Genomic DNA, 143,496 nt, shown 5'->3' on the forward strand with positions numbered 1-143,496 from the left:
ACAAATTTTTAAATTGGATTTTCAAAGAGAAGCCTGCTCTCTAGGCTTTCATAATCCCCTCTCACAGAAGACTAGAGACAGAGAGACACATTACCTTGGCTTCAGACAGAGTGGCACCACTGGGACCTATATCAGGGCCTGTTCTCTATCCATAAGCAAGCGTATCTGAAGCCGAGGTGCTTGTGCCTTCCAGCACTTCCAGCTCACGGTCCACCAGGGCCGGCTTCTCGGAGGTTGGCAGCAGCTCCCCTCACCCCACCTTTTGTTTGATTCTTTACCTCAGTACTCAGAGTTCTTCTTACCATTTATTCCCAGATCCCTCAGGGCTGATAGGACTCAGAAGCCTATCCGATCACCCTGGATGCCCAGGAAGAGCTGTAGACTCCCAGACATCTCCTCTCGGTCCTGTTCTACACGCAAGAAAGAACTCCTGTGAACTATGAAGACACTGTTTCTGGTTAAGTAATGGTAATTGAAAGAAACTCTTGAAGGATGGGAGAGAGCCACGACACAGAACAAAATACGTACTCATGTCTTCAGAACCCAGTAAACCGATGCTCAGAGATGAGACAGGTGAGATCGCAGGGTTTGATATAATAAAAGGCAAAACAGCTGAAGAATGAAAAGTTCTCAGAATTTCCAGCCCGATGACATGGTTTCCATACAGAAGGCAGGGGCTCCATTTGGAGAACTCAGTGTTTGTTGGGAAAGAGCTGGGTTGAGCTCTTGAACGGACGTGTAGAAAGGGAAGACAGAAGGGCCTAGGGCATGGCACACATCTTGAGAAGTGATCACAGTGATGCTAAATCCTGCTTGTAACGAGGCCTGTCTCTTTTTCTTAAGACTATGGTGGCTGCCCTGGTGGGGTGGCTGTCTGCAGGAGGACGCCTGTCCCTTCCTGACAGGGCGGCTGTGTGGATACGGACATGGTGCCGTAGGTGACACTGCAGGTCACAATGAACAGCAAAAGCTTAAATGTGCCTCGCGGGTGGCTGCCGTCCAGAGCCAGGCAGAGTTTTGGTTAAAGACGTGCAACGGTCTTCATGAAGGTCAGATATGGGCAGCAACCGAACGCGATGGCCGGCAGTCCCCGGAGCGGCCCCGGGCTGGACGCGTCCCGCCCTCCACGGGGGAAGCTGTGCGGCCACTGTGCGAGGGGCGAGTTGGCCAGGTCCAAGCCCGTTCCCACGTTTGAGGGCGACTTCATCCAGGTCAGCTGAAGAGGAAGAGCGATCGATGTGCACCACAGTGTGCAAATGGTCCCTGTGGGCATCACATACACCAGCCTGACCTCACAACACTTGTCATGCTGCTGGCATGACCGGCTGTCAACTATCAGTCTGCGCCAAGCACGACCGACACACCAGGGAAGGGGACTCAAGTCCCATCGAGGAGCTTGGAGCTGACCAGGCTGCTTCTTTTAAAGTTTGCAAAGCTGTCTGTCTACAGTCATGACAAAAAACAGCTCCACTGGAAGCTGGCCAGTGGCCGCTCTTTTATCTGAGGCATGAACTGATTCTGCATAAATCCGTGGCCTCGCAGCGCGCTTTGCACGCAGGTGCACAATTTGTTAGTCGCTCTCAGAATGTCAGATGGACATAGCCTTCGACCAGCAGTCTCCCTTTAGGAACCTGTTTCACGGACAAGTGTATAAAATAAAAGTGTAAAGATGCTAAAAAAAGAAAAAAAAAAAGAAAAAGGAAAAAAGACTATGGTGGTATATGAAAGAGTCAAAGATATGTTTAGGGGCAGTAATATGATCAATAAAGGGATGTGCTTGCACTGGGGATTCATCGGGTAATGTGGACAGTGGCTTGATAGGGGTTATGGGTTGAATTATGTCCCCCGAAAAGATATGTTGAGGTCCTAACCCCCAGTAGTTGAGGGAAGTCTAGGAAATGGGCATTTCTGTATGTTCCCTCTGTACTAAGCTTTGATGTGAAAACCAATTAAGAACTATTACTTTGTTTGCTACTGTCCCAGTGAAGCTGCGACCAAAAGGCCCAGTGGCTATTAAAGCAAGGCTATCATCAAGGGATGTGTCCTCTAGGTGGCAGCCACGAACGCCAGTGAGCCAGACACGGACGTAAGCTCCTTATGTGGAATCACCTATGATCTGTGATGGAGCAGAGGAAAAGCACAAAGAGGAGGCCCCCTGGCCTCCTCCGTCTCTGGGAGGACTGTAGTCAGTACCTGGATGTGTGTGTGTTTCATAAGAAGCCTGCTCCTCAGGACACAGTGATGAAGGTGAGCTAACGAGCCTCTTTCACAGAAAGACGGGGTGTGTGTTTTAGTCTGTAGTCTGCACCGTGCTAGACACAGGTTGGGGGAGAGTAGTTGGTTAAGAATTCTTTCTCCATTTGTCACAGTCCTGCGGTAACCACAAACGTAAGCCCCACGGGCCACCAGAGCCAGGTGAGCAGGAGGTGTCTCTGAGTGGCAGCCACAAAAATTGAGATGCCAGACAAGTTCACAGGCTCCTTTGCAGGAGATACTGGTGACCTGGAGTGAGGCAGACGGAGAGTGTGAAATAGCGCCTCCTGGCTTCTGTCTTTGGAGTGTATTTCTATAGAACTCTAGATGTGTGTTGAATTACTTGGCTGACCTTCACTTCAAAGCTTTAAGATAAGCAAACAGACCTCTTTCACAGAAAAACTGAATGCTTTTTATAGACTTCTTCTTTGCTGGGCTGGGGCCAGGGTGGGGAGGAGCCCGATGAGCCCATAAGAGTCTTTTTTTTTTTCCCATTGATTTTTTAGAGAGAGAGTGGAGGGTAGAGAAAGAGAGAAACAATGATGTGAGAGCAGACATCTCCTGCACACCCCCTACAGGGAATCGAGCCTGCAACCTGGGCACGTGCCCTGACCAGGAATAGAACCAGCAACTTTTCTGTGCATGGGATTATGCCCAACCAACTGAGCCACACCAGTCAGGGCCCTATGAGCCTTTTAAAAACTGTTTTTTAGTTCACTACAGCCTTGTGGGTGTTGTGGACCCAACCCCCATTGGCTTTCAAAGCTAGATGTTTTGTGGGGTGTCATTTCTCAGGTTCAGATCTGAAAAACTGGGGTTTAGATGTGGAATCCAAACCCTTTGTTCCTCAGGGTTCAGCATGGTGTTGTGAGTTCCCTCCTGACTGTGGGTCACAGTGCCAGGTGTGGCGAGATTGTGTGTCAGCCTCTCCTACCTGTTTTGATGTGGATTTTTCCTCGTTCAGCCAATGTGCAGAGTTTCTCAGCTAGGTTTTGAGTTTCTTTCAGAGGAGATTGTTCCGTGGGTAGCTGTAGATTTGGTCTGTCCATGGGAGGAGGTCATCCCATCCACAGGGATCCTCCTGTGTTGACATCTTAAGTTAGAACCTCCCCTGTTTGTTCTTGATAAATAAATGGCATATGCATGATCAAAAGTCATATTTTCCCATGAACCAACAAGATAGTTTCCTGATTTTTGTATAATACTATTTTCTATCTTTCTATGTGCCAATCTATTTACAAATTTGCTCTAATGTTTTCTAAGCCTTTATCCTAATGATTGTGACAAATTATATCCACAATTGGTCACTGATAGATTCCCACAGCATAAAAACATAATCCACCTCCCAAAATGACACAGCCCCATGTGTGTCTGCATGCTTTCAATTGGACTATTCAATAAACATTAATCTATTGAATTTTCCCTTTTTATGTCCCATAATTTCTTCAGTTTATCTGTAAGGCTTTATTAAGTACTTGGTGAATTCCAGACATATTGTATCCACATTTTTCAGGTATAAAACTCTCTTGAAGAAAGAAGTAGAGCCCGGCTGGGCGTGGCTCAGCTGTTAAGCATCGACCTAGGATCCAGGAGATCTCAGCTCGATTCCCAGTCAGGACACATGCCTGGGTTGTAGGCTTGATCCCCAGTCGGGGGCGTGCAGGAGGCAGCTGATCAGTGACTCTCTCATCACTGATGTTTCTGTCTCTCTCTCCCTCTCCCTTCCTCTCTCTCTGAAATCAATAAAGATATATTTTTAAAAAGGAAAAAAGAAAGAAGTAGTCTTGCCACTCACCCTTTTCGTAGACGGACGTTTAGAGGAGGGCAAGGCCATCTTCAGTCCACGTGTGAAGATGTGGAGCCCCATAGCAGAAAGTCAGATGCATTCCAGTTGGTTCCTTCTCAGGCTTTCGTGGAGTTGGAGATGAACTTGAACCTCAAGGCTTAGCCAGAAGGTGAATATCAGAACAGGCAAGGAAACTGAAGTTGGTGGTGGAAAGATATGATCACCTTGGTTCCCCTCCCTCAGCTGCAGTCCTTCCTGGGGAGTCAGTCCAGCTGACCTACACCCTGAAGAAAGTGCTCAGTAGCAAGCTCATTGCCTTGGTTGCCGAAAGGAAAAATCTGCCTAAGCCAACATGAAAAGCTGTGCAAAATAACCAAAAGCATCCGCAGAGCCATAGCCTGACACCGAAGTATGACATAAGCCTTGAAGACTTGGTCTTCCCAAGTGAAATTGTGGGTGAAAGAATACGTGTGACGCTGGGCAGCAGTCAGCTTCCTGAATGGTGAGGATTATGCGAAGGGGAGGGGCGGTCATAGAGCAGATGCCTAGCTCCTAGTTTCCCAGGGCTGCCACACCAGGGTACCACCAACTGGGTGGCTTAGAACAACAGAAATCGTCTCACAGTTCTGGTGGCCAGAGGTCTGACATCAAGGTGTCGGCAAGGCCGTGCTTTTCCTGAGACTTCAGGTAGCTCCTTCCTTGCCTGCTCTTGTTCCGGTGGTGACTGTCCATCCTGGGTTCCCTGGGCTTAGAGCTACATCTGTCTGAGCTCTGCCTCCGTCATCACATGGCTTCCACCTCTCAGGAGTTTATGTCTTCACATGGCATTCTCCTCCCTGTGTGTGCTTGTGTCTCTCTCTCTCTTTTTGTGGACGCCAATCATAGATCAGACATACGAGAAATGTGAAAGGGACTTCTTTAAACTAAAATGAGAGTACGAATTAGTAGCAGGAAAGCCTGAAAGTACAAATCTCACTGGTAAAGGTAAATATATAGTTAAATTCAGAGTAATCTAATGTTGTAAAGGTAGCGGATTAATCACTTATAAAGCTAGTATGAAGTGTAAAAGTAAAAATAATAAGATATGCCCGGCCGGCGTGGCTCAGCGGTTGAGCATCAACCTATGATCGAGCTCTTGGTTCGATTCCCAGTCAGGGCACAGGTCCCCGTTGTGGGCTCGATCCCCAGCAGGGGGTGTACAGGAGGCAGCCGATCAATGACCCTCTCTTATCATTGATGTCTCTCTCTCTCTCTCCCTCTCCCTTCCTCTCTCTGAAATCAATAAAAAAATATTTTTTAAGAAAAGTAGTAAGACAAACTGTAACTATGAAACAAAGGAGGCCGATAAAACTCATCGTTAGGGATTGCGACATTATTATTAGAGTAGAGATAAATTTAATTAAACATTTAGGGTACCAATTATCATATTACTTATTTTATGAAGGAAAGACTTAGTGGCTTAAAACAACATGCATTTATAATCTTTAGTTTTTGTAGGTCAGACATCTGGGCGAGGCTTAGCTGGGTCTTCGGGTTCAGGATCACTCGGAAGGCTGCAGTGACCTCAAGGCTCCACTGGGGAGGGTCTGCTTCCATATTCACTCACGTGGTTATTAGTAGGAATCAGGTGCTCCTGGGTTGTTGGACTGAGGGCCTCAGCTCCTTGCTGGCTGTTGGCTGGACACCTTCCTTAGCTCCTTGCTACGTAGGCCTCTCCATGGGGTGGCTCACGGCATGGCTGCCTGCTTCCCTGAGAGCAAGCAGGGAAGAGAGGAAGACCAAACAAGCGGTCAGGAGTATAACTGCGCACAAACCTTATTTTCTTTAATTTGGCCTTTTATTTTGATTTTTTCCCCCTTTGATTCAAACTAGCCCCACCTAGTTCCCTGACTCACGCACCTCCCTCTCCCTTGCTTAATCATTAAGCCCTTGGGACAATGAGGTTCTGGTCAGCAAAGCCTAGGGTCTGCTGACCACAGGGAAAGAGTTTCTGTCAAATTAGAGGTAACATCTAGGCCTCAGTTGTGTTTCAGCCCCAGATTGACCCCCACCCACCTCATCCTTGTGAAACCATGGCTGACGTCAGGACCATATGCAAGGGTCAACTACCCCCTACCCTAGCACTGACCAATCAGTAAAGACTATGACCCTGACCTTGACCCTACCTCCCTTAGTCACCATGATTAATGATTTTTTCCCCTATATGACCCATCCTCTAGAAGCCATCCGGGAGCCAGGTCTTTGAGCACGAGCTACCTGTGTGACTCGGCATGGTGCCATCTTCTTGATAAATTCCTCCTTTCTTGGCTGCAAACTCTTGTTTCTGTCTTATCAGGCATCAATGCGTCCAGGCAAATGGATCTCTTCAGTCCGGTGACAGGAACCAGAATTGTTTTTGACAGCCCATCATTTTTGCTGTATTCTGTCTGGTAGAAGCAAGTCCCCAGGTCCAGCCCACACTCAAGGTGAGTGTTACACAGGGAACGAACACTAGGAGGCACTGGCACCACCACGTGGGGTGTAACCAGGGGCTGACTTTTTCAAAAGCAGCAATGTTTGCCAGGTAAATGTTTATATTCCGGTATTAAGGAGGGTGTACATGTTTTTTACCTCGCTAGCTTGTATGGAGTGTTATGCCACAAAAATTGAAAAGGTCTTTGAAAGTTGAATAGATGATCTATGAAAAGGATATGGTGAAGGAGGGGGCAGATTGGAAAATAAAAACCAAGGACAAAGAGAAAAATGAGAAAAAATATTATGCAAGGAAGGTGCAACACCATAAAGTAGAATTTCCACTTCCTCACTAAAATGTTCTCGAAAGATCCAGGAGACAGGACCAGGCAAATGAAACAGTTGCCATGATAAACAACTGCTTGTGTTGTAGGTGGCGGGAAAGGCACCGGGTATCTGACCAGAGCCTGGACCTGGGTTCAGCAACTTCAGTACTTGAGTTCCGGCTAGGAAAGAATTCAGAGCAAGAGAACATTTATTTATAAAATCACAGAGGTAGCAGAAGTAATTCCTAGAGGAAATGGGCTTAGGAAACAAGTTATAGCGGTAAAGGAAGGGGCCTTGGGAGTGAGGAAGTTGTGGCTGGTTTTGTTGCTTTTCTGGGCCTGGAGCTGAACTACAACTGAGGCCTAGATGCTATCTCTAGGGAGGAAAGGTCAGGGAGTCCAAACTGCATGACCAGTGATATGCTAGGGGAGGAAAGGCCACCCTGGGGGCGAGGTCCCACCCTACAATTGTCCCTTGCTGGGCACCTGGGGCTTTCCGCCCTGGTGGCCTTCTGTACCTGGCCCATTGTCCTTGCTCTGCTCATGTCTGCCTAACTGCCTACCACACTTAAAAACAACAGAGTTCTAATACATTTGACTGACCCCATCTACCATAATACTTGCTAAGGGGACAAAGTAATACCTAATACCTGAATGTGCTTTTTAAGGAACTTCTCTAGAGACAATTGGCAAAGACTTCATTATATTTCAAGTGAGCAAACTATATTCAAAGACTTTGTTTTCTTTTTCAAGATTTTTTTTGGTCTTTATTGATTTTATTATTATTTTTTAATCCTTACCCAAGGATATTTTTTCCATTGCTTTTCAGAGGGAGTGAAAGGGGGCAGAGAGAGAGAGAAAAACATCAATGTGAGAGAGACACACCAATTGGTTATCTCCTGCATGTGCCCGACTGCGGCCAGGGAATGAACGAGCCTGCAACCGAGGTACATGCCCTTGGCCAGAATCAAACCCGGGACCCTTCAGTCCTCAGGCCAACTGTCTAATCATTGAACCAAATAAGCTAGGGCTATTTTTTTTTTAAATTAAATTTATTGGGGTGACAACTGTTAATATGAACATATAGGTTTCAAGTGTGGGTTTCTATGTTACATGATCTGTATATTGCTCTGTGTGCCCACCACCCAAAGTCATATCTTCTCTCATCACCATATATTATTTATTGATTTTAAGGAGAGAGGAAGGGAGAGGGACATATAGAAACACCCACAAGAGAAAGAGAGAGAGAGACATCCATCGGCTGCCTCCTGCAACTCCCCCTACTGGGGATAGAGCCCCAAACCCCAGGCATGTGCCCTGACTGGTATAGAACCAGGGACCTCTTGGTTCATAGGTCCACAGTCAGTCTCTGAGCCACATCAGCTGGGCTAGGACTTTGTATTTTTTAAAAATCTTTTAATTTTTTAATTGATTTCAGAGAGAGGAAGGAAGAGGGAGAGAGAGAGAGAGAGATAGAAACATCAATGATGAGAGAGTCACTGATCGGCTGCCTCCTGCATGCCCGGGACTGGGGATCCAGCCCGCAACCCCGGCATGTGCCCTGACCGGGAATCGAACCACGATGTCCTGGATCCTAGGCCGACGCTCAACCACTGAGCCACACCCAGCCGGGCAGGACTTTGTTTTCTTAAAAGGAGGAATCTCAAGGGGGTAAGAAAAATCACAACAATGGGGGAAATACTTTAGACTAGGCTCTTTGCTAGTTTGGCAGGCCTGGTGGTCTGGCTCCAGCCTGTCTCGGGCCCCCCGCCTATTGCTCACTGCCCAGCACATCCTGCTGCAGCCACACTGGCCTCTGTCAGTCAGGACAGGCCAGCTCCTCCTCAGACCTCACTTCATTCAGTTCCCTGCTCAAACTCCACCTTCCCAGAACTGCCCTCACTGCTGCATATAACAGCATAGACCGGGCTTTTATTTTTCTTCATAATAGCAGTTACCACTTTCTGAAATTATGCCTTTATTTTTAAAATCTGTTTATTGCCTGATTCCTCCCACTGAGATAAAAGCTCTACGAATTAAAGGTCTTTAGCTCACTGCTCTGGGACCTGGAAAAGCAAGCCATTGCCTCTTGTCAATAGTGTCGTGGAGCGAATGAAAGAGGAAATATAGTACACTTACTATATTTGAAACCCATAAAAAACATGTCAGCAGCAAATGCAGAACAAAAAGGGCTAAACATGCAAAGAAAAAGCAATTTGCTAGAACTGTGCTAATACGCATTTATGCGTAATGGGGAATTTTTATATTTGTTTATAACACGTAATTCATTTTTTTAAAATCCTGAAAGACTCCAATGAGCTAACGTATTTGGAAAGAGTTAGGACAATCTATACATCTTCCCGCACAGAGGCTCCTTTCTCCCCCGATGCGCGCTGACTCCTGCGGAGTCTCCTCCAGGAGGCTGGGCTCACCCTCCCTCTTTTATAAAAATGTATTCTTGTCGCTATCCGATTGGCTGGCCCTCCGAGGAGCCCCATTCTCATTGGCCCCGACACCAGGCCATCACTGCTGGACTCAGGCAGGCCATTGGTCTGCTGCCGGCGATCCGGCTGGAGGAGTTCCCTGATGACGTCAAGGGCACCGTCCGCTCACATTCCAAAGCCTGGGCCCGGACTTTCCCCGCCCCCTCCCGCCTTTGGGGGCGGGACGTGCGGAGGAGAGACTTCTGATTGGACAGAGCGGGCGAGGCGAGTCTCCCACTGGTCACTGCCCTGGAGGGAGGTGGGGCCGTAGGTGGGTCCTGGGGCCGTAGGTGGGTCCTGCAGCCGAGCTGAGGAGCCCTGGGGAGTCTCAAAGTTTGTGTCTGGAGCCGCTGAGCAAAGTGGGCTTGTTGAGAAGGGACTTTCTTGGGATGAGAGCTGTTCTCCCGCCTTCATTTTGGACGCACACCCTGTTTTAACCCCTTCAGCCTTCGGCCCGATCCCTCGACTGCCTGTCTCCCCCGGGGCTTCTCAGGTCTCCGAGGACACCGGACCGGAGCCCTCGGCAGGTCTCTCCGCGGGGCAGCGGGGAGCGAGCGTGCCCTCGCTCAGTGCACAGCACGCCCCCACGCCCGCCCGCCGGCCCGCGAGCGGAGCCGGAGCTCGGCCCACATGGAGGTGCTGGAGAGCGGGGAGCAGGGCGCCCTGCAGTGGGACCGCAAGCTGAGCGAGCTGTCGGAGCCCGGCGACCCCGAGGCTCTCCTGTACCACACGGTGAGCGCCCGCGGGGCGGGGAGGGCGGCGCGAGGGGCGCGCTGTCAGCGGGGAGCCGCGGGGCGCCGGGAGCCGGGATGGGGCGTTTGGGAAGAGGCGAGCGCAGCATGGGGGCGTCGGGGGGAGGCGTGCTGTTTCTCCCTGAATAGGTGCCGCTGGGGGCCGGCCCTGTAAACTCTCAGTGGTAGCGGTGCCACTGTTGCTGTAGCGATTTGTACCCCTCGCCCCCAGGCTTTGTCACACCTGGGATGCCGTTTCCTGTGGCCGTCGGTGCCGTGAAGCGGGAGGGGGCCAAGGTGTTTTGAGAATAATAGGCCTCTGTTCCAGTTAGATTTTTGTGGGAAGGGTTTTAAAATCTAGACTAAACAAAGTAGCATTTCTTTCCTTCGCTGTCATGTTCTCTTTTCCTTTACTTATTAGTATTTCAGCAAGTACGCCCGTGTGTGTGTGCGTGTGTGTCCCTGTGTGTGCATGCCTGTGTGTGTGTCTGTGTGTGTATGCATGTGTGTGTGTCTGTGTGTGCATGTGTGTGTGTGTGTCTCTGTGTGTGTGTATGCATGTGTGTCCGTGTGCATGCCTGTGTGTGTGTCTGTGTGTGTGTTGGAAAGGCCCCTTTGCATTAGGACGAAAATTGCTTTATTTGGCTCCTTTGAGTGTACAGCCAAGAACTCTGCTTCCCCCCCATCCTTCAGAGGAAAGATGGGCAGAGGAGTGTGGAAAGTCTGAGGCAGTGGCATGTTTCCGAAAATCTTTGGAGAAGGTGGGACAGCTCACCAGTTCCTTCAGTTTTATGTCTCAGAGACCCCTTTGGGGATTAAGCTGTCACCGGGCAGAGACATTTCTTTGGAAGTGTTCCATTTCAAATTTTTTTTTTTTTTTTGGTATTAAATTTGCAAAATGAAATTTTTTTCCCAGCAGCCAGCACCGATTAATGACTTTTTGTGAGGCCTTTGTTTCTTTTTTATAAACAAAGAAGTTTGTGTGTGTGTGTGTGTGTTTGTGTGTGTCTGTGAGAGAGAGAGAGAGAGAGAAAGAGAAAAGACTAACGAGATAACGAGAGGCTTGGTTGTTTCCCCTTCATGATTCTTTTAATGGGGTCAGTGCCAGGATATTTGAAACTTTTGCAAAATGGCCTGCAGGCTCCACCTCTTTGACCTTTGCCTCTGTCTGACGTTATTTTGGGAAAAGGGATGAGGGCCTCCCTATGATTCCCACCAAAGCATTTGTGGGGGCTGAGAATGGCTTGTTTAAAAAATGCAGAGTGCAGGGCTGGGAGGGCTGGCAGTTCATGCCGGGGCACAAGCCAGATGTGGAGTGTGATCTGCCAGGCTCTGCTCACTGAGCTTGTCCCGAGGAGACCGCGTGGGCCGCATTTGGATTGGGGGCCCAGATGTGCTTCCTGTCGTCAGTACAGAACTTAGAGCACATTGGCCCTCAAAAATCTTCTGATAATTGGATGCTCCAGATGTTTCTCCTGACATGGGCTGTGTTTTAACCATGTGCGGAGGGCAGCTCTTCTCTTTTGTTCTTAGACACACTGAAAAATGTCTCATCCAGCAGCTGTAATGTCACAGCTTTGGGGTTGTCTTTGAGCTGGGGGGATGAATTATGCACAGGCGTCCACATTTCCTTTATGGGGCCCTGTGACTGGCACTTGTGAGATCACAGGCCAGGGTTTGAGATGCTGCCTGTGACAGTGACATTCACTCCAGGCAGAACCTCTTGGGCCGGCTCTAACATTCTCGTGCACTGTTTCAGGGATACATTCAAGCCTTACGGTCCTTTTGGTATTAAGGGCTCGATTTTTCTACGTCATTGTCATGAAGCAGTGATGTGTGATTATTTTTCTCCCGATTGTATTTTTTAAGTGACTTTATGTTCACCACATAGGGACACGTCTCTCTTCTGGGCAGCTCACACATACAAAATGACACGATTGCCTCAAGTGTTTGCCAACAAACTGTGTATACGAATTAGTGTTGTAAGAGGTACTGGATTCAGCAGCACGGACAACTGGATGAGATTCCTTCGAAACTAAGGGGCGTTTGGCAGAGATGTGAAAATAGATAACTTCCTCATCTGTTTCTTGAACTCCGTTGGGTATCTCATTGCCGAGCTGGTTATTACTGCCACTTGTCCATAATGTGGAATGGACTGACCTCCAGGTAGAAAAAGGATGGCCCGAGTGTGCATTGATTCAAAGGCTCATTTATTCTTTTAATGAACGGTTATTGAATGTCTTCTGTGTGCCAAATACTGTTCTAAATGGCTGTGATACATCAGTAAATAAAAAACAGGCAAAAATTCCTGCCCTTGAGAAGCTTACAGTCTAGTGTGTGTGTGTGTGTGTGTGTGTTTGTGTGTAGGGAAAGATAAACAAATGACAAATGTAATAAGTAAGTGAATTAGCACGTTAGACAGTGTAAGTGCTATGGAAAAAGTAGAAGTAGAGCCAGGTGAGGGAGACGAAGGAAGAGCAAAATAGGTTATTGAACTGAGTGATCAATAAGCCTCAGATACCAGTGGATCTGAACCAAGGCTTGATGTGGGGGGAGAACATTAACAAGTTGAAAAGCCAGAGCAAAGGTGTTACGGTGGGGGGAGAAATGTCTGGCATGAGCCTATGGCAACATCATTTTCTGTTTCAGATTCCCCCCACTTTGGTCAGTTATTTTCCTTGTATGTGCAGGTAGCTTCTGAGACACAGTGCTTGTGTTTGGAATGACCTAGTAGAACTTTCCAGTTGAGTGAGTGGATTGGGCGTTACATAGGGATAGGACAGTCTGCAGGAAGGGCAAGGCACAGATGTAAGTGGGAAAGGGGTAAGACGTGCTAACGGCTACCACCTGTTGAGTATTTATTATCTGAAAGGGAGGGCTGGCTGCGCAGCCCCACAGGCCCCCGCCCTTGGTTTGATGCTGTGCTGTCACCATCCTTAGTAGTTTCTGAACAACTTTCCGTTTTTGCATTGGGTCGCACAGATCATGTAGCTCGTCCTACTATAAGGCATTGTAGTTCGTGCTTTTTAAAAAATTATACCATTGAACCCACTTAATGACCCAATGAAAGAGTCATTTTTATGATTTTCATTTTCCAATTAAGAAAACGGAGGCTTAATGAGCTTAAGCGACTTGGCAAAAGGTCCCGTAGCTAATTATTGACAGAGCCGGGATTTCAATTCAAGTCTGCCTGCCTCCAAAGCCCAAGTTCTTGCTCACCGCTCTGTATGAATGAAGGATCCAGAGTTAACCAGAAAGAACAGTCAGAGGGTGGGAGAAGGTGACTGTGCAGTCAGAACCTGCTGAGCCCCGAGGCAGCTAATGTTTAACTGAGGTGGTGGTGCCAGTCACCAAGCCTTCCTAGCGTGATCGCTCTGTTTGCTCTAAATAGGGATTTAGCTACCACATGCATGATTGCTAATGCTCTGTTTTAGCAAACCTGTCACCTACCAGATTTTAAAAGCAGGAGGTTTAAGTTGCCTGAGGCTAGGATTTTAAGGTCTCTCAAGGGCCTTCTGTGTGAGCCATCAGGAGCAATGCTTTCCTCATTAGTTTAGTTATGAAGACTTCTTGGTCCCGAATGACAAAGGCTCAAAGTGTACAAAATAGTGAAGCACAGAACAGAGCGAATGTGGACTTGCTTGTTAGATCCTGAATTATTAGGGTTTTGGGCTCCCTCTTGAAACTTAAAAAATAGCTCCTCTACAGATGATGAAATATTATTTTAAATCAGAACTTCTGTGAAATTGACTTGGGGGGCTAGAGGTCAAGAGAGGGAGGGAGGGAGAAAGAGCTATTTCCACTCAATCCCTTTGTACTGTTCTGATTTTTACCTCCTGAATGTATATAGAAAATGAAAAATGACAATTTAAAGGCACTGCATAAAACTGGACTAGAGGCAAGTTTAGCCTGAGTTAATTTGAGGGTAGAGGGGGATCTGGTGTGGTATTAACGTTCAACACCTCAACACCACTCCAGTCGGGGAGGCCTTGGGTGTAGAATAGAGAGACAGGAGTGCTTGGTGGGAGAGGGCCCTCAGGGTGGAGGATTACCAGTGCGTTTGTGTATGATAAACTTTGTGATCTTGGTACCTTATTTTATTTTATTTTTGGTAACTTTCTTATATCTCAGTTTAGCAATGAGGAAAACAGGAATTTTTGTCAATTATTGCAATGGTTTTATTTTATTTTTAAAAGTATACAACAGGAACTACCAAGTCTTTGCAAAGATAACTACAGTTCTGCTTGTTTTAAGTGCAAAATTCCTATAAATCCAGTTCTTTGTAAAATAACTTAGTGGTTATGCTACTTAAATTTTGCATCCAATTGGATCTTAAAGTGAAATGACTGATCCCAGCCAGTGCTACGTGGGGAGTTAAGGGGATGGTCAACCTGCCTGGTGTCCGGATGTGAAAGCCATCTGGTTTCCACATCTGTCACTGATTGCCAGGATGGAGGTGGTTGATCTCACTGGCTGGTGGTTTCCCCTTCCTCCCCGCCGGCCTAGAGATGGGTAGGGCTCCAGTGGGACGCTGAAGCTTGTGGTTTGTTGTCTGTCTCCTGTTGTCCTTGTGGCTTGAGGATATCATTACTTCTGGTCACCTGACCTCCACAGACTGAATAAAGGTAATGATTTCCAGTAGGAGACAAAACTGTGGAATATAATTTGTCTTAAAGGCCCTCAATTCACCTTTTTTCACCTTCATCTCTTTTGTGTTTCCCTTGTTTCTTGGACCCCAGGTGCTCACTGTAATAATGTTCTCTTTCCAACTTCCCCTCTTAAATTTCCTCTCAGGAAAGTTTTGATAAGCTTACATTATTTAATAAATAATTCAGCTCAAAAGGATGAATTTCCAAGTGGAGCATTTAAGGCAAGTCAGGTAACAGGGAAGAAATATTTGAGGAATTGGGAGGGGGAGCCCTCACTACCCCTCTACTATTCCATCCATGTGGCTGATATCCATAAGGTAGCATTGCAAATGTGTTGCTTATTTATCTGTGATCTAAAGGATTTTTATTGGCTTGGTGAAAAATCTTTGACCCGTTATAGTATTGTCTCTGAAATTGTTCTCATGATGTTAACATGAGTTGGGAGAAGGTGGACTTGGGCACAGTCCTGAAAGATGAGAGTATGGTTTGCGTTCTTTCTTGACAGATCCATGAGTGATAATATTCTATGCAGCTCTGATGTGAAGTTCTTGCAGGAGAAACAAGTCATTGCATCTAGAGTAATAATGGAATTAAATTACAATGCTTGCAGCTGCAAGTAACTGAAAATTGCTTCAGATCGCTAATATAATAAGTAAATTATTATGTCATGTTGCAGGAGGCCTAGAAGTATAGCTGCTTATTTAGCTGATTCAGCAACTCCTCAGTGTCATCATGGACTCAGATTTCATCTCTATGCAGATTTCATCTTGAGGTTACTCCTACCCATATGAGTTACAGGTGTTCAGTTCAAAATAACAATATCCAGAGGAAGAGAGGTTGTATCTTCTTTGTGTTCCTTCTTTAGGATGGAAGAAACTTTTTTCAGAAGCCTACCAGCTGATTTCTCTTTGAGCTTTCCTGGCAAGGATTGGATCATATGACCATTTCTAAATCAATGGCTGGAAAGGGATTTATATGATTGGCTTAGATTAGTTACCTAGGGATGGAGGAGCTATTGTAGGCTCAATTGGATGACATTTGTAATGACTGTTAGTAAAATAGTCTGAGTTGGCAGTTTTTTTTTTTGTGTGTGTGTGTTTTTAACTAAAAGATGTATCTCTTTAACCAATGGCTGGTTTTATCACAAAGATGGACGAGCAAATAGAAAATATTTTAAAATCCACAATTAGCCTTGGGAGCAAAAGATTAAACCAAACACTGTGCCACTCACTTGCAAAGCTCTAAGAACATTCTGTAGCTGTGCAAATAGTGCCCAATGAAGGAAGACCATAGAGACATCAGTAGTCCCTGAAATGCATGCAAAGTTTATCATGGAGGGAGTACCACTGTGCCCCAACTCACTAAAGAAGAAATCTAGAATTAACTATATTATCTGAACTCTTAGCATCAGAGGAAAATAATCACGGCTGAAGGTAACTAGCTGAGCGTGTTATCATGCTTACCATGCAAGACAGGAATGTCTTGTACTGTTTGAGGTTCACACAAGCTCACATCAGCAGGTGGACAGCTGAATGTCAGTTTCCAAAGAAGTTGTTTTTCCAGTTGCATGTGGCTATTTGAATATTGATAAGGGTGTGCCTATTTGCAGCATGGCTCTGAACTGTCTGCCGACTGTCTTGGGAACATGGCCCTAGGCCTTGCTGGGCAGTTGGTAGGGTAAAAGGTGTCTGTGAATGATTTTATGAATGAGGGAGTAGTGCCCACATTCCCTGCCTCTGTAGAGTTAGAATTGAAAGAAAATGATGAGACTCAGCATCTTTGTGTCAACCTTGAGCCTGTTCCTCCATCTCCCTGCTCCCCAAGCACTCTCAGGCTCTTTCAAATGAAGTTCCAAGTGACCTCAAGTTTTCCCTGAGTGGAACCGTCCAGGTCATTCACGAGGCACAAAATAGGTGATGACATGTGTTATCTACGGAGAATCTGAAGCCCAGAGCAATAAAGAGGTTTGCTCAGCTGGAACACAAGCTCTTCTAGGACAGGAGGCATGACTTTGCCTTTCCTGTGCTCCCACAATGCTCAGCTGAGCACAGGACGCTCAGGGATGCCTCATAACTGCTTGATGCACTTTAAGTAGAGTGAGGCAGTCTTGGAGAATGGATAAGCTCGGTGGCCTCTTTCCTTCAAATAGCTTTTAAACTCTGCATTCTTGTGAATGCTTCTTGCAGTTCTGAAATTTTAGTATAAAATGACTTGGGTAATTCCGTGTCAGTATCTTTCCTTGTTTAGTTGAGAGAACAAGATGCGGGTGGGGGGCTGGAATAACAGTCCCAGGTCTCCACTAGGGTAGTGTCGAAGGCAGCATTGCTTGCTTTCGAGCCGGGCAGATTAGGTATCCAAGGGCCACGGGTTCTGTTGCTTACTGCCAGCTTTGCTCAAGCAAGTGGCAGTAGCTATGGCCTTCATTTCCTCACTTTCTACTCACTCCTGCATCCTGTGTTTTCTGGTTCCTACACTGTTAGAGGTCCTCCAGCTTCTCCCTAACTGCTAAATCCAGTCTTCTCTTTGTCTTTGCCTGCTTCGCCGCATGGAAATATTTGGTGATGTTGACCGCCAGGTCGTCTTGTAACCCGTTATTACTTTGGCTTCCATGACTTTCTGGTGGGTTTAGTTTTCCCTCCTTCACTGGCTTCCTTACCACCTGTTAAAATGTGAGCATTCGGTACTTGGCCTTCTGTTCTCTCTGTGCGCTCCCCTGGGCTCCTCTATCAGCTTGAATACAGATGGTTCTCAGATCTCTATATCTGTCATTTTCAATTCACGGATAGCGGGAGATCTTTGGAGTATGACCCAAGATCCTTCTTGGGCCTCATTAACTTCAGAACAGCTCTGGGTGGGTAACCCTTGAAACTTCATGGTGTGTTACGCAGACTAAGAAGAGCTGTGGTACACTTTGATCCCCCTTATCACTGCACCCCATTTATCTCGGGGAATGTTTAATGACTCAGCTCTCCTGTGGTGTAAACCTGCGAGAAGCTCACGGGTCATTACTGGGACACAGCTGTTTCTAGAGTCAGTGTCACCCATCAGATGCAGGTTGTGTTTTGTCTGGGCTTGTGCTTATTTTTCAGCTGGGGAAACCCATTGTGCGGTTCCCCAGTGGGATGTCTAACTTTTTTCCAGGACTGGGAAGGTCAAAGCAAAAGTCAGACGTAACTTCTTAGATCATGAACCATATATTCCTCTGGTGTGCCAGCTGCTGTCGAGCTCAGTCACAATGGCCTTGCGCCGAAGTGTGTGCTTTCGACTTGCTCTTTTCTGGAGTAATTTTTTTATTTAAACTTTACTGACATTACTTTCAATTTTTTTTTTTTTTTTTTTTTTTAAGAATTGAGATGGGTTACTCTGAGCCACCCAAATTTCTATACCTGCTCCTTGTTAGTGGCTCTTGGAAGAGAGGTTTTCTTTGGAGCATAAACATTTTGATGTGCGAGCTCATTAGAGTACAAGCTACTTCCTGTCCCTGGTCTCAGTGTCCCCATCTGTAAAATGCAGCATCTGTATTACACAGTCCCAGTGGCTCCTTTTCACCCCACAGTTCCTTCCCGAGTGTCACGCTCCTATCCTGGAAAGTCTCTCGTCTTTAAAAAATGGGTGATTTAAAACAAGAGTCAGTTGCTCGCCTGTTTCAGTGGGGCAACTCAATTGGCAGGTGTAGTTTTGCATTTCGCAGCTTCTGTTTTCTGACTTAAAACCTTGCCTCAGTAAAATCCAGACAAAATAAAGAATGGAAAAACAGAGAGGCAGAGAGGTAGGAAACATTTTTAACACCAGAAAAAAAAAATCTCTCTTCAGACTTCTTGGCAAATAAGAGGAGTCTGGGGGGGAAAAAGTCTACAAACAGTTTCCTAGTTGTCTGAGTGGAAAATCCTGGTTTTGAACATTTCATATCTTGGAAATGTCTGAATAGTTTTTGTTTAAAGGGAAAAATGCCTTTTGGCTGAGAAAGAACCTGCAGGATTCAAACTGATAGGGCGATGTTTTTAGAAAACTTGGAGGATGTAAGGCTTTGCGATGAAGGCTTCTCACTGGCTAATTGTGTTAAACAGAAATTTAAGTCCATGTTTACCAGTCCCAGGGTTTTAAAGCTTCAACCTTTAACTCCTGCCGCCTTCTCGCTTCCTGTCTGTGCATCCTGGGGAAGCATCTCCCACAGCTGGTCTTTCCTCCAATTTGAGAAACTTAATAAACTGTTTTTCCAAACCTGTACATGGTCAAGGCAGCAGGATATACATTCTTGACCTTGTGGCTCTCCCAGTGCAGTGGGAAGGAAGACATGTAAACAAGTCGTTAAATTACAACCATTAAATACCTGGTGTACATTTCACATTAGAACTGTATTCAAAGTATTGCTGGAGCAGAGAATGGAATAACAATTCCGAAGGAGAGGAAGAGCTGGGGAATAATTCACAAAGGAGGTGATATTTGCAGTGGGTCTTGAAGTATCAATAGGAGTTTTCCAGGAGGTGGGAACAGCAGATACTGAGTAGGAAGGCGTAAAACATCTTGGTTGAGTCTGGAAATCCCAAATAGTTTTATGTAGTTAGAGAGTAGGGTGCTGTGTGGGGAGTGCTGGGAGACAGGACAAGATCGTAAGTGGTTTGCATGCTTTGTTAACTATTTGGATATTCTTTTGTGGACAGTGAGGTGGAAGACTTTTAACGAGAGAGGGACAGGAGAAGAAATGTGCTTTAGAAAGGAAACCCTACTGGTTATCAAGGATGGGTTGGAGGGCAGAATTAATGGCTGCAAGGTAACCTGCTGGCTGTTTCATCTATGAAGTAGAACAAGATGCCATGAAAGCCTGAACCAGACGGGGAGGACCATGTGGATTCAAGAAAGGGTTAAGAGCTAGACTTGGAAACCTGGGGGATGATAGAGGGGTATGGGGAGGCTTCCTGTTTTCTGACGCCCTGTTTTCTGACGCGGTGACCGAGCTGATGGTGCTGCCATTGACCTAGAAGGGGAATATTTGGAGGAGCAGTGAGTTTGGTGGGAAAGATACTGAGTTCAGTTTTGGACATGGTGATTCTGATGTGTTCATGGAACATTCAGGTACCTAAAAGGCACCTGGAAATTTGGGCCTGGAGTTGTGGAGAAAGGCCTGGACGGGAGATGTAGATTTGGGTGTTACGAGCTGAATAGAGGGTAAGGGAAGCTAATATCTCATGTAAGACTGTCCTGGGAGGTCAGGCTGAGAGCGAGGAGTGTGACAGAAAGGCTGACGATGGAGCCCTGGGGGACACTTGGGGGGGTAGCAGGGGCAGAGGGCTCTGCAGATGGAACTCAGGAAGAAACAGCAGGGAAATGTGGAGAAAGTCCAGGCCAGTGTGTCGCGGGATCCAGCAGTGGGAAGAGTCGCTGCAGGGTGGTCTAGGTCAAGGGCTGAGTGTGCTCTCCGGCCGACCGCAGGCCCTGCAAGCTCTTGCGCGCGCCGTGCAGGGCAGTGCCCGCGTCTCGGCCACACGGGCTCCCTGCGGTCTGTGCCTGTGGCATGCTGTGTGGCGTTGTGCCTAGGCATCGGGGACCTTGCTCCAGGAGAGAGGAGAAGCTGCAGAAGGCAGGAGCTGAGAAATATGCTGGCAGGGAGCATGCATGGCACTGCCTCTTTCGTTGCACCCTTGTGGGGGATTAAAACCAATCCTCCAAACTGCCCTCGGAAGCCGTCGCTGTGCCCGCGCAGTTTTAGGAGGGCCCTTCCTTCGTCCCTCACCCCAGGCTGAGCCCGGCTATCTCTGATGACCTTGTCCTCGGTGAGGAGGCTGTGTGCAAGCGTGCCTGCCTTCTTGCTTGTCATGTACGGTTCACAGGCCCTGGGGTACGGGAAAGAATGGTCCCTGGACTCACACCTATAGAAGAGCGGAGGGATTTCTAAATGACTAAGGCTGGAGCCTTTTCCTCTCTTTATTTCTCCTGACACTTCCCGCTGAGAAAGTTATCACCAGTCGCCAAAGATGAGTTTCATCACAGAGACATCCATGATATTCAAATGGCAGAAAAACAAACAAAAAAATCATCCTTGGCCCTGTTTTTGTTAGACATACTACTGGGAGCAGGTGAAGACAAATGGTTGTGTAATAAGAATATGAGTCTGAGGGCTTTCCAGTGGAGGGAACATGGAAAAAAATGGTGCAGCTGCAAAGACAATGTGCATCTACAAGCAGGGCCTGCAGAGGGGCCTCTGCTGGACCCCCTGCGGCCTGCCTGGGAGCTGGGGGCTGGCTCCCACCTCTGCTCTCTGCTGCCCTGTCTCTGGGATGTTGCCTTCATCTCAGGTTAGGTCTCACCCAGGGAGGTCGGGGACAGGCTTGGAAAGAGGAGCTCTGCAGTCAGGACTGAGCGTCTAGGAGAGAGGGGGCTGGAGAGCACAGAGGATGCTGCCCCGGGAGGAAGCGGCTTCACCCCGCAGGTCAGCTGCAGCATTGGTTTTGTGATCTCTTGGCGGACTGGGAATCATGAGTTTTTATCACAAACTTGAAAACAATACACTTAATTTTTTAGAACAGCGTTGGGTTCACAGCAGAATTGAGCAGAAGGGACAGAGAGTTCTCCCCATGCACCACCCCATGGTCTATCCCCACCACGCACAACCTACCCCCCACCGTCACCATGCCGCTGGCACAGACTTTTGGATTGTGATTCATAAGCTGGGGTTACCTGTGGCAGCTTTTGATGTTAACTTTGCCTTTTAAAATCAGTCACAGGCAAGCTGCCTTTCCTAGTCCAACAAGAAGCCACACTGGCCCACAAGAGCCTTAAACATGTATATGTGAGTGTGTGTGTAGGATTTTTTTTGTTTTGTTTTAATAAAAGCTTACTTAGAACAATTTAGGAACAGACCTATAGATTTCAGTAGAATACCATTAAAAAGCTGAAGTTTGGTGTAACCACCCCTTCCCCTTCCTTTTCATTTACAAACGGCTTAGGCACTGGGATCGAGTGGGGGAAATACTATATTTCTTGTAACCAAAGAACCCGCAGCCCAGCCGAATTTTGTAGCTGGGACTTTTAACTTCCCTGCCTGAGATGCTATTCATTTCTGAGGTGCTGCCAGGAGTTGTTTTTCTGGTTCTGCTCTGGATTTGCAAGTTTTCTTTCCAGGGCTCTCCTGCAGCCCTGACCTACATTTGGGAGCAGCTGGAAAGCCTTGGGCTGCGAGCTGAGGGGACCGAGGAAGCCACAACCAAACCTGGAGGGCGACAAACCCGCCAGCCGTGGGCTCCGGGACGTTGTGTTCTAACTGGAGGCACCCAGCGACCCGGGCAATCTGTGCGTTTTCGTGCATGACGAGAGAGGCAGAAAAATAGCAGTGAGGAAACCATTTAGTTTTTCAGCTGTGTTTATACAATAGAAACAGGAGGTGGGCCGAGATGAGTGTTTGCTTTTGATTTAAATACAGACTTATAGGAGGAAACTGAAATAACGCCAGGCCCAGCTGCGAGGTGGGTTGGCGGAGTGGATTGAGCATGATGGGTCTATAGCTTTCTTATTCTGAACTTTCCTGTTTCTGGCGTGGGATTCTGAAGGCCCTGTGGTCTGCTGAGGGCTCACCCACGGGGGGAGAGGCTTGGGAGCAAAGGCAGGCATTTTGCAGTCAGCACACACTTCATAGCCCTCATTACCACTGACAAATTATTTGTTCAGAGCTTTCCCAGCTCTGTCGACACGGCACTCTTAGAAAATGACGGTGTCTGCCTGGTGCAGTCAAGTAAGGGGTGAGGCTGATCACAGCCCAGGGGCTCCTTCGGCTCCAGCCTCCACTGGGACGACTCCATAGGCACACCTGTTGGGAAGCTACCAGAACGGCACCGAGCACATCATAGGTATCCAATAAAGTACCTGATGAATGAATGACGCTGAGTTTACAGTGTGGTTCTGGCACTCCCTACTCTGGGCACCTTTCTGAGACTATTGCACAAGGCTGTGATAGAGCATGTGTGACGTGATGCAAATAAAGTGTCTGTCTCCCTGTCTGGTCCGTGGCCACTACCCAGGAGATATTAGGTCGCTGTCCTCCATTGCCCTCCTCCAGTAATTTCAGGGGAGCATAGGAAGAGAACCCCTGCTGAATTCTAAACGTCAAGGAAAAAAATCAGTGATAGAATAAAGTCTCTTCAATGTGACCTAATTGTTTTATTTATTTTCTCCAGTTTTATTGAGGTGTAATTGACATATAACACAAATGGACAATATAATAATTCGATATTTGTGTGTATGGCGACATGATCTCACTATTGTGGGTATAAGTTCAGTTAATATCCACCACCTCACACGGTTACAGTTTTTTCCCTTATGATGAGAATGTTTTAGGATCTCCTGTCTTGGAAACTTCCAAATATGCAACACGGTGTTGTTAACCAGTCACCATGCTGTACGTTACATCCCCAGGACTGGTTTAGCTTATAAATGGAAGTTTGTACCTTTTGACCACCCTAATGTAGTGACCAGACATTTAGGAGGGAAAACCCCCTAAAAGTGTCCTTAGTTCCTACCCGAATCTTTTCAGGTTCAAAGCCCGGTATTGATTTGCATGACTGAGTTCATGCTTTGACGTGTCAGGCACCTGCTTCTGCAGAGCTGACATTCTTTGTAGGTTTTGAGGGGGTGGGTTGGTGGCAGGTGTTAACAAGTCACAGGAGGGAAGGCAGGAAGGGGCAACCCCTTCCCTGACCTTGCCATCCCCCGAAATAACCATGTGTGAATGGCTGTCGAGATCATTTAAAGTGTTCTTCTAATATAAATAGTGTTTCTGGGGCTGATTGTGGTAGGAATCCACTAGCACAAGGGGAGTGGGCAAGGAACCCTGAGTGTGGCCTGGGCCAGCCCCAGTGGGGCCCTTCCCACAGCATCGGGGAGAAGCGTGGAGGGCTCCCTCTCCTCTGCTGTGACACTCCTATCCCCTGAGCCTTCCCAGCAGAGCAGCTTTGAGTGTTATCATAAACTGCAGCAAAAGGCATTTAACTCACAACACCCCCTCCTTCTGACCCATGGCCTGAACTACATTCAGCTTCTGCCCTTCCAAAGTAGTTGATGTAAGTAGAGTAGTGAGACAACCTCCCCTGGGTCTGCTTTCTTGGGAAGCAAGGTTCTAATTTGGTCTTCTCTGCCTTCCTTTTATCTGGACCAACCAGCATTTTATCTACGGAAGTTCCATGGAGAATCTGGCATGAGAATGGACCCCTTTCCATAATGCCTTGTTATTATTTTGGCAATTTCAGTAGGGGTTTGGGAGGGCGCCGTTAGAAACCTGTCCCCAAATCTCCATCCCCTCCAGAAGTTGTGCATTTTTATTTTAAACAGCAAAACAATCATTCCTGATAATGGGATTGAATGCCAAAGAGAGAAGTCCTTAGCTATAGAGGCTGACAAGTTTGAATGTGTTACCAGGGGGTCCTTCTCTATGAAGCTACATCACTGCAAAACAGCTGGCAGCTTGGGAGACTGGTTAGCCCTTCACAGGTTTTTCATGAAATGCAGATGACTTTTCATGAATTTTGTTCTATGGTACTTGCCAACCAAAATAAAAATATCCTGGTAGATAGATATGTTTTTTCTCATTGCCCTTTTGAGAAACTATCACCTGAGCTTTTAGAAATATGCTTTCAGGGGAAAAAAACAAAACCAAGAACAAGAATTTCAAGATTGCAAGTCTCTTGACTTGGAAATACAGTAATGGAAACATGTAAGGATCCTCTTATGAACCAAGAAGTCCTGAGCTTGGCCTCCTAAGACTAGTGTAGTGGTTGAACAGTGCCAGTGGGGCCCAGGATTGTCCCACCTTTTCATTCTTTAGCAAGTAGACCCTTGTCCTCATGAGCATTGCCTCATGAATGCAAAATGACTGCTTCGCCTCCAACATAACATCAGACCCCCCAGGACAAAGAAAATGGGAGAACAAAGCGGAGGGGGGTGGTGCCTGTCTTAGAAAAGCCAAAGCTTGCTCTAAGGTCCCCAGTAGAATTCCTCTTAGGCTTCACTGGTCACCCTTTACTGCAAGAGAGGCCAGGAAGGCAGGTGTTTTAGCTGGATACCTTGCTACCCTGAACAAGACTGGCATGCCTGAGAGTGAGGAGGGAGGGCAGGATGAGTATCGAGTGGTCAAGCAGCAGTGTCTGCCACATTACAAAATAACATTTTCCCAAACTGACGGGATCATAGGTCAGGTAGGGACCTTTGAGATGGCTGAGCACACCCTCTCATGTCACAGATAAAGGATCTATTTATTTCCTTTTACTTCGGTGCAGTGTGCCCAAACCCCAGTTGCACTTCTCGGCACTCCTGGGCTCGGCTGCTCATCCCCTGTGCCCGGAATGCGAGTGGACTTATAAAGAAGTCCTGGTCATTGGAGAGGAGAGTGGCGGGGACACAGGTGCTGTGTATATGAGAATCAAAAGGTCTGATTATGCTTTCTCAGGAAAAGCAGCCGGCCAACAATAATGACTGGGCCACCTCTGAGTTCAGAACCTAGAATCCGGCCTCTTGGAGTGATCACAAAAGTGATCCTTAGAAGGAAGAGAGCCCTGCCCTTGAGGATCCCGGACTAGCAGGGCTGCCAGGACAATTGCATGTGTGAGACAAAGCTGAGCCGCATGCTAACAGTGAGGAAAGTCCAGGGCAGACCCAGGAGCCAGGCTCGGAGGAACTGGCTTTGAGCAGGGATTTGTGAAGGTCTGTTATTTGGTGGAGAGCAATGGTATTTAAAAACACGAGTTTGAAAGTAAGCAGCTTTGCCTGGTTGGAGCCATTTAATAACACTGCCTGAAACTTGGCATGTTTTTAAAAGAGCAGCCTCGAGTTGCCTGTGTTTATGGCCTCCTCGCTCTGTGTAGCAGGGTATTAAGTGAGCTGGAGTTATTGGAACATGTCTGGAAGGCCACTAGCTCCCTACCAGCTTTCCCTTTGAACTTTGCATTTCAGCCCTCTTGTTCCCTTCCCACATATCCCAGGGCTGCCAGTAGCCCTGACATTTTGTTCTCAAACTGTTTGAGAGTCCTTCTTTGGGGGTCCAGCCAGTCTCCTCAGTGCTGGACCCGTGTGCTCGATAGCGCTCTGGAGGGCATTCTCCATCCTTGCCTCTGGGCCATGTGGCAGAAGAGGTAAATATGAGGGGGTCAGTGTCTCAGAGGCTCTTATACCCCACAGTGGACCAGGTGGAGGTGTTTGGCACTGACAGTGTCTAGGTGTTGTAGTCTCCTTGGGCTCTCACAGAATATCATAAATCTGTTGGCCTAAACGACAGACTTCTGTTCCTCAGAGTCTGGAGACCGGGAAGTCCAAGATCAAGGTGCAGCAAATTTTGTTCCTGGTGAGAGCTCTCTTCCTGGCTTTCCTTTTGCTGTGTACTCACATGATGGGCAGAGGGAGAGCTAGAGGGTGAGAGGGCAAGAGAGCAAGAAATCGAGAGATTGAGAGAGAGAGAAAGAGAGAGGGAGCTCTGGAGCACAAGAGAGCTTTGGTTTCTCTTTCTCTTCCATTAAGGGCACTAATCCCATCATGAGGGCCCCACCCTCATGACCTCAGCTAACCCTAATTACCTCCCAAAGCTCCTATCTATAAATATCATCACATTGGGGATTAAGGGGATTAACATACTCATTTTGGGCTGACACAATTCAGTCCATATCACTAGAGTTTTGTGAGCCTCTGGAGGCAAGTGCTGGTGACCAGGGCAGTGTGCTTTCTGCTGGAGGGAACCTGTGAGACTTGAAACCGAGTAGAGTGGTGGCTCTTAAGCTGGGTCTCTGGACTTACTGAACTGGGATCCTCCTGAAATGCTCCCCAGAGCAGGTGTGCATTTTTATTACATTTTCAAAAGGTATTCATGGCCCCCAAATGTTCAGAGGTAGTGTCCTGAAGCTGGTACTTTTAAAGTGGAGACCAAGAGGGATCAAGTCTCTGCACAGCGATATCCACCATGTGCAGGGACCAGAACCCCCACTGGGTTGCGGGCCGTCTCCCAGAGCACCCAGGGAAGCCCTGCTCTCTCCTGCCACTGGGCACTAATTAGACCCTGAGCACTGACAGGTGAGCTCAGCACCCCAAACTAAAGGGAGTGCTTCACCTGGATGCTGTGCTGTTTGTCCCTTAAGCCTAACCCTTTGTCTTTGTTTTCTGGGGGAATAAACCCCTGTTTTGGAAACTGCATAAAAAATGAGTGGCTTACATCATAAGCCAAAAATAAATCTTGCTTATTAAAAACATCTCAGAGTATTCTCAAGATTCTGACTCAGAGGAGAGTAAAGTTGAAGCTGTCTTTTCTTACTATTAGTGGAGGGCTCTGGCCCACATGTTCATTCGTAACACCCAGGGCTGAAGCGAAGCTCTCGCCCTGGTTTTTCTTCTGCTACCTGGTCTTCCCGCGTCCAGCATTCTGCTCTCCATCTGTTTTAAATTTTATTTCACCTTACAGGTTTTCTTAAGCCTTTTAAATACTTTTTGAAACACAATAAACCTAAATCTTAAAAACACTGACCCTCTTAGGATCTGGTCTTACCCTAGAGCTGGCCCACTCCTGACCCAGGCACAGTCCCTGAAGGGCCCCAGAGCTACTGGCCAGGGTTCCATGTCCCGTTTCCCACCTGGGCTCCCTTCTTGTCGCCTTCCTTTCCCTTCTTCTGTCCGTTCGCTCTCCTTCCTTCCTCTCACGCAGGCCTTTCCCTTCTCCTCTGACTGTGTCTGACTCTGCCACTGCTTCTAGACCTTTGCTCAGCCCTCAGTGTGAAGACCCGAACTCAGGGTTTGGAATCTGTTATTAGATTCTCCTGCCTTGTTGCAAGGTCCCCTGGCGATGATGGCATCCTGGAGGAGGATGTCACATTGGTGGTGTGCATTGGTAAGAGTCTTTGGGGGATTGGAAACTGCAGAGTTTACTTTCCAAATGTAGGGAGTAGCTGGGGACCGAGGAGCATTTACATTGGGCCAACATGAAATACGGAGGACTTCTAGCCTACTGTTTTACCAGTTCTGGAGTCTACCTGCACATCCACTGGTTGGGGAAATCTGGATCTAGGCTTGCTATTTACAGGTGTCTGCGATTGGGGTAAGCCCTGGGCACCAGCAACCCTTCCCACCCCCTTTCTCCAGTTGTGTTTGTCCAGGCTTAGGGGTGTGGCCCACCAGTCTGAGACCTTCCTAACTGGGCATCTTGTCACCTCCTTTGCTGATCACCCTCGAGTTGCTTTGGGCCAGATGAACCCCCTGGGACTCTGAGGCACCTGCTGTGACCATCTGCAGTGCCTAGAGTGACGATTCCCAATCTTGGCTGCACATTATAATTACCTGGGAGCATAAGAAATATTGCTGCCTGGGTCCCAGCCCAAGACATTCTGATCTAATTGGTTCTGGGATGAGGCCTGGCCAGCAGGAATTTTTAAAAGCTTCCCTAGTGATTCTAAAATGAAAACAAAGTTGAAAACTACTGGCTTGGAGCTTTGCTACTCAGAGTGTGGTCCTCGGACTGGCAGTATCAGCATCGCCTGAGAGTTTGTCACTGATGCAGAATCTCAGGCCCTACTCCCTTCAGACTGAATAATACTCTGACAATCAGCAGCTCCCCTGCTGATTCCCATGTATGTTAAAGTTTGAGAAGCACTGGCTAGGTGTCCTGGTGCTAGTCCTGTGAGGCTGATTGGACCCAACTCTGTCACACCTCACCAAGTACTGATGCCTGGTCCAGCTCGATGGAGCCCAGAACCTGACTTAGGCAGCTGTGGACCGAAAGGTCCCAGATTCTATTCCAGCCAAAGGCATGTACCTCTGTTGCAGACTTGATCCCGGGTCCTGGTCAGGGCACATGCGCAAGGCAACCAATCAATGTGTCTCTCTCATATTGATGTTTCTCTCTGTCTCTCCTCCCCTTCCTCTCTCACTGAAAAGCAATGGAAAAAAAAAATTAAAAAAAAAAAAGAACCTGACTTAGCCCATGAACCTTTCTTGGGGGTCATTTCTGCATCTGAGAGGCTCCCTGCTCCCTCCCATTCCTGACTAATCCCTCTAATACCTGTCCACTCGCAAGTCCCAGGATGTTTCGGTGCCAGGGGTGCAAGGATCTGGGCAACCATCCTATTCTGTAAGCAGTGGCACTGCTCACATCCTGTGCTTTGGGATCTCTTGGCCTGATGGGCTGCCCTGTCCTGACCCCGGGGGTGGAAGTAGGAAAATCAGACTAAAAACAAAAGTGTCACAATAGATAATGAATAAAACATGCTGGGGCTGGGATGGCGGCCGGAGATGACAGGTGCAGAGCGCGGAGGTTTCTTCCTCCCCTCGCCTGCAGCTCTTTTACCTTCTGAGCTCACACTTCCTCTCCGGGGAGCGCACTCCAGGCAGACACTGCCAATTGCTCAGATTTTGCACTTAAAATACAACTAGTTTGCATTTTCTTTTTTTCTAGAGTAGCATCAGTTACCACTCGTAGTGTGAGTCTAGAGTTTCGTCGCAGAACTTCTGAGTTCTCAAGTCACCTCTGAGATGCCATCAGCGACCTCGGCCTCATTTTGCTGCTCTTGTATTTTCAGGCCCTCACGGGCAACTGCCGAAGCGAGCGCACGTGTCACTGAGGTTGTCACGCGTGTCTCTGTTCCGCAGAGAGTTCTCGAGCAGCCCTCTGTGTCTGGTGCTGCAACGGGCTGGGATTTGAGCTGAAAACTGAGTGGGGCCCAGCCCCCTGCCTCCCCTGACTCACCCCTGCTGGCCTCCGTCTCCCTCGGAAAGGCCTCGTTTCCTTTCACTCCTCATCACCCGGTGGGAATAATGGGGGTTTGGGTCACCCAGCTTCCTGCTCCGCCGTGTCTCTGCCTGACCAGTGTCCCACCCTCTTTCCTACTCGCCCTCATTGGAAAACAGTGTGCCCTGGTTTACTATCTGCATGCAGCATCATGGGTGACGATTGCCACCTTCCTGGATCATCTGCCTTCATGGGGACTTGAGCTCAGGAGTCAGGCAGGTAAACCATAGGGAGGAGGGGGAACTGGAGAGACTGGGAGAGGTCAGGACCTGTCCTGAGGAAGCAGCAGGCGCTCGGGTCCAGCAGACTCGCCAGACAGGGATTGGACCCAGCGTTGGCAGATGATCTGGCTTTAAAAGAAGCCCAGGAATACAGATTTTTGTGTAGACCTCTTGCTTTTAAAAGTTGGCCTCTAATGCCCCACCAATAAATTAAACCCCCCACAAAGTAGGTCTCTTTATAGGCCATTCAGAGATAAACCGTGGACTCTCTCAAGATTCACAGGAATCTAACCAATGCTCCAACCCACGGAAGCTGTGCTGAGATTGCCCAGGCCGCGGTCTGGCTCTTCTGGGTTGTAGTTTATCTCCGTTTCTTAAAAACAGTGCTGTTTCTCCACCCGTCTGAAATGCTCCTGGAACTAGAACCAGAAATGTCATCGGGACTTTTTTTTTTGCTTTGTCCCGACTGCTTTTCAAACTCACCTTTCCCGTTGTTAAGTCGGTTTGAAGAGAGGTTTTTCTCTCCGGCCTTGATTTCAGTTTTTCTGTAAAGTGCTTTCACATGGTAAAAATGTGGCCCGAAGTCAGGTCATTTACATTTTTGGGTTCATTGAGCACAGCGGTCTGTGATTTAATTCTATTTACCCTGGCCTCATTTGCTTCATGGAGCTGGTATGAAGATTAAATGAGGTTATTATTATTATTATTTTTGTTAATCTTCACCCAAGGATATTTTTTTCTATTGGTTTTTTTAGAGAGAGTGGAAGGGACTGGGGGAAGGGGGGAGACACACCAGTTGGCTGCCTCCCACATGAACCCTGACTTGGGGCTGGGGATGGAGCCTGCAAGCCAGGTACATGCCCTTGACTGGAATCAAGCCCTTGACCCTTCAGTCCTCGGGCTGACGCTCCAACCACTGAGCCGAACCAGCCAGGGCTAAATGAGGTTATTTATGTGGCATCACTTCAGAAAAAGTCAAGGGTGCTCCCTCATTGTAAGGTGTTCAGTTCAAATTAAAAGGCACTGCTGGTCACCACTTCTGCATTTCTTAAAGAAAACAAAACACCAAGGTTTCTATTATCTATCTTTTGTCTTCAACATGAAATTAATATCCAGACTTTTCTGATGCTGCTCCTAATTATTTGATTAGATGCCCAGTGAGTCATTCCAAGGTTCTTCGCATAGCCCCTATTTATCATTCTTTTTCTGAACTCCTGTAGGTGTTCCCTGTCCCCACGGTTTTATTTTGAAATTGTTGCGTTGTGGCATTACCATTTCACGCGTGTGCTCTGGATGCCTGTGGGAACAGAAACGGACATGCCCCTGTTTCGGCCGCTGCTGCCACTGACACATTCTGCTTCTGGATCGTCTGCCCTGCAAACCTAGGCAGCATTTATTGCTGATCCCCCTCTTGCTAGAATTTAGAAGACCTGTAAGCCCGTTTCCGTGCAGCCTTCCACGGGAGATTGGAAGCAGTGTGATGCCGAGAAGGGAGCTGGCAAGGATGGAGGGAGGCGGCTGGGCAGGGCCGATGGACCAGTGTGTAGGCCCGGGGAGTGTCTTTAGATCTGAATTTCTTCTGCTGCAGCCTCGGCCCTGAAGGAATGAAGGCAAGTCTTTCCAAGGCCCTCCCTGCGTCCTTTGTCCTTTGTGCCCGTGGGTGGTTGGCTGCGTGTTGGTATGCCCGCTGCATAGCTGTGGCATTCTTCTGTCTCCACCCTCTGGCCTCTCCCACTCCCATTGGCCGGGCCCATGAGAAGCCGATGTATTCTCACCTATCTCTTTTCCTACATATTTGAATGACCTGCAGAGAGGGTTTTAAAAATGCTGATGCCTGAGCCCCAGCCAGGACTGACTAAGTCAAGATTTCTGGAGGTGGGGCATGAGAATTTTGAAAATAGTCACCAGATCAGATTTGTACTTGTATACTAGGGCTGGGATTTACTAGGTAACACCTACAAAAGTAATATAGAGTGATAGATGAAGAGACGGATGGGTAGATTTGTGATAAGGCAACTACAGTAGAATGTTAGTGGTAGAATCGAGGTGGTCGACATACAGTATTCATTATACGGTTCTTTCATCTTTGCTCTGATGTAGTTTTCAAATTAGAATGTTGGTCAAAAAAAACCCCACCAACAACCCTCCCACACTTCTCCAGATGATTAATGTGGGGCCGATGCCATCCAAGGCTTGATGGTGGCGATGAATGGGGAGAGATGGCATCTGTATGGGGAAAGTGTCAGGTCAGCAGGACTTAGCACATGCCTGGTGGCTGGGTGGTCATTGTATGTTTAGGAAAAGGGACCCCGAGAAGGCCCCAGAGAGAACGTAGGTGAGAGCAAACTCCTGACTGATTGGATACCCATGTTGAACCCCAAACATGATTAATTGGGATTCTGAGTGCCATTGATTCACATATTAGCTCAGAGAAAACAGATGTTTTTGAAAGACACTGGTTCTTTTCTAGGACCATCTGGTGGTTACATATGGGAGCAGAATCTTGGAGCTAGAGAAACCACCGAGGGTCATCCAGTCCGGCCTCCCACTCATAGTCTTTCCCAGTGGCCTGCGCTGAATTGCGTCTGATATGTGCAGCTGGACGGAATGAGTCCAAGGTCACTGTTCTGAGGGTGAAATCACTTTTCACTCCAGCACATGAATATAGTTTCGAAGAGTTTTCCTAGGGGCGTAATAAAAGCTGTTTTGTGCCAGGCTCGGTTGCCTCTCTCTTTCCTGCCATTTTAGAGCTGGGCGTTGAGGCAACGGGAGATGGGGAGTGAGTGCCTCAAGGAGCAGTGTGTTGTGTAGTGCTTGTGTTTTTACTTTCCACTGAGCCCCGGGTGCTGGTCCTGCCCGAAATGTGCAGAATGAAGTCTCTTTCTTACTTCCCCGCTCCCCAAACTTTGTCCCGCTCTTAAGGAGTGCAGAAGCAAAGAGCCTTCTGTCCTGCCTGAGCCTCTGGGGAACAAACGACAAAGGCCCTTTAACGGAGGGAGAAGGGTCGAGAGTCCTGCAGATGTGAGGTTACAGTGTGTCAGCCGGGCCCCCGGGGGCTGCAGCCAGATTACTGCAGAGGCCTCGGTACAGGACTCATTTGTGGATTCTCAAAAAGAAATGCCCTGGTTATGAGTAACTCTAAGCCCACTTCCCGGAGCCTCTTGGGCTCACAGAGAACTTAGTCTGTTCTCTTGGACTTTTTGGAGCTTTGATAGGAATTAAACTTCTGCCCAGTCCTTTCTCTTACAACGAATGCCCTTGTTGACCTTGATCTGTAACTTTTCTTTCAGTTTCTACATCTATAAAACATGGAAAACTATCTCTAAGTCCTTCCAGCTTTTATAGTAACCAATTTTTATAGTGTTTTACAGTTTACAAATTCTACTCACCTGCGTTATCTCCTTTGAGTCACACAATCTTCTGAAAGGGTTTGAGTATCTCAGGGCTCGATGCTGAAATGTCCTCTCTTCTCATTCTGTGGCCTTTCCTTGAGCAACTTCCTTTAACTTCAGTTACCATCTGTACTATGCTAGGCCTATAGTTTATATCTTCAGCCTGCATCTCTCTCGAAAACCCGATTATCCAGTTGCCATCTTGCTATCTCAAAGGTTCTTCAACCAAGTATGTCAAAGACTGAGCTCGTGGTGCTTCTCTCCCCTGGGCTCCACCCCGAACCTGCTCCCTCTCAGCAGATGGTGCAGTCATCCATCCACTCGGGCAGGTCAGCCACCTAGGAGCCAGCCTGGCATCATCTCCTTCCTACGCCCTCATCTCTAATCAGTCATTCAGCCTTATGGACCTTCCTGCCTAAATATCTTGACGCCACCTACTTCTTTGCATCTTCTCGGCTGCCTCATTAGGACAAAGCTACCCCCACCTTTTACCAGGACTGCTGCAGTCATCTATGAACAGCCCTCCTCCACTCCTGTGTCTTCTTCCTACTTACCATCTTTCCCAAATTTGGGAAAAATCTCTCCAAAGTGCAAGTCTGATTAGGTTACTGTCGTTCCTTAAATGACTCAATGGATGGGAGAGTCGTTAATTAGAAGCTCTGTGTGAACAACTGATTAACAATGAAAGCGCTTTTGAAGAGGAAGGTTTTGAGACTGAACTGTAAAGCTATGACCCCTCTTGCCATTCTCACTTTTGGTCTTCATGGCATTAGGAAAACTAACCTGTCCCTTCTGGTGTCCCAGGTATATCACATTGAGCCCCCCGGCATAGTAACATATCTGGTGCCCAATGGGCCCTATGTTACTTTCTTGACTACACGACTTCTGCTCTTAGCGCTCGCTGCTTACTCACTCTGGGGAAGACAGTCTGCTAACTTAGTCTAGCTGTGCTTCCTCCCAGCTCCCAAGGGCCATGTGGGTCTCCATTGTGTTCAAAGAGAATAGGCACCTGTGGGTCACTGTCTAGGAAACTGTATTGTCTGTCCCTTGCTGTAGTGATTAGTCAGAGCTTATCAACTTTGAGCACACACCCTCTTCGAGTTTGTGGATTCAGACAACAGCCAGGATCTCCACCCCTTAGGACCCAAATCTTGTACACACAAATGAATGGGAAGAGGGCTCACTATGACTAAGTCCCTCATTAGCTGAGGGACTCCAAATCATCTTAGTCTTTCATACTGAAGACTAAGTGGGGTGTGTATGTGTGTGTGTGCATATCTCCTGTATAAATAGTTTTTGCAGAGGTCCTGAAGCCTCTATCCTTCTGTTGGTATTTGGGATCGTTCCCCAAATCAAACAAGAGGGCTCTGTGGCCAGGGTATCCCTGTGGGAACATGCTGGTGTGAAATACTCCGTGTTGGTTGATCCACAATGTATTTATTGATGAATGTTGCGATACCTGGTGTTTAGTTCCCTTAGGTGGCTATTGAATTCAAAACAAGAAATCTGCTCTTATTTCAGATTCATTGTTCTGCATTTGTAATCAAGGAAAACTTTTATTACAGTATTGCTCAATACAAGAAGAATATTACTCTATTACAGAAACTGGAAAATGAACAAAAAAGACACCTCTCAAAAACTCAGCATGCCCCAGAACTGTTGTTAAATCCTGTTGCATTAGCCTACACTTTTCCATGACTATTTCTTTTAGATATTCATAAGGCATAGTTTTCCTATAACTTTTGTGGCACACTCTTATATTCAACGATAGACATTTTTCTTATTTTAATACTTATCTATGACTTTTTAATGCCTATGTATTGTTCATTTTGTGTATGTTTTGTATTTCTGAACTGATATCCAAGCGTCAGAATTTTAGGTTATATTCCTTTTCTCTGGGTTGACCTAATTTTTAATGGATACTTTTAGAAAGGTACAAAGAGCTAGAATATGCATAATAAACATCCTGTGGCTCTTTGTGACTATCGGGAGAAGTTCGTGATGAAGAGCAGAAGAGCATGGTGAGATGATCTGCCGCGGGAAGGAGGGGACCCCAAGCAGGGGTGTATGATCGCCCAGGGTGAAGACTCGAGTTCTGCCGACACCCGCTGGTGACAGCATTGCCACAGAGAGCGGGTTCTGCATATCCCCAGCTCCCCTTAGTGTCCCGTGTAACAACTTACATGTCTTCCTCTAATTTTTGTTTTTTATGTGTAGCTCAGATCCTGGGAACAAGTGGGCGACTTGAGGCTGTGTCGACTCGATTCTTTTCTTTAAGATCTGTGTGTGTCACAGTGTTCCCGCTAACTTAATTCAGGGGCTGTGATCGCACTGATGTTAGGAACACACCATCCTTGAGAGTTTTGAAAAGCCCGAATAGTTTTCACATTCCCAAGTCTTGCCCAGCGGTGCGAGGTTCTGAAGGAAGGGCGGTATAGGTGGATGTGCCCCGCATAACAGTTCTCCTGTAAGCTGGAGAAACAGCCAGAGGAGAAATCTGCTCTTCGAACAAGGCACATGCTGTTGGTTCCAGACATTCTTTCTTGCCGGAGGGTACAAAAGTGGTGTTGAAGGCCGCTGGCCCCACGCCTGCGCTCCAGCCTGTGGAATGTGCTCTGTCTGGGCCACACTCCCAGGCCTCAAGGCCCTCGCCGTGGGGAGGGGAGGACCGGCCCTGCAGCTCCTCGGCCCAGCTTTTCCTGCCAGAAGAAGGAGTCTGTTTTGACTCTGGACTTCCCGTCGAGCCCTACCCAGCTCCATGGACTGTCCTGCTTACAGAGGAGGCTCATTTTTCTTTCTTACAGTTGTCGTTTCTTCGTTGCAAGTGCTTTAGCCTGAGTGAAGTTAAGGAACAGAGTTTATAAGAAACTTTGTTTGGTGGAGAGGCGTCACCCTGTTCCCCTCTTAAAGACGTGATGTGTGTGGATTGATTCCAATTTCTGTGGTTTCTGGCACACGCCAGCTGAGATTGCTTCTCTGTGTTTTACATAAGAAGACGAGAGAGAAAACATTTTAGAACAAAATAGCTTATCCTTTGGGGTTCTATTTGGGTAATTTAAGTGGGGATGGTGTTATCCTGTCCTGTCTCACATAAGTAATAATAATAACAATAATAACTTCTGTGGATTGTTTCATTTAATTCTCACAACCCCTTGAGTTAGGTACTATCTTTGGCCCCATTTTACAGGTGAGGAAGCTGAGGCTTGAAGATGTTAAGTAAGTTGTTCTGTGCATCAGTGATAGATGATATCCCAGTTCAGGCAGCCTGAATCATGAGCTGGATAAGCCCTTGATCCCCACATAATAGTGCCTTCAGAGTCTGTAGGAGGGACTTATTGGGCAAATGGGGGTGTCCCAAGGTTTATGGAAGTTTTGCTTTTTAGATTGGGGCTAGTTTATAATTCTTTCCCCTAATGTTTTTGTTTTTTTCAAAAAACTTCAGACCTGAGAGAAGTTGTAAAAATAGTACAATGAAGACACATCCTTTATCTAAATTCACCAGTTGTTAATATTTTACCACATTAGCTTATTTCTCCCTTTCTTTGTGTGTTTTGTTTTGCTGACCCCTTTGAAAGTTAGATGGGACATCATGACATTTCATCTCTAAATACTTTAGCAAGCATCCTTGAGGAACAAAGACATACTCCTAAAAGGCCTCAATAAAAATCCCCCCATTGCTCAAAAAAAAATTTAACATCGATGCCCTGCTGTTTTCTAATACGTCCCTGTTCAAATTGCCCCAGTTCTTCCTAAAATGTCCTTTGCGGCTATATTTTTAAAAATCTGGTCGATGAAAGAGCAGACATCGTTTTTATGACTTGAGATCTTGGTATCACGCACATTCTCTCTCAGACTAAGGACAGTTTGCTTTGGCTTAACGAGGAAGACCAGGGATCTTGCTGTGGTGCCAGACTTCCCTGTGTCTCCTGACTAAGCAGCCCCACAAATGTCCTGATTTGACCTTATTTGTCCTTATATGTTTTTCTGGGCACCGTATCTTCTTTCTTCCTTCTTGCTCTTCTGCTCTACTCTTTTCTTGACTCTTACATCTCTCTTTCTTTCCTCCTTCCCTCTTTTCCCTTCCTCTCCTTTCCCCCTACTTTCCCCCTGCCCCCTGTGATGTACACAGACATGCTCTCATACGCTGTCAGGATTTTATGCTTTAACTTGGAGACCGATGGTGTGGCAGGTGGGAGCTGCCAAACTGGATGGATTCATTTATGGGTTGGGACAGAGACCATGTGATGGGGTTGAGGGGGCTGGACTGGGGGACTGACCTAATTTTAGACCTAGTTGGAGGAGGCTCAGAGAAACCAATAAATTTCTGTTGTTTATAAGCCACCCAGCCTGTGGTATTTTGTTAGAGCTGCCCAAAGGGATTAAGACTATGCTAACGTTTAAGAATCCCTGCCCTAGCCTGGTCGGTTTGTCTGGTACAAAGAGCGTCAGCCTGCGGCCTGAAGGGTCTCAGGTTGGAGTCCAGTCAAGGGCACGTCCCTCGGTTGCAGGCTCCATCCCCGGCCCCAGTCCAGGGCTTGTGTGGGAGGCAGCCAATCGATGTGTCTCTCTCACATCCATGTTCCTCTCTCTCTCCCTTCCACTCTCTCTGAAAAGCAATGGAAAAAATATCCTCGGGTGAGAATTAAAAAAAATAAAAAAGAGAAAAGTATCCCTGCCCTAGGCTAGGAGTCTAGATACAGTGGCTTGATCTCCCAATTGCCAGTTTTGGCATAAATATCAGCACTCTCTTTTGCTCTTCCTCAGATGTAGAATCAGACCATTTTAAGTGGAGGGAGATTCATGAGGTCTCCTTGGTCAGTTCACTTGACCTTAGGAGAGCGCAGACTTGTGCCCAGGCTTTGCAGATAGTTGCATCTTTCAGATGGGAACCCCCGGCTTCCTGTTGTGCTCTTCCCTCCTGATATGGGCCACGTGCCGTCTCTAAGACTGTTTAGTCAGTGCTTTCTGGGGCCAGGGTGCTTTGTAAGAACCACTAACCTTGGCCTAATAGATGTTTAGTCTCTAATCACCTGTGGGATTGTTACAGGTACAAGGTTCCTGGTGCCCGACGCTTCAAAAGAAAGGTCGATATTCAATATGTCAGAGTTTGACACAGGGAAAGGTTTATTGATCAAGAAGACCCAGCTGGAGAAGGCCAGAGAACTAATCCTCAAATCTATGTTAAGAGAGCCTGGAATTCAGGTGTCTTTTAGAGTCAAAAGAAGGGAGAACGGGCGGGCGAGGCAAGGGATGGGTGTGAGCCTTAGACAGGTAGGTGTCACTTTAGGTCTGGAGACACCTGTCAATCTTTGAAAAACAGTCATTACTTTGTGCATATTGCCCCACCTCTTGCTGACGAGGGCAATGGACTATTCAAGCCTCAAGGGAAAAAAAAATCTCTAGTTAATTAGCATATTTATAGCAGGGCGCTATCTGCCTGCAGGGCACCAGAGAGAGGGAGCATTTCTCTCTTACAGGTTCTGTTAACATTCTAATAATAATATTCTAATAGTTCAGAAGTAGATTCAAAAGCCTCAAAGTTAATTTTGAGGCTTTGATTATTGATTTCATTTAATTATTCTAGAGGGGGAAAAAACATCAACTGCTTAAACTAACAGAATTCCACATTTTTTTCCTGTCTTTTTTGGCTTTTGTCTCTTGTAATAAGTGTAAACATGTCTGTGTGTATGATGTGTGTTTGAGGGAGAGTGGGAAGAGAATGGATTTTTATTGATAGGAAAATTGTTAGTTATCTGAAGGAGGGTGATGACTGCAGCGGGCGGCAGTTTGAACAGTTGTGGGGTACCACCCGCCACTGTGCCCCTTGACCTAACTCAGATTTTGGAGATCTGCATTTTGAGTGTCTTTACGTAGGCAGTTTTCTCATCTGTCTTGTTTCCCCTACTGGATAGTCTCTGAGTCGAAATAGATATTTAGTGGAACTAAAATCACTAGTGGTTTGCGATTTTCTGTAAGCTGAAGGGTAGAATCTGAAGAATTTGGAAGCAGTTTGCCCAGATAATTCAGTGTCTGGCTACCTTGCATATCACAGCTGTCCCCCTCCTCCCTCCCTGGGGCCTGAGAGCTCAGAGGAAATCTTGACTGCCGTGGTCCGGTTTTGCTGGGTGGTTTAACATTCTTGTATTTGATGGATCCATAGCCTCAGGTATTTCAGTACCTGTGCTGAGTGTGAGAAGGTAAACAGCTGAGGAAAACATTCCCCTGTCAAGTGCCTGATGGATTTGGAAGTGTTTGGGAAGCCAGGGTAGAGGCTTGTTGGTAGATTGAGGGTTTCTTTAATATGGTAATTTTAAAGGGGGTGAGGGGGGCTATTTAGACTTTCCAGGAATAGGCTTCTGCTGAAAATAGATTGGGATAAATTCTTATTTTGGTGTTGTCATCATTTGTCATTTTTCTTTGCTTTTCTTTCTTCAACAGATGTGCCAAACACTGAGTAAGATAGGCTTAAAACAAAAAACAAAACAAAACCCAAAACACCAAACTAAGTAGGGGGATGCCATATCTATTTTAGGGTTTCAAAACAAATCAACTAACACCTAAACGTAATTATTCCTGTATCAGAAATTTAGGGAGGATGATTTTAAATGATCCAGGGAAACAATTAGGCAAGCTCCATGGTCAAAGATAAATACATGGGTGGGCAAAAGTAGGCTTCCAGTTGTGAGTATGCACTGAGTTTATTCTTGTATTATTAATTGAAAGGTTAAGGTCGGTGGTCCGTGGGCAGGCTAAATAGCCATCTCAAATGGTGAATAAAGAAAAATTGAATTTATTACGGATGGGGGATGGGGGACATCTAAAGAGAAGGGCTACACAGCAGTGAGCCAAAGGGTATTGGGTCCATGAAGACAGCAAAAGTACATGAAACAAGGAAGGGCAGAGAAGAGGCAACAGGAGAGCCTGGGCTGGGCTGCTTTGGCTCACTGAGAAGTCAGAGAGGGGGCGCCTTGAAGACGGGATCAGGGGGTAAGCCCGGGACTAGCTGCCTCTGCCCATTGCTCCCCTGGTTGCAAGTCTTGTGGGATCCCCTCAGAGGGATGAAGGGGGATGGAGATGGCACTGGCATGTTCCCCTGGTGGGGAGTGTGCACTAGGTCCTTTGCCTTGAGCATATTTCTCTCTCTCTTGCAGGTGGAAATCTTAGGGGGGCCTCGGGAGTGTCTCAATAGAATATTCATCAGCTTTCCAGGGATGCTTTTTCAGGATCCTGGCCTCTACTGATTGGTCGGTACCAGGACAGGGGGTCATTAGCCAATGTAGCTGGTCCTGAGGCAGCCACAGCACCACTTGTTTGGTTTCGATGCTTTTCTGGGCCTGGAGCAGAAATACAACTGAGGCTTGGATGATATCTTTAGAGAGTAACTCTCAGGGTGTCTAAACCTCATGAACAGTGATATGCTGGGGAAGGATAGGTTACCCTGGGGACAAGGTTCTTGTTTTCCCAGTTTTGCCCCTTGCTAGGCATCTGGGGCTTCCTGCCCTGGTGGGTTTCTGTACCTGGGTTTCTGTACCTGGCCCATCTAATAGATTGGAAGTACCAGATTCTGGAGTTAAGTTCTGTCCAGTTTCAGAACTTGGACAATGTCACCTCCACCACATTCTCTTGGTGAAAGCAACTCAAAAGGCCAGTCTAGAATCTGTGAGCAGAGAAATGGAGACCACCTCTTCATGGGAGGAGCTGCATAGTACTGAGGACATTTTTGCAGTCCCCCCCAGTTGAGAGCTGTACAATCCTCATTGATAAGTCTGTTCTAGTTCCTTGGAGTCAGTAGATTCTCAAGTCTACCATAGTGTCTTCTGCTTTAATTTTGTTTCTCACCTCCCCACCCCCCCACCCATGAATCGATGTTCTGAAGACTGAAAAGAAATGCTTAAGTTATTACTTCCCTTTTATTGCAGCCAGAGCTCAAGTTTGTAAAATGCAGGCACTAAACGTTGACCCTGAACCTGCCAGACCTTCCTTGGATTTCACCCCTGACCAGATCCATCCAACTGTATCTAAGCAGTGGCCAGGCAGAGTGGGGAAGCCTCAGCTGGATGACCTCACTGGAGGCTGCTCAGGCGGCCCTGGCTCAGGAACAGCTTTTTAGTTGTCCTCTGACGCAAAAGGTGTGTGGGGAAAAGAGCCTTACCCCCATCATTAACTGGATCACTTGGAACATTTAGACATTGCACTGTAGCACATGCTAAGCAGAAAGGTTAGTTCCTTAAATAAAATGATGTTGAAACTCTTTAGTCCATCAGATAATCTCAAGCTGCTGGGTTTGTTTAAGTAGTTAAGGATATTTTTCCTGGTCACTTCGAGGGAGTAGACATGCCAATCATTTTTCCCCAGGTACCAGATTTGAGAGCTCAGTGGTTTGTCCCAAAGTCCCAAACTCCATGGGGTTCTTTTTAATATGAATGCCCTTCTCACTCTGTTAGCCTGTTAGCCATACATTTGGCCTTGTGTGCCTGGGTAACACGAATTCCCTGAATTGTCTTTTGGCCTATAAATTCTAAACTCAACTATACTCCCACCAACCCCAGGGAACTGCATGAGCAGGGAGGGAAGAGGAGGGCTCAGGGAGCTGCCTGCCTCCCTCAGGGACCATGGAGAGTAGTAGGTACAGTGATCGCCTGGATTTAGGAGAAAACTAGAAAGTGACTGACTCAGTTTAATAAGACTTCAAGCTCCTTGAGACTTCAGTGGGTCAGGCCTAGTATACAAGATGCTAGACAGGATGCCTCCACCTTCCTGAGGAGAAGCTCTTTTATGATTATTATTTCACCCCGTGGGACAGCAAATGTTAGTAAGAGCTTATCTGAAGTATTTTTGCTTATTGATCAATTAAGACCTTGGCAGAGTCAAGAGATAAAGTCCCTGCATTTACCACTCTTCTTTTACCCCTGATATCTTTCTACAGGCGTGTTCTTTGGAGAAAACTTTCAAAACAGGTAAATTGAATGGAGGGAGTAGGAATTATTTGGATTAGCAAAATATCCTTCACTTTATAAAATGAAGAAAAATGACCCATCTTCTCTTGAGTTGAAGGGTTCTTTGTTAGTTGAGGGAGTGGCCTCGCTGTTTAGGTTGCAGGTGCTGTATTTTTTTTCCTGGTGGGAGGTAGTCAGGGCTGAATTGAGATTTCAGTGTGAAGGGTGACCGGGAGTCCTGTACCTAGGCAGCCCTGTGGATGGACAGGATGCGGTGCAGAGGGCGGAGGAGTGAGAGGGAATGCCTGTCACAGATCTGTCCAGCATTTATTTGGCTTCTGCTGTTTCTAGGCACTGTGTTAAATCCTGTGGCCACAGCCCTGAAGAGCAAGAAATAGATAAAAATGCACAAAATAAGCGATAACGGCAGTAATAGGAGTAATGTCAGGGGCTCTGGGCGCACTTTGGGCACATAGTGAGATGACTTACTAGGTGAGTAGGAAGAGGCTGTGTATGAAGTTTTCCAGGTGGCGATGGGAGAAATGGAATTCTGGGGTGCAAGCCTCTTGTGTCCAAAGGTAGGGAGGTGCGATGAGCACTGTCCCTTTGGGAAACCCACGTCAGTGTGTCTGGCTAGATAGCAGTCGGGGCTGTGTGAGTGGAGACGCAGGAAGAGAGGGAGACAGAACATTTTGAGAATTTTAATGTTACATCAGTAGGGATATTGGATTAAATCCACATACACTGTTTTGAGAAAAGCCTCTGTTTTATAAAATGGAACACTGTTCCTCTCTAAAGGCAGCTCTTCCACAGCTGGGTTAATTGAATTTTTGCCACTTTCCTGCAAACGGCAGATTGCTTTTCCTAGAAAAAGGTGAGCAGATCCACCAAACCCTGGGGAATGTTGTTTCACCTGTTTGAATGGTCTCACTTTTCAGGTGAAACACTGTGCTGTGTGTCTGGATCACAGCATTCAGAACCTGGACTGTGACAAGCAAATTAAAATGAAATAACTGTCGACATTATTTGGGCCTGTTTCAGTATGGTGTTTCTGGGTTTTGGCTTCTCAAAAAACATTTGGCCCGACCCTGATGGATTCTCAGGACCCCAAAGATGGAATAGGCAGAGTGAAAGGGGCTGAGGTGGGCTTGCGAGAGCTCAGTTTTGGTTTGCAGGGAATTTTGAGGGAGTTCTAGACTGAAAAATGTCAATTATATGGAAATTATGGTCCACTGGTTATATATTACATCTTTTACACAATGGCTGCTTTTTAATTTCATTTTCACTTACTTGGAAGCAGGAAACAACTGTTTATAAAATAATTATAAGGCCTTTTTGGTCTTTTCTGATTTGAAGTTTCACGTTCCCACTGTGAATTGACGGTTCGGTCTTGTCACCAAATACGTGGCATCTGTTAGCACTTGGTGGCAGCGGAATCTGAGTCCTGGAATCACGTGCTTTGATTAGTGTTTTAAGCATCAAATTAGGAATGATTTTAAGTGGATCCTGAGGGGCCCAGAGAGAGAAGAGAAATTTTACTTACAGCGAGGAAGAATGAGATTTGAATTCCCGAAGACACTCCCTGTGTAGCCTTGGGGATGCTAGTTAATCTTTCGGAGACTCAGCTTCTACCTTCCTGTGGTCCCTGCTGCTTTGAGTGGGGTTCTAGTTTTATCTGTCACATTTCAGTTCTCTTTTTGAAAACCCGAGGCCCACATCACAGATGTACGTTGTAAGAGTCTGGGCGGTGGGCTTCAGGGCTACCTGCTAAATTATTTTCTGAATTGCTCTTTATTTCAGAATTTTTTCCAATTAGAACAACATTTTAATCCCAAATTATAACCAACTGCCAGGTTTCCTTGCACAGATTTCTAGGCGTGGTGAGTATCTTTGAACCTGATGTTGATGTTGGCTTGAGGGCCCAAGGCGAGATGAGTGAGGCTGTCCAGAAGAATGGGTCATAGGATTTCCATTGTCACACTTGCCCTGTGGCACTTAGCAGGCGAGGATTCAACTCGCTGCTATCCATCAGGCCTCTGCTGTTTGCTTCTGAAAGGAAATGTCTGTGAACAGGCGCCTTTTCCATGCCTGTCTGATGGTTCTCGCTCCTGCAGGTTAAAATGGGCAAGGCTTTCCGGGGGCTTTCTGATGATGGAGGGTAGTGTGGGTGCTAACTGCTCGCACAAGGCTCTCCTGGCGACCACTGGAGGTCAGGAAAGTGATTTATTGTGGCCATCGATTAGGTACCTTTAAGTGCAGGTGAAAACGCTGGAGGAATGATGTTTCTACCGGTGGCTAAGTCTAAGGAATGCTGCGTTTTAGAGGTTTTTTTTGATGTTAAACAAGAGCCCGGATCCCGTGGAGAGAGCAGGGCGGAGGCTCCAGGATGCTGGCTCCCTGCAGTTTCAGAGCAGGCCGCCTCTGCGCAGGGCTTCCAGTCCCGGCTCTCCGTGGCTGCATGTTGAATGACTAAGTTCGCCTGTGCTTAGGCGGCGTCTGCAGTTTTCTCCCTCCTCTTTTGTCGGTTGAGCAATTGTCCTGCTTTGCTTGGGACTGAGGAGTTTTTCTAGCTGCAAGGCTTTCAATGCTAAAACGTCTGAGCAAACTGGGGCAGGTGGTCACCATCCCTCCAGGCCCCCTGCCTGTCTTCTCTCTCTCGTCACACAACACTGTGCGAATCCCAAACTCCTTTATTCGCGGTTCCAGGGAAACCCTACACATGGAGGATCTGGGAGCTTGGCAAAAATCGACTGGGCTTTAAAAATAAGGGTGCTGCCCGGCTGGGTGTGGTTCAGTGGCTGAGCATCACCCTAGGATCCAGGAGATTGCGGTTCGATTCCCGGTCAGGGCACATGCCCAGTTTGCGGGCTCTATCCCCAGTTGGGGAGCGTGCAGGAGGCAGCTAATCAGTGACTCTCTCATTGATGTTTCTATCTCTCTCTCCTTCTCCCTTCCTCTCTCTGAAATCAATAAAGATATATTAAAACAATAAAATAAAAAAATAAAAATAAAAATAGGGGTGTTCCTTAAGTAGCTCAGAACTAAAGCATGACTGTCCTTGAAAGGGTGATGCCACCCTGCAAGGCCCTTGATTGTTTCTTCTGCTGAACATTGATGAAAACAGAAAGCAGGAGCTATTGTAGTTAGAGCAGGGAGCAAAGAGACACCTACCTATAAGTGACAGAAGCCACAGCCCTCCTGGCCTCATTCCTACTTTCCCAGGAGGAGCAGGCATCTTGTAAACTGAGTTGTGCTCCTCAATTGATTACTAGCCTTTCCTTTTCAGGAAAAATGATATACAATTGGAGTGAAATGTAGTAAACACTAAAATCCTACACTTTTGTCCCCAGTGATCATTAAATGCTACAGGGTCATTTCGCAATTTTAATTATCATTGTCAACATAAGAAAGATCCAGACCTGCAGAGAATTGTTAATAAGAGCTTATTTCAGCCAAACCCATGACACTGCCGGAAGCAAGATCTCAGTTGCTCCCAAAAAGAACAGTTGTGCAGTTTCTTTGATGCATTTGGAATTAAGGAGGGAATTAGGGAAGATTACATGAAAGTAGGAGAAAGCAAGGGAGAGTTAACGAGATTATGTGCTTTTCCGAGGGTGGTTACACCTTTGAGGGGTATTACTTCTGGCGTCTCCAAGGCGTGTTAACCTAGATGCACAGTAACAATGGGCAGGGCTGGCTTCAAACCTTTCACTAAAGAAGTTACAGGCCTGGGGGCGGGACTGCCCACCTGGATCTGCCCAGTGAGGAATTCATGCTCAGATCCCCCTGTGAGGTGACTGTCCCTAGAATCCCTTTTCCGTCCATGCCCTTTTCTTATTCCTCGTGCGCAGGTAGGACAAATCCAACTTGTATCTCAAGATGCAAGGGCAGAATCCTAGCTGTGCTGTGAAGTTTCAGAGTCCCAGACAGAAGCCTGTGCCCGGCCTCTCAGGGTTCTGATCGTCTGTCCATTAAGAGCGACTGGATTTTTTTCTTCTTATGATTCATCAGGAAAGTTCCGCTTAGCCTTCCATGTTTGCCGCTCACAAGCCCCTGCTTCTTTTTTCTCCTGACTGTGTCATATCACTGGGTGTTGTGAAAACCCATGATCGTATCAAGCATCAAGCAGTTGCCTGGAAACCATCATGGAAACAGGATTAGGTAAAGCATTTTTTCTCTATTACAGCTGCTTTCTGATGAAGACGTGATCTTAGAAATAGCTCAGGGTCCTTCACGGCCAGAAAACACACACGTGTAAAAAAGCATTTTACAACAGAGATAAAATCATTTCTCCATAGTCACTTCTCCAGACGGTCATCGCCAACCCAAAAGTCTCCTCCTGCACAGCCGCCTGCATGCCTCCCTTCAGGAGGGCTGTGTGTTGGGGATTGCTGGCCTTTCTTGAAAAACGTTAACATAAACCAACAGCAGATCTCAGACGCTGTTATTCATCCATCCACCCGTAGGACTTCAGCCGAACTGGAATGTGTGTGGGGAAGTTAGAAGGCGATCGCAGTCATTTGGTCATGGAGAAGGCATGTGGAGTTAGCTAAGCGATAAGAAGGTTTTCAACAAAACACCACCAGGGCCAATCTCACTGTAAATCAACCGCAGTGACTTCCAGAGACCCAGATCTCTAATTCAGAACCCTGTTGTCTCCCCGAAATAAGTGGGAACAGAGTCATCGAGACATATAAATCGAGAGGACTTACCCATGATTGATGTACTCCTCAACTCCTGGAATAAGACAGATAGGTAAAGGGTTGTGCATATATGCATATAAATTCTTTGGTTAATCTCGTCCTACCCCCACCCCCCTTCCTCTTCCCTCTGAGACACCTGTAATATTTTCAACAATAATGATAAAGAAATAAATAAAAAAAGACAGACAGGTAAATGAATGACTATGGCTGGTTTGGGGCCAAAAGAGAAAAAGGAATCAGGAAGACCTAAGAGTCGATAAGTCAGCAACTATTTATTGACTATTTCGGCCTTCTGGGTGTGGTGGTGGGTGGGGTGGGTGAGGTGGCTGTGCGACAGTGAGCAAGGGGACGGTCCCTGTATAGTGCAATGAGGGGGGCAGAGGTCAGGCAATAACAGGTGGAACAGATAAATAATTTCAGATAATGGTAAATGCCATGAAGATTATAAAACAGGGTCCACGACTGCAGTTGGAGGCATAGGCACTGCCTTTCTGGGGTGACATTTGAGGTGAGGGTCTGAGACTCAGAGGGCCTGGGAGTGACGTCATATCGGCAGTGGGGAAGGACACTGAGTACATGGTAGGGACAGTGCAAATCAAAACAGGAAGAGGACCTTCTGGGTTGTTGATGATAAATCAGATCCATATTAGGAAGTTCACTTTCAAGATTCTCAGAGAAGTGAATTAAACCTCATTAGACCTCCTGATGGTTCTAATTACCTTTGGGCTGGTTGCCTAACATAGCATTAGTCATAAAGTTGACCATAAGGACTCATGTATTTTTCTCATTCATGGTAGCAGTTATTCTGCACTTAAAACTTTATTTTTAAACCATGAAAATACATTACCTAAGTTGGAGAAATATGAAAAATCTGTATTTCCACTAACCTAGAGACACGATTCTCTGTTTTATATATTCCTTCCCAGTCTTTTTCAGGTATATGGTTTTAGATAGTTACCAGGTAATCCTTTAAATAAATGCCTAACAGGTATTTTCCCACACTTCCTCAAGTTTCCATTTTGTACTTACAAATTTTAATGCCTAAATAGAATCCGTGTGTTTCTGTTTAAAGACACCGTATTTAATATATTTTGCTGATTCATTAACATTGAACTCATGCCCATGCCCCTATAGCTCATGCCTGAACCAAGCTTACCGAACACATGGATTTTCCCCATAGAGCACATCACGGCTTGCTTCTCTTAGAAACACTAGCCAGCCTTTCAGCCCTATGCTTGGGGGTCATTTTAAACAGCAAAATCACCAACACAAAAGTGCAAAAATGTGAAAAATGTGGCAGTAAATGGACCATGAAAAGGACACTTGTTTACAATATGAGATCTGGAACAAGAAGGCAGAGGGTTGCTTGGTTCAAGCTCAGCTGAGAGCCTGCACTTCAGGAAACTCAAGTTTCTGTTGCTCTGTGCAGATTTGTGAACAACAGAAAGCACCGCAAGTATTGATACTGAGGTTACAAACGTAGCAGGTAGGCAGATTTGCACATAGGGACTCCACATACAATGAGGATTGGCCATTCTATTGCTATTCTACTGACTGGCTGTGCCGTGATTCACTGAGCCGTAAGTGGCTCACTTTGGAAGGCTACACAGACACACTTCTACTCTGGTATCTGTGGAGGCCCCACAATTCATCTTAACACCCCTCCCCAAGCAAACCAAATCCTGAAAAAAGCACTCCCAGGAAATAGCTCAGATGCACGGAGAGGAGGAGGTGAGAAACCGCCCTCTGCATCTGGCCGGGGACAATGGTAATGAACCTTACCTGTAGGAGGGCTTTCGCATTTGCAAAGTTCTTTGACGTGGTCTGTGCCATTTGATCTCTACAATGACCCAGTGAGGGGGATGGATTCGTTACCTTCATTGAACCAGAAGACACAAATATGAATTGAGGGTAAGCTTACCTGCCCTTACCTGTCTTTCTGAAATGACTATCAGGCATTTTGCCCCTAGCAGAGGCCCATCGAGTGAGTCTTGGTTTTTCCTTTGATGAGTGAGAACAGACGTTCACTGGAAAACGCAATGCCTCTCCTATGCCCACACACATCACAACAGTCGCCCACATTTTAACCACGAAGGTCCAAGAGGCCTATGGTGTAGTGGAAAGAGGGACTTTCACAGTGAGAAGAACTCATTTTGATTTCCTGGCTCTGTCCCTTCCTCAGCTGTGCAACTTTCGCCAAGTCTTAGAACTTCTCTGAGCTGGCATTTTTTCATTGATAAAGCGGAGATAATAATATGACTTAATTCACGTATTTGTTGTGAAGAGTTCATGAAATAATATCCTTAGTCATTTTCCTCAGCACACCTCTGATGATAAGAACTGTGTTGATATGAAGCTTATCAGTAGATTCTGAGAGAAAAACCTACACGTAATCTTGTCAGTGACCTTTGTTTCCTAGCGACTCTGCCTGGAGATGACCACCCCTGGATAGCACCATTGTCCAGTAAACGGTGGCACCGGCTCCATCGATGAGCGTCTAAGCTGATGTCACTGCTTAGTTCCACTCTCCCATAACACATTCTTTTTTCCTAGTGGAAGAAACATAAATGTTTCAGAATAAACATTAATGAAGTCTCCTTTAGGTTTCTATTTTCCTAATCTTGATCAGGATGTTGACAAGCTTTATGTACACATTAGCTGATGAATAAAGTGATGGAAGAGACTTGCTAAACAGACCCAGGTCAAATAAGTGGTGTGGAAGAGGCTAGTGTAACACTGGTGCCCGTTTTACTGATGGGAAAAGTGAAATATAAGGAAGTGACTTGTACAATAAGACCCCCAACTCTTGGACCTTTGTGGATAAAGCCTTCCCACGCAGCCAACCTTTGAATTACTAGGGCTGGAGGGAGCATAAGAAGATTCTTTTTCTACTGATAATTCTGCAATTAAATGAGAATGTGTGGATCCTTTATAAAATGTTTTGAGATTCAGTTGACACCTACACAACACAGTTTCCAGCATGTTCTTTTTTTAACATCTGTGTGGCATTAGCAGATGAAGCCCGATTGCTAGAGTGCTCTCACAGTGGCACAGATGATGGGGTCAGTAATCCGAATGCTAAACTTCAGGTCCAACTGTTTCTTTCTGAACTTTTCTTTCTGTTTCCTTCTGAACTTTGATAGCTGGTATCTGCTTGAGAGAAAACAACATCTGTTTTTGCTGGCTTGGCCTTTGAGATTACTCTGAGACTAGTGACCTCTGGACCCTGAAGCGAGCTATAGACTCAGTTCTCAACTAGAAAAAGGGATGCCTTCATGTGTAACTTGTTTAGGAACTTTCCCATTCTTGTGTGAATGTCTCATTATATTCCCAATGACTCCTGCACAGCCATCCTTAACAAAACGGACATGGGTGATTCCCAGGGACCCTCACTGGTTTTCATTGCCATCATTAGAACTCATTTGAGCGGCCACTCATGTTGTGCAGGTCACAGAACAAAGGCAACCAAAGGCATCTGAAGAGTCTTCTAGGAGCTTGTGGTCTAAGACAGATGATGGATGGGGACAGTCAACTTATTTTCATGAGGCTAGTTTTCAGTAAAATACTAATACCCATACTTGTGGATTTGATAGGAAAAGTCAAACTAGGGAATTCTTGTGTTGAGCCCAGCATACATTTGAATAGCCAAGAGGACCCCCTTAGAGGTTAATATTTACTTCTACTGATTCATGTTGGCCAAGGCAAATCAATATTCTGTTTCCTTCTGTTACTTGCAGTGGTATCTGATAGTGAGGAGTCAATAGGGAGATGGCCCTTAGACCCTGAAACTCCGATGCATTTGTTTTTCCCCCCAACTTTATAGAGTATACCTGTAGGAAATAGAAAAGGTGCAGGTCAGCTTTGGACCCCACCATGGTGCTACTTCGGCTTAGGTACTAGCCAAGAAAAATAGGTTGACCATGAACTGAATTTTGGAATAATATATCAATAATATGTAACATTAATATTATATCATATTAATAAAATATTAACAATAAATAGCATACTTATATAGTATAATACTAATATTATTAAGATTATTTAGTACCAGCCTCAGTAATGGACTAATAGGCATGTGTTAGGCAGTCCCAGTAGGCCTGAGCTTTGTGACAGCCTCTCCGTATCCCTGGAATTCAGCATCGTTGGCTGACACATAGTGAATTCCTCATCTTAAGTGAGTCAAAGCCCAGGAGATCAGAGAACACTAATAAGACACAGGAGCACAGAGGCCTAAAGGCAGTGAGTGGAGCAGAAGTGTTGCCTGTAAGGTCCCTGGTGTGAGGCCTGGGAGAGGAGCCGAGGTCGGACGGGGGAGTACCTTGCTCAACGTTCAGCTAGAAACCAGAGTGGGAGGACCTGGAGGGAGGCTGCAGAGCCAGGCAGGTGCCAACTCAAACTCAAGTCGTGCCAGAGGGGACTGGCACAGTGTGTGCCTCCTGCAAAGACAGGGCCGGGAAGGAAGTGGATGTGGCGAGCGGTGTTCCAGGAGCCGCAGCAGCCAGGCCAGGCTGTGACTGGCCCTCAGTTAAGTCAGAAATGCTTAATTTGATACATTTACACAGAAATGCCTGTGTAAATGTATCTGCCTTCGTTCCAAAAATGCTCCTCCTCCTTCCCCTTAGTTTTCTTGTAAAAGTTTCTTTAAAAAAAAAAATCAAAAAAATCTACTTGGTCTTGGCCAGACTGTCAGGAAAAAGGTTTCTCCAAACCTAGATCTGTGCTCCGGGAGGCCAGGTGGGAAGTCACAGCTGCCACCTTAGCTTCACGTCCCAGGAGTGAACAGAGGGAGGTGAGGCTGAGCGTCAGATTTAAGACACGGGTGGAGTGTCTCGGACATGTTGGGCATGGGGGTGGTCAGGGCCACCCTCCCTAGTTGTTTTTGTTGTTTTTTAAATATGTCTTTATTGATTTCAGAGAGAGGAAAGGAGAGGGAGAAAGAGAGATAGAAACATCAATGATGAGTCATTGATCGGCTGCCTCCCATACGCCCCCGACTGGGGATCGAGCCCGCAACCCGGGCATGGGCCCTGACCGGGAATCGAACCCCGATTGCCTGGATCCTAGGTCGACGCTCAACCACTGAGCCGCGCCCAGCCAGGCCATGCTCCCTAGTTTGAGGCTGACTAAAAGGCTCACAGAGCCTCCAGCCCTACATCTACCCTCAGGATGAATTCTTCCTCCACATAGGCATCCTCAGAGCGTGGACAAGAAGAGTGTGGGCAAGAGAATGGACAGTTATGTGACCAGTTGGTGGGTGTATTAGTTTCCTGTTGCTGCCTAAATTACCACAGCTTAGTGGCTTCAGACAATGACATGCATTATCTCACAGTGCCCCTGAGCCAAGAGTCAGGGTCCTCTGCTCAGGGTCTCAGTCACCAACCTGCAGTCAGGTGTCAGCTTCTCCACCAAACTTGGGGTCCTCTTTCAGGCTCCCGGGCTTGTTGGCAGAATTTGGTTTCTGTAGGACTCTTGTTGGCCTGCTATTCCCAGGCCAGGAGGAGAATCTCTCTGATGCCTGGGTCTTCTTTGAAAGGGCTCGCCTGGTTAGGGCAGACGCACCCAGGATAATCTCCCTTTTGATGACCTCAGAGTCAATGGAACTGGGACCCGAATTACACCTGCAAAATAGCCTTCACCATAATGTAGCCTGGCACTCATCAGAAGGCAGCCGTCATCCGAGGTCGTACAGGTCCCACTCAAGGGGATCTTAGGGTGCGTCCACCAGGGAGCTGGGATCTTGGGGTCATCTTAGAATTCCGCCTGCTACAGTGGGTGAGAGAAAGCGAGCAACCAGTGCTTGTCTGTTCTCTCTGTTTAGCGGACTGTAATTTGGGAAGGGAACAGGGGAGTTGGAGTGCAGGATCAAAGATACTACTTTAGGTATTTGTAGCTGGTGGCCCCAAGTCATGAGAGGACAGAAACCGCCACTGAATACAATATAAGGATAAAAGCTTAATTGTAGTGGCCAAGGGTGGAGATTCTGAGTTATAAAGAAAAGGCGTTATTGATAGAGGAGTTGCTGGGAGACTGTCAGGGCCCACCTGGAGGGGAGAGGGTGAATAAAGGGGAGCTTGTTTCCAGCATTTTCCATTCTATTACATCCCGAGTTCCTGACTGACACTGTTAGTGGAGACAAACCCTGCACGTCCCCTGGTAGGTACCTTGCTTGTTGGAGAAGGGCCCAGATGATGTGGGTCCTAATTGCTGTCGATGTGGATGGACAGAATGAGAGAGGCGATTTCTGTCCATTTAACATTTGAAGCTTCAGGGGAAAATGAGGTGTAATTGTCCTGCGAAGTGGTCTGTCTTTTAAGCCTGCACCTGCCAATGGATTATTATTATTACTTGTTGTTTTAAATCAGGAATGAAATATAAAATATGCATCATCTGGGCAGAAAATGTCTCTATTCAGCGATCCTCACTGTTCTTTGTTCCCCGAGGACTATGTAAACCTGGTCTCACTTAATTTGATTAAATGGAGTCTGTTTTTTAAAAAAACAAATGCTTCCCCCCCCCATTATAAACCTGTAGGTTTTCATTGTAGAAACTACAGATGGGAATGAAAAACTACATCTGTTACACTCTGCAGAGGCACTGTCAACTTTTTGCCAGATGTCCGTCTATAAATTTATGCGCGATAGCATTTGTAGACAGTTATTTAGTGTATCATTGAAAATATAGGCAATTTATATTTTCACTTTGATATAGGATGTGAATGTTGATAAACAAATAGCTTTCTACAGTAACAGTTTAAATAGCTACTTGCTTAGGTATACGGTAACTTACTGAGACAGTCTTATGTGGGCTATTTTAAGTTTCAGATAGATGGATCGGTGACAGCTCTCGAGTCAGGGTTGTCCACCTCGGATCAGCAGGCTCTCCTGAGTGGCTGTGACCCTGCTGTTTCCACCCTCCGCTCATCTCGTTTCCCTTCATCCGCCCGGGGCTGCACTGTCCTTGGTGTAGGGCCTGCTGCTTGCACAGGCAAAACTTGTGCTTTCTGTTTACTTTTCCCCTGGTCTGTTCCCAAGGCTACGTGTAGCGTTTTTAAATACTTCTTTTGTGAGCTAGAAGCCCTAACAAACAAACCACTTTGTTGAGACTGGAGTATTAGCACTGGCACAATTTACTAATTTTACGGCGCGTTGCAGACATCACGAGTCAGCGAGGTGGTCCGGCCGCCCCCGGGTTTTGCACACAGGCTCTGTGTACGGCTCTGTGAGTTGCTGTTTTTCTTTCCCTTTTCCTTCTAACTGGGCTGCTGGTGGCAAAAATCTGTTTAAACAAAGGTGAGGAAAGGATCCGTTTATTACAAGCCCCAGGACTTTAAAAGTTAGTTAGAAGTTTAACCTATTAGAAACCCGAGCTTTGCAAACGTTGAGAGTATTGGGATTCATGGGGGAAGGGACACTCAGATATTGGTGGGTCATTAGGTAGCGGAGGGGATGCAATTCTATGGCCCGGATGGTGATCAGGAGAATTTTTTAACATAGCGCCACATTTCTCATGAGTAATAAAAACCGAAGAGCCTGAGCTTAACATATAGATTTCTCATGATCCAGCTGAGTCTACGTATTGACAGTTAGCTACTTTTGCTTTTAGAAACATATGGTAGCATTTTTGGTTGTCAACATGATGGTGAGGGGAAGCTATATGCATTTAGTGCACAGGACCCTGTAATCAGCAGGAGAGTCCCAATCAATGAAAAATCTTTTTACCTACAGTAATAATCTTTTTTACCTCAGCCACCACGGTCTGGTGGAGACCTCTGACCGCTTTAGAACTTCTGGTTTCTTCTAAGGAATGAAGCAGAAAACATGAAACTATGGCCAGGAGTTTTCCTGGGCCTTCCTAGAATTGTCTAGTCCCTTCTCTCGCCCCCATTTCTCACCGAGGTTCTGCATAGCTCGGGCCAGAAGGATATTGGTCCATGTAAGGGGCTGCGGGCCAGGGGAAAGCAGCACAACACTTTTTAAGTCTGATATTTCCATCTATACTTGGCCTGCAAAAGTTGAGTCTTTTTTCTTTTTTTTTTCCCATAAAAGCCTGTCCGGTTGTTTGTCTCATAGACCAGCTGTTCAAAGGCAGAAATCAGCCAGGACTATCCAGCTGTTAGCTCAGCCATCCTCAGAGGAATTAGTTCTTTGCCAAAAGAGCCTCAGGAAAGGCCAGAGAGGTAGTTTCAGGGAACATTGACTCAGGCTTAAGATTTGTTTTCAGGCTATTTTATTCCCTTAGGCTGCCTACATAACAACTGGTCTCAGCATGTCAGAGCTGCAGGGGCCTTGGGAGACCAGCTGGTCTTAACTCTTTTATTTTATATTCTAAAGAAAGAGACTCAGACAGGTTCCATGACTTGCCCAAGGTCACAGAGCCGAGTGTGAAAGAAGCCTAAGTCCAAACCTTTCCCTTCCAAACAGAGCATTCTTTCTACAATAGCAGCTGCCCTTTTGACTTCATATATTATTTACTAATGAAGCCTTGCTGACTTTCTTTGCAAAATATTGCCCCACCCACACCAAGGCACCAATTGCATCATTATTACATTCAAACCTTATGTAATTTCTGAGACCATTGGCTTCATGGGTAACCCAGAAGAATCTTTTATGACCAGAAGGCAAATGCTTCCTATTTATGATGCAATGAGCAGTTACCACCACTGTCCCCTCATGAAAAAAAAAATGTAGAAGCGTTATTCTCAGTTGTATTTTGGGGGAGAAAAAGGCTCAAGTAAGCTGTTTGGTAACAACTTTTAACAGGTGGTGTTTGCACCTGTTTCTCAGAGGGACTGCAGAATATTTTCAGTTTGCGTATTTTCATAACAGCTCTGAGAGCACTGGGTTCTATTTATGGTGTTTTGTAGAAAGAATATTATGGCCTCCCCCCCCCCCACCGCCCCACTTTTCTTAGATATTCTCCAACTCTTCCAACTTCAAATGCAGAGGAAGGGCAGGGCTGTAGCTAGATGATAGAGAGGAACTATCCTGGTGACAAAAACGCCGAGAGGAATGCCTGTTGGAGCACCTGGAGTCTACTTCCGGAGCAAGACTTGAGAGCCTGAAAATGTCCATCAGTTGGGAAAGATTTGACTGGCTGCCGCTTAGTCAAGGTCAGGGATCCTTGAGCATGTCTAGGACATTCTCTCACAACCAAGCTGCTCAGATTTCCCCCCTTTCTGCTGTGCTCTCTCATGGACTCTCAGCTGCCCACTGGGTGATGATATCATTCTTCTTACCTTCTTACTTTGGGTTATCTGGACCTTTTTTTTTTTTTTTGGTCAGGTATGCCACCAAAGTGGAAAATTGATAATCCAGCTTGGCTCTCACCAGTTCTCATATAAAAGTTTGAGTGAGAGGTTTGCATAAAAATGATTATTGCTGGTCAAAATGAAAGGGCACTGAGAAGCATATGGATATGATGGTGGTGTTGATGATCTGTGGAGCACTTGCAGAGAATGGGAGATATGGGCTTGGTTTTTAAAAGAGGAAAAGGGAGATTTATCAGTTATGAATTGATGAACTGAACATTGAGCCAGTGGGAAACTGCAATCTAGCATGAGATCACTAAGAATAAAAGTTATTCAATAAGCCTCACAATTTTGTATAGTGTGACTAGGCTGATAGATTAGAGAAACGCTTAATAATTTGTCCCAGAGTCAGCTAGGCATGTAGTTAATAACAACAATAAAGCAGCTAACATTTACTGAGCTCTCCGTGAAAGGAACTGTTGTAATAGAGAAACATCAAATTTGGCTTCTTTTTTTGGGAGGGGGGCGGCGAACATCCATAACTGTGTCTTCTTCCTTTGAAAACAATTGAGCCTGCTTTCCAGTCCCTCTTGTTTCTAGTAATGGGACTGGAGTTAATGGCTCGGTTTGGAGCAGGCAGTGTGGGGTGAGAGAAAGCTAACTGGTGGCTTTTCCCTCTTCTCTCTCTCCAGATGTCCTGTCCTGACCAGGCTGTCGAGATCCTTGATTCTAGTTAGCATTTGTAGATAAGAGGGTTTATTAGCTCAGCTGGTTGGGTTTTGTAAGAGGAAGGAACACGCAGGAGGAGATAGCAGATGGGTGCCATGCTCCCGGTATTTGCCATTGCTAGCTGGCTAGCCGGGATGGAGGTCAGAGATACCTGTGCAGATAACTGTGAAGTAGCTTTCCTGTTCCTAGCCCACTAGTGGTTCTCAGGCCATCTTCACTTACTGTAGTACCATATTGTATCTGGATCAGACTATCTATGCACTCATTTTATCTTCACAACAGTTTCGAAAGGCAGATTGTATTTCTCCTAATTTCACATGGAGTAGAAGGTGTGAGTGAATTGCCCAAGGTTCCTGCCAATAGTGGCAGAGCCGACCCAGAACCTGTGTCTTCTGACTCACGAGTCCAGTGCGTAACACACTCCTTCGGGTGGTTCGGATCCTCTGGTATGTCTGGGCAGGCCAGTCTCTCAGAGGGGTGGGGCACCCATGTGAGATCTGAAGGAGCCAAAGTCTAGGAGGCTCTGAGCCAGAACTTTCAGGGCATACAGCTTTGCAACCTGTGGGATCCCCGTTGCTCTTATCTCGGGGTGAAAGGGTGCCTCCTGGCAGTGAGTCACTCCCTGCTAATTTAAACAACAAGCAGACACTGCCTGGCCCTTGTGAAGCCCTCTCCCTTTCCTTGGAGTGGACCTCTGAAGGTGAGATTATCTCAGTGATTCTGATGACATATCCGGCCCATAAATAAAGGAAGTGTTTTGAAGGATATGCCACTTTTTGTTTCTGAAAACTTTATGGCTCTTAATTTTTTTTTCTATTCCTGACATCTTGGGCATGGGGTCTTGACTAAGATAGGGTTGTCTCATTGCAGAAGGTATGTCCTCGTCAGAGAAGTCTGTGGAAGATCACCCATTTGCTGATCCTTATGTTTAGTCACCATGTCTCTTGTCACAGAATCTACAGTGTAAAGAGGTTAGCCCTCAGGTCTTTGATTTCATGAACTACCCTGGACCTTGGTTTTCTCAAATTAGAATGACCAGGTAGGCCCAGGTGATGTCCAACATTCCTTCAAGCTTTGTCAGTCTGTGATTGGGAGCCTGTTATCATCATCATAAGTTTTTCTGGACTGGCAAAATACCTGATTTTAGTTCCTTTAGGGGAGGACCCAAGAGGGTACAAACAATGACCGTCTTAGCTTATGCCTTCCTTGAACGGTATGAGGAAACGCCCTGATGTTTCCTGGGTGGTTTTGCCTTAATCTCACAACTGATTTGTTTGTATAAAACAAAACAAGAAAACATTTTTAACATCCAACGTTAAGCTAAGAAGAACTGCTATAGACCATTCAGGATCAGATTGCATTTGGAGAAAGTACATCATTACTTGTTTCAATAATAAAATGTTAATCACTTGAAAGAAATTAGTATTGGCTCACCTCCCTTGAAGCAGATATCATATGTAAACATTCATATTTACATAAATTAATTAGGGGTGGCCCTTTTCACATCAAATATACCCTACCGATGAATTTATAATAGAGGTTCCTTTAAATAAGCATCCCCCAATACCATAATAATTTGATTAACCTATTTCCCATACTTCTTTTACAAAGAGAGGTACATCCGATACCACAAACCAAAGTCTGTATGTTTCGGAGTAGAGCTCTTTTAAAAACAATTTCTGTTACAGCTTGTGAAATTTCAGTGAAGCAGATGTCATTTAAAAAAACAAAACCCCAAACCCTCCCAACCTCTTGTGTAATAGAGTTCTCAGCCTCAGCCCTAAATTTCTTTATTTAGAGAAATATATAATGCACCTAAATTTTGGTACTAGAAAAAAATTGGGTCCCCTTCAAATGTTACTGTAACAGGGTTTGACTTGTGCGCCAGTTTTTTTCTTGTGGTTTTGACAAAGCCCCTTTTGCGCCTCCTGGTGGGCACCTGGCCATTTGCTGTGTGTATGAGTGCAGGGCACATGCTCAGGTACATGCGGTGGAAGGAACATCCCCCCCAACCCCTGTCCTGGAAGGCAGGTCTCCTCCCTCCTGCCTCCTGCCTCCTAATACAGACAAACCGTTTTGCTGGAGGGAAACCTTGGTTTCTAAAGTGAATTTGAGGCCTGCCCTCTAAATTATTTCTTTGCATTTCTTTGAGGCTTTGGGGGCGGCCTTCTTGCCCCCACCATATCCCCTTCATCCATGGCTCCAGTCTCTGGAGCATTCTGTGCTCTGGGCAAGGCTCCTAGCTGTGATATTTCACTAAAAAGCCTTCTTCCCCTGCCTAAGAGTGAAGAATCAGCCAGAGGCCAGCAGCCAAGGCAGCTGTTTCCAGGCTGCAGGCGGGGAGAATGGGGTCTTTGTGGGCGCAGACAGTGGAGCCGGGCAGGCCTTGGGCCCGAAGCCTCGAAGGGAGCTGAGGGTGCCTCCTGGCTGTGCTTTCTGAACCCCTCAGGTCACCTCCTGGGCTCAGCCTGGTTCACTGCCTGGCAGGGTTGCAGGGGATGAAGCTTAAAAACCCAAGAAGCAGAAAGAGGGTGTTTCCTCTCCTTTTCCTAAGTTGGAACGCTTTTCCATTTCATATTGCTTGCAACGTTTTAGAAAATTATAGGGTATTAGAGCTGAATAGGTTGTTAGCAGTGACCTGTAACTATTTGTGTGTGATTACTATTCCCTCTGCTGGGAGCAGTTAACCAGGGATCCGTGGGCTCCTCCTCTCCTGACCGTGGGCAGGCTTTGGGGAGCGAGTGAGTCACCTGAATCCTGCCCTTGTTTGTATGGAGTGCCTGTGGGCACTTTTTGGGCAGGGACGCTTTAGAAAAGGTGAGAAACTACTGATCAGGTCCAAAGTATACACCATTTCTCCCCCTCCCCCCAGAGAGAGAGAGACAGACAGAGAGAGAGACAGAGAGAGAGAGAGAGAGACAGAGAGATACAGAGAGACAGAGAGTTTTACAGACAAGGAAACAGCCCAGAAGAGGTAGAGTAACAGCCCGTGAAGTGCAGGGCTGGATTCGATCTCCAGTCCTGGCTCTGGTCCAGCACTCTTCAGTTAGCTCCAGCACAAAAGATGCTTGATGGGCCACCTAGGGAGGGCAGAATGCTTTGAAGATGCTCTATGAGCACGTTGGTCCGCAGGGGAACAGGACATCCCTTTCAGATTACGTAGAGCACAGTGCCTTGCTTGGAGTAGCTGCTCACTACATGTGATGAATGAGTGAACCTCAAGAGCAGGGCAAGGAAGAGCTTAGTAACTTTATGCAACCAGCTGCTGGAGCTCAGGAATTATGAATCCTTCATTCTCTTACTACTATATTCCCCCTGCCTTACCCCCAGGACCTGTGTTCCGGGGGCAACTTTTAGCAGCAGGAGGTGGCCCAGGTCATAAACCACTCTTTCCTTGTGAGCTCCTTTGACAACGGAGTTAATGACCTGCAGGCACAAACGTAAATGCTTCAGAGCCATTGCAGATTTTTATGAAGTAAAGAATTTATGTGAGGTTAACAGTGTCTCCCGCTAATTCATCTGATTTATAGATTTGGATATACGGTTTAAGCATTTGATAGCACTTATTAGTAATTGTTGGGAGGCCGAGGCGCTAATTCGGATTTGTTTCCTGCGTGGCTGGGATTGTGTCGAATGAAATAGATGGAAATGCTATAGTTGGTGAGTGGCACCTGATCTGTGCTCTGGGCCAGGCTCAGGGGATGGGAAAAATGTTTACATTCGGGTTATAGTTTATAAGGCCTAATGGCAAAGGATTTTAGTTGGGTATGAAAGGGACATCAAAGAAAAGTAAAAACGTCAAATTAAGTAAAACTTATTTGAAGGGCTGGAGTTGGTCAGGGAAGTAAAAGATCAGTTCATATTGTGTCTGTGTAGAATGACTGTAAAAGAAATAGATTTGCTTTTCTTAGTTTCCTGATGTGTAGAGAGGGAAATGAAGGGATGTTCTAGGAAGGACACTGTGAGAAGCCAGTGAGCAAGTAGAAAGTGCCCACATTTTATTGTTTTCATTGTGATAGGGTTTTGTGTGTTTGAAGAGCTTTTTAAAAAAATTGTTATGCCAGCAAAGTGTTAGGTGCGTTACATACATTATTTAATTTAATCTGCACAGCAGGAAGCTGGTACTCTTGTTATCCTCACTTTACAGGCGGAGCCACCTGAAGTTTCGACCACTGAAGGCTCTTGCGCAGCTGGAGGTTTGCACAGCTGGAGCTAGGATTCAAGTTCAGGGCTGTTTGTCTCCAAAGCTATATTGCTACAGTGTCATAAGGAATTCCATTAGGGTTGGGATGAAAGTATCAGGTAGGGTTGGAATGAAAGCATCGTGTTAGAATAAAGGGAGACAAGACTTTGCAGGACGGTTGGGCCAGGTCGGAGGCTACTGAATGGTGGGTGTTTAATAATGGGGAGACGAGACCTTGACACTGATTGTTAAAGGAAGTTACCAAGCGTCTTCACTGAGGCGGGCGAGGAACATTTATGTCATGAGGCTGAGGCTTACCCGTCAGGAGGTTTCTTCCAACCCGGAGATTCCGTGATACTATGTTGAACCCATTGGCAGAACCAGGCACTAGAGGCAAGTAAATATATTCATCCGTGTTGCCAAGGTGCCACGTAGGCGATACTGGGAGCCTCTCCATCTGACACCCCCTAGCGAGTTTCTGCACTTCAAATGTGGAAGACTATGTGTTCGTAGTGGATGAGTGGATGGACTGTCAGTATGTCTGTGTGGGCTTGGGAACCGGCTAGACTTGGGATGGAATCTCAATTCTACCTTTTCCAGTTGTGCAACCCCAACCCCAGGCAATGTACCTACCTACTCTGAGCCCCGGTTTCCCCATCTGTCAATGGGGACATATCTACCTTATAGGAAGCACCCAGCTCATTTTCTGAAAGTCTTACATGTTCAAGCACTTAATCCATCAGATGAGTCCAGCGCCCGATCCTGTCAGCATCATCGCCAATGACCAGTATCCGCATCAAGTTTTATACCTGTTAGAGCATCTCCATGTGGTTGGATTGTGAAGCTCAAGTGCTTCTTTCTTCAAGAAACAATGTAGAAAAGTTGAGTCAATCTGAAATAAGTGGACCCTCGTTCAAGTTCTATCTCCTAATAGTAGGTGACTGAGATCTTGGACAATGGGATTCCTGTGAGCGCTGATGGGCGGGAAAGCTATGAAAGTACTTTGTAAACCCATAAAGCTTGACTAAACTGTTAGGCAGAATGGTCCAATGCTCTTGTGGCCATGTCCTTGAAAGAACTCAACTGATATTGCTGGACCCGCCCGGTCGGTGTGGCTTAGCGGCTTAGCATCCACCCATGAACCAAGAGGTCGCTGGTTCAATTCCTGGTCGGGGCACATGCCTGGGTGGTGGGCTTGACGCCCAGTAGGGGGCGTGCAGGACCAGCTGATCAATGTTTCTCATCAGTGTTTCTATCTTTCCTTTTCTCTTCCTCTCTCTCTAAAGTCAATAAAAACATATTTAAAAAAATAAAATTGCTTAACCCTTGGGTTGATGTGAGTAGTCCTTTGCTAACATTGGTGCAGGATCTAGAAAGACTTCCCCCTTTGAGCTCACTTTGCTCCTTTCTCTGGTTTTGGGGCTCCGAGACCGTATGTCCCTCTCTCACGGCCTGGCAAGGATGGGCCAGTTCTGGCCTGGTCCCTGCACCAGCAGTGGAATGTTGACTTGTCTGCTGAGCCCTGGAGCCCACAGCTGTCAAGGGGAGCCAGCAGGGGCTAGTTCCTGGGCTGAGTCACCTCATCTGGTTGGGACTAGTTGGGCATATCTGTCCCATCACCACTGTCTCCCTGGGAGCTACTCAGTGCTCCCCACGTCTCTAAGTTCCTAGGTGTTACAGGGTGGTTGGGCACAGTTGGTCTCTTTTTTTCAGGAGGTTCTTTTTGCAGAGGGGAGATTATCGTAATGCATTTGATAACACCTCTGAGTTCTTCAAGATTGATATCATTTAGAGCTAAATTGTTTGGTAACATGGTAATTATGACAAAATGCAAAGTAGGGGAATTCAGGGACCGTAGGCAGAGTTTGAAAAAGTTTATTATTGGTTATCTAGGGGATGTGCATGGAAACATTCATTAGTGCTGCACCAGAGAAAGAAAACAGTGTCAGCAGAGTAGGCCCACCTGGCATCTTCCATGGGAGAGCTCAGCCATCCAAGAGCCTTGCCTCAGGACAGAGTGGATTCCAGAGGGCTAGCAGGGCCGACACAGCTGGCCAGAGTTGACAGTGTAGCTCAGGGGACAGAACTGTGGCTTGGGGATGCAGGGACCGTGAGTTCAACTCTTGCTTTTGCATTTTACATTCTGTGCTATTTCTTTCCCTTTTCATTACCTTCATTTTGGTCTTGGAAGGAACTCTGTCAGACACTTGCAGACTGTCTACCAACAGGGAACCAGTAAACTTGTCTTTGGGGAGCTGCTTAGGGAATCAGACCCCGACTTCAGGTTATCCTGGAGTTAAGGAAACCTGGGTTCTAATCTTAGCCAGAAGCTGTTCTGCTCCCAGCTTCAGACCAGCAGCATCCCTGGGGCTGGTTAGAAAAGCAGAACCTCGGGCCCCTGGACTTGGGAGTCAGCATCTATGTCTGTAAACCCCCAGGCGATTCATAGCACATGATGCTGGAGGAGCACTGGTCTGCGCTGTGAGCTCAGGGGAGGCCTGGGCTTTTTCTGTTTTCTTCTTTGTTTTTTTGTTTCCCCAGTGTCTATTTAAAGTTTAGCACGTGGGAGCTGCAAAATCCATGCCTCTTCCTCTGACTTGGGCGCCTCTGATCTTCAAGGGAATCTGTAAACTTTTAGGGACTTGACCCCACGGTGGTGTGAGGAGAGGGGTGGTGAGTGGAGGTGGGGTCCACCTTCAGTGGTTGAAAAATTTAAGTGAGCATTAGAATCAGGTGGTGGTGGTGGGGCCTTCATATAGATGCCTTGACCAACTAAGTCAAAATCTCTGAAGGTGGGTCACAGGATTCGTACTTGAAAAAAATGTCCCTTCATATTTGAGAATGTTTATTACAGTATCATATATAATAATCTACCGCTCAAGAGGAAATGGACAGTACAGTGGGATACACAATTCAGAAGTTTAAATGAATGAGCTAGAGCTACACGTATAAACATGAATAAATCTAAAGCACTTTTTTTGGAGAGAGTAAGGCTGCAGAAAGATGTGTGAGGTATGGTACTACTTATTTAAAGTTTAAAAAATTCATATGTACGCAGTGGATACATACACATGTAGTAAAAGTGTGGATGGGAATGATAAATACCAAGTTCAGGGTAGTTGTTAACTTTGAGAGGATTGGGTGGGAGTTTTGACAGTCCCTTCATGTTTTATTTCTTAAAACAAAAAAAAAAGAGCTCTAGCCAGTTAGAGCGTCTGCCTGTGGACTGAAGGATCTCGGGTTCGATTCCAGTCAAGGGCATGGCCCTCGGTTGCAGGCTAGATCCCTGGCCTTCAAGGGCCTCCTGTGTGTGGTCTGCTCTCCTGCTTTATTACCGGAGAGGTTCTGTCCTACAGCTGCCCTGATCTTAGAGCTCTCACCTTGGAGCCACCTCCCGCCTTCCGCTCCCCAGGCTGCATTCATTTTCATAACTCCCTCACTGACACGTCAGCTCAGTGGTAGGACTTATGCGTGTGACCCCCGAGAGTTTTCATTGCCCACCCCGGGTGTCACCCTTTGCAATCAGTTCTCTTACTGCTGTGTCTGCTTTGGCAACTTCTTTTCTACACCAGAAATGCCCCTGAAGTTTAATCAGTAAGGATGACCCAGGTTAGTCTGTGCCTCAGGGCACGTTAAGAAAGAAGTGGCTCTAACAGCTACTGTCAAAACGGACTTTTAAATTGAATTAAATCATGATTATTTTTAATATACTCTAGAGTAGCAGTTCTAAACCAAGGATGATCTCCCCCCCCCCCCCCCCCCCAGGGACATTTGACACTGTCTGGAGATACTTTTTCACTTTCAAAACTAGGGAGGTGCTACTCACATTGAGCAGGTAGAGGCCTATTCAACATCCTGTAATGCATGGAACAGCCCCACCCCCATAATAAAGCAATCCAGTCCATTGTCAATGGTGCCCAGGTCATGGGCTCCTGCTCCACAGATCTCATGCCACGAGCATCCCCCTATGAGTGAGGGAGAGTGGATGGGGCTGCAGCTTCTTCAGCCTGAGACAGTGAAACAAGGGATGCACGAGTCCCTGTGAATATAGGTACAGATTATTCCTGTATCACCTTCATGGTGTGGTGGGGGCTAGGGAGTTGGTGGTGCTGGAGATGGAGGAATTAAGGAAATTAAGGAAAACCAGAGAGGATCAGAGTGCAGGTGGTGGGGAGCTGCCTCAGATGCCTTTGAACTTGTCGCTTTGCTATAAATAACAGGATAACCATTTAAAAATATCCCCAGTGCAGATCGTGGTAGGTAGTTACAGTGACGGCCCCGCCGTGAGTCATGCTAACCTCTCTGTCTACACTCCTTTGCAAGGTGACTTTGCCATTCCTCTTGTCAAGAGAGGAATCTATCTTCCCCACCCCCTGAATCAGGGCTGGCCTTGTCACTTGCCTTGACCAAAAGAATGTGGAAGGAGTGACTCCTGAGGCCATTCAGCTTTGTTTTGCTACCTCTTGGAATATTTCTATACCCTGTGAGCAATCCCAGCCTGAGAAAGCCTCTGAGCAAAAGGCCCAGGTGTCCCAGCCCAGCCCGGCCCCCCAGCCAGCCATCTAGCTCACTACAGTTCTATCGAGGAACCCAGAAGAAGTCAGCTCAGCCACCCAGCCGCCCCACCAAGTGCTGAGAAATAATAAACTGGATATTTTAAGCCACTAAAACTTTGGGGTAGTGGCTGCACAGCCATAGAGACCTGGACGTTGTATCTGAGCGGCTTCATTTAAAGCCCTGGGTGATATACTTGCTTGTGAACTTCTGTGTAGATATCAGATTGTGGTTAAGAGAAACTGAGTCCTCCCTCCTTTGTTCTTGCAGCACTTCTCGGAACTTCTGGATGAGTTTTCCCAGAACGTCTTGGGCCAGCTCCTGAATGACCCTTTCCTCTCAGAGAAGACTGTGTCGATGGAGGTGGAGCCGTCCCCAACGTCCCCGGCGCCTCTCATCCAGGCCGAGCACAGCTACTCTCTGTGTGAGGAGCCGCGGGCCCAGTCACCATTCACCCACGTCACCTCCAGCGACAGCTTCAATGACGGTAAAGGCAGAGCAGGGGCCTCGGCACCTCTGACTCCGTGAGGGTGTGGAGTGTGTGTTATAGTATTGTCAACACCCACGTCAGCCACAGACTTAACTCTGTACAGCCTTGTGCCTGGGTTCGGGGAAATGCAAAGAGGCACAGGGCAAATTTCTTTACCCCAGACTGTACTCCGGGAACTCACTATAACTGAGTGATGGTATTTGCTTTCTCTGACTCTGTGGATCGGGCAGCAAAACATCCTTTTGCAAACCAGGGTGTCCTGCCCAGTTGATAATTCTTGTAAGTCCATTGTTCCAAGAGCTCATGTCATTTTTTATAAGAAAGAATTTTCATAACTGCTTTTCTCCATAGAAGCTTCTTGGGCATCCTCTCAGTCCACTTCCAGCACGTTCTGTTGACACCCCATGTATACGGGATCTTGGTGATCATTCCTAGACTTTCTTGATGGTGACCCTTTCATGTCCATCATCAATGCCATTGCGTTGGTATTTGCTAAAGGTCTAGATTTCCTGGTCCTAGAGAAGACCACTACTCTATAGGCCTTTAATTGGTGTATGCCCTATCTTCCAAAGGTATCTCTCTAAGGTATATATGCCTTTTAAAGTTAATTTTCTATGTTTTGTTTTCTTGGAAGTACAACCAGCTGTTTCAGTACCTTGAGTAAGTTTTAGAAACTATTCTCTAACCCTCATTCAGCATGTCTTCTTCTCACTGGAGGATGGCGTGGCAAGGAATGGTCACTAACCCCACCTCCTCTGGCTTGACCTGGGTGTCCCCCTCCACGCCTCATACCACTGCGTATATGGCAGAATCTTTGGAAAGCGACTCCCTGCAGGACAAGTTCCCTCATGCTTCCCTTTGGTTAAAAGCAAATACTTGTATCTACTTCTTGAAATAGGGTGTTACCTTTGGGTTAAAATCCTTCCTCCTTTGGGCTTCTGAGATCTACTACCGGCCTCTAAAAGCACCGGCTGTGGGACCAGTAAAACAGCATTTCTTGGGACAGAGACTGCTGTAGGTTTTTCTCTTTTTCATCTCAGATATGGTCTTCCTTTGAGTAGAGGTGTACTGATCAGTAGTCCAGGAAATTTGACCTTATATCCTTAGGCGAGGGAATGCCCCAGATCTGTGAGTGGCTTCTTTCTTGGCTGGACCTGCTGGGGCCTTAACTACGTACTCAGATTGTTCCTGACAGGAGGTTAGGTGCATGATGACTTAATCTTTCTTGCCTGCAGTTGTTTACTTTCTGTACCTCAACCAGGGGAATGGGGCGAGGGGAAGGAAGTCCCTTAGGAAGGAAGGAGGAAATAGAACTAAAAGAATTCGAGTGGTGGCAAAGGTAAAACGAGATGGTGTGTTTAAGGCACTTAGGACAATGCCCACCACATAGCACTTTGATAAATCGGTTTTTCCTTTCTTGTCTCCTCCACTCTCCCTCCTTCTGTTGTGTAGAGCTGTTATGACTGTTGTTGTTTCTCCTTTTTCGGTCTCCTGCTTCTGTTTCTTCGGCTTCTCCCCCCCTTTCCTCCCTCCTCCCCGTCTCTTGCTCTCCGCCTTCCTCCTCCCTCAGTTCTTATTAAATCACCCTCAGGAGTGACCTCAGTCCAAACTCAGGAATGTGTTCTCCGTTGCAGCTGAATGCTCTTCATTTATATCACCACATGGAGGAGAATTATAGGCAGTTGGGTCTTCCTCTGGGTGTCAGCTTAGATAAATTCATGCGATCCCTGCCTTCGTTTTATTATCTTAAGAATGGACTTTAGCATTAGATGAAAGGTTGGACTAATGTCCTTTAGATTTGTTCCCATCCTGAGGTTCTGAGTGGGTGTGGTTTCCGTGTAATGTTCGTACCTGTCTTTGCCCATGGTTTTCCCCAATGCTCGTCTTTCTGCTTTGCCCATTATCTCTACAGTTTTCTTGATGCCTCTATTTCAAGCCCTACTTTCTTTGTGGATGTCATTTCCGGTACCTCTTGTATTAGTTATCTGCGCTGTGTAATAAATCTCCCCAAATTGATGGCTGAAAACAGTAATAATCATTTATTATTTCTCATGATTTCTGTGGATGAGGTACTCAGGAGTGGCTCAGTTAGGTAGTTCTGGATCAGGATCACCCATGAGCTTGAAATCAGATGTTGGCTGAGGCTACAGTCATCTGAAGACTTCTCCAGGGTTAGAAGGTCTACTTCTAAGGGGACTCACAGAGCTGGCAGTTTGATGCTGGTGAATTGGTTCTTCTCCATGTGGTCCTCTCCATGGGGCTTCTTGAGAGTCACTGCAGCATGCCAGCTGGCTTCCCAAAGAGTGAGGGATGCGCTGGTGGTGTAGTGGTGAGCACAGCTGCCTTGCAAGGAGTGAGGGATCCGAGAGACCAAGGCTGGAGCTGACATACCTTTTCTGACCTAGCTCTGGAAGTTTTCTGTCAGCTCCACAGGGCAGCCCTGATTCACTGTGACAGGAGACCACACAAGGATGTGAGTGCCTGAAAGACTGGATACCTAGGGGATGTCTCAGGAATTGACTAGCACACTTCTCCTTGGAGTGATGTCTGTCAAATGACTTCTTCCGTGTCTGAACTCCCTTATCATGTATCATCAGTTCCTTATAGTGTAGCCATTCAACCACCTAGGGGTTCTAGTCTTGTTAAGGGTGAAGGTATGGAAGTCTGAAGGTGGTCCTACCCTTTGGTGATGGCATCAGGGGAGACACCAGCTCTGCTCTTGCATGCATTGCTTGCCCCCTTACTGTGCAGACACACTGGGCTGCGAGTATTTGATCAGGTGGTGTTTCTTGTCTTCTTCTTCTTATTATTATTTTTAAATATGTCTTTATTGATTTCAGAGAGAGGAAAGGAGACGGAGAGAGAGAGATAGAAACATCACTGATGAGAGAGTCATTGATCGACTGCCCCCTGCACACCCCCAACTAGGGATCGAGCCCGCAACCTGGGCATGTGCCCCGACCAGGAATTGGACCCCAATCGCCTGGATCCTAGGTGGACACTCAACCGCTGAGCCACGCCCGGCTGGGCTAGCAGTTATCTTAAATAAGATCAGTGCCAAGTAGAAGTAGTTGTTTTATAAATGCTTTATGATTCATTTTAAAAATTCATTCCAAAGCTATTTAATGAGTATCTATCTTGTGGTTAATCTGCCAGGGACTTTTCTAAGCATTAGTGGGTAAAGGAGGAAATACAATTTATAAAGCTCTCTGCTTCATAGAATTTACATTCTAGGATAGGAGGTGGGAAGAGAAAATAAAAATTCAAAAGTAAACTAGGCAGTACATTAAATGACAATCAGTGATATACAGAAAACTAATTTAGAAAAAGGGATAGGGAGTTGCTGGGGGTGTGTGTGTGTGTATGTATGTGTCTTAGTCCATTCAAGCTGCTATAACAAAATACCAATATAAACAATATAAACTTATTTCTCACTGTTCTGAAGGCTGGAAGTCTGAGATCAGGGTGTCAGGATGGTCAGGTGAGGGCCCTCTCCTTGTTGCAGACTTCAGATTCTATCCTCACATGGTGGAAGGAGCTAGGGGGCTCTGGGGGTCTCTTTCGTAAGGCACTAATCCCATTTATGACTCTCATGATCCCCGTTTATACCCTCATGGCCTAAGCATCTCCCAAAGGCTCCACTTCCTAATACTATCGCCTTGGTGGTTAGGATTTCAACATATGAATTTTGCAGGGACACATATGTTCAAACCATAGCAAGGGTGTGTTGAAATTTTAAATAGGATAGACAGACAAGATAGCATTTGAGCAAAGATCAGCAGGAGATGCAGGAAAGAACTAAATGTTTCTCTCAAGAAAAGGCTTTCAGGCAGAGGAAACAGCAACTGCAAAGGCCCTGTGGCAGGAGTGTGATAACATAGCGATATTATATTGTATTCAGATATTTAACATCTGTTCCGCAGCCTTGCCATTCTAGATCATACAGATTAGAAATGGCCTAACAATCTAGCAAACTAACTTTCCCCTTCAATTCTGCATGTTTGTTGAACACCTACTGTGTGTCAAGCACCAAGCTGGTTACTTGTTGGATGCAATAGTAAAACTTAGATTTTCCCTGTATGTAATTCAGAGCCTGGTGAAGATGCCATGTACCCAAATACTTTATCAGACAGATGAGACTAATGTCCCAAGAGGAAATAAAGCTGTACACGTTGAGAAGAGAGAGAGCACGCCCATTGAAGGCCACAGGAAAAGTTGTATAAATGAGGCAGAATTTATTTGGGCCTTGAAGCACTGAGTAGAGTTAAACCAGTGGCGATGGTAAAAGATCCCTGGTGAAATGAATGACATTAGCAGATTTCTGAAAGTTCAGGGTCCCTTCTCTTCCATGATGACACTATTATTATTATTAATTTTGTGTCTGTATTATCAGCTTTAAAGTAGGGAAGGGTTTGGAGAGTACAACTTTTAAAAACATTTATTTTCCAGTGACAGTTGATATACAATATTATATTCGCTTCAGGTGTACTCTCTCTTTGTTTTTGAAGTCTAAGCTCTATAAATGCAACGTAATGGAACTCATGGGTGCCGCCTATCAATAGCCTAGTTCGGGGAGAAATAATCAGTCCATCTTTTCCCGGAAGCCTCTCCTCATTAGGCCAAAGCACATGTCCTTCAGTTCCCACAATTGGCACCTTGTACTATTTATAGATCTGGTGTTGCATTAGGCTGTGCTAGTAATTTGCTGAGAACAGGTACAGCGTGTCAGATATATTTTGTAGAGTCTCTGACCCGCAGTTCATCTTGGTTATTTACCAGTCTTTCTCAGTGAAACCTACCTTCCTATGCCAGCAAAAGCACTTTCATGAGTAGGGGACAGTGGACGTGGAAAGGAACCATTTGCGTGTGTGAAATTACAGTTAGGCAGTGGGCGTGATAGGTGGGGAACGTGCTCAGAAAAGCTTTGTCCAGGTCTTAGCTTCAGGGGTTTTTCTGAGTTTTGTGGATGGCCACATTTGGGGGAACAGAATTCCTTTATTTGTTTGAAACATCCTGCGTCTCCTTTCAGGGAGGGTCAGTCCACAGGGGCCTGTTGGAGGGGGACGGTTCTTTTGGCAGCATTTAAAAACCGCTGTTCCCACTAACGTTCATGTTCTTTATCTCCTGCGCTGGGAAAACAGCTTAAGCAAAGCTAGGAGCCCTTGTTTCTAGTGATGGGTAGTGGGTGAGCATTTTGTTATACCTGGGAAAGCCAGTGAATCAGGCCATCTTGTCCAGTTTCACTTCGATTAAGTGCAATTCTCCTATAATTGCTTCTGGGCCTGAAAGAAAGTGATAAGAGAAACACTTTGAGTAGAGACTCTCTCCAAGCTTGTTAGGATTTTCTCTTTTTCTCCCTCTTCCTCCCCTTTCCCCATCTCTTTCTCTCTCCCAACCTAACCCTTCTTTCTTTCTTTCCCTTCTTCCTTCCCTGTTCTTTCTTTGCTGACTCTTCCATCTTCTTCTCCCTCCCTCCTTGAACCCCAGGCCAATTCTATGGGGCAACTATAGATGTTCGTGTCCTGCCATCGCGTCATGGACCTCAGATGGACTGCAGACCCTTCAAGTTGCGTACAGAATTTGGGGGCTATCAACATTCGTCAGTTTTTCTGCTGACAGCATATTATAACTTTTTTTTTTAGATCCTCAAAAGAGTCTGTCAGAAAAAAAAAAAAAAGGTTGGGAAACACTGGTCTAAGATTACATAGGAGTCATCTGTCTTCAGGGCTAAATTCGTAGACTTTTTGAAACACTTGAGCTAAAGAACTTCATGTGGTTCAGCGACCACAGGAGCCAGGCCTAGGAATGTGGGCTCGGCCTTCGAAACTCCCAGAAAGACCTCCTACATCCAGCCCGATCCTTTCTTCCCATGATTAAGGCTGCTAACCAGAGGCTAGGCAGGGTTTTCTGTTTGGAAAAATAAAGGAGGCTATAAAGAGATAAGCAGAAACATCCAAGTGGAATGTAAAATGTCCGCGTCTATTTTTATGCCCTGACTGAGGAATGAAAGCTTGTCTTCGAATGACCAAATCTCGCGTCTCACCACATGGGGGGCATCTTCACGAGTTACCATCTTACTCATGTTCCTCTGTAATTAAATTGGAGGGCTAGGTATTCATTTGCTTTGTTCCTTAATTGCAGTCTTTTTTCTAAGGGAAAAAACTTAGTAGTGCTGTGGACTGCGGCTGTTTGGAGAGAACTAGACACGGTCCCTGTCCTTCCAGATGGCGCAAGAACAAAGTTAGAAAATAAATAAAATACCAACAGACTCAGCATAGTGTATACTAATACAGAAGTGGTCTAGTACAGTATCTGTACCACGCACAAGCCAAGGCAACTTTATTTTGGGTGGGATGAGGGGCTGTCACTGTGGCTGTTTCAGGTCTAGAGAGGTGGGACCAGAGACATAAATAATAATTATCTTCTTTCCGATTAAGCTAGTTGGATTTCTAGAGCTAGCAGGGGCTATGGGTGGCTGTAGGCTGGCTTAGTAGAGATAAAGTAGATTTATGGAGCTGTTTTCCCAGGTGGGAATGAGAAGAGTAGTCTGTGAGCCACAGCTGAGCAGGCGCTGCTGGTATGTTGGAGCTCAGGGGAGATGGGGCCGTCTGCTGGGAGGCAGTGACTCAACGTCGGTTGGGCAACAGGGCCTTAGGAAAGTGGAATGGAGGTTTTTGGAGACTAGGAAAGAAAAGACTGTCTCCTGGCTGATGGTGCCAGAGCAGGGAAGGTGTGCACGGCCGAAGTAATGCCGGGGGACATAGAAAGGCGTATAACATGCCTGGCAAAGGAAACAACGGGCTTTGAAATGTTTAGATGAAACCCAGGGCAGAATTCCACACGATCGAGTATGCTGAGTACAGGGTGGAGATGAGTCATGATGACACGGGTTTCCAGTTTGCAGTGTTGGAGACACTTGGTGTTGCAATGTCCCAAGGAAGTGGGACCCGAGGGACAGTCAGAGGAGTGATGAATTGGTGTATTTTCATCGAGTTTAGTTTGAGCCACTGACCAGAGCATCGGCCTGAGTCATCTTAGTTAGAGGGGGTGGATTCAGGGGTGGAAAGAAAGGTGTGCCCGTCATCTACCCCCAGAGGGCACCTGGGTCCCCGGGCATGGGTGGGCTGAAGAAAGAGCCTGATGTTGGGCTGGGCATGCAGAGGAATGGTCGTCCTCTCTGAGTCTGAAGCCTGGGCTATCCATCACCAAAATCACCTTTTTTGGCAGTACTTTTTATTTTACTTATTTATTTATTTTTAAAATATGTTTTTATTGATTTCAGAGAGATGAACGGAGGGGGAGAGAGAGATAGAAACATCAATGATGAGAGTGAGTCATCAATCGGCTGCCCCTACTGGGCATGTGGCCGACCAGGAATCAAATCGTGACCTCCTGGTTCATGGGTCGACGCTCAACCACTGAGCCACGTCAGCCAGGCAGCATTACCTTTCATTTTCTTTTTCTAACAGGTAAAAAGGAATGATGCTTCTCTGTTTTTTGTGTTTTTTTAAGGTGCAATAATGACTTTTTTGTCTGCCTAGCCATTGCAGTGCTGTAATAGTATAAGAAGGCAATGTTTACACCTATCTAGCAATTAAAATACATGGGAAATTCATGAGTGAGAATCATATGTTCCGTGAAGAAAACAATTATTTATTTGCTAAAAACGAATCTCTTGAAATCAGTCCTTTGTCCCACAGATATCTAATTCATACTCTAACCACTGCGTGCTGCAGGAGGGCCTGAGGTGCTGAAAGCAGAGCACCGGTGGAATATCACGGTTTATCTCTGGAGTCAGATTGCCTGGGTTTGAATCTGGGCTCTGTCTCCTACGAATGGTGGGATCTTGGGCAAGTTGCTCAACTCTGTGCCTCACTTTTCTGACCTTTAAAATGGGAATAATACTTACCTCATACTGTTGTTGTAGGGATTCAATGAGTTAATATGTATTAAGTAAACATTTAGGAGAGTGCGTGGCAATTAGCAAGCCCTAAATAAGTATTAGATATTATTATTATTATTGTTGTTGCCTTTATGTAAATTCTTACATAATTAAATACATAATTTACTAACTGGCATAGAAAAGAAGCATAGGCAGACCCAATACGGCACCTTTTGAAGTCGCTAGTTATGGGCTCAAGATAACATTAATTGAAGAATAACCTCTCTTGGCTAGAGCTCTGTTTAATCAATGAAATCTTGAAAAGCAATGTACTGGAGTGGCCACAAGCATAGCTGTGCATGTGGTTTGTCTGCCATGCACCAGCTGTGTAACTTCGGGTGAGTTATTTAATGTCTCAGTTTCCTTGTCTCTAAAGTGGGGGTAATATATGTAAAGCATTTAGAACGATATTTAGCACATAGTAAATACTCATAGTTAAGGACTTACTATGTTTACTATTGTCAACACCCTGTCCTGCCACTCATGACTGAAGGTTATTTCAGAGTTAAGTCACCCAGGAAGGGGACCACAGGCAGACAGGCTCTATCTGCCATTCGAACTTGTAGCAGCTGTAGTTTCGTAGGATTCTGGCACATCCAATGGAATTCGCCCTTGCCCAGCCTCTAGAACCCAGCCTTACCGTTTTTCTTGAAGAGATTTTTATGTCAAAAACTGGTCAAGATTTGCTCACTCCTTTGAAAATTTTCAAAGGGCAAAACAGTTATCAAATGCTGAGGGATTTAGATGGGGCATACTTATTTCATTGACAAAAATTTTCTTTTCACTTAAGACATGTTATAGAAATAGCAAATGGATATATACGTAAGTATATCATATAAGTGGTATTTGTCCCACGTGATTTCTCTTTTTAAGAATATACACACACTATATGTGTACACATATGTATATATGTGCATTTGCATATATACACACACACACATGTATACACATACATATATACATATATAGGGTTTTTGCAAAAATGTATACACGCACTATGTATAATCATAAGGGCTGTGTTTATTAAAATGCATTTCATTTTCAAAATTGAGCTATCAGCTGTTAAAAGTATGTATACATTTTTTGGGACACCCTGTATAGTATAACATTTATAAAGATACCATGTGCTCCTAATTTAGAGTTTAGTCTTTTCTTCCCCCCTCCCCAGGAATCAGCATCTATTCAATGCAGTTATTTATGCAGGACATATGGAAATGGTTGAGGACCTGCATTTTGGTGTTGCCTCCACGTTGGCTTACATTTCATGTCTTCTTCAGCTCCTCCGTTCACTCTCCTGTCTTAATACTCTTGGCGTCCAGCTCCATTGCTCACAGCTGCTCCATTTTGTCTTTGGATGTGAAGGACTTGCTCATCCCCACGAGACAGTGGCTTGTTTTTATTTTCTTGCTGATAGCTGAGTGGTGATGCTGAGGAAATGTGGCAGTTGGGCCTGACCTTTGACAGGAAGCTGTTTAAATGAAATCAGATGACATTGGCAGGGGTTCATCCCACTCCCCGCAGTGGGCACTGCTGACCTTATTGGGTGATGTTTTCCTTCTGCAATGAATCTTAAAAGGTGTATGAACACAATTTAGGGGAAAACGTTTTTTTAACTCAATATCGGAGCTTCAAGCTTTAGAAATTAGAGGGTGTAGTGTATGTGCTCACACTTGTTCTTGTAGTTTAGCCAGTAACCCAAACATCTAAGGATAATCCCAGTTCTAAGCTATGGTGGCCCTGTTGATCTTTTTTGCCAATAAAACAAAAATTCAAAAATAAGGTCAGGTGGAAAATTATAATACATGCTCTACTCGTTTCCTTTTACTCTATCCTTTGTTAACCTCCTACCTCATAGGTTACATTTGTCATGTTGTTTTCTCTGATTTGATATTTATTTCCAACGAGGGACAGAGACCAGCCAACACCCAGAAGTTCAGAATGAAAGTTCTTTTTTCTAATTCCAGCTGCCACTGGGATTTCTCACCAGGCTTCTTACTGGCTGATTTTCTTCTCATTTATTCAGTAATGTAACTGGGACGCCTAATGAGTCAGTCTAAAAAATATGTGTTGATATGGTTCACAGTGGATGGTTTAGAGAAATTATTAGGGAAATGAAGTGTAATTCTTTTGTTGCAATAGGTTCTGATGTAATGATTTAATTTCTTGGGTATATATTCGACTATATTGTATCAGCCAGCTATGTTACCGCATAACAAAATAATGCAAAATTCGTTAGCTTTAACAACAGTCATTTATTATCATAGCTCACATGTCTGTGTCTTGGCTGGAGGCTGGCTGATTTGGGGGGCTGAGCGACTTTGCCATTTGAGTTAGATGCACCCACACCTAAGCCAGCTGAGAGCTGGCTGAGTTTAGCCAGGCTCATTTGCGGGTAACTCTGTTCTATGTGTCTGTCATCCTTCCCCTGGGATCAGGAGGTTGTTCTGACACATCCTTCTCATGTGATGGCAAAAGTACAAGTGTGTAACTCCAGTTGTGCAAATGCCTTTTGAGACTCCACTTGTGTTAGGAAGCTAACCTCCATTGACCACCATAAGTCATGTGGCCAGTCCCAGGGTGGGGATTAGTCCACAGCAGGAGGATACTACAAAATATGGGGCAGGAGATGTGGAGAGCTGGAGGAGTGAACAGCTGGAGCCAGTAATGTAATTTATTACATATATAGTGAGGCACTCATTGACTCTTGTTGAGGCAAAGGATGCTGAATGGACCCCTTGAGCCACTGGGGCTTCTATCTAATAATTACCATCCGAAGGTATAAAATAGGACAGGAAGAAGCTGGCCATGCCCACGTGTGAACATCCAGGGACAATATATTCCCAGTATAGGCCATTTAGAAATAGCGTAAAATTTAAAAACAAAAATGCCACGTGTTCTGAATTTTTCTCCAGAGATATGCTTTCGGCATATTTCCTTTGGTCTTTTTTTCTATCGCTTTCTTCATTAACAGTATGTAAATTAATATCCAGGTCTTTTCTTAATATTTTATCATAAATCTTTGCCTTGTTGTTAATGTAATATTGTATTACTGGATATGTGAATAGTCCATTGTGTGGGTGCACCATAGTTCGTTAACCTTGCCCTTGCTCTTTAATGTTTTGTTTGTTTTCAGTGCTGTGTGATTATAAATAATGCTGTCCTGAGCAGACGTGTGCACAAATCTTTGTCTGCGTGTTTAGTTGCTTCCTTAATGGAAAGAACACTGGCTGGGAGTACAGAGATCTGGGTCCTGCCATGAATTTGCACTGTGCTTACCTGTCTGTTTCCTGATCTGTAAAATGATGTATTTGAGCTTGATGGCCATAAACCTCTAACTCAGAAAGTATCTTTCGCCCGGATGGTGTTGCTCAGTGGTTGAACCCCAACCCATTACCCAGGAGGTCAGGGTTCGATTCCCGCTCAGGGCACACGGCCGGGTTGTGGGCTCGATCCTGAGCAACACAGGAAGCAGCCGATCAATCACTATCATCATTGATGTTTCTCTCTCTCTCCCCCTCTCCCTTCCTCTCTCTGAAATCAGTAAGAACATATATTTTTAAGAAAGTATCTTTCAGGACAGCAGACTGAGCTGCTGTGCTGGAGGGTGGAAGTATCGCGGCAATACCAGCTGTTTGTCCTCGAAAAGGCCCGGGGAAGGAGAAGCATCTTCCTCGGGCCCCGCGCTTGAAGAGCTCAGTTATATTTGAGAGAGGAAGTTTGGTTTCATAGTTCACGTGTCGTGGTTTGTCCTTCTGTCTCCATCCCTGATAGAGCAATGACTTTATATATATAAATTTCTTTTAAAATAAGGGTACAGGGCACTGAACATTAAGACCGTGAACTACCTTGACCTGCTTTGTGAATGTGCGCGCTTTGAGAACGCCTCAGTGAGACTGGGAGAGCCAATTCCATTACTTATCTTCATTCTGTCATAACTTCGTATTTGCTTTTTGTGTTTATTTTTGCTTTTTCCTTTGTTTGCCTCGTGACTTAAGTTTCATCCCAGTTTTCATAACTTCACGGCCGGGAGACCTGGCTCGCCTCAATTTCCTGGTAACTGCGTGTGGCCTTTTTCTAAGGAATATCTCCTGACTGTTAATTGGACTGTGCACGGAGGCTTTGTGTTTCATCATACGATCTCTTTCAGAAATAAATATTGCTCAGTGTGATTGTGGCATGGAGCAAGTGTGAGCTCTGCTCTCTGTGTCCCCACATCCGCCTTCGGTGTTTCTTTCTTGCAGGTGACAGTGGTCCCGTTCCTAAGCTCCTTTGGGGAGAGGCGTTAGAGTCTCCTTTGGGCTCCCCGTGTGGCTGCTTCTCTGAGCTGAGCTGGGCGCCCATCTGGCCAGCAGAATTCTGTGTCGAGTACAGTGTGGTCTCCCTCCTCCCGCTGCCATCAAAGGCCCTTTGTTCCCTCCCCTACCCCTCCTCCGGAGGGAAGTGGCTCTCACCCCGCTCACCCCAAGAAAGATGGAAATTCCCCCGTCACTCCGCCGCACTCAGCAGCACTGTAGAACTAGCCCTAAAAGCAAAACATCCTCTCGCGCATCTCCATTTAACTCTGGGAACTAAATTGGGGCTGGGATATTGAAATCAATAATAAATTGGATTTAGGGGGCAGACCATTTTCCTTTGTGAATGTGAAAGTCACTCTTCCCTCTGTTGGAAGGAAGTTGCTCATGACATACCATTTAATAATTGCAAACCTCAGCCCAGCAGCTATGGCTCAGCTGTTGAGCATCGACCCATGAACCTGGAGGTCATGGTTCAATTCCCGGTCAGGGCACATGCCTGGGTTGTGGGCTCGATCCCCAGCCGGGGGCGTGCAGAAGGCAGCTAATCAATGACTCTCATCATTGATGTTTCTCTCCCTCTCCCTTCCTTTCTCTGAAATCAATAATATATATGTATTTTTTAAAGAATAATGGCAAACTTTAGTTTTTTGCTTCAGTGCCCGCTCTTCCCCACCCCTGACAGTAGAGGGTGACTTTCAGGTACTTTTTTATGAGAAGACTTAAGTCCAGTACTTGAGTGTAAAATCATTTCATAATGTGAACCACTGCTCCCCTGAGCAGTCGTGCCTCACCAAGCATGTGGTGTGAGTGTATAAATGTCTTCACAGAGCCAGGGAGCATACCTTTGCTTTATTTTCTCTTCATTTTAGTAAAACGGGTTGGGTAAGGAATGCTGATTTTGGAGAATCCCCGGCTTGTTCTTTCCTGTTCTGCGCCCATTTGCAATCTCTTTGCCTTTTCCTTTCCTGCTCTCCTCCCTGCTCTTCCAGGGCTGCACTGAGGTACTAGGTCTGGAACCCCTGGGCTGGGCGGGGGTCGTCGAGGAATGTGTGTTAAGTGGTAGAGGTGCTTCCACCTGCTCTGTTGTGTTGCTTCGTTGCCGCCCCCGGGCCTTGTCACGATCACAAAAGCCAGTGGGAAACCCAGACCCAGACTCCCCAAGGTCGAGCCCTTTTCTCGGGATGAATATGTAGCCCGTTTCATCAAGGGGCAGGTGGTAGCGATAAACTCTGGTTTCCCAGAGGCCTAGGTAAAGTTCTGACCGTCTAAGTCTGGTTTAAAGCGTAAGTGGGGTTGTAGGGAAACAAAAGAAGACAAAAGACAGAGAGTGAACAGAAAGAAAGAAAGCAGAGACTGTCCATTGGGAGAAGGGTGGAGATGCCTCCTAACCATTGTCTGTGGTCCTCTCTCCTGAGACCCTGGCGGCCAACCGTTCGCTTTTCTTTCTTTCTTATTTTTAAATGTGCTTATTTATTTACTTTGAAATAGATAACACATTAACTTGGTTTGAAAACCAGAAAGTATTGCACATGACACATTGAAATTCTCCATCTTATCCCGTCTCCCATTCACCCAGTTTCCTTCCTGCGTGTACGGGAAGCCAAGTTTCTTTTCTATGGATCCTTCTAGAGTCCTTTAGGCTTAGTTACACTCAAGTGAATGCGAGTATGGCCTCTTACTTTGCCATTTATTCCTTTATCCATTTAGCTTCTCTCTCACACCCTCCTTTTATTCTACTCTTAATAATTCTTTGTTGGAGCTGTTAGTTTATTTTTTTCCGAGAAAGATCAGTGGTCCTTTGTTTGACTTATGCCCGATGCCCTGAGCCAGGTCACAGGTGTGCTTGTCTTTTTCCCACAGATGAAGTGGAGAGTGAGAAATGGTACCTGTCTGCGGACTTTCCTTCAACCACCATCAAGACCGAGCCGATTACGGAGGAGTCACCCCCGGGACTCGTCCCCTCTGTCACTCTGACCATCACAGCCATCTCCACCCCGTTTGAAAAGGAGGAACCTCCTCTGGAAATGGATACTGGGGTACACACTCAATTGTCTTCCATATAAACAGAGGGGATCCAAAGACTCTCATTCTCTAATGAGGCATTTACTCTGGTGCTAGTGGCTGTATATGTCTAAGGAATATAACTGTGTGTGTGTGTATGTATCAAGGGTATGTTGATTTGGTGTCAGCCCTGACTGTATAATTTCCTCTAAGGGCATTGTCCAGAAAAATTGGTAGCAAGTATGATTTTAGTTTTTCTTTGATAGCTATTATAAAATTGAAAAAAAACAACAGATGGATATCCATGGTATTAAAAAACAAAAAAACAAAAAACCCCACAGGAAATTCCCCTTGGGTGTGATTTTTAAGCCAGCGGGAAGGGCCTGGTTAAGGTGATCGTGCAACCCGTGGCTTACAGACCCGCGGCTATGGGGGATGCTAGAGCCTGTGTAATTTACTTGCCTGCTGCAAGGCTGAGTTGCAGTGATCCGCTTCCAGGATCTCCCACCTACCAATTCATATTGTGTTGCCCATGGAAAGCGTAAGAAATTGGGAATTTCTTCTTGCTCGGTTCCACGCCGACAGCAAGTAGAATTTCATCTTCTCTCTGGGTATTTCCATTGTCTGCCGATGGGCCAGAATCATACTTGTGCTTCTTCCTACCAATGTTGGAGCCAGTCCTAAGTTTTCTGAACTTAAAGTCTCAGGTGACAAACAATGACTCCACCGACATTCTTTAAGTCAGATCTGCTCCGAGCGAAGTGTGGTCATCTACCTGTTCAGGACAAGGTGGCACAGAGCAGTGGAGCCGCCCCCGCTTGGGTGCCTGGTCAGTCTTGGTGCTCTTTACAGTCTGTTTATGAGAAGATGAGGGGGTGGGCAGAGCATCTGCACCTGCCCTCGAGGGCTCCTCGCCCAGTAGCTGCCTGAGTCTCTCATTGGACTGGGCTCCTGGCTACCCAGACTTTACTTCAGTTGAGTTGTTTGTTTATTTTTAAAGAATAGTTTATTGATTTTTAGAGAGAGAGGATGGGAGAAGAGAGAAACATTGATGTGAGAGTGTAACATTGATCGACTGAGTCCTGCACACCCCCTACTGGGGATCGAGCCCAAAATCCCGGGCATGTGGCCTGACCAAGAATTGAACCAGCAACCTTTTGGTGCTATCCAGGGCAGTTCAGTTGTTTTTAAGTATTTGGCTAGAAAGGTCAGGGTCAGGGCCTTGCTTCCTGTGCATGGACCAGGTGCCTTTTCTCCTTTCCCTTCCTCGTATTTCATGGGTAGATGTTGCTGGTCATCAGGGAGCCTGGATAGAATGAATGAGGCCTGGCTCACCCAGTGCCTACTCAGCACAAACTGGTACAGGCCTGGGGCTCGTTAAAAATGTCTCAGCCCGGCCGGTGTGGTTCAGTGGTTGAGCATCACCCTATGAACCAGGAGGTCATGGTTCCATTCCCGGTTGGGGCACATACCTGGGTTTCAGGCTTGATCCCCGGTGAGGGGCGTGCAGGAGGCAGCCAATCAATGACTCTCTCATCATTGATGTTTCTATCTGTCTCCCTCTCCTGTCCTCTCTCTGAAATCAATAAAAATATACATTTAAAAAAAAAATTTTCAGACTATTATGTGATAAAATGCATTTCTATTCCTATAAAAACAGTAGAAAGAGGACTGGTAAGTGAGCCCGGGCTTTTAATGTGAGGGTTTTGAGGGTTCCATCCGCTGCAGTGCCAGGTTTGGCAATGAGAGGGAGGTTATGGCTAACCCACCTCCCTGCAGAGCCGCCTGTGCTCAGCTGGGCCTCAGGCCCCGGAGGTGCGGGGCTGCCCCTCAGAGGGAGACGCAGATGACAAATAGCTCCCTTGGGCGTTTCATTGGAGGTGTTACTGGTTTTTAAAAACTGTGTCTGAAATTCTTCCTTTAGGTTGATTCCTCGTGCCAGACTGTCATCCCCAAGATTAAGCTGGAGCCTCATGAAGTGGATCGGTTCCTCAACTTCTCTCCCAAAGAAGGTCTGTCCCCTCTCCTGAGCCCCCTCGGTCACCAGTGGTCATAGTTTCATGTTTTTCTGTCTCTATGTCAGTTTTTTTCTGACGACGCCCTCTTGTTCTCATAGGAAGCCCACAGTTAGGAAGCCCGACCGCAGACCCCTAAGTCACAGAGACACCAGTGAGGGTCTCTCTGCCTTGTTTATTGAGACCCTCCTGCAAGGGTCCTGCTCTTCTTAACTCTGTGCCTTCAGCCAGGCTGTGACATTCCTTTTCATTCATACAAGGATAGCACATTATGTGGTCAACAAATAAGAAACTCATATATGCATTTGCCGTAGAAGAGGAGTGTGTGCTTGGTGTATACGTAACGTGTGTATGAGCAGTTCTCACGGACACCGTCTACCTTCATTCTGCAAGAAACTAATTTAGGGTTTGATTGTGACCGTTGAATCAGGGTTGGCATCTGCCTTTATTATCAGTAAAAGGCGAAATTTTAAAAATTAATCATGTTGACTAGAATCATATTGAGACAGTACTTCTTTGCACCGAGTGATACGCGTTTGTGCCTTTCGGCTTTAGATCCTGCGGTCGTTTTACTTCTATTTTTATGACTCTGGTTAGTACTCTGTCAGATACGTGTTGCTCTCTTCATTTAGGTTGCAGTCTGCTTCGGAAAGCATGGAAACTGTACTAGCGAGTCCCCCAGTGGCTGCGGACTCCGGGGTCACTGGAGGAGAGGTGTCTCCAGAGTAAACAGCAGTCCTTCATTATCCTAGACAAGCAGATCGGGAAATTCAATATCCTTGAACGCCTCAGAGCTTCTAGGCAGAGCGGCCTGGTGTCCCAGCCCTTTTAGTAACCTAAGAGCCGCATTTCAGATGGTGTTTAGAAATCGGAGACGGAGGCACCTGTGGCCAAGACAGTAACCCCTTAATAGGGAGGGGAGAGCAGACTCAAGTGCGCTTCACGTTTCCTGACATTTATGGTTTTGTTGTGGTTCTTTGTGGGGTGTCCTCTCCTTAGAAAGGAGAAAAGTATTAGGATAATTTGGGCTGTACCAAGTGAAAGGGACAATGAAGCAGTTGGCTAGTTCTCCAGAAAGTCACAGCCCCACGTGGAAGACGGTGGGAGCCCCTAATAGGTTAGTCTACTCTTGTTTTTGTTTACAAGCATTTTACAATGCTTTTTAAAAATAAGCATTGTTGAAAGATAAACTGAGGCGTATTATACGTTTTGAGTGTATTTGAGCAAAAATTGATTGGAACCCGGCAGCACCAAACCGAACGTGGTTAGAAGCGCTCCACCAGCGAGCTGGGGGAGAGGCTCAGAGAAGAGGCCGAGCAGAGCGAGATTATTGCTGGTGTGGCGTGAAGCCTAGTCTGCTGCTCGTGATTGGTATCCTTAGGTTTCAGTTTGGTGACCTTGAAGCATTCACAGGCTTAGGTTTTGGGTTGCTTACGTAGGCCGCCAGGGCCTTGGAAGCACCTCAGTCTAATGGCTTCCCGTTTAATTCACTTAACACCCTCGAGTGCCAGAGGTATTCGAAGTGTCGGGAAAACCTTGGTTAACACACCCGGGACCCCTTTCTAGACCAGCACGTATTTAAGGTGCCTACCTTCCCCCCTCAGCCGCCTGGGATTGTTGGAAGGAGCGTTGACAATAGAGGTATATAGGCTTGTTCTAGAATATTCCTTAGCCCTAAGAGTGCCCATAGACACTGCAAAGCCCAGGGAGCTCTTTGGAAAGGATTTGGCAGAGAAATAGGGAAACTGCTAGCAAAAAGTAGCATGTTAGCAAAAGAGCGAAGGAGGGATAGAATGAGAGAGTATGGGGAGAAGTGGGGGCTGTGAATGGAGATGGGACGCCGTGGTCGCAAGGGGGCGGCTGAGTGGGACGTGACTTGTCCCCTGTCCCTCCGATAGTCAGGTGTTTCAGCAGGAGAGTGAGCCACCTGCCCGCTGCTGGTCACCCCCACAGGCAGCCCTGGGTGGGCCCATTTTTCTCAGAAAGGCCCTTTCCATTGCTAGTCCATCTATTTGAAGAAAAGAGAGGAAGGCTGCCGCCTTCCCATGGCCCCATGGACATGAGTTTATTTGAGCTAAACTGACGACAATTTCCAGGAAGGAAAATCTCAACAGATTGAGAAGGTGCTCGTGGAGCATGGCAGTTCTGCGGCTTATTTTACACATTGCCATCAAAGGAGGAGATGAGAGGAGGTTCCATGAGATCCACTGGTGGTAGATTAAGGAGGCGGGAAAGGGCAAAGGGGAGGGGAGGGGGGGAGATCTCTGGGGTTGGATAAAAGGCAAAGTGGGCTAGTTCGTAATTAACATGCATGGGTGTGAAACAAGATAACAATGAGGGGTTCTGTGGTCTTGGCTCTGGGGTGGGTGGTTGTGCCTTCGAGGCGTAGGGAAAGGAAGTTGCTCTAACATTTCAAAGGTATGCTATCCGGTCTGCGTGAGAACAGTGGGCAGAGCTCACTTAAGATAAAAATTGACCTTTGCCAAGGAAGCTGTGGGCCTGGGAGGTGAAGCCTGTGGGCCCACCAGGACCTGCCCAGTTAGGAATTTGTGATCAGACGTCCTGTGTGGTTGCTTTTGGCCGCTGGGCTTGTCAGGCCTGCCTCGTGATTCCCGAGCTTGTCGGGTTTATTGCACAGCCCCTGTACTGTTTACAGCCCCTGGCGGTCCTCTGGCCAAGCCAGCCCAGGTGTGCGTGAGGACCCAGGACGGGTGTGAGGTGACAGGCTCACCAAGGTTGTGTCCCTTGGCTCAGTAACAGCGGAGAGATCCGCCAATTGGAAAAAGGAGGGAGACCCCAGAGCTCTTCTGTAGGGTTGAACTCAGTGGATTCTCTCTTCTTCTGGAGCCCATCCGGCTGCCCTGGGGACACGTGATTGATATGATTGATACTGACCGAGGCTCCAGGGCCTTGGGAGAGTGCATGTACCTCCCTGAAGATGGGGAAGAATGGACTCAGACGCAGGGGACTCTGCAGAACCCCATTTGGCTTCCAGTGCCTGCTTCTCTGTCTACTGATGGATTTAGCACTTTCTAATGCCTGCGGGTCGGTCGACCATGCCCACCCTCCAGAGACAAATGAGCTTTCCTCGAACCCTCACGGGCTCCCACGTTTTGCTCTTTTCTTATCTTTTTTTAAAAGATCACAATACAGTCACAATGTTTACAAGTCCAACTATAGAAATGATACAGAATGAAGACAGTGAAAAGTTATGCCAGCATTTTCCCCATCGACCCTCTGGTCCCCCTGCCACTCGGTCATCGTTTGATTAGTTTCTCATCTATTTTCCAGCGTTTCTTTATGCAGAGAGAGCAAACACACCTCTATTCTCTCCTCCTTTTCCATACGAAAGGAGGGCTCCTTTATACGCGTTTCTGCACCTTGATCCCCTCCACCCCCACCCCCTTAACAGTACATCTCGGAGATCTTTCTCTGTCGGCTTGGTTTGTTCAGTGGCCCTACCTTCCGCTGTCTGATGTGTAGTTTATTACCTGCCCCCGGCTCCTGCCTCGCTGCCCTCTGATGGATGAAACCTGCTCTCTGTTCCCCAGCCTCCGTGGACCACCTGCACCTCCCGCCCACCCCTCCCAGCAGCCACAGCAGTGACTCGGAGGGCAGCCTGAGCCCCAACCCGCGCCTGCACCCCTTTGGCCTGCCTCAGACCCACAGCCCAGCCAGGGCCGTGCCACGGGCCCCCTCCGCCCTCTCCAGCTCCCCGCTCCTCACAGCTCCGCATGTAAGTCTCCCCCGGATCCTCTGGGCGTGAGCCCTGTCCATCTGTCCGTCTGTCCCCTGGACCTTCACCTAGAGTGGCTGTCGTTCAAGGCCACAGGATTCTTCTTGTAAAGACGTTTTAGGTTTAAAGCAGGGTGATGATCTTAAAGAACATTTTTAAGAATGGCTCGTGGTGTCACCTAGTAACACAGTTCTCTTCCTGTGCACACCTCCCGTTTCATCATATGTTTATTTTACATAGTTATGGCACCAGGAATAAAAACGTATTGCTTTTCTGAATCGTATCACACATATTTACCATCAGTCTAGGCGATCCTTACGAGCTACAGTAGGAAATAACTTTGTTTTTATTTTATTTTATTTATTTTATTATTTTATTTTATTAATTTTTAAAATTTTTAATGTTTTTATTTATTTTATATTTTATTTTATTTAATTTTATTTATTTTATTTACATGATATTAAGTTTATTTCAACTGTTACACCCAATTCTGCCTTGTAAAAATAACAGAATGTTCCTATCAAAATTACATTGTGATGTGAGCACAGGTTTGTTGTTTTTGATACAGCTCTAGGATAACTTTGTTTTTAAATAAACAATCTTTGGTGAACTTAAAAATCTGTCAGGAATTAAACGCTTTGATGCCTAAAGCTCTAAAATTGTAGTTTAACCCTTTGTCCTGTGGTACGGCCTTTAACCCAGGGACAAGTTAGAAGTCATGACGTCGTTCATCCTTAGCGTATATAAGGGCACCGTTTTCCACGTAAAAAATAGGGATAGGCTATGAACTTCTTATGGTACTGAGGAATTCATTGATTTTCTACTATATCTTAAACATTATAATCAATTTATTGAATTTCTAATATCATATAGAGAAATTTGAATGAAATCATATATTTGAAAATTCTGTAAGAATTGCCCATCAACATAAGTTTGAAAATTTGAATTTAGTCCCAGAGAGTTCTAGGGCCACGTGCTTTCTTATCACCATGACTAAGGACAGGGGAATGAGCTCTTTCCACCCCGCCTTTACCGTCTCCACTCACCGTTGGCCCCTTCGATGACAAGCAGAGCTTCTGTCTTCCCACAGTCTGTCCATCCTGCATGTTCATGGAGGAAGCCCTCCAGGGTCCCAGCCTTCTCCACAACCGGGGTGTGTTTCCCGAGTGCCTGCTGGGGTCAAGCCCTAGTAACTCTACTCTGTATTAGCCTCCACCCTCTCTGCAGTTTAACCTTCGCCCCAGGGTATTTTTTCCCCCATTGCTTTTTCCGAAAGAGTGAGAGAGAGAGAGAGAGAAACATCAATGTGATAGAGACACATCAATTGGTTGCTACCTACCCATGCCTCGACCCGGGCCGGGTATCAAGCCTGCAACGAGGTATGTGCCCTTGGCTGGAATCGAACCCAGGACCTTTCAGCCTGCAGGCTGACACTCTAACCACTGAGCCAAACTGGCTAGGACAACCCTCTGCAGTTTCAAGAGCTCCTTCCCCACTCTAGGCAGAGTAGCATCTTCACTATTCAAAATACCGCCCTTTGCTTGGAATGCAAATCCTCTCTCGTGTAAACCACCCCCTGCCTTCAGGACGCCCAATTCAGGCCTTACCTCCGACCCAAGCCTTCCCTTAGGACACAAACTCATATAAGTATTGTTTCTCAAGTTGTTAATGCACCTTGAGTTAATTTTACAGCCCAGCATCTAACTGCTCCCGTCCTTCCCTGTGTATCAGTTCAGTCTCAGCCTTGACCACAAGCTCCTGGGTTTGTTTCGAGCCCTCCATGGACGTAACACGGAGCAAACGCAATAGGCGCTCAGTCCGACTAACTGTGCATACGTTGTCCCATTATGGGTTACATGAGATGAGCGACAGTTCTCATCTTCAATCGATGGACAGTCTGGGACTGCACTGAAGCCAGAAACTTCCATGGAAAGTGCCCGCAGGTGGAGCCCGGCAGCCCTGGCTCCTTAGCAGTAAGTGAAGGGCCAGAAGCAGCTCCCAGTGTGTGCGGAGCGTCTCACAAAACTGCGTTTTCAGGGAACAGCAAACTCTGTTCCCCAGCTAGGGCTCCATCTGAATCCTTCCTACCCCAGGGCCAAGAAACCTCCAGGGATGTGAGAAATGAATCCCGTCCTTTACTTTGGACACGGTAGCTAGCGGGGTACCTTCTGGGGAATAATGGGGGAGGTTTCTTCCCCTTTCCCCTGAATGATAATCCTTAGGTTATAACCCCCACCTGAGAGTGTCCGCTCCATCTCTGCTTCCACTTCAAAGAGAACCCTTTTATCACCAAGAGCAGATGGGGCTGCCTTTTCTCTCAGCTCTTTTTTTTTTTTTTTTAATATATTTTTATTGATTTCAGAGAAAGGAAGGGAGAGGGAGAGAGAGAGAAACATCAGTGATGAGAGAGTCATTGATCGGCTGCCTCCTGCACGCCCCCGACTGGGGATCAAGCCCGAAACCCCAGCATGTGCCCTGACCGGGAATTGAACCGAGAGCTCCTGGATTCTAGGTCAACGCTCAACCACTGCGCCACACCGGCCAGGCTTCTCTCAGCCTTTTTATAGGACATTATAACAGGGTCTTCTTACCCCTCGGGAGAGGTGGCCTCAGTGTGCCCAGCTGTCCTCCTTTGATGACCCTCCTCTGGTCCTTGGTTTGCACAGAAACTGCAGGGCTCAGGCCCCCTGGTCCTGACCGAGGAGGAGAAGAGGACACTGATCGCCGAGGGCTATCCCATCCCCACCAAACTGCCCCTGACAAAATCAGAGGAGAAGGCCCTGAAGAAAATCCGGAGGAAAATCAAGAACAAGGTGAGCCCTTCGAATTCAGGCCCTTCTGTGAGCAAAGACCAAGGACCGACTCGAACTGCACGCCTTCCCTCCCTCCCCACCGCCTTCCCTCCCTCCCCGCCCGCCAGCAACAGCTGCCCCCGTGGTGGGGCCCAGGCTCAGCCCTTCCCCTCCCCGGGCCCCGGGCGGCGGCATAGTCACCCCCCTAACCCTGTGTGGCTCCAGCACCTCCCTCCATCCTCTGGGTCAGTGGACTCCCCATTCGGTGTTCACGTCCTCGGTGCCCAAGATGATTCATCCGGGGGTGGCAGGAAAATATCAGAACTTCCATTTACATCATTTAAAAAAATCTCAGCCTTTGAAATTTCTGCTTTATGATGTGCACAATATTTTCCTCTGGCAGGCCTGCCTGAAATTTATTTATTTAGTTAGTTTTTAATTAAAATTTTTTTTTTCCAATTACAGTTTACATTCAACATTATTGTGTATTAGTTTCAGGTGTACAGCATAGTGGTTAGGTAATAATATACTTTACAAACTGTCCCCCCCCCCCCCGATATTTCCAGTACCCACCTGGCACCGTATACGGTTATCACAGTATTATTGACTATATTTCCTGGGCTGCACTTTACATCCCCGTGACTGTTTGGTAACTACCAACCTGTACTTCTCAGTCGCTTCACCTTTTTCACCCAGTCTGTCTGTAATTTATAAATAAATATAAATACTCATGAGTCCTGGCTTAATCTTTTTTTATTTTATTGGGGTTTTTTAATAAAAATTTCTGCAGACCATTGTTCTGTGTTAGACAAAAGAGGAGAGGCCACAGAAGTGATTCCTGGGCTAATGGCCTCTCTTCCGTCGACGCCATAGGCTTTCCGATATAACTGGAACTTAATCGTTTTTCCTTCGCTTGTATCCCAGATTTCTGCGCAGGAGAGCAGGAGAAAGAAGAAAGAATACATGGACAGCTTGGAGAAAAAGTAAGTCTCTGGCCAGACTGGTTACGTTGCTCGGGCAATATCCACAGAGGAATGGGGAGCGGGCCGGGCCCCTGCTTTCCTTGGGGGGCCCCTGAAGTCCTTGCCCGGCGGCCAGTGCTTGAAACTCCTGGGCTATCAACTGTGTTTCGCCTGCCACCTAGTGGTTTTGAGAAGAAGCTTAGATAATGGCAAGAAGTAAGGGTACCCTCAGTCTTTTATTATTATTAAATTTATTGGGGTGACATTGGTTAATTAGATTATATGGGTTTTAAGTGTAAATTTCTATGATACATCATCTGTATATTGCATCGTGGGCCCACCACCCAAAGTCAAATCTCCTCTCACCATACACTCGACCCCTTCTCCCCTTTACGACCCTCCCCACCCCCTTTCCCCCTGGTAACCGTCATAGTGTTGTCTGGGTCTATGACTTTTCTTTTTTTCTTTGTGTTCTGTTCCTTTCCATTTTTTATCCCACATTTGAGTAAAATCATATGGTTCTTGACTTTTTCTGTCTGATTTATTTCGCTGATATTCTCAAGGTCCATCCAGGCACTCAGCCTTAGCGGGCATTTGGACCACACCATTTCCAAGCAAAGATCCTGAGTCCTTGGAGGCTCCCTTTCACAAACCAGTGCAAACATTCACGTTCACGTCGCCTGGAACAGCCCAAGGGAGCCCAGCCGAAAAGTCGGTTTCGCTCAGCCACACCCTCCCACCCTGGAGGAGGCGGACAGGGAGTGAAAGTCAGGTTGGCCTTGTTATTTTCTGCCCACCGTGATTCATGCTACAGGTGACAGGCTTTTCACAAAAATCCTGCAAGGCAGCTTTGGCTCTTCTGAAAAGCCTGGAATATCAGGAGGGCCTTTAGAAGAACACATGTTAAATACAATTTTGCACTGGCCCTAGAAAATAATTCTCTAGCCAAAAAACTAATAGCATTTGTAGGTGGGAATGAGGCCCCAGATTTCGAAAGGAATCTTCAGGTGTGTCTGGGGAAAGGCGTGGTCAAGGATCCTGGCTGGCTCTTGAAGTTTCTACTGAAAGTTGGTTTTCCTTAAGTGGTCCCCTTCGGTTCCATCATTTTCAGTAGGCACCCGGGGTCAAGAGGTTTCTGTGAACACCTCTTGTTCGCCTCCTCGGGGCATGCACGCTCCAGCTCCCGGATTCCTGTCTTGGGGTCCTGGGTCCTCCTCTCCTCTCGCCCTGCCGCAAGCCCCTTGGTTTCCTGTTATTCCTCCTGGCCTGCAGCACAGCTGGTGGCACCCAGGCCCTGTGGTCCAGAGAGAGAAGAGGGATGGGCCTTGAGAGCGGGAGGGAGGTGAGAGCAAACCAGGAGGGAAACCCTAAGGGAAGCTCACATTTTGTACCCTCCTGTTTGTTTTCTATTATCGAGGCACTTGCTACTCACCTCGATTTTTTCCCTTCTGTCTCCTCACCCTTTCCCCAGCTCAGGTTGGCCAGGCTCTTTCCCTCACCTCGATGGAGAAGCTGGTTCCCCGTCTTCCTGCTCTGACCCCCAGTTACCCCCACTCGAGCTCCTGGCTCAGCGCTCTACTGATCACACAAATTTGCTTCTTTCTGTGCCCTGTGCAGGGTGGAGTCTTGTTCCACCGAGAACTTGGAGCTTCGGAAGAAGGTCGAGGTCCTGGAGAACACCAACAGGTAAGTGCTGCCGGAGTGAGGAGCTGGTGGGACTGCCTGATGGAAAGCAGGGAAAGGGGTCAGAGAGATCCTGGCCAGAGCTGGGAGGACAGTGGAGGGCATCCCACTGCAAGTATAGTTGTTTCAGGATGGTCGGGACAGCTGTACCACAGAGAGACATGTACATGCAACACACACGTGCTCACATGCAGGCATGTGACCACACACCCACATACGTGAACACACATGCTTGTGCATACACACCCATGAACATGCATGCTCTTTACTTTTCCTAAAACACGTGGACATGAAGAGGCTGATTCTGACAAGGGCTGTATTGAAGGGGGTTAAGGAGAGGCCTGGAGCAGAATAGTTAATAAGCCTGATTCTCCTGAAAGGGGCATCAACCTTGAGAGCTGGGCAAGGAGGCACTGGCCACTTCATTGTCACTCAATTTTAGTAAAGAAACGGTCTTTATTAGTGGGGGGGAAAAAGAGAAAATCAAATTTGTTTTTTAATTACTGTTTTCAAAAAATTAATTATCTAATTAATTACATTTCAAACCCATTTTGAAACATAACCAAAGGACAGAATGAGTTAATGAGTTTCTCTGGGACTCCCTGTGCCAGGCACTATTTTCAGCACTTTATAGATATTAACTCATTTAACCTTCCAACAGCCCCGTGAGGTGGTCCTATAACTACCCCGTGATATAGAGGAGGTAACTGAGACTCAGAAAGGTTAGGTGATTTGCCCATGGTCACACAGTGAATGCTAGAGCTGCATTTGAATGCAGACATTCTGACTCCAGAGCCACCCTGTAGGAGGACCACATTGAGTTTTATCCCCGGGTCATATGCAGGAGAAAGGGGCTAAAGTCCAGGGTTAAGAAACGGGCAGTTGGGGAGTTTCAAACAGAATGCGAGTGTTTGTGTGTGCACATGGTGCATACCTGTGCTTTGAGAGTAAGGGGATTCGCCAGGGGATCCTGTTGTCCTTTGTTATTATAGATCCCACAATTCAAGCAGAGAAAAATTGACTTTTAGGTAAACAAAATGTTAATCATTTTAAGGCTTAGCATTAATGCTTTCTACGAATTTTGCAAATGCTAAAGGCTCGGGTTAAATCTATTTGCCTGTCGTTTGATAATAACATTATCAGATCTTCATGGTTTATTGCTCAAACAGCAGGCTGATTAATCGTAAGTTAAAACTACCATGGTGGGGTGGGATATTGGGCATTGTGTACCCACTGAACTTCCCTCTGCATTTCTGGGAACACGCGCTCATGTAGCCTCAGGTGCTCTGTAGACAGATGGCAGAAGTGAGTAACCATCAGCAGCCCCGTGTGTCATCACCTTCACCCCCTGAGGCAAAGGAGACGTTTCCAATACTATTTTAGGATTCTGGTGTCACAGTCACCTTTGGCTGTTAGTCTCCACCTTCACTCCTGCTGGAGTGGTCCTCTGGGTCCCGACCCCCTACCAGGGTCTGCATCCATCTCTTTAGCATCAGGAGATAGGACTTCCCACGCATGTCCTAGCACTTCCTGTCATGGGAGCCTGGTGTTCATGAGTGGGACAAGTCCAGGCCGTGAACTTGTGATAGGGGAACAGGAATCCATACAAGATAACCTTGGAGCTTGGTCCAGATTGGGGCTTGCTTTGGGGTTCCAGGTGTCATGTCTTGCCTCAGCCACACGGGGGCAGCAGAGGCACAGCAAGGCTATGTTGGGAACAGCGGGTGCTGGTGATAAAGGGCAGATCTCTCTTTCCCTCTCCAGGCTGACCTGAAAAAAACTTTAACAGAAAACAACCCCCCAAAAACCCACACATGGCCATTGTAGAAAAAAATTAGAAAATACAGTTATTTTTAAAATTGCAGCCTTTTTACCCAGACATATATTTACATTTTTGAATATTTTATACGTTTTATAAATTTGGAGTATTTTATACATATGTGCATTTCTATTGTATGTGTTCTTTGGTTAAGAAAATTTTCCGTTTAACAAAATACACTGGCCATATTTTTATATTGATAAATGTATTTCTACAGACTCCTCATTTCTATCAGATTTGATAAATAGCTACCATCTGAGGAACACTGACTATTCCATAGAACAGCAACCCGATTTTGCCAATTGTTTTATGTTTTTAAATAACAGTCATAGCTATTTTTATAGGATATTAAATATTATATAATATGAGGCATGGGGACATATGGCGTACTTGAGCTTGGGGTCAGCATAACTCGCTCTTTTCTCAGAGTCAGCGATGGTTTTTCTTCTATCTTCTTTACTGTGTGGAATCTTCCCCCAGTCACTCAGCCTCTGGGACCTCTACTGAGCAAAACCTACCGGATGCCCTGGGTCTCTGCTCTGTCCCGTGACTGTCAGGAGCCTCCACTGTGGTTCCCCCCGAGGTCCTCTGTGTGCTCTCCTTGAATTTCTTCTCCCTCTTCGAGACGTCCCTCTTCCGCCCTGGCCGGGTGGCTCAGTTAGTTGGAGCGTTGTCCCGTACACCAAAAGGCTGCAGGTTTGTTCCCGGTCAGGGCACATACCTCGGTTGCGGGTTCGATCCCCAGTTGGGCTGCATATGGGAAGCAACTGATCGATGTTTCTCTCTCACACCGATGTTTCTCTCTCTGCCTCTTTCTCTCCCTCCCTCTTTCTAAAAAACTGATTAAAAAAACCAACATACTCCAGTGAGGATTTAAAAAAATACACGACTTACCTCTCCTGGTTGGTAACTGATTGACCCATAAGCTTCCCACAGATATAACCTTATCAGGGAGCTCCTAGGGTTATAATTTCTAATCCAGCAGCTTTCAGTGTATTTTGACTCAAGGGGTCAGGAAATAAAAGCAGAGCTGCTCTCGATGCCACAGGGATGGTGGTCTTGGTCCCTCTAAGCTCTTCCTGCTCCCCACCAAGGAGGCCTCCCCTGCTCAGAGAGCACCACACTGGCCAGTGTGACTGTGACGTAAACCGTGGCAGTCTCCCGCCCTAAACCGGCCATGAGGAGTTGGTGTTTTGGGTGTGTGGTAAGGGGAGACTTTTGGACCCTTTCGTCACATCACATCGTGCAAGTGACCCAGTGTTTGGACTAAGTACAGGGCTGGGCCTCATGGACACACACCTGTGTTTGTGTTCTGTTTCTGTTCCTTGTACCATTGTTCTTTGGAGGTAGTTGGACAGAGGTCAAGGTGACTGCTATGAGTGACTAGAAACTTGGGTCAGCAGGAGTGGGACGGGACACCTTGGGTGCTCTTGTTTCATGTGGCAGGACATGGCGGGAAAGGCGCGTCGGTGTTTCATCATTGACCAAATTAAAGAAAAAATTATATCTTTTCCCACGTTACTATTTCTGTGCTGCCCCCCACAAAAGACTTTTCCATCCAGATGAAAATGAGCGCTCAGATTAGAGTCAGTTCTGTATCTTTTGGTCCGTACCACACTCAGCAGCAGCCACCTCACATATTAATTGGCCACTAGGTGAAAGACCCTTTTAGCTGAGCTCAGAAAGCTGGCAGAGGGGGGCGGACAGAGAGGAGACGAGGTCCTCTGAACCCTTCTGCCGCTATGCTCCGCTCACCTGGGGCCTCCTCGGAGCAGAGCTGAGATGTGTGAAAGCACCTTCACACCCCCGTGCTGGTGATCCACTAATTGTGTGCCCTCAGGAAATGTGTGAGATGAGAGAGAGTTTCCCTGGGGGCCTCCTTCCTGTGCTCAGTCAGGAATGCATTTTCACTTCTAAAGTGTAGGCGAGACCCGAGTGTGGCTGCTGGAGGATCCTCCTGGCTTCCCTGTGTGTGTTCATCTTTCCGAGCTGCAGGCTCTCTGGCCCTGCCCTGGTCTCATTCCTGAGAAGTCCTGTCTTTCCCTCTTTACATTCTTTTTTTTCTGCACGAGTGAGTGATACACACACACCACCACCTAGCCCAACAGTTTTCGGGATTCGTGACTTAGCTTGTCCTATTCATTTTTTATTTTGTTGTGAGTACCCCTTCCTCGAGCCCTGATTTGTAGAATCACAGGAGCTTACACCTGAAGTGTATTTTAGAGATCATCTTACCTAACTTCTAATCACTTCATTTTACAGAAGGGGAAACGGAGGCCCAGTGAGGTTAAGGTCATCTAAACATTTAGAGGTAGAATGGGGACTGGAACTCAGCCACTTAATTTTTAAATGGGTCCTTACTTTGGTTTCTGTTCTGCTGTGCACCCCTCTCTCCTTGGAGAACACTGCCCTTCTGAAGCACAGGGCCAAGTGTAGACCCGGACAAGAGGGCCTTGCTTTCCACCCCATGTTTTAGAGGACCTTTCTCTGGCTTCCTCTAGCCACACCCCTCTGCTTGGGAAGAGTGATCAGCAGGACCAAGGGGGTGTGTCTACCCAGAGCTCTCACTGTACCCCTTCAAACCATACCCTGGTACCTAGGACCCTGGAATTCCCTGTCTGAAGGATCTTAGTCCATTTCTAGGGCTTGTGTGGATCTCTACCTGAACAAAATATGTTCTATGAAGCGTGGACCAGGACACCAGAGGGCCACCCATTAAGCTGGTGGGTGACTAAATGCAGCTGTTTGTGAGGGCCCAGTATGGAGTTTGAACTTGGGCAGGTGTGTGCTTAAAACCCTTCACTGTGTATCAGATATGGATTCTATTGGGTCTGATTTACAGAAGTCATGAGATTCCAGAGACAAAGGACTTTATTACTCACAGCACAGCAAGCAGCATATTTGCATCGATTCTCCTTGCCCCCACTCTGCACGATGAATCTGGGTGGATGCTGTGTTCTCAGTGGGTTTCTGTCACAGCTAAGGAACCCTGAGCTTGGGGAGTCTACCGCTTTTATAGCAGGCCGTAAATAAGCCTTTTTTTTTTTTTTCGCTTAGAGGGAGAGACTGCCTCATCTGTCAAGGTTACCAGCTTCGTAGACAACCCATGTTGTGTCCCATGGAAAAGAGCAGCCATGGCATAGTCAGTACAACACATAGGAGCATGAGAGACCCAAGGAAGACTGTCTCTCCTTGCTGGTGTGGGGCAGAGCCAGAGATGAGAAGCAGAGGGGAGCAGGCCATGGCCAAGAGTAGTTCTGCCCATACCACTGCTTTTTGGCAAGGAACCCTGGGGAGTCCAATAATTCTAAATTTAAACCTGGCCTTGGAGGGAGGTGGAAGGAGCAGGTGTTGGGGCACCTGAGGGCAGAGTTTGCCTGGCTTGGGGTGCACTGGGTGAGGAGAAGATGGGTGGTATGTGAGTCTCATTGGTACCCTTTCCCCAGAGCTCATGGGAATAAGGGATGTGCTTGTCCTGACATGTATGTCTGTCATTATCAGAAATAAGAATTCCCCAGTTTTCCTCGACCTTCCTCCTAGCTATAGTTCTCTCTATCCAACTCTACCTTTCTTGTTCTTTAAAATCTTTATACAATTCCTGGTACGGGTTTTTCCAGCTAAGCCCACCGGGCTTTGGCTGTATTTGGCTCTCCTGATTTGTTTGTTCAGCCACAGGGCTGTGTCTCTCGCACCAGTTTTGTGTATCTGCTCCCTACACTCTGTCACGGTCTTTTCTGTGTGAATTCTCCTCTCTAAACTGGACATAACTGCCGAGCCCACTCCCTGCTCTACACAGAGGTCATGTGAGTCCTGATGAGTGACCCCACGTTACCCCTGTGTAGACCTTTGTCTTGGTTTAATTCACTTCACATTCCTCCATTACCTCCAACTTCTGGTTGTGCAAAGAGTATAAGCTTTCTGTTAGGTAAAAATATTTCAGACTTCAGAGAGTTGTTGAGTACTAGACTAAGCGCCCCAGAGAGATTAGAAAGGCGTTGTGGTGTAATTTAGTGGTAAAATTAGAAATTGCACAGCCCCAGAAAACATTCTGCGATGCTCTTTTTTGTATTCCTGGGCCAGTAGGTAATAGAATATTTCACAAGTGTCCTCTCGTCCCTGCAAAATAAACTTCTTGTAGCAATTACTCCGAAAGAGAAAGAAAACAATTTATACCCCACTCTCTTCATTTAGGCCAGAGCCCCATGAACACCCCTCAAAACTTAGACAGAAGATCATACATAAATGAGCACTCACTCAAAGGTTAGGATTTTCACGGAATGTGGCTGTCTTGTATGTGTCGTATTTCAGTATTTAAAAGTCCTTGGGATAGCCCTGGCCGGTGTGACTCGGTTGGTTGGGCATCATCTTGGGCACCGAAGGGTTGTTGGTTCAATTCCTAGTCAGGACACATGCCCAGGCTGTGGGCTCGATCCCCAGTCGGGGGTGTGCAAGAGGCAGCCAATCAATGTTTCATTCTCACATTGACGTTTCTCTCTCTCCTTCCCTCTCCCTTCGTCTCTCTCTAAAAATCAATAAAAAATCTTAAAAAAAAAAGTCTTTGGGTTAGTTCATGAGACCCCCTTAGATATTGTTCTGCCGTGTGTGGAACTCCTAGTTATTAATGTTACATCCCACCACCTCCCCACCCTCCGCCCTGGACTTAGCTTTTGGACACCCTCCTAACACTCAGATCTTCTTAGACATTAACTCCAGAAGACTGGGCTGGGGTAGGGGTGGGGTGGGGTGGGGTGGGGAGGGATTCAGATGGGATTTTGCTTCAGAAGGACTTGGATGCTTAGCTCTTCCATCATGAAGCCACCTGATAGTCAGATATATATATTTTTGCATGTCTGCCCTAGGTAAGTGGCGCTGAGACTTTTTTTGATTATAACCATTTCTACATTTGTGTCGTGACTCAGGCACACCACACGTACATATACATCCTATACGTGACTAATATGGATGTTTCACAAATGAGTAGTTATTTGCCACGTGTGATGCCCTCAAATATTTTGTGTTCTATTTGATTCTGTTGTATTTTTTAAAATACACCAGTCACATCCCAGTAGTTTCCACAACCCACTAATGGTTCATGATTAGGAATTTGGAAAATACTACCCCAGGTAGTTCCCAAGGATGTGAATAAAGCTCCTTCATCTCTGTAGGAGGCTGATTTACCCCGAGAGTGGTTTGTACACACACACATGTGCACACACACACCACAGCCCAGGTGGTTCCCTTTGTGAGGAAGCTGTTTCGAGACTCAGTAGAAAGTATGTCTGTGGAGAGGGCCTGGTCTGCGGCTCCCGGCGCAGCAAGTCATTGGGAACCACCGTTCATTCTTCCTGGGCCCTGGTTTCTGACTCCAGTGGGAAGTTAGGTCCTTGAATGTTCAAAGTATAACATGCAATGACATAACTCTTCTCTCTCCCTCTGAAAGAAACAGAAGAAAACAAAATTAAACCAAATACAAAGGAAACACACGAGTCTGTTGATGCGTTTCCCAGTGATTGTAAGATTGTGTCTCTCGCTGTCGCTCCTTCTGAATGTGTTGCCCAGTTTCCTTCGATACGCCTCCCAAGATCCGGGGGGGATGCTTTATTTCGGGCAAGACTGGCAGCTTCTTTCGGATGCTCTTTTGCAGGGAACTGTATGAGGACAGCCACTAGGTATATTTTTACATCTCACCACAGGCCAGAATCCACATTTTCAGTTGAGTGTTGGACACTCCGATTTAACAAGTCGTGAGAAATCTCTTGGCCCAGATAAACGTTTGCTAAGGGGACTCCTTTCTCTAAATTAAGACCTTACTCCCGGAAGCCCAAGAATTCATTAAGCCGCAATTAGCCGTGATCACTGATGATATAGAATATAGTGGTCAAGGAGAAGTTTATATTGAGCTTTGAATGCACTTTTGGGTCCGTCCTCTGGTTGATTTTATAACTTTATGAGTTTTGTTGTTGTTAATTCTCACCTGAGGATATTTTTTTTCCATTGATTTTTTTTTTTTTAGAGCGAGTATAAGGGAAAGAAGGAGGGAACGTGTGAGAGAGAGAGAAACATTGGTGTGAGAGACACATCAAGACACACCTATTGGTTGCCTCCCTCCTGTGCCCCAACCAGGGCTGTGGATTGAACCTTCAACCCAGGTATGTGCCCTTGACCAGCAATCGAACCCTCAACTCTTTGGTGCCTGGGCTGAAGCTCTAACCACTGTAGCCAGGGCTACAGCTTTAGTTTTAAAATAGTTCTTTCATTCATCTGATGGCTGCCGTTCCTCTGCCTGGCCCTTCACGCAAGCAGGGTAACAGCTGTCATCCATGCTGGCTGTGGGTCTGTCCCAGTGACATCTGGGAGAGCAGAGTAAACCACAGCACCCTAGAACATGTCAGTGAGGAGGTCCCAGGCTTTCCCGTAAGGAGGCCTGGCTTCATCTGTCACCAGTGGAAAGACACAGCAAGCATGCTTCATGGGGTACTTGTATCAACACCCCCAGAGTCCCCCAGCAGGGATTCTCTCACTACCCTGGCACTAGGTGAGGTCACGGGAATTAACTCTGACCAGCTGCCTAAACTCGGAGCTTCTGTAGTTACCTGATGAAGGACACAGAGAAGTGGTGCCGAGCTCTAAGCTCAGGGTCCTCTGCTGGGGGAGCCTGTGCCCCTGTTCCAGCGACTGTACCAGCTGAGCCGTCCTAAGGCCATCGCATCTGCTCCTCGGTGTCCGGCAGAGAGACAGGTCTAGTTTCCAGTCCCATAAGCAGAGCCCAGGTGTGCGTTCCTGGGGCCTGAGGTGGGGCATGCGGCACCCCTGAACCTCCTACCTGTCACTTGCATCTTATCTGGGTCTATCCAGAGAAGTGCCAGTAAACGTTCACGTGCCCTTCCTGTTTTCATCTGTGTCACTGTCACAGAAACTTTGTTGGTATGTGTCTCATTGCCATGGGCTGGCTTTATTTCGTCTCTTCTGAATGTGGCGTGGTCCCTGCTGATAGTAATCTTCTTACACTTAGCGGTGGACTTATCTCCCGGTTGGGCTCTTGTTGATGTGATATCAGTGTCACTGGATTTAAGAAAATCTACTGAGCTAATAAGTATTTTGGAGGCTAATTTTATGAGGTTCCAGATTAGGGCACCACGTTGTACTGTGTTGGAAAGCGCCCAGGGGCGTGGAGTCTGGTTTTGGTTTACATCTAAGTCTTCCAGTTACTAGTTCTGTGTCTTTGAGACAGTTACTTAGTGTCTCAGTCTGTGATGTTCCTCGAACCCGATCGGTGGGCACTCACTCCGTCACTGTTGATTTTATTTCCTTATGACAAAAACGATTATTTCTGTTGTATGAAAAGATATGAACTTCCTCAACTTTATCAGCCCGTAGAAGTCTGTCTAGATTTTCAGGGTGGGCGAACCAACCCACCTCCCTCGGGTGAAACCACTCAGGGTTGCTGATCGCTGAGGCCTTCGCAGTCTCATCGTTTCCACCACCCGTTTGGGTCACCTCCGCCAGTCCCAGCAAGAGCAGCAGCAGCAAACAGCACATGAAATCGCTGTTGCTCTCCACCAAAATTCCAAATTAGGATATACCTACTTTAAACTACGCGTTTGCTCATCTTGAAGGGTTAGATTATAAACTGTCGGAAATCAGGGACCACTGACCACCCATTTTCACTAGCAGTGGATTCAGAGTGTAGTGACTTTGAGTTGGGGGGGGGGATGAATGCCGAGGGAGGTGCCACACGGCCCGTGAGCATGTGCCTGCTGGCCCAGGCGGCTGAAACGGTCCTTCTTTCCAACTGTAGCACTCGGCCCAAGGCCGCCTGCCATTGGGGTTCAGGTGGATGTGGCCTGCTAGAGGTCTGCGTTGAGGGGACCGTGGAGCCCCTTGGGAGACTCTTCATTCTAGGGGAGGGAGTACCAGGCCCAGGGGCCTCAAGCAGAAATTGGAAGGGAGGCATGTTCCGAGCCTTGGACAGACTTGGTTTTCTCGGTGTTCCAGATTCTGAAGTCGGGGCGGGAGCGGGCGATGGGCAGGGGGGAAGTGTGGGAAGGCCGTGGGTGAGTAGGGACGGGTGGTAAAAATGGAAACGGTGGTTTCATTTTAAAAACACCTTAGACATTGGAGCAAGAGGAGTAAACGGCTTCGGTACCGTCTGGAAAGCTGCTGTCTTACAGACCCTGGATGGAGAAACCTTCCCACTGGGCGCAGGGCACAGCTGAACTCGGGCACCTCGGCCGCCAGCAGGAGCGCCCCACGGAGCGGAGGTGCCCAGCAGATGTGGCAGCTGTCATTCACAGGCGGGCTCTTCAGCCACATCCCAGGCAGCCCAGGGAACGGAGGCCCCTTTGTCGTAGTTCAGCTGGCAACAAAGACCTTATTACCTGGTACTGCAGAGGTGGCCAGAATGCAGGAGGAAAGGGTTTGCGCCGTGTGGTCCACCCCCGGTCCTTTCTGGGCCTTCACCTGTACGTCTGCCCCAGGACCTCCAGGAAACATCGGGGACAACCCCGCGGGGCTCTGGGGCCGGTACAGATGGTGACGGATTAATGCGCGCTCCTGCCAGCCCGTCTCAGCTCGGCCGGGAAGGGGGTGTGTGGTAGGCCACTTAGCTCTCGATTTTGGAAAGGCAGCCATGCTGGGGTAAGACCGGAGTGCTCTTGGGAGGTGCTGGGAGAAGAGAGAAGCGTGGCGAGGAAATATACCTGCTGCGTCAAGTGAGCATTTCATTGCAAATGTTTTCTTTTTTCCCAGCCTTATCAAGGTGTAGTTAACAAAATTGTAAGTTATATGAAGTGTGCGATGTGATCATTTGATATATTGTGAACGGAATTCCCACATTGAGTTAATTAATACATCCAACACCTTACCTATTTACCTTTTTATTTTGAATTTTTTGGGTGAGAACATTTAAGCGTTACTCTCATAGCAAATTTCAATTATTCCATACAGCGTTATCAACTATAGTCACCAGGTTATACGTTAGATCTTCAAACCTTGTAAGATGTATTCATCTTACAGCTGAAAGTTTGTACCTTTTACCAACCTCTCCCTGTTTCCTCCACCCGCCAGCCCCTGGCAACCACTTTTTTCTACTCTCTGTTTCTCTGAGTTTGACTCTTTTTTTAGATTCCACGTAGTACTGATACCATGTGCGATTTGTCTTTCTCTGCCAGGCTTGTTTCACTTAGCACAGTGCTCTCCAAGGTCATTTATGTTGTTGCAAATGACAGGTTTTCTTTAAGCAGAATTTAAGGTAATCCTTCTGGCAGTATTTCTCAGCCTTGAGAAGCGCACAGAACACTTTTAAAGACCAAATCGGGTCTCACCTACGTGTGCTTGTATTTCTAGATAACCATAAAGCTAAAAATTTACAACCACGTACTACAGAATCTCCATCTACATGAATTTCCATTAACGATACTAATTAATGGGATGAACGATTTTGTTTTGCTTGAATTAAAATCGTGGCACAAGGTAAAAATATGGTGTAGTTGGGACCACACACAGATTTTGGGGGTTCAGAAAGCCTCCCCTGCATGTGCTCGGGTGGCTCCCATTCTGCCCCCACTTTTACCCGCTTAACTGCTGAAAGCGGTACCATCCAGTGGCCAACCTTCCTTAATTGGCTTACACCCAGGGGACTCATTTTACTGACACCTGCCCAGGAGAAGCTGCAAACCCTGGGACAACCTGCTTGGTCTCTGAGCCCTTGAAAGCTACTCAGGAGATAGACTGTGGCGAGAGGCAAGTTATCCGTGAAAGCCAGGAATTCTGCCAACAAGGGATCGGTTAATGTTTCCCAGTGAACTTGTCTGGCTTTCTAAAGTTGCATCGCAGCATGACTTTTCTGTAAACCTTTGAGACTCAAGGAAAAGCATCTGCTTGTAAAATCTTTCCACTCGGCCTTGTGCACTGGGCTTGGGGAAGAGGGATGAGGGAGGCGGGAGCTTCGACTCTTCACTCTGCTCATGAGAAATTCACCTCCGAGGCGCTGGTTCAGGAGGGTGTGTTGTGAGATCTTTTTCTATGGCTTGTCGTGTCCGGGATTTGCCAAGAATTTCACCCCCGCTCTTTCTGTGACCTGAAATCACACAGAGCAGAAGAGACTATTCTCATTCCAAACCCCTCCCTTTTAAGGTTGTGCGCAGTCCAGTTTCAGGGGTAGAACAACTGTTTTTTGAGTCGATATCAGAGGCTGGTTTCCGAGGGCCTGGGCCCGGGCCCTATGCAGTTGAGCAGGCATCTTGGCTCTTTCGTATTTTGGCTTCGTTTTTGGCCGTGGAGGTGCCGTGAGCCTTCAAGGACCACGGGCTCCAGGTGCCGTGGCTGTTGCCTCTCTGCCATTCTTGCTAATCCCCTCTCTCTCCCTTAGCCTGCCCCCTGAGGGTAGCTCTGTGACAGTGTTGTCCTGTCCAGTCACGGCCACCACCTCTGGTCCTTCCATCATTCTCTGCTGGGCGTTTTCCTCTCCCTTTCCTTTTTCTCACGTCTTCTCCCGTGTTTCTCTTCTTTGGGTAAATGAGTTCTCCTGTATCACGGTCACCAGCCAGTCAGAAAGGTCTTTTCACTTTTTTTCCCAATGGCTGACCGACAAGTCCCAACATGTCAGGGAAAATTTGGGGCATTCACCGAGTACTCAGAACAGCGTAGGGACTGACTCATTGGCCCCCAGGATGCTCTGTAACGCCGGCCCTAGAAGGCACTGGTGTCCCCATGTTCTTCCATGGGGGACCGTCCCTTGGCTCTCTCTCCAAATTCAGGCACGAAGTCACAGCAGCTGTCCTGGAGCTTGAGGCAGATCCACCCAAAGCATGGTCTTACCCCTCAGGTGCCCTCCATGGTTCTGTTCTTTATGTTCACAGGACTCTCCTCCAGCAGCTGCAGAAGCTGCAGACTTTGGTGATGGGCAAGGTTTCTCGCACCTGCAAGTTGGCCGGCACGCAGACTGGCACCTGCCTGATGGTGAGGTTCCCCAGGGGCAGCACTGTAACTGCCCAGCCCGCTCCCCAGTCTCCATCCCTCCCCTCCCTGCAGTCCGGGTGCTGTGGGCTCAGAGGCAGCGTGCGGCCCACTCTGCGTGGTGACCCGTGGTGGGGCTGGGGGGAGGCTTTCTCCCTGGGCCCCTCGGGTGCTGCAGGCCTGAAGGTTTGCTCTGTGGATCTTGGAATCGAAGCTCCCCTGTTCTCCCTCACCCTGCAGGTGGTTGTGTTGTGCTTTGCCGTGGCCTTCGGCAGCTTCTTCCAGGGCTACGGGCCCTATCCTTCCGCCACCAAGATGGCCCTGCCCAGCCAGCATTCCATGCCGGAGCCATACACAGCCTCCGTGGGTGAGCCGCACTCAGCCCTGGGAAGGGTCTCCGTGTCACCTCTCGGAGCTTTCGGAAAGCTCAACTTTATGGGAAAGTCCGATTTTTAAAAAGTGTTAAAAGTGGAGCTTCTCCATGGAAGGGAGGGAAGAGGCAGGTGGGGGAGGGCGTGCCCACCTGCTGGGTTTCCCCTTGTGCCCACCCCCCACTGGGCGGGGGCACCCCTGGGAATTCTCTAGAGCTCAGCGGAGCACACTTTGCAAACTCCGGCTCGTGACTATGTTTCTTGGCAAATTCTGATGTCTCCTTTTTTTAGTAAGAAGAGGGATGTGGTTTTGGGGGGAAGGAGCATTAAGCTTTCATGACATTCTAAGGGAATCCCTGGGATTCTACCTCCATGCAGTAGAATCATATGTGCCAGCGTAAGAGTTTGTAAAATGAAATTAAAGAATCATTATGTCTTATAAACCATGATGCCCAAGAATTAGAGAATGTGGAGACTGAGGTGTTAGATAAGAAACAGGTGGCATTCTCACGTAGATCAGTGATCTCCTTTAAGTAGGTAGGAAACAAACAGGTGATAGGTAGGGATCAACGTCCACACTGACACACAGACACTGAAAGGCCCTGCATGGAATTAGCGGTGTTGGGTTTGGTGAGGCACCATTTTGCAGTTCTGAACGTTTGTGGTCTTCACCAGACAGGTGCATCCCTACCAGGTATGTGACAGAAATGCTGGCATGGCAACCAAATACTTTCAGTGCTCTCTGGGGAAATTCTTATTTCTCTAAGCTACCGGATCTCTAAATTTAAATGGGAGCCCATGAGAATATATGTACAGCACCATCCAGCTACACCACTATCCTGTAGAACAAGAGAGGGTCCCGCCATTCTATTCATGGCCTTGGCTTTGCGTCTTCACTCCAGTTTCTAAATGAAAATTCAGTTTCCTGCCCCTGTACCTTCTCTCCGTGCAAGACCTAGTCATGGGGATGCTTATTTTAGCCGAGCCTGGGCCTCTCCAAGTGCTTCACTCCCATTTTCCATGCAGTGTTTCCTGCAGATGGTCCGGGTGGGCAAGGAGAGGGGACTTTTATTTTCAGAGCAGTGGGGGTGGCAGTTTGCATTGTGTTTATTTGCTTTTCTATTGTTTTTACAACACTGTATAATTGGTGTAATTTTTCAATGCACAAAACCCTGAAGCCTTTATAGAAAGCCACCTCCAGCTTGCACCCTCAGTCCTGGGCAATGAGATCCATGGATTGTCATCTTCCCCCACCCAGGGCATCACGTGAGGGATGTGATGTGTCCTTGTGGTCTCTTCCTAACACCTGTCACTTTCCTCCGTCCTCAGTGAGATCCAGGAACCTGCTGATCTACGAGGAACAATCTCCCCTGGAGGAGCCGTCTGGCCCCGCCTCGGCCGGGGAGCTTGGCCACTGGGACAGAGGCTCCTCCCTGCTCAGGGCGTCGGGGCTGGAGCCCAGGCCTGATGTGGATCTTCCCCATTTCATCATCTCGAACGAGAGCAGCCTGGAGAAGTCCGTGCTGTTGGAGCTGCAGCAGCGCCTGTGAGTCAATGGCACACAGACTCCTCTCCTCCGATGCACTGGTGATGGGTCGGGAGCCAGCAGCCTGGACTGCGGGGGAGACTCTCCCGGAGGCCTAGTCCAGCCCGTCCTTCCACTCTTTTAGGGCCTGTTTCCAGGGCCTGGGACTCTGCGGGCCTACTGTTTGCCAGTAGCTGCCCTTAGCAGACATGGGACCCTGTCCCGCCCCCTCCCGCCCTGGCGCAGTCTGCTCTGTCATTGGGGAGCTGGCAGTGATGCAGTGGTCGCTCCATGACATAGGGAAAGGGCTTGACCCCCTTCCTCACGCTCTTCATCGTCGTCTCAAAGCCACAGGAGTGAACACACAGCTCAGCCACAGGAGGAGGCTTGTTAGGCAAATGGAGCCTCAAGACACCCTCTCTACTGCCTTCCCACTAGACGTACGTACAGGGATCGGCCAAAGGAGGTTTACAGTTGTTCGTATGAAAAATAATTTTAAAAAATCCTAGTAAATGATGATAGAAGAATAAACTGTGTTTCGTGTACACACAACTGTAAACCTACCTTTGCCCCACCCTGTATATGTTATGCTATATAGCAATATATAGGTTTATGATTTATATGTAAATAAACATGCAGCAGTTATAAGTATATATTTATATTGAGGGGCACCGTTGAAAAGGCCCTGTGCATGTTCGTGTTTCCACACTGAAAATAACACATTTGGCTCCAATCCTCCCTGAATCGTTTCCCTTAGATAGTCATGGAGAAAAGTCCCTTTGTAAACGTAGAGGCTTACCTGAGTATCAGGTGTTAGGGGAGGTACCTGAGGGTGGCAAACAGGAGGGACGGTCTGCTGCACACTCCTGGTTGTGTGTGGTGTGGTTGCTGATCGGCCCCTGCACCTCCCAGAAATGATGCTGTGCCAGCGGAAGTGGGAGAGATTCTGGTTCTGATTCTTCAGCTTTCTCCCCCTAGTGCTGTGGGGAAGGTTCTTGATTACATTTACTTTATAGGTTTACATCATACCTGCATATTTAACATGTGCTAGCACTTACCATTTTAAGCACTAAATATGATATATAAATCTCGTTAACTACTTTAAGAGGTTATTATTATTTTATTATAGAGAAACTCTAGAGCTATAGAGACTCAGCTGCTTGATTCTTTGGTTCATGACACAAGTCATCTCCCCTCTTAGCTCAGCTATTCAAGGCCCCACTGAAATCCCATCTTGTTTGGGATGTCTCCTCCCTCCTGAAGCTGCATACTCCTCCTCCGAGTGGCTGGAGACTTTCCAGGCTGTTACACAATTTAATAACGTAGTTATTTTCTGTTATATATTTATTGTTATTTCAAGTTAGTTTTGGGTGGGGTTTTTTTGGTCTTTATTTGGATTATTTGCTATGCTAGAACAGGGACCAGCCTTTCCCCTGTGTTCTCCTTCCCAGAGTCTAGCACAGGGCTAACCACCCTCAGTAAATACAGTAACTTGAAAGCAACATATAACAAATCAGCCTCGAACTGGGCCGGATGTCTCCTCCCGGGTGGGATGGACAGAGGTAGTAGAGTGGACGGCGGATGGGCCGGTAGCGGGAGACTTGGGACCTGCTACCGGGTGGGAGGAGCCGTGCTTGCGCCAGCCCGCAAAGCTGTAACGGTGGGATGACTGCCTTGCACCCGGCCTGGCTGAGACCTCCGTTTCCTCTCCATGCCTTCCCAGGGTCAGCGCCAAGCTGGAGGGGAATGAAACCCTGAAGGTCGTGGAACTCGACAGAAGAGTGAACGCCACCTTCTGAGAGGCGGTCTCCACCTCCCTCTTTCTCTTCGCTCTGCTTTACGTCCCCAAACCACCTTTGTCATGAGCCTTCCCTTTCCCCACCCCGCACGGTTGACGACGTGGCTGAGCAGTGGCCCAGCAGCCGCGGCTTTGGACGGGAGGACGGCCTGCGATTTCCACCTGCGGTGAGCGCGCCTCCCCTCCAGCCCGAGTCCCTCCTGCAGAGGGGAGCCGGGCACCGCGCGGTCCCTTTCGCTTCCTGCCGTAGGAAATCACGTTAGGGTCAGGGGTGGGACAAGCGGGCTTGTTTCTACCCATAGTGCCGGAAAGATAAAGGTACGGCCTGATTCTCACCTGCGGGGTGTGACCGGCTCTGTGAAGAAGAGGTGACTCTTACTCATTGGAGACCCCAGACTCTGGCCATGAAAATCCCAGGATACCTGTCGGGATCTGGCGAAACTGTGACTCAGCCCGGGTCCCCGGTGTGGCCACCGTCAGCCCTGGAAGTGCCGGTGTGTCCAGTGAGCGCCCCGCCACCCCACCACCCCGCCACCCTGCAGTTCCCGGCCTCCAGCTTGCTCTGCTCCGGACAGGCCGCAAGTGCAATGCCTGCAGGACTCGGGCTTCTCTCCTCCGCGAACCCGCCCGGCTCCTTGCTTGTAGGACTCCTCACCTCCACCTCCACGACCCGTCCCTTCCCGCGGCCCATCGATCCATCGCCTCCCGGCCTCTCCTCCCCGTTTGTAAATAGTATTTATTAGCTCGCCCAGGCTTCCCGCTGCAACCCCGGAGGGGCCGCCGCCCTCCCAGCCTCACAGTCTTCTGCTGGCCTCGGCCAGCGAGGGCAGCCTGGGCTCTGGGCTCCCCGGCCCTCCAGACCCCGTTTCGTTTCCTTTAACCCCTGTGTTCCTGGGGGCCTGTCGCTGTAGTTGGGAAGCCCCTGTAAGCATGTGCCGTCCTACAGAATGAACTCAGAGGAAAGGATGGCTCAGGCCTGTGATCTGTGGCCAGACCCTTGGTCTGTCCCGCGCCCAGAACAGAGTAGGGAAGCCCTGTCCTGACAGCAGGCATTTGGGGACAACCTTGCTAGCTTGTCTCTCCGCTCCTGGCCCCTCCTCCTGCCTCCCCTCCACCTGCTTTACTCTCTCTTCCGCCTCCACGCAGGGTGGCCCGAGGCTGCTCCTGGGGTCGGAGCAGGTGACATTTGTGTATCCACAGTCTTACCTTTTATAGTCAGGTTTGGCTACTTTGCAGCTCACCCAAAGAGACATAACCTAACCCCCATCCTACTTTTATTATTATTTTTTAATGATTAAAGTAACTTTTGTAGTTAAAAAATCTCTCCACTTTCATACAGATAAGAAATGGAAATTGCCTTTTTATGGTATAATGTAGGAAATTTTCCTGAAGTGTTTTTCCCTAGCTCATAAAAGATTTTTTGTAGGAAATTAGCTTACATTTTGTATTTTATTTTTAGTAGAAGCAGAAGGGCCTTTAGCTCTAACTCTTCTCTCTCTCTCGCTCTCCCTGTCTCATCCACGTTGTCATTAGAACCTGTACTTAAGAGGGATTAATCCCACAGCTGGGCCTTCCATTCCTTCCCTGTCCGATACATGGTAAATGTCATTAACATTTGCCACCATACCTCGTAAGCAGATCTGTTTGTCTGCCCAGGTACATCTGGGGCTCACCATCCGTGACTCCTGTGTCTCTCCACTTACTTTGGAGAGCGTTCCAGATGGGGAGATGGCCAAGTTCACCTTCTCGGCAGCGTGTGAGAGCAGGGTGCAGACTGCAGTGGTCCTGGCCGCCCTGTCAGTCCTCGGCACGCTCCTCGCTGCCCCTTACGCTGGCCAAGGAGGGCTGGGCCGTCTGGGATGTGTGGGAACCGGGGTTGCTAGCCTGCCTCCTGCTCCACTCCCCTCCACTCCTTTCTCTCCGTTTCTCCTGCCCTGGATCCTCCTGGGCCTGGCTGCTGTCTGGTAACCGTGTCATGTAAGGAGAAAAGATAGAATTAACTCAAGTAGTATTTGGACGCTGCAAAAGGAAAGGCTCCATAGGGGCAGAAGCGTGAGAATGGGTCAGCCTACCCACCTGCCACACCGGAACCAGGTTTTTTTTTGGTGGTGGTGGTGGTTTTTTTTTAACAAATCTTTATTGATTTCAGAGAGAGGAAGAGAGAGAGAGAAACATCAATGATGAGAGAGTCATTGATCGGCTGCCTCCTGCAGGCTCCCGACTGGGGATCGAGCCCGCAACCTCGGGCATGTGCCCTGACCGGGAATCGAACTGTGATCTCCTGGATCCTAGGCCGATGCTCAACTGCTGAGCCACGCCGGCCAAGCCAGATCAGGTTTTTGAGGCTCCTAAATCAGCCAGCGTGGGACATCTCCTCTGAAGAGGAGGGAGAGGGGAAGGGGCAGCAAACTGGTAGCCCCGTCCTTAGTGCCTTGGGGATTCCTTTCTCACCCCACCTTCCCTTGCTTGACATGCCTCTCCAATGTGCAGGTCATGCACCATAGAGGTGTAACTTGGAACCTCTGTGACCCTGTTAACCAATGTCACCCCAATAAATGTAATAAAAATAAATAAAACCAAATGGCCACACACTCTCCCCAGACCTCCACGCAGTAGGGTTTTCTGTCTGGGAAACGGCTCTTTGGATCGGAATCGGAATCTAGAGACAGGAGGCATCAGACTGGGAGCCCAAATGGCCATTTTAAGGGGGCCCCGAGAGCCAGTATTGCCGCTGTGCCGAGAACCTCTGCCCTCCACTCCCTGCTTTGGCGAGTAAAGGAAACTGAACACATGCCTTTAGGAGAACGTAATGGGGTCAGGAGACAAGAGTTGGATAATAGCAGGTGGGTCCCAAATAATTAATGGACGGGTGCACGTTTCTGTCCCCGGCTTGACCCCACAGAGCGGGTCCACAGACTGGTCAGTAATCCCCGGTCAGCCCCGCCGATTTCAAATAGCGGCGATCGCAAACCAGAGCGAGGAAATCTGTCCATCGTACGTGTTAATTATATTTCCCTCTTTCCTTTCTTTGATTACCCCCATTGGAGGAGGTTCTTATAACAATTCAGAGAACAGGCACCTTTTCCCTGGGCGAGCCCCGAGTAACCGAGAACCCCCAGCGTGGTCCTCACAGCTCTTGACTTTATACTGGGAAATGGATACTGAAAGTGAAAGGCCTCGCCGCTGGTTTTGGGAATGAATCCCCTGAAGTGCTGGGACCCTGGGGCCTCTGGCACATGAAGCGAGTGTTATATAAAAACCCTCACAGCCGAGCTCCGCTGCTCCTTAGGGCAGAAGGGAGGGGAGGTTCGACTCCAGTGTGAGCAAAATGAGGCGATCTGTTTGTTTGTATCGGTGGTTTTCATTTGGAGCCCGGATTTGTGGATTGTAAAAGCAGCTTTGAGCTTAGCTTATTTACAAGCCAACTATAAATACCATGTTTCTAATTCCTAAATCTCTCGGGTTAGGCTGAATGCCGAAAGAGGCTGTGAGTCTCGTGTGCCCGTAGCACAGGAGTGTGGGATCGGTTCGTCCCAGTGCAGGCAGCCAGTGAGTCGGGGTCCAGGATTTCTGTCACAAGTGTTTCACTAAAAGTTTTCAGCACTTCATGGCTCCTCCCTCCCATGTCCTGAGACCGAGCCAAACCACAAAACCAGGACCCGAGGCCCCTCCGGGCCTGCTCCTCTGAACACACCTGCCACGTGAGAGGTGTGCACAAATGGAGACACCCCGGGGAGCGTGGGAGGCTGGAGGCAGGGGCGAAGGCTTGCAGCCGCCCTGGCCTGCCCTGGGGCCCTCACCTGGCGCTGTCGAACCCAGCCTTTGAGAACCTTTATCAAGGACCAGCTGCAGTGCCTGCGGGACTGTGGAACCGGTAGCAGGTGGTGCCCGGGCAGAGTGATTTCATTAAAATGGTTTTCAGCTGAGACAATTAGGAAAAATATAGGATAAACCTCCCGCCCCCCCCCTCGCCCTCCGCCTGCTGCACCCCAGAAGGCAGTTACAGGAGAGAGCGGGGGCGCTGTGAAATGTGGGCTGTGAAGGAGCCAGAGACAGATTTCAGATTTTCCATTCATTCATTCATTCATTCATTCATTCATTCATTCATTCCTTCCCTCCCTTTCTCCCGAGGAACAGTGTTGCATGAGGCCCTGGGGAATAAGGGGGTGAGGAAATATCATTAATCAATAGCTATTCAAACACACAAGTGCGAAGGCTCTCCCTCTTCCTCCCTCCCTCCCTCGTCCCCCCCTGTCACGCACACACACACACATATTCCTCCCTTGTCTTAGACACTCGTGCCTTACACATGCCTTATGCATGGGAGATTTTATAGATAGCCTTGTAATATTACATTGCAGTGGGGGTGGGAGAAATAACTTTTTCCAAAGGCTCAGAAATGGTTTCCTAAAAGTGAGCAACGACCAGATTTGTACATCAGGAGAACAGGGTCAGGGTTGCATCCATTAGGAAAATCCCATTGTGTAGAGGCGCACTCGCGTAAAAAAATGGCCAGCTGGGATTAAAGGTAGTATAAATCCACACAGCAGAACATTTTCCCAAGGCCAAGGAACCTGGCCCACTTGGGGATCAGTGCGAGATGCCTCCATGGCCAAAGGGTCAGCACTTAGCACAGGAAAAATCCATGCCTTGTTTCCTATGGTCATTTTGAACAACCTAAATTTCAGGAAGGCTTTATTTTCCCTGGGTTTCGAGAAGGAAGGAAAAAATATTTCTTGAGCACTTGTTAAGGGCTGAGTGCTGTGCTAAATACGTTTTAAGTGTTACTGTATAGACAGGAAACAAGGGCAAGTGGTTACTCTGAGTTGGCTAAACAGCTATGGGGTCTTGGAAGTGCAACAGCTTGTGGATTAGGCTGAGCAGACTCCGTGGTGTGAACACTGCACACTTCTAAGATCCCTGGGCAGGAAGCACAGCGCCTGCTCCCTGCGCTGGCCCCGTGCAAGGTCCAGTTCTTTGCCTCAGGCTGGCGATGTCCCCCAGGTGGCCATCTCTTGTCCTCTTACCCAATCTTCTGCGAGTTCCAGCGAGTGGGCTTTGCATCCTGGAAAGGAAACAACACAGGTTTTAGCTGGGTTGCTCTGCTCCTGTCCTTTGCTCGCCAACTGGGCGAGAACTTGAACTTTTGGCACCATGGCCCCAAAGCCCACAGTGCTTAGGAAAATCTCTCCTTCAGGTAAAAACGCTTTATGAGTCTATGGAAAACACCAGCACTCTGACAAAGTGTGAGCGACCCTTAAACAGCGCCGAGCAGACCCTGAACCATAATCAACCTCGAGCTTTAATGTCTGTGCTGACGGCTGGGCTCGCCTTTTGTTTGTAACGAGTTCAATAGACCAGCAGTGTCTAGGTGTAGACACACGGCCAGTCTATTATCTGTTGTATCACGCTGTTTTTAAATGACTTTTTATTCTTTATCATAGCTAAGTAAATACCAAAAATATAAATGCTTTGTAACTTGTACTTAGTTTGGGGAGAGAAATGAATTGAAATTGTTATGCTTTTGTATTTCCATTTCCTGCAAATAAAAGTATTTTTTTCTTAAATAGAAAAATGTTGTCCGGTCTCTAAAACCCTGGTAATCTGGTTTTAAGAGCATTTGTTTTTGTTTGTTTTCGTTTTTTTGAGCATGGATTTGCATGTGCGTGCTCAGCTGATTATCTAGTCGAGCTGAAGGAAGCCTCCGACCAGCAATTTGAATGGGATCTCTTGCTGACTCCGAGGCTCCGGTTGGAGGAATATTGAGAGAGGCGATTGTTTTTTTCAGTCAGTCACGGAGAAAATCAGGGTTCTCTAGAAATGTCCAGCCTGAGCGCTGAGTCTGTTGTCTTCTCCCAGCTGTCCCCTGCCCAGATTTCAGAACTCTGTGCGTGGGAACATGCCTCCCGGTTTAGACACTTGAGAATGAGGCCGAGGGCTTGAGCCGGGAGAGGGGCCCGTCTTCACATGAACGGCTGCAGAGGGCGCCGCGCGCAGATTCATGCTCCAGGAATTCTGGTGAAATGGCTGATAAAGGTCAAAGTACCGGAGCAAACCCGCCTTACTCCATTGCAGCCTGTGCCTTTGAGCGCAGTGCTCTCCTCCCTGAGGGGCTGGGGCTTCATTTAGCCTCAGAAAGAGTCCCCGGGAGGTTAGAGACCAAAGCCGTGGACCCTGCCTGCCTGGAAACAAACAAGAACAACAGCACGTTGTCTTTGCTCCTGGCCTAACCCTGCCCTCGGCCCGGCGCACTCGTTTCCTGCTGCCTTGCCTTCTGAGCACCGTGACTGTCCCTTCTGTTCCTGCACAGGGGCCCTTCCCTGCGAGGCTTTAGTAACTCGCCCTTCCTCGCTCTTTCTTACACTGGGAGCCTGTTATGGGAGCCTCCTGCTCGACATGCTGGCATCTACCGAGTGGTGTGGAGGGGCGAATACTGGGTTGAGGCCATTCTGTATTGATCGTGCCTTTATATTTGCTGTATCTCTGAAGCTTTGACATCTGGGGCCTTGCTGCCCCAGGAAGGACTGCCCCTCTCAGCACTAGCCAGTTCCTAGAGAGAGTAAAGGACTTGCCTATAAGCATATCCTTTATAAGCAAACCAACCACCTGGCCCATAACAACCACCTCCTCCAGGCTCTCACAGGGGCCTCTATCCCTCCACCCTAACCACCCCAGGGTCAGGTACCAGACAACTGGAGACAGTCCCTACACCCCGGAGCCCACTGAGATTATCCCAAGTAGCCAATGCTAAGCCTGCTTGCCTCACCTCACTCTGTCCTGCTGAAACCACAATAAAGGATCTTTTTAAAAAAAAAAGTTCTATTAATTGATTTTTGGAGAGGAAGGGAGAGGGAGAGAGAGATAGAAACATCGATGAGAGAGAAACATCATCAATTGGCTGCCTTCTCCACACTCCCTACTGGGGATCGAGCCTGGGCCTGGGCACCGACTGGGACTCAAACCGGCTACCTCTTGGTTCCTGAGATGCCGACCGGGCACTTGCCTACTTTTTCCTCTTGCTCCCTCTGCCTCCCGATGGACCCTGGTGCTTCCCTGTGTGGCCCTACGTGTTGTGGCCCGCTCCCTCCTTTTGGGAAGCGTAACGAACTGTCTTTTCAATGGCAACTGTCCCTTGGTCTGTTGTCCTCGCCATATGTGAGTAATAATAAAACCTACATTTTAAAACACATTCCTTAGGCATCGGATGTCAAATCAGAGGCTGATTGCAGATTCCTGGGTATTTGCAGTCTCATAGATGGTCCCACTATGATTTAGGAGAACGTGATGCAGTTTTATTGTCTCCTTACACACTGGTTGGCACTTTTTGGCACTTTTGTTCCAGAGAAGAAATTAACAACTATAGAGGGTGAAGGTGCTTGCTCGTGGAAAAAAGGTGTATCTGAAGGGAGGTGTCGAAAGTCCTAGTCCCGTGCTCAGGTTCCAGGGTAAATCATACCGTGTACCTCTGAAAATAGAGCAATAGCAAGGAAACAGTGGCATAGAGTGAGGAAGAGAACCGAGCCAGGGTCAGGAGATAGAGGGCTATGGGTTCTCAAGTTATCCTATTAACTTGCTGGCCTTCAGGGAAAAGGAGACTCTATTGCCTATTATGTACCAGATGATTTTCATGTACTATCTATGATCTTGTTTATTTCCTCCAAAAACTTTATGGAGGGTATTTAATTACCATCTTTCACAGTTAAGGAAACGAGTTCAGACAGAGTAAGAAACTTAAGATCATGCGGCAAATTACCGCAGATGGGAGATTTGGACCCTGGTCTTCACTCCAAGTACATGGTCTTTGAACGACACTATGCTGTTTTTAGGGCTTGAGGATCTTGTAAAAATACAGAGTTAGCCCAGATTGGAGTTTCCAAACCTTCGGCTCAGACACAAGCATTTCTGATTTGGTCCGAAGGCGTTTCAAACATTTAAAAATAACTGGATAACCTTTCAACATTTCAAAGATTCCTCATTAAACTCCAGATTTCCATCTCTTCTTGAAAGACTGGAAGACACAGTACGTTCAGGAGATGAGTAATGGTAGCCCCTTAGATAGTGTAGGCCACCTTTGGGTGGCAAAATTTTCCCATTTATGTCACTTACCTGGTCTTTCCGTCATCCGAATTGATGGCCTCTAGACTAGATGGCGGCTGACTTTCTGAAAGTCACAGGAAAGGGAATGAATGAAAAATGCGGTTAGTTATGGGACTAGGAGGTGAGGAGGGTGGGTAGTTTCCCCGAGGGACAGGAAGCGGGAGGCCTGAGCGGGGGGAGCGGGGCTGTGATGGGTGCAGGATCCTGCACACGGCCCTTCTTTGCACACACACAGGCAAGTTGCAATCTGGGTTCTGTTCTTAGTCCCAGAGATAAATCTTCATTCATCTCAAAGAGTATGTTTGAAAATCTTAATGATCCTGCTTGTATAAGACCTTGTGCTTTACATAAAGCTTTTCCACGCGTCACATAATGCACCTGCTGATTATTCATGAGGGAGGCGTGGCAACCGTTGCCGTCTCTGCTGCTCAGCTGAGGGAATGGGGGCTGTAGAGACGGGAATAGCTCCGCATTAGGGAACAGAGGGAGTGAGTGCAGAGTAGAAAGGCGAACCGGCTGATTTCCATCCTGGTGCCATTTCCATTCCCTGGGCCTCATCCAGGCAGGTGACACTCTAGCTGTCCAAGTCATCCAAGACCCCTCCACTGGGATTGCTTTGCCATGTGCCATTGCCATACTCTTTTTCCTAGAATTATTAGGATTGAGTTTTATCCGGGCTTTGGGACACCCCCAAAGGCCCCTGTCCATTAGGAGAGAGAAAAAGAAGGAAGGTGGCTTATCTCAGTCGTTTCCTGAAGAATAGTCCAAGTCTCCATGGAAGAGGCTAATTACACGCGACCCCTCCTCATCTGATGAGCCCGGGCAGGTGGCACAAGTTGGTGCTGGCTTCCAACGGGCGCAGCTGCTGCTAGATCCTTTGGCAATTTCAGAGAAGAGTTCTGGCCCCATGAGGAGCCCATGTGTTCTCTTCTCCCCTCTCTGCTGTTGTTTTTAGATGGAGGGACAAAAATAACCATTGAGGGATACCATGAAGGCTGCCAGAGAGGCTGTTATGCTGTTCTCCAAGAAGTCTGTTTCAAAATGTTTAATGTTTCTTAAGTGAAAAGTATTTGGGAATCGGGCCTGCCAGAGTGCTCATCACTAATGTCCTCTCCGGTATTACTGCAAAACAGATGGTGAGCTCAGTTTCCTGATGGGCGCCTGAGAGCTTCCACGTGCCTGGGCTGGTTCAAAGGAAAATCTCCATGTCTCCCCCCCCCCCGAAAAAATGTAAATATAAAACTATCTACATATTTAGACCCCACCAGGACAGCAACAGTGCCCTCAATCGCCAGGATGTTTTCTTTCTTGGCTCAGTTATCATGTACGCTTTTGGTGGCTGGTGCAGCTTTTACCATGGCTTCAAGTAGTGTAAATGGTAAATGAGCGCAGGAAAGAAAACACGGTTGAAATAGTATTTGCAAAGCTGCACACATGTGTCCATGCGGCCCTGCCCCAGGGGCAGTACTTGGCGGGGCTATGAGTTGAACTCAGAGGGCTGCTGGGGGCAGTCGGAATTGGGGACTGCATGTGTGGCCTAACAGGAAACAAAGGGGGAGCAAGAGTGCTACTGGAACCAATGACAACATTTCCTGCAATACAATTAAATTAAGAGAAAATTATGACAGTGATATTGTACATAGCTAAAAAGAATTAGGCTACTAAAAAGCTCTTAATGAAAAATAGCTATTGCTCTCTTTTCCATCCTTCAGCTCTATGTTTCGGAAGTAACCAATTTCAGTTTCTTCAGGCATTTATCTCTATATTTCTACACTACATGTTTATGCTGCTAATAGTCTATGTCAACTTTAGACATTTATTACTAGCTCTTATTGTGGTGTATAATTTTTTACCACCTCCAGCACACACGCGCGCACACATCTCCCCTTTGGCCCCTCCTGTTGATCTTGTCAACCTTCCTCAGAGACCTGAATGGCCGTTGTTACACTCACATGTGTCAAAGAACATCACCGATGTGCAGTAGTTAGCTAGCCTAAACTTGAGTGTTAGGGCAAGTGGATGCTTATTTCCCTTTAGCTTATTTCCCTTTAACACTTTAAAAAAGAAACCGAATGGGACGGGATGGTATTGCACAGAAAAAACAGAAAATATCAGAACACATCGAGCAGAGGCTAACACTGTTTCTCGTATCTTTAATCTCAGTCCTGTGTGTACAGATAGGTAAGTGTTGTTCTGGGGTCACGATGTAAAAATTAGGTCTTTTTAGGGGTCACAAAGAAAGTTTACAGTTCTCAAAAATAAAAAAAAATGAAAGAGCATTAAGGAACAGATTGAGCTCCCTGTGTAGAGACAGATGGAGTGACAAATGAGTGTTGGGCTGTGTTGGGTTCCCCAAGGGTAGCACATGAGTACCTGGGCCATTCCATTTCTCGAGAGAAGGCTGCGGAATGGTAAGAGTGGGCGGGTGCTCTGGGGTCAGGGGCACAGTGCCAGGGAGAGTCTTCCCCAGGGTGTAGTTGAATTACACCTCTGGTGTTCACCCCATGCCTCACCTCTGCCCTCTTCTTTCTCTGGTGGCTTCAGCTGTGTTCCGTTTGTATCATCTCCATCAAAGACCCTCCAAGAATTTTCCAGATGACTCAGGAGATGTTCTCGGCCCACCATTGCCTAACCGATGCAGGGAAAGGCTGGCCCAAGGACCAGCAGTGAGTGAGCCTCATTCCCTTGCCCAGACTCCCTCCCCCTCCGACGCTGCTCAGCGTCCAGTGGTCCCTGATGCTGTTCCCATTGCTCTAGACGTGTCTGAGTTTTTGCACAAACAATAGTAAAATTGCTTCTGTGTATCTAAAAGAGGAGAGGGGATGTTATTAACGATTAAGAGCTAGAACTTTTGACATGAACTTGAGACCAGTTTTCAAGCTGGGATCAATAATATATTAGAAGCTGAACATGCCCTGGGTTAAAAGCGGGAGGAAATCATGTGGCAGAGAGGAGACACCCGGTAAGGACTGCGTGGCAGGTCACAGGCCCATTGTCAGCTTTACTCCCTCTGCCTTCCCTGGATACCTGACGGTCACAGCTACGCAGGGAGAAGTAAGAGGGTGGCAGGCGGGAACACATAGAGGCAGAGTACTTGGAGCGTGGAAGACCTATTTTTAGGTCCAAAGTCTTACCTTTCCAATAACAGATTGAGGAAGCTCTGGCTCGGCGGACAGATCTACAGGCCTCTGTTGTCCCATCGGAATGTGACTGTTGTGGATTGACTGCCAAGGTAGAACCTGCCTGAAGTCATAGGAAGCAGGAGTGCATGCTACTCCGAGTTCATTGCTTCACATCTGGAGGACTCCCTTCAGCTCTGGGTACCACATTTTAAAATACATATTATAAACCTCTTAGGGATTGGCAAACTTTTATCAAATGGTGGTATTTCCCCGGCCCACGTGGCTCGGTTGGGTGAGTATTGTCCCACGCACGGAGACATGCACATGTCACTGGTTCGATTCCCGGTCAGGACATATGCCCTGGTTGTGGGCTCTATCCTCAGTAGGGGGCATGCAGGAGGCAGCCGATGAATGTATCTCATTGATGTTTCGCTCTCTCTCTCCCTTTCTCTCTCTAAAATCAATAAAAAACGTATTTTAAAAGATGCTGGTACCAATTTACACCTCTACCAACAATAGGTGTGTTCCTGTTTCCCAATACTCACATCTATGCTTCATGTTTTCTGATTTCAATTTTTGTCAGCCTGATGGGTATAAAATGACATCTTGTGGTTGTTATTGTTTGAAGTAAACACATTCTTTTTATTCCTTGGAAACACTTTTTATTCTTTACATGCATATTTAACAAACATTTAAAATTAGTCAGTATATTTACTCTCTTTCTGAACAACTTAAGGATCTTAGAATGCCTAAATTCTAAGCAGCTCTCATTTTCATGCATTTTCTGTGCATTATTTTAGTTGTTCAGTCAATCCTTGTTATTTGCAGACACCTTATCTGTGAATTTGCCTACCATTCAGATTTGTAACCCTGAAATCAGTACTCAGAGCACTTTCATGATAATTCGTGGACTTGCACAGAGCAGCAAAAAGTGAGTTGCCTGATGGATATGTTTCTACTTAAGGCTGAACAAGGTGACACTCTGTCTTCTCATTTCAGCTCTCATATTGTAAACAAGTGTCCTTTTTTGTAATCTACTGAGTGCCATGTTTTCTCTATTTTTGTGCTTTTTTTGGTGATCTTGCTGTTTAAAATGTCCCCCAAACATAGTGCTGAAGTTCTGTCTAGTGTTCCTAAATGTGAAAAAGCTGTAATGTGCCTTGTGGAGAAAAATATGTTAGATAAGTTTCATTCAGGCATGAGTCATGGTACTGTTAGCCATAAATTCAATGCTAATAAATCAACAGTACGGTACATCCAGAAAAAGAGAAAGGAAATCCCAATCTGTACATGAGGCTCTTCTGGAAGGTGCTAAAGTAACATCTATAGTGTGTGATGAAGCTATGGGAAAGGTGGAAAGGAACTAAATTTCTGGATTCATGAGATAAGGACTGATTTAAAAAAAAAAAAAGCATAGTGGACAGCATTGTTATAAAGCTGAAAACCAAAGAAATTTGTGGTCATCTTTTTTTGGGGTCAGGAAACTGTTAAATCCTTCTCAGTGCTGGCTGGCTCACACATTTCAAAAAACAATAATGTGTGAAAAAAGTTAAACCTTCAGGAGAGGCAGGCACTGCAGATCAGGGGGCCACAGAAGAATTTTTAAAATACTAAGTGTTATATAGGAAAAGGGTTATATGAGAGTCTCGTTCTAAGCTTTGACTTGCCTATTTATTCTTTTGGCCTTCCTAATTCTGAAAAGATAGTTTTGCTGGGTATACAATTTTATTTTATTTTTATTGAAGTATAATTGACATTTAACACTGTAAGTTTAGGGTGTACAATCAATATGCTGATTTGATACATTTATATATTGCAATATGACTACCGTGTTAGCTAACACCTTTGTCACATCACATAATTGTCTTTTTTTTTTTTTTTTTTGGACAGTTTTAGCTTGACAGTTATTTTCATTTGATATTTTGATTCCACTGCCTTTAGGGTTCCAATTTTGATATAAGGGAAATCAGTTTTTCTAGCTCTTGATTATCTGAAGGTCATATGGCTTTTTTTTTTTTTTTTCCTGGCTACTTCATGATCTTTTCTTTGTCTAATAATTAACTCAATGATGTATTTATTTACCTTACTTGAGATTTGTTGTGTTTTCTTAATCTGAGGATTGGTGCATTTTCATCAGTTTTGAAAATTCTCTGACATTATCTTTTCCACCATTGCTTCTGCCGCTTTCCCTCTATTAACTCCCTATGGAACCCTGACTACTCTTATTTCAGAACTTATTCTATCTGCAACACCTCTTAACTCTCCTATTTGCCTCTCTGTGGGCTATCACTTCAGATCTATTTTCCGTTAATAGGTCTCCTTACAACGTGCTATGGCATCTGCTTCTCTGGAAGCAGGTGCTGGAATTGAATTTGGGGCATAAGCTATTTATTAAAGCTCAAAAACCTAGGAAAAGAAAGAGAAAGAAGCAGGGCTGGGCAGAGGGAAAGGAAAAATGCAATGGAGTCCTAACAAAGTCATGGCTAACCCACCAGGGAGCTCTGCAGGGAAATTTCCCATAAGAGTTGCCCTGTATTGAGATGAAACGGGGTCTTTGTACCCCGTCATCACTCAGTCACTGGATACAGTGGCCTTGGGAGAGGCAGCTTTTGGCATCTGAGGCGAACCCTGAAGGAGCTGACAGCTGGAGGCTGGCTGGAGGCTGGCTGACGGCCACACTGCTTGCAGTTGGATAAGTCCTTCCTTGAAGGGGAATCTTGATGGTACAACTTTGAGTCTATGACATGTTGTTTCATCTGTCCATTGCATTTCTATTTTTACTATTATTTTTAAGCTGTATTTGTTTTTTGTTGTTGTTTTTTGCAAAATGCCTAGTTATTTTTAAAAAAATTTTATTGTTGAAAGTATTATGAACATCCCCTTTTTCCCCCTGGGGTGTGGGTGCTTCTAGATCTCCCACTGGGCAAGAATGCCTCAGGAGTCTTGGCTCTGTGGGGGTCTTCAGCCCAATGTATCATCCTATTTGGGCTTTACCTCCTATCCCCCAACACCCCAGCCCATCAGACATTCAGTTCTGGTAACAGGCAATCAGCAAATGCCTGCGGGGCAAACTTTCGCATTATTTCTGGCTTTTAAAGTATTCCCTTACTTAGTGAAACAGACATTCATATTTCTATATTCTATCAAGAATTGTAGGTGGTCTATACTAAGGACAATTTCTCTGGACAGCTAGTTTACACCTATGTTGCCAGGAATAAAGGTGAAGTTCTGCATTTTAAGAGGAATATTGTTAAACTGGAGTGTACCTAGAAGAGAGCAAAATAAGAGCAAAAAAGTGAAGATGCTGAGAGTCCTGTGCTACAGGGTGGGGGAAAGGTAGGTTTACAGTTGGGAGTAGGAGAGACACAGAGTCTATTCTTGTATTATTATTTATTAATTATTGTATTATTTTCCATATGAGCAACTGTAAACCTACCTTTGCCCCACCCTACATATTGAAAAGTAGAAGGCAGGCAGTTACTTACCTAGGAGAAGAAAATGTGCTGTCTTTGAGAAGTATTACAGATTGAGTGCTGGACTGGAACTTAGGAGAGGCCTAGCTTTTGTTCTGGTTGGGCCATTGATGAACTATATCACCTTGGAAATATCTCAAACATTTTGCCCTCTGTTTGGCCATCTATAAAATGCAGGGGCAACCGTAATTGATTTACAAGGGCTTTTCCAGTCTAACAACCTATAATCCTAGATGTATGAGTCCTTCATTATATGAAACAGATTTGTCCTCAAAAGGCAAGATTAAAACCCATAAATAGACATGGAAAAGAAGAATGTTTAGCTCGGTTTAAGGAATCACAGATGGATTAAGGGTCCTATAGTGGGATTCTGCCCCAGAGATAAGGCCCAGGTCCTGGAGCCGGGCAACCAGGGCTCAAAATTCTGACTCCACAACACACTCCCTTTGTTGTCCTGAGCAAATCTCTTAACCTCGCCATTTTAGTTCCTTCATGAGAAAAATGGAAATAAAAGCAGTACCTACCTTACAATTATTGTGGATATAGAGTGACTTAGGCCCGGCCGGGCGTGGCTCAGTGGTTAAGCATCGACCTAGGATCCAGGCGATCAGGGTTCGATTCCCGGTCAGGGCACATGCCCAGGTTGCTGGCTCGATCAATGACTCTCTCATCATTGATGTTTCTATCTCTCTCTCCCTCTCCTTTCCTCTCTGAAATCAATAAAGATATATTTAAAAAAAAATATACAGTGACTTAGTATAAGGAATCTGTTAATAATTGTCGCATGGTATTCAATGCATAAGTGTTAGTTATAATTATTGTGTTGGTAAGATTTCTAGATAGATTTCTCATCGAGTAGAAGTAGAACAATACCTGTAATATAAAACTTTCTATGAATTCCCACTGATGCCTCAAAACTGTCCTTAATGACCCTACTGACCACATAGACATCTCTCCCTTCTGGAAACTATTACATCTACTGTTTATGCTGCAAAGGCTTTGGGGGACCATGTTACTTTATCAGGAATCAACACTCACTAAACAAGTGCCCAGGTTGCTGTGCCCAGGAGAAGCCAACCAGCTTTCAGATCAATGGTTCTCAAAACTGGAATTGAGCTTTATCATTGGAATTACCTGGGAAGTTTTTCTCAAAACACCTGGGCTCCATTCCGATAATTTGGTTGGGGGTAAAGTTCAACCATCAGGATTTATTATACACTTCTACTGACACATTTTGACACATGTAAACATTCTTGTCCAGCTTAATGGCTCTGCATGTGCAGAAGAATGGGCAGTTAGAGAAGGGAAAATAATTTGTTTGTGGGCTTTTTGAGTGTTTTTTTTTTTTTGCATGGAAAAATGATTACTTGAATAGATAGGTAAGCGGCACAAGACAAGCATCAGGAAATGAAAATAGGTGTGTGAAGTGTGAAATTGTGGGTGGAACAGAGAATTAGAGAGACCTGGTAAATTGATTAGAGGTCCCAAGAGTTCATCAAAACCAATGTAACATATTCCCAGCGTTTTCTCAAGCCTTAGGTTAAATTAATGCACTGGGAGATTTGGAGGATATGATGAGTTGAGTGCAGATTTCAGACTCCTTAATCTTTCTGTTTTTTGTTGTTTTTTTAAATTTATCTTTATTGTTGAGGGTATTACAGACGTCCCATTTCCCCTCCCAACTGACCCCCTCCACTTTGCTCCCACCCCCTCCCCAGGCCTTCACCCTGTTATTGACTGTGTCCATGGGTTATGCATATATGCATATAACTTCTTTGGTTAATCTCTTCCCACCCTCCATCCCCCTTCCCTCTTTCCTCTGAAATAGGATCGTCTGTTGCATGCATCAGTGTCTCTGGATCTATTTAGTTTGTCAGAATCTTTTGTTCATTAGCTTCTTCTTAAAGAAGACCCTTCAACTTTTCCTGTAGTGCTGGTCTGGTGGTGATGAACTCCTTTAGCTTTTTCTTATCTCAGAAGCTCTTTATCTCACCTTCAGTTCTAAATGATAGCTTTGCTGGGTAGAGCAATCTTGGTTGTAGTTCCATGTTTTTCATCACTTTGAATATTTCTTGCCACTCCCTTCTGGCCTGCAAGGTTTCTGTTGAGAAATCAGCTGACAGTCCTATGGGTGCTCCCTTGTAGGTAACTAACTGCTTTTCTCTTGCTGCTTTTAAGATTCTCTCTTTGTCTATAACCTCTGGCATTTTAATGATGATGTGTCTTGGTGTGGGCCTCTTTGGGTTCCTCTTGTTTGGGACCCTCTGTGCTTTCTGGACTTGTAAGTCTATTTCTTTCCCCAGGTAGGGGAAGTTTTCTGTCATTATTTTTTCAAATAGGTTTTCAATTTCTTACTCTGTTTCTTCCCCTCTTGCACCCCAATAATACGAATGTTGGGCCTCTTGAAGTTGTCCCAGAGGCTCCTTATACTATCTTCATATTTCTGGATTCTTTTTTCTTTTTGCTCTTCTGGTTGGGTGTTTTTTGTTTCCTCATGTTCCAGTTTGCTGATTTGATTCTCAGGGCCTCTACTCTACTGTTGATTCCCTGTAAATTATTCTTAATTTCAGTTCATGTAGCCTTCATTTCAAATTGGTACTTTATTATGTTATTGATTTTCTCAGTTATTTCCCTAATAGTCTGCTTAAACATCCTTATAAACAAAATTCTGAACTCTGTATCTGTTAGCTTGCTTGGATCTATTTCATTTAGTTCCTCTTCTAGAGATTTCTTCTATTCTTTCCTTTGTGACATGTTTCTTTGCCTCCACATTTTGGCTGCTTCCAGGTGTTTGTTTCTATGTATTAGGTAGAGCTGCTATGTGTCCTAGAATTTGTAGAGTGGCTTTGTGTAGTAGGTGTCCTGTAGGGTGCAGTGGCTCAGCCTCCCCAGTCACCTGAGCTGGGCCTTCCAGGTGCTCCCCTGTGTGGGCTGTGTGCACTGTCCTGTTGTAGTTGAGCCTTGGTTGCTGTTGGTGTCACTGGGAGGAACTGACCCCCAGGCGAATCTGCTGTGAGGACCAGCGGCAGCTACAGTCAGAGAGCTGCTGTGCTGGAGACACCCCTATGGAGCAGCATTTACTTCAGTGGGGCTTTGGTGTTCACCAAGTGCGCCCCTTGAGTGTCACTCGTGGATGTGGTAGGGTTGTAATCCAGCGTGGTTGAGTCTGACCACCAGGTGCACTGTCTCTGGGGCCTCCCTGGAGGTGCACAGTCAGCCTGTGCCAGTGCCTTGCCCAGGGCCACCCAGCATGAGCTCCACAGCAAACCGTAGTTGGCTGCTGCTTGTGCTGGGCTTGGAGGTGCCCAGGAGAGGCCCAGCTATGAGCCAGTGCAGCTGCCGCTAGTGCCAGGCCTGGGGCCGCTTATCAAGCCGTATGGGGCAGCTGCTGCTTGTTTGAGAGATTTTAGGAAAGTCCTGAGCATGAGGCTCGAGAGGCCACTTGCACAGAAAAGCCCCTGGAAATGGCCTGGATGAGCTGCAGGTGGGGGGGCGGGGCCTCCGGGAATCACGGGGCGGGGCCAAAGGTGAGAGTCAGGTGCTGGCGACTCAAACATGGCGCCCGCCTGCCGGCTGTGTGCCGGGAGGACTCGCCACAGGAGCCGTGGCCTCCGCCAGCCCTTCTGCCCGGGAGGAAGCCGCCCTCCGCCTCTCGCCCGGATCTCAGGCAGGTTAGTTCCTCCCCGAGTGTCCCGGGTCCTTTCCGGCTGCTCCCGGCGCTGGGCTCAGAGGGAGCGTCCGAGTGAGTCCGCGCCGGGCCCTTTGGAGGAGCTGCTGGGGCTCCCGCAGCCTCTGCGACCCTCAGCGACAGTCCCCGCTGGTTTCACAGCCCAAAGGTGTGGGGACGTCTCTTCCCGGCCTGGAGCCCTGGGCTGGGGGCCTGCTGTGGGGCTGGGACCCCTCCCTTCCCTGGGAAACCCCCACTGCCGAGATTCCCTCCCGGGTTTAAACTGCACCGGGTGTGGATCCGTGGCCGCGTCTCCCCCATTCAGCCCTGATCCGCCCGCGTCTCCGCCCTCCTACCGTCTCGGTGCTTCCTCAGCTCCCTGGCTGTGGGGCTTCTGTGCAGCCAGGTCTCAGGAGGCTCTGAGCGATGGTGGTTTTGTATTTTAATTGTGGTTCTGATGTGGTTGCGGGAGGCGGCGGGGACGGCTGCTACCCACGCCGCCATCTTGTTTCTCTCCTGTGTGTTTTTTTTGTTTTTGCTTTTTTTCATGGCCAGCTCAACCACTAAAGTAACTATGGGCAAACACTGGAACTTGGTGGACAGTTCATATAGGACAGTCCCCCAAACCAGGGGTCTGATGGTCAGCCTAGCTGAGTGTACCACCAGGTAGGATAATCCCCAAACCAGAAAGCTGAAAGGAGGCCTGCCATCTGCTTAGGTGACCCGAGCAACCAACTGGCTAAGCCAAAGGACCTTTTTGGGGCAAAAGGTGAAGAAATTTGCTGCCTGGGAGGGCTGTTGCTGGTTCCCACTTACTCTGGCAAGAAGTTTCAGCCCCAGAGGGGCGCTGAGAGTCCTCCCTTTTGACCACCAGCTCTTTTGCTGCAGGCGTCTGGAGGGATGAATGGTATTGCCCTTGCCTCTCACTTCTTGACTATCCACTTCTATCTGAGAGGCCCAACAGCCTGCCCGCCCTTGTTGGGGAACCCCACAGGCTGGCCGGCACAAGTAGGCAAAAAGCCATCACTAGCCATTTAAGGAGAAAGAGATGTTTGAAGGGGAAGTTCAGGCTGAATAATCAGATTAGGTGCTTCCTATGGAAGAACTGAAGACACCATCAATAGAAATGTAATGAGAACTCCTAAGGATACTTGCTTAAAGAACAAATTTCAAACACATGGGGAACAAACACAGCTTTTTTGGTATGAATTACATCTTTCTGCGTAATGTGTTCTCTCTTCTTCCGTCCTACTTCCTTCCACCTCAAAGAAGTCATCCAGAGTGGTTTTAATAGTCTCCTTTCTGTTATTGTTATTTAATGTTTATTGAGTAATGGAGCAGGAAACACTTCAATGAACTCTTGACGACCAGACTACAATTATCCATTAGCTTTGATGAAGTGATCTTTTGGAAATTGTTCAATGTTCAGATTGGCGAACATGCTCATGGAATTACTTTCTGAGACAGAAAAACATCAAAAGGATCCATATTTAGTCCTAAGAGAAAGGGAACGCGTTGGTATCTTTAATAAGTTCTGTGGTTACACCCTTTGAAAGTGTTTTTGATGCCATTTCTTCCTTCCCTGATGGCGATCACCATCTGACGGGGGAAGGGAGGAAAACAGAAGGAGGCAGAGGCCAGAGAGGGAGAGAGACATGGGAGGAAAAGGAAAGAATCGAATAGAAAGGGCGTCATTCAGGTTGCTTTGGGACAACATCTATGATAAGGTTACTGTCTACCTCACCTCTGTTTCCACCTTCTTGATATTTATTAGATTCTTGGAGCGAGAAGAGGCTTAGAGAATCTCTATTTCAACTCTTTCATTTTATAAATAAGGTAACTAGATATTAGGGAAGTTAAGCACTTGACAGAAGACACACGACTGCTTGGGGATAAAGGTAGGGCAAGCAGGGCTCATCCAACAGCCTTTTCGTTACAGAGTCCTTCTGAGATTGGGCGTTGGCTATGGGAGGTTTGGCATAGGTTTCTTCATACTTGCCCTTTTAAAAATTGAGTTCCTGCCCAGCCAGGCGTGGCTCAGCGGTTGAGCATTGACCTAGGATACAGGCGATCAGAGTTCAATTCCCGGTCAGGGCACATGCCCGGGTTGTGGGCTGCAGCCGATCAATGGTTCTCACATCATTGATGTTTCTATCTCTCTCTCCCTCCCTCTCCCTCCCTCTCTCTGAAATCAATAAAGATATATTTAAAAAAAAAAAAATTGAGTTCCTATTTTCTAGCTCAGGGTTCCAGCTGAATGAAAGTCAGGAAGTGTGAGTGCTCAGACGTTATGGTGTGAATGCAGGTGGTAACGGAGCGCCACCTGTGGTGAGCCAGCAGAACTCATGTCTCAAAGTGGCTCACACAAGGCCTGAATCCACTTGCTGAGCCCAATAACATCTTTTTAAACTCAATAAATTGATACATGTTGTAAACCATAAACTTATGCAATGTCATATGTCAATTATACCTCAATGAAACTGGGAAAAAAATTGACTGGTACAGACTCTAAAGCAGTAAACAGTCAGTAAACCTTAGGAGGTGTGTTGTAGAGTAGTGTTCCTCAACTCATCCCAAGAACCTAGAGCTTCTGTTCTTTCTCTTCAAAGCTAAAAGTTTTTGTTTTTATTTATATGGTAGTCTGAAAAAACACGTATATATCAATTCTGCATGACTCCGATTATCCTCTCAATACGAATGACCTGTGATTTCAGGAGCCCCATTTACACTGATCACCATGTAGCACTCCAGCGAGGTGACTATGCGCTAAGGAGTAGAGAATAGAGATGAGATTATTATATATATGACACCTTTGTGTTAAGTAAGGCCAGGTGGCATCAGGATAGGCTGTGCAAGCAAAGGCTTCCCAGTAATTACAGCAGAGAAATATGGCCAGAGAGCCGAGAATTATCAAAACCCCCATCTCAAAAGAACCAGCCGTGGAACAAACAGGACTAATGCTGAAGGTGATGATTCAGTTTGAGAAAAACGTCATCCATCACATGTTCCTATTATGATTTTGAATATTTGACTTGCGTACTTTTCTGTATTATTTGAAAATCATTTGGGTTTTATTGTTGTGTAACTAATGTAAGGACTTTCTTTATGCCTTGTTTTGTAAAACAATTAAAATGATAAAGAACAGACTTTACAATTCTTTTTTTTTTTTTTAATTTCTGTGTATTTTTAAAAAATTTTTATCTTTATTGTTGAAAGTGTTACAGATACCCACCTTTCCCCCCATTGATCCCCTCCACCCCACATCCCCCACCCAGGCCTTCACCACACTGTTGTCTGTGTCCAGGGGTTATGCATATATGCATGTAAGTTCTCTGATTAATCTCTCCCCTCCCACTCCTCCACCTCCGCCTTCCCACTGAGATTCATCAGTCTGTTCCATGCTTCTGTGTCTCTGGATCTGTTTTGTTCCTCAGTCTATTTTGTTTATTAGATTCCACATATGAGTGAGATCATGTAAAACTGACTCAGGAAGAATCAGAAAACCTGAATAGTTCAATAACAACTGATGAAATCGAAGCAGTAATAAAAATACTGCTCTTTATTTTACCATGTATTTTGAATGATAGCCTTGCTGTATAGAGTATCCTTGGTTTCAGATCCTTGTTTTGCATTACCTTGAATACTTCATGCCATTCTCTTCTGGCCTGTAGAGTTTCTGATGAGAAGTCAGCTGACAACCTTATGGGAGCTCCTTTGTAGATAACAGATTGCTTTTCTCTTGCTGCCTTTAGATTCTCTTTTTGTCTTGAATTTTTGGCATTTTAATTATGGTGTGTCTGGGCATGAGCTTCTTTGGATTCTTTTTCCCTGGAACTCTCTGTCTCCTGAACTTCGGTGATCTTTTCCTTCACCATGTTAGGGAAGTTTTCTGCCATTATTTCTTCAAACAGGTTCTCTAATCCTTGCTTACTTCCGACCTCTTCTGGCACTCCTATGATACAAATATTGTTATGTTTCATGTTGTCCCACAGCTCCCTTAAACTGCCCTGTTTTTCAATTGTTTTTTCTTTTTGGGTCTCCAATTGAGTGATTTTTTTCTATCCTGTCTTCTAATTCACTGATCCAATCCTTAGCTTCCTCTAATCTGCTGTTTATTTCTTCCAATATATTCTTTATTTCTGCTGTGTCATTCTTAATTTCCTTCATAGTTTCCATATCTTTTTTCATGCTATTGAGCATCCTTACAATCAGTATTCTGAACTCTGTATCTGATAGATTGCTTATCTCTATTTCATTTAGCTCTTTTTCTGACGCCTTCTCTTGTTCTTTCATTTGGGGCTTGTTTTAGTGTCTCCCCATTTTGGCTGCCTATTTAGGTTTGTTTCTATGTATTAGGTAGGCCTTTTTGGAAGGTCTCTGGTGCAGACCAATGTCAGATGCTGTTTGTGACTTGCCTTGAGTACTCTGTTTGGAGCTATCTACAACCCACAGCTTGAGGTCCCCTCTGTTGGGGCTGGGAGCATTTAGACAGGACCAAGATGCACACCAAAGTCTGCTTTTCCAAAGCCCGGGTCCAGAAGCAGATCAGGCAAAGACTCAAAGCACTCTGAAGTCTGCCTCTGCCTGCAGGCTGATTAATCTGATTCTCTTATATAGAAAAGACTTTAAAAGAATCTGTGGGAGTTTCTAAGAATCCTTTAAGAGAGTTTGGTCTAGCCCTAGCCAGTTTGGTTCAGTAGTTAGAGCACTGGCCTGTGGACTGAAGGGTCCCAGGTTCGGTTCTGGTCAAAGGCATGTACCTCTGTTGTAGGCTTGATCTCTGGCCCAGGTTGGGGAGTGTGGAGGAGGCAACCAATTGATTTGTCTCTCTCATATTGATGTTTCTACCTCTCTCTCTCTCACCCTTCCACTCTCTCTGAAAAGCAATAGTAAAAATATCCTTGAGTGAGGGTTAAAAAAAAAAGAGAGAGTTCAGTCTATCAGTGAAGACTGAGGAACAATAGTATACGCTACCAGTTGAATAGAAATTCTAGTAAATGTAATAGGGGCTGCTTTTAAGCCCTATGGATAGCAAAGCAATGTTGGCCTAGGATGGTTAAATTACAGCAATCCAATTAAAGACCAGACTCACTTCAAACAAGAGGGAAATGCAAAAGTTCTTGTGTGCAGCTCCGTAATGGTGGATTGGCCTGGATGAGTGTTGCCGATGGCACTGGGCTCACCGGGAGGGGCTGTCAACAGTAGCAACAAAACAGACCGCTGAACGCTCTGTTTTTGCTGCAGGCAAACTCTGGTCCAGAGAGCACGAGCGTTTGTCCTCAGGGAACTTTCCTCACTCTAATCAGCATCATTTCAGAGGCAGAAAACTCTTTGGCAAGTCATTTCACTCTGTAATTCTGCATTATCTTTGATTAATGAAGAGGAAAGAGAAAGCTCCAGTGTCTTGAAATCTGCTGCAGGGATTGGCATCTCACTTTTGATGGCTCCATCAAGAAATTATTTCTTCCCTTGCCTTGCAGTTGCCCCTACCTGGCTCCTACTCATTTGGACTCATTTTCTTTGTTGAATTTATTTTCCTTGCTCATGGTCTGAGACATAAAGTCAGAGACAGATTCAATAATTTGTGGTCTTAGCACAAATTCACTTCCATGTTTTCCTCATAGTTGTTTTTACCTCTTGTTTCTGAGGCTTTCCACAGGTTTTTTTGTTGTTGTTTTTTAAAGATCGTGGTAAAAAGCTATAACAAAATTTACCATCTTCACCATTTCCAACTGTACAGTTCAGTTGTGTTAAGTATATTCACATTGCTGTGCAATCACTCTCCAGAAGGTTTTCATCTTACAAAACTAAAAATTTGTGTTCATTAAACAACTCCTCATTTCCCCTCACCCAGCCCTTGCAACCACCATTCTACTTTATTTTCCTATGAAGGTGACTGCTCTAGGTACCTCATATAAGTGGAATCATATGGTGTTGGTCTTTTTTGTGATGGGCTTATTTCACTTAGCATAATGTCCTTACGTTTTTCCATTTGTAGTATGTGCCAGAGTTTCCTTCCGTTTGAAGGCTGAATAAGTCCACTGTTGTATACACCACACTCAGGTTGGTTTCACTTCTTGGCTATTGTGACTAATGCTATATTGAATATGAGTGTGTGAGTATCTCTTTGAGAGCCTGCTTTCATCTCTTTTGTATATACACCTAAGAGTAGAATTGCTGGGTCATATAATAATTTTATTTTTAATTTTTTGAGGAACTGCGACACTATTTTCCCTAGTGGTTACACTATTTCACTTTCCCGACAACAGTGAGCAAGGTTCAATTTCTCTACATTCTCACTAACACTTGTTTTCAGTTTCTTTTTTTGATAATAACCATTCTAATGGGTGTGAGATCTCATTGTGGTTTTGATTTGCACTTCCCTAATGATTAGTGAAGTTGAGTATTGTTTTATATGTTTGTTGGCTATTTGTATATCATTTTTGGAGAAATGCCTCTTTAGGTCCTTTGCCCATTTTTAAATTATTTGTGGTTTCATTGCTGAGTTGTAGAAGTTCTTTCTATATTCTGTATATTAGTGCCTTATCAGGTATATATAATTTGCTCGTATTTTTTCTTATTGTGTAGGTTGCCTTTTCACTGTGTTGATTATGTCCTTTGATACACAGAAGTTTTAAAGTTTGATGTAGTCCAATTTATCTATTTTTACTTTTGTTACCTGCACTTGTTGTGTCATATCTAGGAAGTCTTTGCCAAATCCAGTGTCATGAAGCTTTTCCTCATCTTACATTTTGGTCTTTGATCCATGTTGAATTAATTTTTGTATATGATATAAGATAAGTGTTATAGATGGAATGTTTGTGTCCTCTCATAATTCATATATTAAAGCCCTAACCACCAGTGTAGGAGGTAAGGACTTTGGGGGTGATTAGGGTTAGATGAGGCCATGAGGGTAGAGCCCCGATGCTGGGAATAGTGCTCATGTAAGAAGAGGAAGAGACATTAGAACTCCCCCTCTCCACCATGTGAGAATATTGGCAGAAGAAGGCTATTTGCAAACCAGAAAGTGGGCCTTCATCAAGAACTGAATTGCTGACACAATGATCTTAGACTTCCCAGCCTCCAGAACTTTGAGAAATAAATGTCTGTTCTTTAATCTACCCAGTCAATGATTTTTGTTACAACAACTTGAGCCAAGTACCGGTCCAAATTTACCCTTTTGGATAGCCAATTTTTCTAACACCATTTGCTGAAGAGACTATCCTTTCTCCATTGAATGGTATTAGCACCTTTGTTGAAAATCATTTAATCACATAGGTGAAGGTTTATTTCTGAGCTATTTTTTTCTGTTCCATTTGTCTATATGTCTGCCTTTATGCCAGCACTACGCTGTTTTGTTTACTATATCTTTGTAATGAGTTTTGAAATCAGGAAGTGTGAGACTTCCAACTTTTTCTCTTTCAAGACTGTTCTGGCTACTCAGGGTCTTTGACATTCCATACACATTTTAAGATGGATTTTTCTACACAAACCAACAGTGGCTTAAACACAGAGGAGTGTATTTTTCCCTTATACTAAAAAGTCTAGTAGTCGGCAAGCTGTCCTGGGCTGCCACTACTCAATGAAGTCACCGAGGACCAAGGTCCCTTACATCTGACTCTTCCATCCTCCGTAAATGGTTTTTGTCTTCCTGGTTGCAAGATGACTAGGACACCTCTGGGCATTGAATTAAAGAAGAAAGAAGGGCAGAGAACTAAAGGGGCATATTACTTTTCTGGGTTAATAACACACTTTCCCAGAAGCCCCATCTGGTTATTCTGGCTTAGAGCTCATTGTTCAGAACCAGGTCACGTAGTCACACTTCATTCACTGAATGGGCAGTTTGGGAAAGAGAGTGTGTTTTCTTTCACATCTCTGTCATCTAGGAGATGGGGGGAAAGGTGACAAGAATGGCTTCTGAGTAAAAATGACGTGGTCCTTTACTTTCAATGAAAAAGAAAGAAATGGCTTTCATTTATTACTATTAAATGGTAAACTCTTTTAGGGAACGCACTGAATGGTACCCATCTTTGAATCTTTAGCATTAACGTACGTAGTGTTTGTATAGAAGAGGCTCGAGAAATGTATATAATATGTTGAAAAAAATTAAAGCTACAATCCCTGCATATTAGGATGGCTTAATTAAAAAGTCACATTAGAGTAGCCTCATTTTCTTTATAGGGTTTCTTGTCTGATACTTTGGGGTAATGCAAAAGAAACAGAGTATAGGACATAGCCCCTCAACCAAACTTTGTACCAGAATAGAGAAATGCGGATTCAATGAAAGACCAGCTCAATGTTTTAATTCAGATTTTCATAACTACTCGTAAAAGGTATTGATTAATGGAGCACTAGAATGTTTGCACCAGGAAAGCAGGACTGTTAGTTTTCCCCTGATGAATCTCTACCGTCTAGAACTGTTTATATCCCATGTAGACAGGTGGTAACTGCCTGTAAAACAAATGACTGTCAGCTTGGATTGAGGTTTATGGGGCACGCTGTTCATTCTGATCCTGACCTTATCCTTTCCAGGAAATTTATCAGTGACTTTTCTGAGTATGTTGCAGATCAGATCTGCTTTGATAAGGAACCACGAGGGACAGTGAACGCAGTGAATGACAGACTTTAGATCTCAGAGACTTATGGTGGGTTAAACGGTGGTCAGAACACAGAAAGGAAATCTAAATAAATAAATGTTAACTCCTTCATTTTGGCCCACAAACCAGCTGCTCAAGGACAGGAACATTGTAAACCACATTACTTTCTTGGGTGCACCAACAGTTAGAATAACAGTGGAAAGTGGGAAGAACTTGATGACAGAGCCTGTTGAAAATGACTGGGTTGTCTCAAAATGTAGCGACTCCCTGTGACTTCAGTTTTTCAAGGCTTAAAAGGATCACCTGGAGCGATGTTGTGGGAGCACTGTGCGTGGATGGAAGACTAGAGTTGATGATCTAAAGACCCTTTCCATCCTGGAGATAGAATAGCTCTATTTTTTATTTAACTCCACCTTAGAAACTGCCTATTCTAATGAAATCCTATCAATTCCTGTCAGGAGACCCTAAAAGCTTTTTCTCCATTCTAAATCTGGGCTCTCATTGTAGCTTTATATTTCGTATGGCAATGACACAGGCCTGAGGATCTTAGGTTGACAATGTAGTCCTCACGGGGATCCTTCTCTTATTAATGGGTAAATTTACAATCCTGGCACCTTTTCCATTGGCCCTCTGATATTCCTCATAGGGAAATGAGTGTTGGATAACATTTATTCATCCACTCAGTGAACATGTATTGTGCACCTACTGTGTGCCTAATATAGTTTTGTTGAATACAGCTAAGATAGACCTCATATTCTAATAAGAAGAGAAAGACAAAGGTAAGTAGCACAGTTTAGACAGAGGGAGAAAAGCTATGAGGAAAAGAAAACAAAGTTATAAGTCAGCTATGGAGGAAAAAAGCATTTCAGCGAGGGTCAGGGAGGCCCCTCGGGAAGGGAAGTGGAGTGCGACCTGAATGAGAAGGCATGCGGAGTATAGGACCTAATTTACGTGCCTCTCCGGAATGGTTTGGCCCCTCCTCTCCCCCACCCCTGGTTCTTTCAGTTGCTGCCACTGTTATCACCTCCTATCCTGCCTCTGCGAGCTCTCTCAGCCTTCCCAAAAGAGGCTTCATTGGCAGGAGACTTGGTGCTCAGGTCCAACCAGCCTCAGTCTTTAGAGGGTCCTCCCCTAGGAGGGGTCAAGGAGGCCTGCTGTGGGGCAGGGACCTGGGTTCCCCAGAAGCTTCCATAAAGAGCCAGTAATACACCCTACAAGTGAGGGTGAGTTGATTCCCTGAGGGACAAACTTCAACCAGTGAGGGACAAGAGACAGGAAGAAAGTGGCAGAGAAATTCCTCCTTCTCTTGCAGGCAGAATGCTCCCAGATGCAATGATGATGTCAGTCTGTCTGGAGGAAGTTCTGGTGCCCACACAACCAGGTATGTTTGTTTCTCAGGGTGCAGCCATCTCATAATTCACCACCTTGAATTTATCTTTCCTTTTTTTTTTTTTTTTTTGTTTTTTGGTTCAGGGATTAGAATTCCCCATAAAGTCTTGGCTTATAAGCTTTGCCTCAGGATTAGTTTTCTAGGGAACCCACGTAAAAACAAATTCCATTAAAAATTTGGGGGTGGAATCACTGTTCCTGAACTGTGTGCAGAGGAGCTCGGGTTTGTGCAATGAATTCACAGGGGCACTGCAGGATGTTGGAAGTTTTCGTGGGAAATGCGGCGATTCTCGACATCTGTTACACGCCATGCAAACTATTAGTTCTGTGGAGTTGACAGTTTCAACATTGGATCACACTATATTCTTTCAATGACATCATTATTTTGGCACAGCTGGGTTTTCAGTGCTTGCTCTTATAAAAAGCAATACCACGTGAAAGTCAGTGTGGGAGAGGAAACGAGGGTGGCCGTGTCTGGATGATTCTGAGGTTGGGGAAGCTGTGCCATGCCCACTACTGTCCTGTTATTAAGTGACTCTGGCTATTTAAGAATGAAATACAAACATTATTTTTTTCCTGTCAGTTTGTGTATTTTAAACAGCTACTAAAGTTGTTGAGACATAAATAACTATTAAATTGTTAGCACCTAACCACCTAATAAGCACAAACATTAGGTTCTTCTTTTGGCTTAGAGGTCCCAGGAAAAAGAATGACTCAGGGTTCCGTGAATGGAAAAGTTTGGGAACCTCAGAGGTAGAGCGCTCCAGGTGGCTAAAGCAGCAAGTTAAAGGTTAGGAGGCAGGAATAAGCTCAATCTGGAAACTTCTCTTTTTTTTCCCCCTTTAATGACAATATTTTCATAAGCTCTTTTACTCTTAGGTTGGCCTATAAATAGCGTGTTTTACATGTTATTTGATTTAAAACACACACACTGTTCTGTGTTATTTCCTAAAAATACCTGATTACTACTTACATTTGAAAAATGTTAAACATAATGTTCTCTTTATTACTGACCTTGCAGTCTTATTTAAATGTTAAAAAATTTCTTCTTTCACCCCGCTGGTGCCATGGCTCAGCAGTTGAGTATCAACCTAGGATCCAGGAGATTGTGGTTCAATTCCCAGTCAGGGCACATGCCTGGGCTGTGGGCTCGATCCCGGGTGGGGTGTGTGCAGGAGGCAGCTGATCAATGACTCTCATCATTGATGTTTCTCTCTCGCTCCCTTCCTCTCTCTGAAATCAATAAAGACATATTAAAAAAAATAAATTTCTTCTTTCTTTTTGAAAGAAGTCTTGTTTTGATCAAGCTTAGAATTTAGGACACTCAAATTTGGTATTTAAGGCTGGAATAATACCTGCTTTAGAATGAACAGTAATTGATCATAGAAAGATGAGGGAGGAAGCACACCTAACGGGGCACGGCTTTGGGTCCAGTGATGAAGAGAGACATTGTCCAGGTGAGGTCGGGATTAGAAGTGGGATATTTCAAGATACCCAGAGAAGCTCATTTTCTTGTTTCTGTTACTCAAAATCATATGAGATGCATTTCAAAACTTGAATGTCAATTTCTTTTCCTATAATTGGAATGTTTCTGACCGTTTTCTAAGGAGTCCACTTTTTAGAGTCAAGGTAACTAAGAAGTTGAATAAATAATTACAAGGTTGCTTGGTGACCACTGAAAAACAAAAAAGAAAATAAATTGTCCAAAAGGATAACTGATATTTTAAGTAACTTTTCAGAAGACCACCCACTACAAAAATCTATTTGACTTATGCTGGAAATATTGTGCTTCTCAGGTGTACGGTTTCCTCTCTGTCTGGTTTAAATGGGGGTGCATGTTCAATGACCATTTTTTACCGTATTTTCTTTTGTTTAGCAGCTCATTTTTGTTGATACACTCTAAATATGCAACTACACACCTGATCGGTATGCTGGCTTTCCTGTTGGGCTGGGAGACATTTTGCCTCCTGTTGGTATGTATTGATTTAAAGACAAAAACCTCAAGATTCTACCTAGGGCCACTCAACTCCGAGTGCCACTGTTTTCTTATGTATTTTTCTTGATATATCTATAGCTACCCTCTTTTTTTTCTGTAAATGGTAGCATAGTAAATACACTAAATTCAGTTTTTCTCTTCCAGTTAACATTTTTAAAATTGTTTTATATTAACATGTATCCATCTACCTTATTCTCTTAAAGGTGAAGAGAATTCCTTTATTTGGATGAATAGTAATTTAGGTAGTTAATCCTATATTAACAAACATTTAGGTTGTTTTCGGTCTTAAATTTTTTGCGTACACCTACAAGGATATCAGAGAACACATTCCTAGAAGCAGCATGGCTAGGTTAAATAGGTTGTGAATTTCAAATATTGATAGATATTGCCAAATTTCACAGCAAAGAGACTGTACCAAACAAATACAACAATTTGAGACACTGTTGGTTTTCCTATCCCATCACCGTCAGCATCTATTATTAAACTTATTCTAAAAAATGGCATCTTATTATTGTTTAAAATTGAATTTCTTTTAGGATGAGTGAACTTGAGCATTTATTTATATGCTCAAAGCCATTTACATTTCTTTTCTAAGTCAATAAACACTTAATGATGACCTTCAATGTGCACAATTATTGTGCTAATTACTGGGGACATTGTGATAAACAACGTGTAGCCTCCATGCATGGTGGGAGAGACAGACAAGTGACCAACAGTTGCAGTGGCTGAAGTTTAGCATAATGATGCAATGGGGGCCTGTTGGCGGTACACCCATCACAGCCCATAAGGGGATCAATGGAGGCTTCTAGAGGGAAAGGACATGTAAACAAAAATCTGATGGAGGTGTAGTGGTCAGCTAGGTCCATAGTAGGGATGGGAGGGGGGTGGAGGAGGGGACCACAGGCCCATGCATGAAAGATGAGAGCAGAGAGGAGAGAGCTTCTGGGACTTGTAAGGAGTCCAGTTCAGAGTGGCACTATCACCACTACAGGAGGGTGGGGGGTGGGCAGGGCTGGCACACCATCCACTAATGTGGCCTCGGAGATCAGTTAAGGAGTTGTTTGAACTTTGCTCTCGTGACAATATGACATAATTGGAAGGTTTTAAACTGGAGGAAGATATCAGCAGTATCTTGAGGATAGGGCTGGAGAATTGATTGCAGAAGGTATGGAGAGCAATTGGGAAGCTGTGCAGTAATTCAGGTAAGATGACGTTTCCTTGGTCTTAGGGGTGCACTAGGTACTCGTGGATCTCATTTAACATTACTGCTGAAGCACCCCATAGGCCCCGTCGCCTCTGAAGATGGGGCGCACTGCATGGGGGTGCGCTATAACCAGGCAGCGTGGGTGTGATTCCTGGTTGGCCAATTTCTAGTTGCATGAGCCTGAGCAATGGGGGAAGTTGCTCACCTTTGAGGGGTGCTGTGAAAATGGAGAGACAGGCATGCAAGGTGTTCAGTACCACCCTTCTCAGACAAAAATGAGGGCTCAGTAACCGCTAGCTGTGCTGATTATTTCTATTACCTTTCCTCACTCCACTCTGGCAAGGCCCCGACCTCTGGCTTATTGTAATGTGAATATGAAGAGAATCACAGAATGTGGGGGTTGGGAGAGGCATTTTGTCCAACCCCCTAATTCTAGTCATAAAGAAATAAAGGGAAAGAAATCAAGCAGCTTGCCGGGGGTTGCACAGCGCTGACCTGACGTTCCTGACCGGTCTGGTTCTCTTGCCACACTACCTGTACCTGTATATTTTGGTTACTACACTCAGCCTTAAGTATGGATCTTCCCCTGTTTGTTGAGAGCACAGATTTCTTGGGTGGGGACCTCTAATTTGGAAAACTCTCTGTCTCACACACTTCAGAGCCCATCGCTCAAACCCCATAGAGTTTTTGCTCATCATAGAAACAAAAACTAGCAGTGAGGCGAGAGTTAGAGTTAAATGTGCAGAGACTGCAAGGCTGGGTGGTTTCAGCAGAGGGGTGGCAGATGGTTGGACCCCCCTCCTTGGGCCAGCCCCTCCTCTCGTGCCTCCCGAGCGGCACCAGCACCCGCGCTGGCGCCCTCGCTCCTGCCACCTGGATTCTCTCAGCCTTTTACTTCACTGAGGGCCCGTGACCCGATTCAGTGACATTAGCAGCTGCTTCGGGAGAGCCTGCTGTGCAAGGGAGACGCTGCGCTGGGGGATTCCCGCAGGACGGGGTCTCGGCCCTCGCCTGAGACCGGAGGCAGGCGCTTCCCGTGCCGTGAACTTGACCTCTCCACGCCCCTTAATTTACGCTGCTGCGCACGAATTCTCTCCGAGGTTCGCGCGGGCAGCGCCCCTTCCACAGCCCCCAGGTGTCCCGCCCGGGGTGGCTTCTGCCCGGCTCGGGGAGCGGCGGTGGAGAGGGTGCCGCCGCGGGCCTCGGGCACCGGGACCCCGGGGCCGGGTGGGCGCTGCCGCTCGCTGGCCGAGACCTGGGCCGGGGCAGCTCGCGGGTCCCGGGGCCAGCTTCCCGGGGAGCAACCGGGGCGCGGCGCGCTGTCCTCGGAGTTTCCCTGGGGCGCGCTCCTCTCCCGACGCCGCGTTCGCGCCCCGCGCCCCCAGCCGGGCGGCTCTCCCTCCCGCCTCGGCGCGCCCCCTCTCCCGCCGCCCGCCGCCCGCCGCTCCGGGCAGAGTTCAAGTTCAGCCCCGGCGCGTGCTCCCGATTTGGGAAAGGCCAGGGGGGCTGGAGGGCGCGGGTTGGCCGGGGGAGGGCGCGGGGAGGCGGAGGGAGGTGGCCTCTGATTGGCCGGGGAGGGGGAGTGGAGGCACGGAGTTTCCCACAATGCCCCGGTGCGGTGCCGCGGCGGATGGATGCTGCGGGAAGGGGCTGCCATTTGCCGCCCCTGCCAGCGGCGCGCGGACCTGCCCGCCCGCCCGCGGCCCCAGCGCCGCCCGCCCGCCCGCCCGGCCTCTGCAGCGGCGCCGCCTCGCCCTCCTGCGCGGCCCGAGCGGGCGCCATGAACCCCAGCTCCCCGGCGGGAGAGGAGAAGGGGGCGCCGGGCGGCGGCGGCGGCGGGGGCGCCGGGAGCTGCTGCCTGGGCGCCGAGGGCGGCGCGGACCCGCGGGGCGCGGGGGCGGCGGGGGCGGCGGCGGCGGGGGCGGCTGCCCTGGAGGAGCCCGCGGCCGGCGGCCCGAAGGAGAAGGAGGAGGCGCTGGAGGAGAAGCTGCGGAACTTAACTTTCCGGAAGCAGGTCTCTTACAGGTAGGCGGGCGCCGGCGGGGACAGGTGCGGCGGGCGCGGGGACAGGTGCGGCGGGAGACCGCGCCGCTCCCGGGGGCGCCGCCGCCGAGTCGGGCGCCTGGCGCGCTCGCGCTCCGTCCCTCCCCTCCTCCCGCTTCTGGAGATGAGTCCTCCTACAGTCCCGTCCTTCGGGCTGCAGGGAAGCTGCTGCCTGGCTTCCCCCTGAGCCGGGGGCAGGCCTGGGTCCCCGAGGTCAGCGCAACAACAAAGCGGCGCGCGCGGGTGGGGGCGGGGTGCGCGCACCCGGGCCGCCGGGCTTTCTTAGCGAAGTCCTCGAAGTTGTCCCCCAGCCGGTGCCCTCCGCACCGGCTCCCCCTACCTTCCAGATTTTGCTGGGTGAACCTCTGGCGCTCACTTGGTGGTTGAGAGCGCCCGGGGGCAGGGGAGAACAGCTCCGTGCTGAAGAGGGACCCTCCTGGGAGCTGGGCGCGCCGGGAAGCCTCCCGTCCAGGGTCCGTGTCTGCAGACACGCAACTGGTTATGGGGCTGCACGCACACGTGCTCTCTCCCTCGCTACCGGGGGTGCCCAGAGGGTGAGGGCCAGGGGTGAGGCCAGGAGTGGGACAGTGCTTGCCCCCGAGGGTGGAGGTATCTGCGAGACAAGCGCAGGGTGGGATCAGTGGCCACACGGATCCAAGTACCCCACACGGTGTCAGGCTCTAGAAATGAGAAACGGGGGATTCAGTAGGTTCTCTGCCTCCCCCACCCCCAAGCCCCAGGCAGGAATAAAATATCGAGAGGTTTGGAGGGTTTCAGAGACTACCCTTACTGCTTGTTAATTTTAAAAGTCCAGATGAGAAGCACAGAATTTCAAAGATTTGCACTTGCTAGGGCTCGGAGTCGATCTTGAAAAGGGGTCAGTAAAAGCGTCCTCGTGAACCTTACTCGTTTTGAAGTAGCCGTCCTTCCCAGAACCCATATGAAATGTTAAGCCTGGCACACCATGTGCTGTTATGTAAGCAAACGCAGATGATAGAGGCATGTGGGCGTGTGCGGGCGTGTGTTGTATCTATGGGCTACGCGTGTGAACCACTGGGATCCCCATAGGCACTGCCTGGTCTGGAGGTCCCGGTCACTAGGGCATGTGCTCTGTGTCTAACTGGTGGGTCCTGGCGACTCTGAAACCGTCCTCCCGGTGAGGCTGTTGCTCCCACGTCCCTCGAGTGCATTCTGTTAGCTGTGCGTTGAGGCAGCTTCCCACCTGACTTGCTCTTTTCGTTACTCACATAGATCAGGACCAAATGGATCTTTCCCTTTATATTTTTGGTTTCTAAAATTAGACAGGTGGCAGAGAGTGGAGTAGCTCTCTGGAGATGTGCTGGGACACAGGCAGTTCTGACTCCTAGTTACGATGTCCTGTCTGGCCCGTAGGGGAACAGGGACTGCATTCAGCCTATTTAGGAGCTGTGGTATAGAAAGCGGGGGTTGGTTGTGAAGCACATTGTGGGTCTGGGCTCCTGGGATACTGGTTTCCATCAGATTCCTCACTGGGTAGGGCTACAAAGCCAGAGTTTGCAAGGGAAATCATTGCAGCTGGCCTCTTGGCAGGGGTCATTCTCTGAGCGTCTGTCCTGGGAATGGGTACTTTGCAGGGCCACGGCTTTCTGGGTCGCATTGTCACACATGGGTGTGTAAGTGGGCACACACACAAACATAGACATGGACCCAGACACTGTGTTTTTCTACGGAAGGAGAGAGCCCTCTATAGAAAATAGATCCTACTTTGTGAACATCATTTCCTTTTAAATCTGGCTGTCAGGTCTCCAATCCAGCAAGCCACCTGCACCAGTGTCACCTCAGGTGGTTGGTTGAAAAATACCCTCCACTCCAGACTTCCAAAATCCAACTCTCTGTGGGTGGGAATTTGTAACGGGCTCCTCCGGCAATGTCCGTACACTAATATCTGAGTATTGTGACCCTCTTTTTCCCCAAAGGCTAGACAATTGATCTTTGAACTTATAAACTGTACCCAACCACACAAGGCCACGCATGCCCCAAGTCAGGGGAAAGACAGCAAAAAGGTAGATGATTTCATCCAGCACATGTTTGTCCTGGGTAACCTGGAGAGTGTCCCATTTTCATTATTGCGATTATTTTTAGAGTCATGGTCAGTGG

General features: G+C 46.8%; 1 protein-coding gene across 1 annotated transcript; it reads left to right on the forward strand.

Moving 5' to 3' along the window:
• The first annotated feature begins 9,598 nt into the window (after positions 1-9,598).
• CREB3L2 (cAMP responsive element binding protein 3 like 2) lies at positions 9,599-109,895 on the forward strand. Its single transcript, XM_081147807.1, has 12 exons — positions 9,599-10,031; positions 65,658-65,874; positions 79,975-80,150; positions 82,040-82,127; positions 85,682-85,866; positions 88,533-88,679; positions 89,583-89,641; positions 91,238-91,306; positions 103,982-104,081; positions 104,319-104,445; positions 105,779-105,995; positions 107,698-109,895. Exons 1-12 carry the CDS (start codon positions 9,930-9,932, stop codon positions 107,771-107,773), a joined length of 1,563 nt encoding a protein of 520 aa, XP_081003933.1. The 5' UTR covers positions 9,599-9,929; the 3' UTR covers positions 107,774-109,895.
• Positions 109,896-143,496: the final 33,601 nt, after the last annotated feature.

Source organism: Miniopterus schreibersii, assembly GCF_964146895.1.
Source record: "Miniopterus schreibersii genome assembly, chromosome: 9".
In the NCBI taxonomy this organism is placed as follows: Eukaryota; Metazoa; Chordata; class Mammalia; order Chiroptera; family Miniopteridae; genus Miniopterus; species Miniopterus schreibersii.

Coding starts and splice junctions, on each gene's coding strand:
- CREB3L2 (XM_081147807.1), top strand. CDS start 9,930: ATGGAGGTGCTGGAGAGCGGGGAGCAGGGCGCCCTGCAGTGGGACCGC. Junction 88,680..89,582: donor GGAGGAAAATCAAGAACAAG/GTGAGCCCTTCG, acceptor CTTGTATCCCAG/ATTTCTGCGCAGGAGAGCAG. Junction 105,996..107,697: donor TTGGAGCTGCAGCAGCGCCT/GTGAGTCAATGG, acceptor ATGCCTTCCCAG/GGTCAGCGCCAAGCTGGAGG.